The sequence below is a fragment of the Opisthocomus hoazin genome, chromosome 8, assembly GCF_030867145.1.
Source record: "Opisthocomus hoazin isolate bOpiHoa1 chromosome 8, bOpiHoa1.hap1, whole genome shotgun sequence".
Classification (NCBI taxonomy): domain Eukaryota; kingdom Metazoa; phylum Chordata; class Aves; order Opisthocomiformes; family Opisthocomidae; genus Opisthocomus; species Opisthocomus hoazin.
This window is the reverse complement of record NC_134421.1, coordinates 40172573-40316751: the sequence shown is the minus strand read 5'-3', so window position 1 is coordinate 40316751 and position 144179 is coordinate 40172573. Positions and strand designations below refer to the sequence as shown.

Sequence of the window (144179 nt, the reverse complement as noted above, 5' to 3'; positions counted from 1 at the left end):
GTCCTGTTTTGGTTTCTTAACCTCAACCCTTAGACACATTTCAGCAAATGGCATTTCTCTCCTCCAGAAAGAGCCTCCTGGTGGCTTAGTATGGTGAGGCCTTGTTCTTGACCTCTTTTACAGATGAGACAAACGCCTCAGCTTCCCCATAAAGGCTGTTGAAGCATTCTGCCCTGACCTTAAGAAGATGGTTTGAAAACTAGTTGGCTCCTGGATTGGGTGACTGTTCTCTGAATCCAGGAGCAAGTTCACTGTTATAACGCCTGAAGATTTCATTCACCAATAAATTTCAAATGATGTTTCTGTGCAATCAGGTAAACAATATTTCTGTTATCCTTTACTTTGCTGTTGGGGCAATGGGAGTTTACAATGAATATGAAGGTAGCACAAAACTGTTGGAGAAAAAGGCTTGAGAAATAGCCTAATTATTGATTATGTGGTATGATTAAACCTATAGTTCTCAACTCAGTTGTATTCTACTGTATTAAAGCTGTATATTGCATAATACTTCTATCAGCTTATTGGGGAAAAAGGGGTGAATTAAGGAGGAGTAACAGTTTTCTTCTTAGATTGCTCAAAAGACTGTGCAGAACTAGCATGAAATTCTTGTTTTATATAATGTTCATGATTTACTTAAGTGATCCATGTAGTTGGTAATACATTTGTTTTATACAAGGTATCTAATCAGTCTTACACAGTGAATATATTATACAGAGAACACACATTGTCTCTAAACTAGGGGTTAGGATCATGGAGCCTGAGGTTCTGTAACCTTTTAGGTGATATTTGGGATTCGTAACTTTCAGTAATCTGATTTCAGTCTGTCTTTTCTCCCCAAACGGGAGTTTACTCTTCTTTAAAGTGAATGCCCTAAATATCTCAGTGTTACTGCAATGCTCCTCCCACTTTCACATTCCTGTGGAGTTTTGGCTAAGGGTAGTGGAAACTGAGTAGTAACTTAAAGCTAAATTTCCAGACTTATCTTCTTAACATAGGTCAGAAATTTGTTAAAGCAAGCCTGATATTTTCTCCTTTCCAAAGGGAAAATGTGACCCTTGAGGACATTAACACATTTGCAGCTAGGATGTTCTAGGGAAAAGTCTGTGGTAGGACTTGACTTTCAGCAATAGAGCAGTTCAACAAAAAATCCATTTACAAATGGCCATTAGTTAAAAAAAAACAAACAAACAGATCTATAATGCTATCACATCTGTGCTGTACAATATTTCCTTGTCTAATCTAACTTCTACCTCAGGTAGTTATTTGGTGCAAGGTCTATGAAGTGCCTAGTGAAACTCACTTGTTTAGAAAACCGCTGTCTTGGTTTTAATGAGCAGTGCTATGAAGTTGTAGTGAGGAACTGATTCACACCTTGAATACTGCGTTCAGTTTTGATCCTTTCAGTACAAGAAGGCCGTCAAGGTGCTGGAACATGTCCAGAGAAGGGCAACAAGGCTCTTGCAGGGTCCAGAGCACAAGTCTTACGAGGAGTGGCTGAGGGAACTCGGATTGTTTAGTCTGCAGAAGAGGAGGCTGAGGGGAGACCTTATTGCTCTCTACAACTACCTGAGAGGAGGTTGCAGTGAGGCAGGTGTTGGTCTCTTCTCCCAGGCAACCAGCAATAGGACAAGAGGCAATGGCCTCAAGCTGCATCAAGCGAGGTTTAGATTGGATATTAAGAAAAATTTCTTTACTGAAATAGTGGTCAGGCATTGGAACAGGCTGCCCAGGGAAGTGGTGGAGTCCTCATCCCTGGAGGTGTTCAAAAAACGTGTAGATGTGGCACTTCGGGAGATGGTTTAGTAGGCATGGTGGTGTTGGGTTGACGATTGGACTTGATGATCTTAGAAGTCTTTTCCAACCTCAGTGATTCTATGATTCTATGATTTTTAAAAGTGACTTACAATTCAGGTTTTTACGTGATGAAGGTGTGCTTCACAAGCTGGTGTCCACAAGCACGTACTGACCTCAGCCAATAACCTTATATTTAGTTCACGTACGTAGTTGTAGCATGAGCAGTTCATAATTTGTACAGCAGGGTAAATCTCCTGAAGAGCCTGGGATGATGATGAGACCAATGGAGGAAGCCTGCAAAAGGTAAAAACATAAGCATGGCTCATTTTACTGGTGCAAGAAGAAGCAGTTGAGCAGAGCCCGATGGCGAGCTAAGGGAAGAGAGGGAAACTTCCTGAGCAAGGCAAAGTTTTTGGTTGACTGATGTTTTGCTTAACTGAACAAATGAATGTAGTTTTTAATAAAAGAAATAGTTACGTTTCTGATAATATCACTATCCAGTAATTCAGTTAAATTGTGTTTGTTAAAAGTTAATTCACAGTTAATTGACTCTGCTGTCTGCAGCAGGAATATGGTTTAGTTTCCCCACAGAGAAATGCGGGCAGCAAACGGGACTCGCAGTGGCACAGCAAACACTGTGAGGTTTGTGCTTGTTTGCCGTAACACACTTTCTGCTCCTTCTTGCCTTTTGCAGTGAAGCTTGTTATGTGGTATTCATAATGCATGATAAACTTTATTTTTCTATCTGAGTAGCTTTGGATATTCTGCTGCTAAAAACAAAGACTGACCATAGATGCAGGACTAATTTACTAACTGGATGTTTATTCTCCCTCCATCTTGTTTTACTTTGCTATCAAAACATATTCTGTTTCTGCTAATCTAGATAATTAAACTGTAGTAATCTAAGGCTATTTACCCTGAATGAAACTATTCACACAGCGCCTTAATATGCTATAACTTCTATAAATTGATTTCACACCTTTAGCTGATTGATTTATTTAACTTTCCTGAGTGACCCTGCACAGGCAGACAAACTGTTTCATTAGTAAAATGAGGACTGCCCTTCAAGCTGTATCTCTTTCAGCTATTCTCAGCCCCTAGCCTGCCCTTTTTCATTACTCTGAAAATTTAAAAGCTTGCGAGGGGCTCAAGGCCAGATTCAGCTCGCTGCTGTGGGCTGCTCTTTAGACCCAGCCTTTCTTTCAGCCCCACAGGAGCTTTGCTTCCACCTCTGCTTCTGCAGCACCTCGTCTTCCCGCCTAAGCAGATTTGCCGGGGCAGGCCTCCCAGTGCAGGGCACCGGGACGTCTGCTAGCATTACCCACGCACCGCCATTTTTCTGCTTTCCCTTTCTGACAAATTTTCTGCTTCTTTATGCCGTTACTTTAATTTGGTATTTTTCATGAAACCTTTTCCAACAAGGACTCTCTCAGATACATTTCCCATCAACACAGTGTCAAGCAAAAGCCCTCGTGTAAGAAATGCATGAGTGCCCCCTCTTGCCTGCTCTCAAGTAAAACAGCTCCACCACCTTCTCCATGGAGGGAGAGCAGAAAAAAAGTAATTTTTGCTTAATCAGTCCATTTGCACTTATTTACAGGCTGAAGTGGAATAAAATAGAGATGTTCACATTCTGATAAATGTTGATGTGTGCACACGATTGCAGATTGAAAGGCTGTGCTGTTCTTTTTTTGGTGGGGAGGGGGTTCAGAAGTACAGGCACAAGTATTGTTGAATGAGCGTTAGCTTTTCTGCCTACTCCACATTCTTCATTGTTTTCTCTGCAGACAGAGAAATGCTTTTGGTATTGCCTTGATCAGAGAGATCGTAGCTAATAAAATATTCTCTTTTTTCTCAGCCCTGTTTGAACCTTGGGATTCACTTTTCCTTGAAACAGGATCTTCAAAATGGTTATGCTGTGATATGAAGAAGTCTGATTTCCCAGCTAGTCAGACCCATAAATATTAACATTCTCACAGCCTCTCTAGAATTATTTAGGGAAAGAAAACATGTCTATCCTTTTGAAACGTCCTAGGTGATGAGAATGGAAGTGGCAAACAGAGGCCACACAAAAGGACTACCGGGTTTCTCTTTCAGAGCATGAATCCACCTGTGGTTACTGTCCTCTTCAGGACGTCTGGAGAGCTAGCAGGGCTGCTCTCAGGGTGCTGCGCTATGGGGTGCGTCTGGACGGAGAAGGCTGCAGGGTAGGCTCCATGGGGAAGTGGGTCCTTGCGATGATCTGCATGTTCAGCAACATGTCTGGGAAACCATCAGCTCCGCACTGTTAGACCAATATGGAGGGCTCGAACTTGAAAGTCCTAATCAGTGCATTTACACATTTCCTCAGAATGAGCCCTGAAAGGTTTTCATATCTTAAATTGAAGGTCTGCAGAACAGCCTGATATTTTTCTCTCTTTGCCTTGTTTTTGTTCTCCTGCACAGCTTTAGGTTTGCTGGCTGCAAAGTGACCCCTGGAGACAAAGTTGATCTTATTTCAGGATCTGTGCCCGCAAAACAGGGAGATGATTGTTGAGTTCTGGGTAATATTAAAGAAAAACAAAACACAATTCAGCATTAAAGCCTGTGTGAAGGCAGTGCTTGCGAGCAGCGCCACGCTGACAGTTACAGAGAATAAAGGCTCTGATTTATCCGAGTAACATGCAAGCCAAGTGCTATGTTATCCCACTAGAAGGTCTAGTTGTCAGGGCTGTGCCTCCGCCATCTAATCAATATGGCACTGTGCCTGGCCTGATTAGCTCTGTTTCTTTAATTAGGCCAGGCAGGGTGCTATGCTGGACCTGCCGGCTTGCTGGGGTTTGAGATGGCAGTCCGTGCTGTGCGGGACATGGCAGAAACGCTCATGGTGTTTGGCGTTCAGCCCTTGCTGAACCCCCACAGCTGCTCAATGACTGGGGAGGTTGTGTGCTTTGCTCGTGCTGAAGTCCTCTCCTGGGGAAATAAATGATGCTGTAGCAATCGGTGGGCCCTGCTCTGTGGAAAGCACGTCTCAGGGCTTTGCCTTATTAATCTCTAAATAATTGATTCCTTGGTTGCAGTTTCTCTCTCATGGGTGGACTCCACTGAGGAGAGAGTTCGTGCCTTGCTCCTATTATAATTGAGTTAAGAAATCAGTCAGCCGTGAAACACAAGTTCACGAGAAATGGGGCTTGATGAGACCCAGCGGCTGGAGAAGGGACTTCTCTGCAGGCCTGTCGGCGTGTGGGGTGGACGACACCACTCTCCTCATCCACATTGCCCAAGTCACCAGGTGAGAAGATTCACTTATCTCTAGTCTAGTCCAGTTTTTCATTCAAGTCCTTCAGTGATAACTTATTATATTTATTTTCTTTACAGCTTCGTGATATTTTTCTTTCCTAGGATACTGTTCCCAGATGAGACTACACCGTATTGCCTCGGATCTCTGCCAGAATTACAGAGGTTTCAAAGGAAATGTGCAGAAACCATGTGGCTGAAACAGAATAAATTATGCTTAAAATGAAGCAAATGTCCTAATAAGTGAGAAATGCACTAATTTCTCTGAGAGCTTTTTTCCCTGCCTCTACCACCTGTGTTTATTTTTGTTTTTCACTTTACTATGTGGTACACTAGCTGGTTCCTCCACATGAAAATGTTTGCCGTCAGGCCAAACTTTTAAAGGATTTTTAGAATTTCTGAAATTTTCTAACTTTGGAGCACCTTAGTAAAACATGTAGGTGTATTTCTTTGTCTGTAAGACAAGAAAACGTGGTTCTGGAGCAGCTGTTAGAATTGCAGACCCTGCCTGACAAACCACAGATTGAACATTTCACCCAGTCACCTAGCAGAGCTCCAAGCATTGGCAGAAGTGGTCCCACCTTGACCCGGTGAAATGGGTCCCCGCACTCAGCTGGGTGACACGTCTCATCTTCCATCTGCAATATGCTGTACTCAGAGAGGAGCATTTCTAAATTTTTGTCTCCCCATAGCTGTCTGCTAGGTGAATCTGCAAACCTGAGTGGTGTGCCTTGGCTTCTTGCTTTCCAGTGAGCTTTTCCCTTACTTATCAGTGCCCATCACCTTTACATACATGTACTCCAGCAATGTAAAATACTTCTGGTCTGCTAATTTCTGGCTATTCTTTTATACCACTTTCCCCTTGGAAACACTGAAAGAACCCTACCTGAAAAGCCTGGCCCAAAATCTCAGAAATTCTGGTCCAACAGAAGGTACCAGATTTTTACACCTTCCTTGCCAAACCACAGCTATTAATTACATATCTGATGGGATCTTCACATAGTCACCTGTTTCAACATTTGCTCATTCCCTTCAAGTCCCTCTGGAGAAAAGGCATTTCCACCAATTTCAGTCGGGAAAATGCATTTTAGATTAAAGTTTATCTGAAGAGGCAGAAAGTATTTTTTCTACATAGTTGTTCTGTTTGCTGGATTTTCCTGTTCGGAGTCTGGTTTCTTTAATTTGCCATGTACTCACACTATCTAACCATACCTGAAGATCACTGTGTCTTCTGAACTTCCCTGGAGAACTGTGGTAGTCACGGGAATAACATTCATGAGATGAGATCACCTGGCCTGTTATGGAAGAAATATGTAATTTCACAGGAATTTTATTGTAATTTAGCATGCATTTATGTCTGCTTATTTGAAAGTTTATCTGGATAATGAATTGTATCCCTTAGGCATTCCATAATAGTTCTTATTTTAGTAATAGTATCTCTTCGGTGCATTTCTAATACCAAAAAGTCCTTGTCAAGCAAAATAATCAAAACTGAAAGTAGTTTCCTCAGTGTAATTGAGCCCAAATTTGAATTCCTTTCTAGCTATGTATTTTAATTATGCAAACTAGGGACTCAAAACAATTTTCTAGTGTTAATGGAAAGCACAACAGATTTTCCCAGTGTTGAAAAACGCAAATCTCCCCAGCCCTTGCTTGGCTCCCAGACTTCCTGTATTTTGATGAGTCTTTGCCCTGAAAGCTCTGTCATACAATGTGCATAGCATTGCCTCTCACAAAACCAGGACACCTCTGTCCTGACTTTGGTGTGTAAATATGTAGTTTGTATTTTGTAATTCATGAGTAAGTTATAGCTACCATGTTGTCTTTTTCTGTAAGGTGTGATTCCTCGTTGTCTGGTCTGTGTTTAGACAGAGGTTGAGCTTTTTCTCACGAAAGACCAATGCACTTGAAACCACTGAGTCAAAACAAATCACGAGCCTGTTCTCAGTGTTCCCCATCCCTAGCGTAACGCTAACCAGTGTGCCCGGTTAGGGCTCTTATGCCACCGAGAGCCGCACATGACTGATGTTATCCTATGTCACTTCACAAACTGCAACCTGTTGCCTCCCTGTGTGTCCTCCCCAGCTGTCGCCATCATGCCTTCCCTGGCTGTGCTGCCATGGCCACACGGATTGTTTTCCTTCGGACTCCAATAATAAGTCAATTAGAGCAGGATTAGCCTCTGGGAAATGAAACCAGTTACTCCCTCTCTCCCAGGATAAGGACCTTGAACGATCTGTCTGAACATTTTGATTTCCGTCCTTTGTTTTTCCTGCAATCCAGTGAATCCCTCTCTTCTAATTAGCTTGCCAGTAGGCATTTATCAAATGTTTCTCTCATTAGCTTACAGTCAGAAGATTGCTTTGTAGCATCTCGTCAGGGTACAGCCACGTTTGGTGTCTGGTAGAGCTGGAAAACCAACAACCAATCCCTCCCACCCCCCAAAAAACTCTGCCTGACTCTGTGCTGTGTTTCCATGCAGGAACAGGCTCATTTTTCTCCCTGGCTGAAGTTCTCATTTCACTCCACAGGCAGTTGGGAAGAATCATGGCGGAGTCCTTTTTTCTAAACTACACTGTTTTCTAAATTACTCTTCTCACCACGGTTTTCATCTCCTGGATTAAGACAGGCAAAAAATGTGATTTGCCAATATAAATGAGTTTTGTCCTTGTTCTGTGTTTAGAGGGTAAGCAAACTCAGAACATCAGCCAGCCTGCTGTCCCTAGATTTTAAACAATCAACACCAGCTCCTTGCCATCCCATCCAACCCTTGTCCCAGCCTCAGAAAAACCAAATCCTCCTCCTGTTGGCCAGGCTGACTTGAGGGCCATTGTCCCAGCGGAGCATCATTTGGGCTGGAAAGCCCTTGGGGTTAGGAAATGACCAACTGCAGTTTCCCATGAGCTTCTGTAATGCCAGGAGCTACAGCTGAGGCCGGGAGCAGCAGCTACAGGAAAGGCATGGAGAGCCAGGGAGACACTCCAGCTGCGAGCACAGCTGTGCGAGGTCTCCCTGTGTCCCCTGCTGCTGCCCCAAGCTGCGCAGTGGCTTCTCCGTGGTGTTTAGGACTTCTGAACTCACGTTACATGCAAAATGCAGGATGCGGGTTTTGCTGCAGGGCCACAACCATCAATAAGCAATGCAGGCAGAGCAGACCACAAAATCTGCTGTCAAATGAGTTTGTGAGGAGCTGTAAGAAAAAATCCGGGAAAGACCGTGGGGCCTGGCTGTGGAGCCCTTTTAGGTGATTCTTCTGAGCCCTAGAAAATGTGCATCTTCTTTCCAAACAAATCACAGCAACTGTAGTGCTATAGAAAGCTGGCTGTAATGTGGGCCACGGTTTATGCAAAGAGCATAGCAGAAGAGTATTCAATTAAGAGAATCACAGGATAGATTTCTGCAAGAAAGGCTTTTGAGAAAAGCTGTCTGCTCTCAAATCTGGAAAAGGTTCTGCTTTTAGCTTTTCTACCTGCCGCCTGCAAGGAGCCTGCAGATTTAGCTGAATGGTCTGGGTACTTCATGTCGTTCCATGCTCTGAACTGCACACTCATGAATCTTCATCTTCTGAACTGCAAAACGTGTCCTATATTTTAAGGTTAATAAAGTAAATATTCGTTTACAGGGAATGAGAGGTTCATGTCAGGTGGAGCCAGTAAGAGAGACAAATGTAGAGATGTGCACGCAGAAAATGTTCAGTCAGTCACCAAGCACCGCTGAATCGACTCCGATGACGGCTTTAGGCACGGCCTTCAGCAGCCCCAGTGCCACTCTCCCTGCCAAAGAGCTCCCAGGCGTCCCGGCTGGACTCTCTGTGCATCAGGCTCTTCTCGGCATCCTCCTCCTGGCACCGGGGCCGTGATTAACAGCCTGACCAGGCTGGGCTGGGGGCCTCTTGATAAATTCAGTGCTTTAGAACAAAGCCATCATTCTCCTGAGCAGTTGAATGTGCCATAATGAACTGAAATAAGGCAGAATGTAAAGGCAGAGAGATACAAGCACTCTGCTGGAAAGCAAAGTCATTAAAAATAATGAGCAGTCTTTCACTTCCTTCTTTTTATTAACTTTCTGCAAAGGAGAACCTGGCACTTTATTTTTAACACAGTCTCCACTTTACTAATATCCGTTAGACAGATGGCTAAAATTTTTCCACAACACGCCCCACAATATTCAGAAAAACAGTAAGGGGAAGAAAAAAATCAAAACTGAGCTTGCCCCCTCCCAATTTCTTTTCTATGTTCCTCAGCTGATTATTTTTTCAGTAACCTCTCTGAATTCAGCGACTCCTGCCACGCTCTGCGGTGATCACATGAAAAGAGGTGCACAAAGGTGCCACGTCCAGCAGAGTTTGAAGCATGTGTATACTAACCATCAGTAACAATTAGTGACAATTTGAATGAATTAAGTTTTGCAAGCTCTTCCTTGGGATGGAGGCATGTCCAAAGCCACTGACAGAGCCCCATCATCCCAATTTGGACTGGGTAAATCAGTTCTGCCCTGCAGAGCAGAGGGTGATGCGGGTGACAGGATCCACCGAGCATTGCACAGCTCGGGCTGCTTTTGAAATAGCTGCTGCACATCTCCCCGGTCCTTAGAAAGGTCTGGTCACCAGAAACCAAGCTGTTAATTTCTCTACCAGCTCTCTCTTCCCCAATAACTGCAGAAATCGTCAGCCCCTGCTCAGAACCAGAAGGTCTGATCCTGCCCCCATTCCCTGGATCAACACCGCCCTTAAGAGCTGTTGAGTAGGATTTAAGCTTCTGATTTACACCCGTAACTTGTCTTCATTGCAGCTTTAAATTGATTTTTTTAAATTTTGCTGTGATCCTACCACCTGGGTCAGGGCCTGCTGGGCTCCTAAAACCCAAGGCATCTCCCCAGGGTCCCTTGGGTAAGACGGGTCCCTGATGCCCTCCGAGCCGGGCTCTCAGTTTCTGCTGTTTCTCTCCCTGCACCCACACACAGCACCTCTGCGCTTGGATAGAAAAAAATCTGTAACGAGACCAGAAATTGAAATTTAAGGAGGGTGTGAGTTAAACTGAATGTAACACCAAAATAAATCAGCAACGCATTTGCATCAGGCTTGAGAAGGGGGTGGGAGGGAAGTGGCTGGAGATGGAGAATAGTGTCGCACTGCCCTGCACTACCTGCTGGCTACAGCCCGAAGCGCCGGGAAAGACTTGAGGGTTGCGTATGGCAGGCAAACGGAGCCGTGAGTGACACATTAGTGCTCTCCAGGTCTGCTCAGGCATGTCCAGCCCCAGCTGAATTTAGCATCAGCAGACTGCATCGGCCCTGTGGTCATAGGGGCCCCAAAGATGCCCGAAGAGCATCCTTTACAAGTACCTTCACAAGCCGTTGCATGGCAATTTGGGGATAACGGTATAATGGTCTAACGAGTTTGTGTAGCTTGCACAGTCTTTGTGATTTCTCTGGTGGAAGCATTCAGAGAAGCGACTGAAATACTGCGCCTGCCCTCAGACTTTGGCCCAAAAACTGAAGTGGAGTAGTTGGTGGTAACATTTATCCAGAGGATTTCGACTACTTTTCATGTCGCTTTGACAAGTCAGTTCCTCTGTACCTTACAAAGCCTGGGTTGTGTCTCACATCAGTTAACTCATGACAAATCACTGGCTACACCTAGTCTCCCTCTTCTGGCACATTTGTGAGCAGACTGTGATTTCTGCTCACTCAAAACTCATGCCGGCACTTAGCAGGAGCAATCAGCCATAATGCAGGAGGAAACAATTTCAAAACCACGGGCTGAGGATGCTGATGTCGAGACCCGCATCCCCCTAAAAAAGGCCCACGACATTTCTTCAGTCTGCCTCTGTGGACCGGAGGCATCTATTCAGTATTTGCAGTCATTTCGATCTGTTGTTGCCAGAGGAGGCTTTGGAGCCTGGCAGGAGACTGGTGGGAGCCTGAGGGATGGGGCTTTCACAGTCACGGCTCAGCTCCTGACAAACCCAACGCGTGTGCTGGATGAGGATGACTCTCAAGTCATTGCTTTTCAGCCAACTTCTTTTCAGTCCTTCTCCAACATTAAACACGCATATTCCTGCAGAAAAAATCCCACTACTTGTCCCAATATTTTGTATACCCAAATCAAGGCAACACAACATTTTCTTAAATGACTGCAGTGCGGCTCCCCATCATTCACGTTAGCTGCGTTAGTCTGGATTTACATGGCTGTCAGCACAACCTAGCACTGATCAGCTGATAACAGAATAAATATTTAAGTCTGGGCTGGGTGCAAATATTTGCACTCGAGCTGTGTTTCCCAGTTGTAACTGATAAAATGCACGTTGTCATTTCTGTCAAGGAAGGTCTAGTGACTTTTTCAGCTTAACTTCCAGTGGGATTCCTCTCTGAGTTTGCTATCCATACTCTTTCTGGTTTTACAAACACTTCCAGCAGCAGCAGAATGGACAAGATCGTACACCTTCACCAGGTCTGCATTTCATATTGGATGCTCAATTTTCCATGTTAAATATTTTCAGAATTTCCTATTATTATCTGCATTTATACATACAGCTATGTGTACAGATTATGCCTGTCCTGGTTGGGACCGAGGAAAATTTCCAAAAATCTCAAAATTTCCATGAATATCATGAAACAGCAGAGATTTTGTTTCAGCCAGTTCACTACGGAAGGCCAGAGTAAATTCAATTAAGAGAAAAATATTAATTGTGCTTGCGTACCATCATATATTCATCTTCTTCCTCCTGTTCTACAAAACGCTGTGGGCTATACTGGTATACAAGGTATACACAAGCCAAGGATTTGTTTTTGTAAATCCCTTTTGGGTTTGCACTCCAGCAGGATCCGTGCCAGTGACTATCTCTGACAGCCCAAAAGAGATATGAGCTACAACGGATTGTGCCCCTGAGAGCTTTTCTTCCTGTTTGTCTCTGTGTGCGTGTGCCCAAGAGAGAGACTCGCTTTTATCTTTTGCCGTAAGCAGCTTTAATCCAGCACTGAGCTTTTCTTCTCCATGCATGTTCCCAAATGCTGCAACATTTTCTGTTTTCAGGGCGGGATCAGCAAAAGGCAGCTTTCAGAGAACATCTTGCTCCAGAAATTTCAGAAAGCAGCCTTTTTTTCTTTAGAAGAGAGGCGAGGGAGTCGGCAGAAGTGATGACAAAGCTCAGTTTTGCAGACATGGAGGGAACGGCATTGCTGCATCGTGCCAGGCCCTCTGCTGTACTGAAGCGCTCCAGCAGCAGAGCTGTGCCAGATCCTGTTGAGGCAGTTAGACAGGTCACAGCTCTGTCCCCAGCCTTCCCTCCCCCTGCCAGAAGTCCCTGTCGCGGTGTACGGGATGCCACAGAGTGAAGTGGGCTGTGTTTCACACCCTTCCTGCCAGCGGGTGAGGAGGAGGCCGGTCTTTTCACCAGGCTGAGAAGCGCAGTGGAGGCATGTGAACCACTTTCCCCGCTGCCACGTCTCCTCCAGAGGCCATGGTGTCTGGAGAGACGTGATGTTCCTCAGCCCGTGCCTGCTTCCCTCACCACTGTTCCCTGGGGTTGGGGGCTGCAGTTGTGCTTTGGCTTGCAAAGCAGCTCATACTTCCCCCCTAGACTGCAGTTGTCCTCCACTTCTGCTCTAATTAGCAATTTCCAGCTCAAACAGACCTGTGCTGATAAAAACTGGTATCAAGAATAACATCTGCTGGAAGTGAACAGAATATGTATCATGCTGTTCACAAGGGGGAAAGGAATAATGGCCATAAAATATTTGGCCACATTTTTGGATAAAGCAGTGACACAGAACTCAGGAAATTCATGTCTTTTCCTGATTATGGTCCAATTTTACTTTATAGTTGTCTTAAAAACTCATAAATTGAGTAATTAGAAATAACACACTTTCTTAGTGCCTGTAAATTAGAATCATAGAATCATAAGACAGCCCAGGTTGGAAGGGACTTGGAAAGATCACCTGGTCCAACATTTTGTGGGAAAGCAAGACCAGGTGAGATTACCTAGCACTCTGTCCAATCGCATCTTGGAAACCCCCAGTGATGGGGACTCTACCGTGTCCTGGGTAGGTTCTTCCGGTGAGTGATTGTTCTCACAGTAAAAAACGTCTTGCTTATATCAAGACAAAATCTCTTCTGGTGCAATTTGTACCTGTTGTCCCTTGTCTTCTCTGTGTGGTTTCTATGAAGAGAGAGCCTCTATCCTCTTTGTCGCTGCCCTTTAAGTACTGGAATACTGTGATGAGGTGTTCCTCCGAGATGTCTCTGCTCAAGAAGAGGAGACAGCTCAGGGGGGACATCATGACAGTATCCTCTTCTTAAAGGAGAAGAGACCTAACTCCTTCAGTCTTTCCTCAAAGGGCAGGTTCTACAGTCCTTTGACAATCTTTGTGGCCTTCATTTGGACCCTGTCTGCTTCTTTTTTGGATTGTGGGGACCAGAACCAGACACAGTACTCTAGGTGTGGCCTGATAAGCGCTGCATAGAGTGGGATGATCATGCTAGTAATGCCCCTGTGGATGCAGCGCAGGATCCAACACTGCTTGCTGTTCACCAGAATCCCCAGGTGCTTTCAGTAAGGCTGTTCCCCAGCCACACAGATGTTAGCCTATACTGCACTCTGGTTATTTGGTCCCAGGTGCAGGACTTTGTACTTGTGTTTGTTAAACTTCATACTACCATTCTTGCGAGCCCATTCTTCCGGACTGCCCAAGTCCATCTGTTTCTAAGCTGGTTCTCCCTTCTGACACGTCCATCTCATCACCCAGATTAGTGTAATCAGCAAACTGGATAAGCATGCTTTCAATTCCATAATTTATGAAAAGGTTGAACAGGAGTATTAGGAGTTGTTTCCAATGTAGATAAATATTTGGACTTTCATTTGATTCTGAGGCTAAAGACACCATTTTGCCTCAGTCCCAGGAAGTTTATGAAGCAGATTCTCCTGGAAGCCATTTCCAAGGACATAAAAGACGGGAAAGTGCTTGAGAACAGCCAGACTGGGTTTGCCAGAGGCGATGACCAACCTGATAGCCCTCTGTGATGAGGTAGCTGGCAGTCAGACAAGGGGAGAGCGGGACATATTTTTTTATATTGACTTTCACAAGGCTTTCTACAGTATCCTTATAGACAAACTAGTGAGACAAGGGCAAGAGACCTGGACTACAGGATAGGTGGAAATTGGCTAGGTAGATGGTGACCACCAAGACTAAAGATGGTGAGCAGCAGGGCAAAGTCCATCTAGTCTCTGGTTAATAGTAATATCCTCAGGGGTCAACACCAAAGCCGATACAGTTCAACATCAGTATTAAAAAGGTGGACAACAGGATGAGGTGCACTCTCAGTTGTTTTGCAGTTACCAAATCCTCCTATATTCAGTACTTGTGAAACCAGGTTTGGTGTACTTTGTCCAGTTTTGGTCCTCTCCAGTACAAGAAAGATGTTGACAAAGTGGAGCAAGTGCAGTGGAGGGCCACCAAGCTGCTCAGGGGCTGGAGCACAAGGCATAGAAGGAGATGGTGGGAGAGCTGGGCTTATAGAGTCCAGAGAAGAGATGGCTTTGAGGGGGACCTTATTGCTGTCTACACAAATTTAATGGGGTTATAGAGAAGAAGAAACAATACTCTTTTTGGAAGGGCGTGAAGCAGCAGACACAAATTGCAAAACAGAAAATTCCAATGAGATAGTAAGATATAACAGTTTTCCCAACTATGAGAGCAGTCAAAAACTGGAAGAGGGTGCCCAGAGACTGTGGAATCTCCCTTGTTGGAGATGTTAAAAATTTAACTATATGACAGGATCCTGAGCAACCTGATCTAGTTGTCCTTCTAGTTGGAAAGCCAGCTAAGAATGGAGGGACAGGGCTCTGCATTTTCTGTGGCATTTTTCATTCATAGTTTAACGATTTTTTCCCCTCATTGCTGTATAGCGCCAAGAACGAATCTCTGTGGGGCCTGACTAGATTAACAGTCATCTAAGGATGTTTTCTCTCTTACAGTTACATTTTTATTGCTTCTGCTAATTAAAAAAAACAAAACAATGATTGCGTTAAAAACCCTGCAAAAGCCTAAATAAATTTTATCAGTCTTCAAATCTTTATGAACCTACCTTATTTTGTTAAAACATCCATGTTAAAATAGCTTGAAAAATGATACTAGGTGAGTCTGACAAGCTGTTTTCCATAAAACCATATCAACTGGCATGACTGATAGCATTCTGCTGCAAAGAGAACTCTTTACCAGTAACTCTGGTGTTTTGCCCAGATGATGGTAAGCCCAGAAGCCTCCTTTCAGACCACTGTATTTATGCCTTTAAAATAATGGCACACAAATGAGCTTTCTTAGAGGCCTCTGGAAATGTATGCCAAAACTTTCCCAGCTGGGTGCCAAAGACTGCACATTTGAATAACGTCTGTAAAGGTCATGGGAATGCTTAAAATTAGGTCATGTTTATTTATATGTTGAACATAAGTTTAGGCATCTAGCTTCTTATATGAAAATTACACAAGTGTGAATAGCCCACTTCCAGACAAGCATGGTTACGCTTGTGATCGCCCACTTAGCTTATATGTAAAAACCTGCTAAAAGTGGGTCTAGGCAGCAGGAACCCGTTCAGCGTGGCCGTGCCGACGAGGGAGGGCAGGGTTTCCTCCCCTGCCAGGTGTCAAACGCAGCATCAGACAACAGCGGAGGTGTGGAACAATGTACAGCATGGAGAAGCACCTGCGTGGGAATTCGCCAGAGACCAGGTCTGGGATGGAGATTACATGGAATTTGAAGAAAGAGACACAGAGAGGGAGGAAGAGAAGGTGAGAGGGAGAATAACCCTTAAAATTAGAGTTAAAGAAGGAAAAATATAAGTCACGCCAAGTCCTACTAAGCTACTGCTGCTGAGTACAGGGCTGTTCCTGAGTCCGAACTGCCTCTCTGCTGCCACTTCTGTTGCCATCAAAGCATGCTTTTCCAACTGGCTACATCCCACCTCCCAGGGTAGGAGCTACACATTGCCACAGTAAACCCAACCGATCTCATATGCAGTATTTAAAATTGCAAGAGTATCACAATCAGCCTGTGCTGGTCCTTCCCATAGGGACGAAATTCACAGCAAATGTCTTTGCAGTGCTGAGGGTGGGAGGTGTGATTTTGAGGCTGATCTGAGTACAGGCCCCAGCAGGGCTGAATCCCCTGGGTGGACGGCCATGCTCACGTGGGTGCGCCACATTTGACAGCCAGACAAGCTGGTTCAGAGCAAGCTGCGCGTCTCCGCACAGCTCTGCTTCATCACACAAGTGTTGCATTTAACCGGCTCCTGAATGCATAAGTCATTTTTAAGTGGTATTTCTGGCCAGAAATGGGACATATTTAGACACCAAATTCATATTTAAATCACTGGGAATTAGATGTCTAAGCACCTTTGAGAACCTGGTCCTGTGGCTTGCAAGTCACTGAAATGCATCTGTAAGTCTCAGCCAAAGGACTAGTCTGATCTTGCCATCTATTGATAGAAACCCACAGCTATAGCTGGGAATGCATTTTCTTTACAATCTTTTGCAGGCACCTGAACGGCTGGAGTCATTCAGTCTGTGAAAATGTGCTCCTGCTTCACTGAAATGAAAAGCTGGTGTTTACAGAGTGTTTCTATTGTCCCCTGACAGGCTAAAAAAAGGCTTTGTTTCCTTTATGGTGTCTAAAACGATAGGACCCCGAGAAGCAACTGTTTCTAATATTGGACAATACATTCACCCCCAAAAGACAAGCAGTTTGTAACGTGGGATGCCTATTCCTTCGCCAGTGCCCAGTTTGAGGGCACAGTTTCCAAGAGGCAAATTCTGCTGTTCAGGCCCCCTTCAGATTTATCAACTTGGTTGCCCAAATAGCCCAACTGATCATGGTTAAAAAAAAAAAAAAAAAAAGAAAAAGAAAGTCTAATAAACTATGTGGGGGTGAAGGATAGGGGACATGATTTCCAGGCCTCCTGTGCGTATGAAGCCTCAGTACTTCCTCACCATGTTTGTTCCCAGCCTTTCCTTTGAAGAGTGTGTACCTGCTCTAGAGTCGTCACTTTTCTTATGTCTAATTTACCAAGCCATTTTTTTGATGTTTAATTCAGAAAGGAAAGAGTTTATGGACCATAAGACCTCACACAAAAAAATCACAGAGGGAGGGAGGGGAAGCAGTTTGGCAAAGGGATGGATCAGAAGCAATAAAAGTGCTTTTCTTTCTCCAGCATCCAGGGAACTTGTGACTCCTAATGTGGGAGGAATGAAACTCGCTGTGTAGTCCTGAAGTTAATTTAAAATACAATCAACAAAATACTTAAAAGAGTGAACCTCTGCCAAATGCGTAAGCCATTAAAATATGCCCAAAGTATGTTATATAAGCAGAGTTTAATGCAACTGCATGGTAAGAAAATATTTGGAGTCGCTAAGTCTGTATGAACCACAAATCAAAGTGTTGCGTAACTAGAATTATTTTGTCACCATCTTGTGGGACATTAGGGTAACATCTGGCATGCTCCTGATTTCAGCTTGTGGGTTCAATATGTGCTGAAGAAAATGGCGAGGAAGTGATTGTTCTGAATATTACACTGGTGTCAGCGCACACAATACTGTAAAACGAACATTCTAGGCTCCTGCAGTTTTACTGTGCTGCTGAGCAAACTTTCCTGTTTGCAGGCCAACTATTTCTCCCAAAGGCTGTAGGCAGATTCTTATAAAAGCTGGCACAATAAGAGGGTGAAGAGGAATCAGACTGCTAACATAAAGTTAAGTCTTCTCAGAGAACGTCTCTGTTCCAGCCGTCTGATTTCAAATGGTTTCCTTAAGCCCTAATTTATTACCTCAAGTTCAGAAACTGTGCTAGTCTGAAGATGCTTGAGAAATGCACTCCCTCTCTCTATCGGCCCAAACAGTTGGTGTCTGATGCAAACTTTTCTGCGTAAATGTGAACCAGATGTTCCCCAGCCCTGCCTTGTGAACTTCAGTCCCGGGTTTCTGCCCTGAGCCAGCGCGAGTCGTTCGGAGATCTGCAAAGCGGCGAGGGGCTCTCTGGAGAAGCGCACTGCTCCAGACCCCATCCACCGAAACGCAGAGCACACTCTTTCCAGGGCTGCTGTACAGCACCCAGCACAGCAAACCAGGTCTGTAGCCAAAAAATGCGCCGTGCTGGGGGTTTCCGAGAGAGGTGCCAAGCCTGCACGGGGTCGTTGAGGCAATCCCCCTGTGCCACTGTGCCCGTGGATGCCCCACGGCCAGCCCGCCTGCTCCCGCTGCGCTAGCTGAGGATGTTGTATCTGAGCGCTCCGTGACAGAGAAATCTGGAGTCAGATTGTATTTCCCAACTGTTAATAAAATTTCCTCTGGAACAAAAGTAGAGGAGCTGGCGCCACTTTATGTTATCCAAAACCACAAATTTCCTCTCCCTTGCAATCTGCCAGAATTAAAGGCTTTTTTACAACTTTTTAAAAATTCAAGATGTTTTCCTCAAGTGAGCACCGCACCCCACCCCCACCCCCCACCCCCCCTTCAAAACGCAAAATTAGTGATGCAAATTAACATTGCTGTCCATGAGGAGAGAGAGGGGTGACAGTGAACCTGCACAACAGCCCCATGCACGGGAATATATTAGCAAGGGTTTCATCCCTGCATCTTCCCTGCCAGGGGTGTTCAAGGTTTTTGCAGCAAATGTCAACAGGAGCGATGCTCTGCAGCCGAGGTGAAGAGCGTAAGCTGTGTGCAAGAGGGATGAAGAGAGTCTCTCCACTCAGCTTCAGGGCTACTCCGAGGCTGGTAAATTCAACAGGGCTGGGGCACAGGATGGCCTCTGACTCGCTGGCTGTGGCATTAAATTGTCGCCATGTTCCTTGGTGCTGGTTTGGCCTGTACCGCTCTCCAGAGAGAGTGTGGGCACGTTTCGGAGCAGCACACACCAGAGGCTCCCTGCAGCAAGCAGGGACCCCTGCCTTGGGGCCGGGATTTATATCTGTAGACATATGGAGGTGAACTACATTGTACCACTACTTGGTAGGGTAGATGCAGCCACGAAGGCAAGATTTTATTTGATGCCTGGCAAGACATCTTTGATATTTCTTGCCTGGATCAATAGTCACGTTTTCTTGTTAAGAAGTACCTTTGACTCTAATGCAGGTATGTAGGGAGCTGGATGGGAAATCATCAAACAGATTATTTCCCAGTTTTTAACGGCGTATGACACTTTGCCTCTTCCATTATTCTGTGTGTTACAGTCCTCCTGCCCTGAGGCCTCTGGTTCTATAGGACATTATAAAATAGACCACTGTTGTCAGCTGGGGCCTCTTGTTATTATGGTAATGAACTCGTGAAATTTGTTACAGGCGAGACATTCTAAGAACAGTGAAGAACCCTAAATCAGACAACTGGAGATTTGAAGAAGGCATCTTTCACATTTGATTTGTCTTAGTATTTCCATTAGGCTGAGAGACAGGCGATTCCTGAACTTCAGCAGGACAGAAGGAAATCTGTCCTGAGTGGGACACAGCAGACGCCCCAGTGCCGAGCCTCAGACGTGCCCTGCCGTGCTGAGTGAGCCACAGCTGCACACAGGACACCCAGGGTCCTCAACAGTGCCAGCAGAAAGAAATAGGCCTCGGTTATGAGATTGACAGGAGGTCAGAGCTTCAGGGGAACCAGCTACCACATTGCCTCTAGGAGATGCTAAGGCATGAGCTCTACGCTGACCGCTGAAGTCCACACTGGAGGGAAGCAGCTCCCTCCTTCGCCGCTCACGGACAAACCCTTTCCTGATGACAAATGATCAACACAGCACCACTGGAGCAAGGACTGGGTCAGCCAGGTGAGTGAGGAAATCTACACCACTTCCCAGTCGAACCAGGAGGGGATTTTATATATGCAGGGGAGGTTCTTTGACATGCTGTGTAATTCAACAATTAGGAGCATGCAGTTTTTAGGAGGAAGACCCAGGTTTGAGACCACCAGCTGCCAGCTGCATCTATGTAGGGATGACAGTCTGTCTCCTGCATGCCCATAGATCATTTTTATGTCCTTATATCTATCAGTCTGATATTTTTAGCTCATACTTGGAATGGCACTGATCACATCACTTAGCTTTGGCTCATATGGTAAAGGCAGTGTGAATTAGCAGCACAGCATACAACTAGATAGACCTTTAAAGAAAGATATGCCCTCAGATTTATATGAAATTTCTGCTTTCAAACTAAGTGATTCTTGTGTAGCTACGGGGAATTCAACTGGCAACATTTCTAATAAGACAGAAATTTTGAATAACAACTCCTGATTAAAAAAAACCCCACAATAGATACCATGTTACACCATTTCTCCTGTATTCCTCTTAGTAATCATGTATTTTGAAAAATAGCCACATGCTTTGTCCTGGACAAAATGCTAGAGGAAGACACATGGCCAAGAACAAATGTCCAAAAAACCCCACAGCCTGAGGTCTCAAGCGTGGGGAACCAGATCCCCACACTAGATCCGTGCACCAGCGCAGAATTACACGCATATTTTTGGGATTCAGCGAAGGGCTAGAAATACACCTTGGTATGGTGACTTGTGGGATCAGAGCCAGAAGGCTTTTATTCTACTGAACAGCGGACACATCAATTGATCTAAATTCTTTTGTAATGTACCAGCTTTGCCAAGCTGCTTCTCAGGCTTGTGCCAGCTTCTGTCTTCTGACAAGGAAAATACCACTGGCTTGATAAGGAGTGTGTATGTGGGAGAAGGGTAGAAATATTTAAATACACAGTTGTTTGAATGTGTGTTTCTAGAGCAATAACATTAAAATACAATACCTCACTTTTTTCAGTGAGTAAAGCAGAAAGAAAAAATGTTGAAGAACTAATTTCTCCAGAAGAAGGTTGTTTTGGTTAGAAAAGTCAGGCTCATCCAAAAGATATGAAATAATGTTTGTGAGGCATGGAGCAAAACACACAGAGAGAAAAAGACATTGCTTGTAGATATATTTTTATTAAAATTTTATGATTCTTACAGCTTATAAATAATTTATTATGGCAGTAAAAACACAACGCTAATCACAATGGTGGGGGTTTGTTTGATTACAGGCTAGGTAAGCTTTTCGGATAGCCAGAAGCTTGTTTCCATTTCAGAGACAGATAAAGCCCTGACTCTTTGCTTAAACAGGGGTGTAAGTTACTGCTGGAAACAGTGCTCCAGAGTTCATTTCCTTTGCTGATTTGAAAATATTCTGAACATTGACTTTCATATGAAGCAATGCTGTCGACAGCTGGCCAGGCAAACACATTGCAGGAGGGTGTACTGCCAATCCAGAGAAAACCTCCCTCTTTCATGCCTGCCTATCTGCACTCTCCATAGAGCCGTCTCAAAAAAATCCCTCCAAGTAAATATTTGGCAGCATAATACCAAAAACATACCCGGCTGCATACGAAAAAGCAGCAATGAATCTCTAATCCTGGCATGGAAGAGAGAACTCTAGAAGTAAAATAATCTTTTTTTTATTGTGCACTTTCTGGTGCTGCTTCTCGGTGAGCGCACAGGTTGTGCATTTTCCCTTTGAGGTAACAGCTACAGATTTACTCCTGTTTTTCCCTCCCCTCTCAGAAGCTGCAAGCAGGAATTTAGTTGAGAAACAGGGGACAGTGTTACTTTTCTGGCAAAAGTAGTAATAAACCTGAGACAGAAAACAATAATTGAAGTGAAAAATAATTCTTAGCTAAATACCTTGTAAACCCTGATGAAAGGGGCTACTGCTGGCAGCTTGCTTTGCCGAGCTGCAGACCTTCCAGGAACACAAATACTGGTAAGGCTGCTGTTTTCTTTACTGAAGTGTTAAATAAATGTTTTTACAACAAGCCTTTTCTGCAAGACATTTTAAACACAAAGCACTAAAAAGAAACTTGCTGCCCCCTGATTTTACAGACAAAAGTTTCAATTTGTTTTCTGTGCAACCACACTTTTAATTATTCCAGCTTCCAGAGGAACACCAAAAAAACTCACAGAGAATGATGAACTGACCATGAATCTCATTACTGCAATCAATGAACGACAGCCAGAGACAACTGAAGCGCAAAAAAGGATTTCATCCCACCAGGCGTAAATATATGCCGCCGCTGCTATGAATCACTCTAGCCTTTTGCAGAGAGGAAATTCATGAGCTCTCCTTGAATGTTGCTTGCTTCTGTAAATCAGACTGTAAAATAAGACTGTACAGTGATTTCAAAAAGAGTCTTTCAGTATTCATAAATGCAGGGTTTTGCTTTCCAAAACAAAATAGTAATGGTGTGCAAGACAGAAATAGCTTGTTTCATTTCAGCTAGTCAGAGAGAGAGGAGTTGTCTACCATCTACAGCGTGGGTTCTCCTTGTTGCATGCTTTATTTAATTATACAAATAAGATTTGAAAAACATATATGGACAACAGAATTTCATTGCAGGAACAGAGATAAAACACACACACAGATTAAAGAAGGAAACATTTGTTTATTAAAAAGGAAAATGTTCTGGATGGCAGCACAGAGTCAGACATGAGACAGATGAATGTATGCACAGCTGTTCATGTTTAAAGGCAGAATATAGACATAAATACAGTTAGATCTTTGCTCTGCTCTGCTGCTACAGTATTTTCATACAGTCAATTCAAAGGAATATCTGTCATAACTGAACACAAGGAGAAATTTATCAGAAACAGAGCACAGATTGCTTCTCTAAAGCCAGGATAAACAAAGCCCAGAAAAGCCTCTCAACTGTATTGCGAAATAAACTTAATTATGTAAAAGAAAACCACTTTCTGTGGATGAGAAGAGTAAATATCAGATTCAACTCCAAGTCAGATAGCTTGTTCTTCTGTTTGAATAAAATGCAGGTAAGTTGCCCCTGCGATTGTCACAGTTCCTGCCCTATCTGAAGGAAAGCCAATATTGTGAAGCAGGAATGCAATTCGAAAGCGATACTTTACTTTTTCTGTGATCTATTCAGCCTATTTCCAAACCATCTCATGTGTTAGTACAATAAAGCTGCAAAAACATAAACCCCTTGCTAGTTATATGTAATTTTTATTTCAAACTGTGAACAAAACCAAGAATTTATGCTGAAGATATTCCAGGTTACAGGAGTGGCTGAAAAACCCCAATGCTTCACCTCCTCTTTTTGAGTATGTCTTGGACATTATAGCCTTTTGGTTAGGTAAGAAGAATACATGGCCATCCATCAAAGGCCTGCAGAGACATATACACACGCCAAAATTACCATTGCAACCCTTCCCATTTATATGGGATCTTCTGATTGTACAACGCCCTCACACGTCGCCTGGATCAAACGCCTGGGCATACTCTGCTCCTCTCTGCCAGCACAGTGGCACAACAGACCATGCCGGGGTGGATTCAGCTAGAATGGAGACCGTTAGCGGACCCAAAGCCAGGGTTTCCAGCTCCTCTACTACCCCCACAGTATCACCTCAGGGGAAACACAGGTAAAAAACAGAATCATAGAAATTCTTTGGGTTGGAAGGGACCGTTAGAGGTCATCTAGCCCAACCCCCCGCAGTGAGCAGGGACATCTTCAACTAGAAAAATCTCAATTATGTCTTCATCAAGAGATGTCACAGGTACCTACACATGGCAGTACAACACTTCTTAGCATGCCGAGTGACATTTTGTTAGATAAATGTGAGCAACAATGTTTTTTACATCTAGTCCATCTTCAGCATTCAATATTCAGATCAGCCGTGTATGTGTGTGTGTGCATGCATACAAGCAAGTAAGTGTAGTTGTGTCACCTAATATTCAATGCTATTACTGAAGGGATTAAAAATGTCCTAGAAGACATCTAAAAAAAAAAAGTATTGTTACAGTCATCTTTAACTATTACCGTTCCTTCATTATTATTTTTTCTGTATAGAATAGTGACAGGACAGTTGAGGGCTTCATTTCCTAAGCATCATCCAAAGCTGGCGAGCTGTGTGACGGTGCCCAGCTGTGGGCAGCTCATCAGGAGCAGACCCCCCAGGCGGAGCTTGCAGTGTTCCCACGGAGCACCTTGCTGCTCTGGCACCCATCTCTGGTGCCCAGCGCTATGGAAACCCAAGCAACGCCAATTAAAGTAGATGGAAACATCACATGCAAGTACAACCCATGATTATTTATTTGCATGGACCTTCTAACATGTCAGCATCAAGTCTCCAAATTCTTCAGAGCTGATCATCAGGCTCAGGTTTTCCTTAAATTGCCCTCAGGATGGAAAGTTAGTAAGTTGAAATTAGATGATTGATTAAGCCCTTTTTCTTAACAAAATAAAAATCCTAACACAAGGAATTCACAAAATGCCAGAACACACAAGTACTTTCTCTCTAAACTAGGCCTGGAACTCCAAAACAAGGAAGAAAGAAAGAAAAGACTCAAAAAATTACAATACAATACAGAGCTGTTTTATGCAGAAGTTGACACTGTGCCACACAGTTAGCTTTAATTCTAGAAATACATTTTTACTCAAAAATCACTAACATTACTCAATAGAACCATGCTGTGCTGAATATTGCGTTAAATGTCACTTTGTCTGGTACTGGATTTTCAGAGTGATTCTGTGGCAGCAGAGCTGAGTGCTTCCTAGCCCTTAACTGGAGTTTCAGGGCTGAAAATAACATGGTCCTCCTGGGGACGGAAGACAACTGCAGTTCCCCTTCTGCCACAGCCGTTGTTTAGAGACCAAGCTATAAATGAATTGACCTGAGTTTAGCACAAGGAGGAGAAAGGTTATTTCAGTTAATGATTTATAGGGCAACCCCCCAAGAAAGGTGTAGGTGAATATGGGGGGACAGCTGGAAAGAACAGACAGACATGGAGTCTGTACCCCTGAAGCAGGGTTTACTTCCATGGAAAATATTCCTATGACTACAACCTACTTGCATGGCAGTTATTCCAGTATAAGTCAATGTTTGTTACAGTAAAGAGGTATTAAGAATGTAGTTATCTGGCACATAAACAAGTTGAAAGGGTTTTGCAACATTTTGTATTAAGCATTCAATAACAAAAAAAAAAAAAAAGCAAAAGTACTCTGGTACCATTCACACAAGCACATTTATTATATAAATATTTTATAAATTACAAGATTTTAATTATAATCGTAAACATTTCTAGGAAAATAATGTTTTATATTCTTATTAATGTTTACAACTAATATAAGGCACATAGTGCAAAACTACATTTCTGATGCAGAGATCACAAAATAATTACCTACATGTGTTATCTAAAAAGTAGCTGCTTACATATCTGTGATACAGTATTGATTTTAATTTATACATATTGCTAATTCATGGCTAATTCTTTGTGGGTAAAAATATTATATAGCTGCCATTTGATCTCCCAATTGTACTGGCATGCAAAACAAATATTTGGTTTACAGAATGTATATTGTCAGAAAAAGCATGTATAGTTATCAGGTGCAGAATGTATATTATTATGCATGTAGAAAATATTATTCTGTATACCTGAGAGTCAGCCCTGAAACACAGTATCTTTATATGTGTATATTACTACAGTTCTGGACTGTAAAGTAATACAAAACAACAAATCAAAGAGCGAGATTGTTTTTTAAACCTTGTAATTCTTTCACACACTTACTCTTCTGGAACAAATGATTTTAACTAGCAGGGTTTTCACTAAGGTTATTGAAAATTATGTTGAATTGGACTATGAGGGACACACACTACAGCTTTTACTAATATGCATTGGCCAGTATAAAGAAGTAAGGCATATATGGAAAGTGTTTAAGTAAATACATATTCATACAATCACATACTGGATGCTACGGTAAACAGAATACACTGCTTTTACAGTATACTTGGATGAGAGGCAGGGATTTAAAATCAGATATCCAAGCAATTTTTTTCCTTATTTTCTTTTCCTGTAACCACAACAAAACTAAGCCTAGATGTTTAACATGTGCTATAGAGACTACAGAGGTTAAACCACACTTCTCCGGATTATTGCTAGTATCTGAGCACCACAAAGAATATAAAGAAAGGGATGGGGGGAAAATACTTTTACTGACAGAGAAACCCACAGATCTATAGAAACTATCTCAAGTATGTTCATTACATACTTTTCTGCTGTAAGTTATTGACAGATAATTCCTAAAAGGTTTCACAAAATTGGAATTATTTGAAACTATTACCTGTCTCCTCTATACAGCAATGATTCATTCCTTTCTATATTTTAATGATCAAGAAAACCAGTAGAGCATAAACTTTACCGAATACTGCATAAAGAATTGCACTGATTAGTTGCAGGTAAAGTGTTACAATTGTGGTACAATTTAGAGTGTTACCCATGGTAGTAACCTCAGTGCAATTTACTTGCTGGTATACACTGTACATTGAATTAATGCCTCTCCATCAATACCTGAAGGTTTATGATTGTGATTTATGCACTTGCTAGCCCACAAACAGCCCATACATCCCTGAATAAACACTGAAGAAAACAGGAATTCTTAGTAGTGAGCATTACAGTAATGAGCATTACAGAGATGAAAGACTTTATATATATACACAGCACCTACAATTTGCACCTAAATGGCAGATGTCCCTGCTTTGATGCTCTTACCACATCACAGTTCTCACTGTATTTGAAGTTGGAGACCAATAATGGTGTTAGGAATACATTTTCCACAAAATCCTCCACATCTTCCATATATTTTAGTACCATCCTGGGAGTGAGACAAAGAGAACAGTCAATCAAGAAAAGCAATTGAAAACACAGTTGTACAAAAAGGCTCTTTGAGGTTTGCACACAATTGACCTTTTGACAAATCGTACCTACAAATACTAAATCAAGAGATAGCATCAGATTAGCAAAACGGGCACAGGGATTCTTTACCAGTACCGCCGTACAGCTGCTTTCCCGGCTGACCACCCAATGTCCTCTTAAACCATTCATGCCTACTGTTCTCGTTTAACTGGCCGTTCGGTTTCCCGCATGAAACAAGTTGGAGGCAAGAAACCTGTAAGGATCCTCTGCAGCAGGGTAGCTTTAATAAAATGGTTTTTTGGAATGTTGTGGGGTGGGTTTTTTTTAAGTATTATTAGGTCTCCAAAACTTTTAGTAAACCAGATTAAAGTAACAATAGGCTCTTAAAATCAGTAAAAGAAGGGCAGGCAGTGTTGATTTGGATTAGATTCTGGGCGGTGTGATTAAATATAGTTGTCGCATTACATCTGAAAGACAACTTCGATGGGTCAGAGACCTTGAGCACTATTTTTGATTCACAACTAGCTTTCACTAGAGAGTCATCACTTCCCTCTCTTGGGGCATAATATTCCAAGCCATTGGAGCAGGTAAAGGAAAACAACATCGACTTACATGGGATTTGTGTATGTCAGCAGTTGCATAGTTGCCCTGAGCAATCCACCTGGCTGTACTGGATAATCTCAGACCTGTACCAGCCAAATTAATGCTGAACTGTCCCTGACCAAAAAAAAAAAAAAAAAAAAAAAGGAGCAAAAAAGCACACAAGGTAAAATACAAAGCTGATTGATAAACAGAGTTCAAAACACTAAAACACTTTATGTTGGCATATCTGCATGTATCACTTAGGATATATCTAGACATCAAGTGCTCAAAGGTGTGTACTTCACCTACGTTAGTTACACTGCATTATATTCTGGGCTTTTGACACTCAGGACATAGACACGCGTACAAGCTATTCTGCAGTAAGTAGCCCCCGTGAATCTACTGATCTGTAGCATCTGTCTGCAGAGCCTGAATACAGAACTAACAGCAGACAATTCAAATTATTTTAGTCTCCTTGGTGTATATTAAATTTTAATTTGCAAGAAGTACAGACTTGCAACATGAAAGAACGAGGCTGACTTTCTTGAAAGACTTTTTGGGGTTTTTTTAAAGTGCCTGAACTATCTGGAAATAACATGGTCAGGATGTACTGATATCTGGCAATTACAAACCAATCACTTCTTAGCCATCTAATTCTCAAATTATTGTGAGCACACTGTTCAAGCATCATCATCTCATCTTCCACTTTTTTTTCAGTATATCAAATAACATAATTGAACACGAACATAAGTGGAGGTTAAAATAAACAAATTTATGGCTAAATTGAATGTTTTTGCAATATAAACCATTCAAAAGAGTTTATTGATTCTAAAATATTTGCCTACACAAATACATACTCTGAAAACTAGCTTTAGAACAGTCAGCTCATATAAGAATAGGAAATATCTTAAAAGCAACAAACTGTACTGCCTTGGTAAACAAACTGGGGTACATAAAATGGTTAAACTGCATTCACACAGAAGTGCAATAAAAAAAGAGAAGTACTACCTCCACAAAAAGCCTAATGGTCAGTTTAGGTACCCCTACAACCAGGAAACTCCTGCACACCTCCATACAATTCGCTTAAGGCCTGAGTTTCTGTATTCAGACCTAGTTAAAATTGTCTAAATCCCAGGATCCAAGCTTCAGCAAAGATAACATTTCTATTACCTATGGTAGCATCTGTATTTTATTGCTTAATATTGTCAGTCAGATATATTATTTGTGTATATAAGTATTTGTGTGGTTATATGAATATGTGCATACGTAAAAGTACAGCATTCAGCCTTTATTCCTGTGGTTCACTGAAATTCTTTCATAAAAATCCAGTCTTCTGTTGTTCAGTACGGCAGATGCTGTTTTGAGAGCACTTCTATGTAAAGTTGCTGAGTTTATAGCACTCATATACTCAGGATGAGCTGATGTAAGCTCATATGGATAGGGTAGGTTCTTCAAGTACCCCCAAAGCCCAAGATTTCCATTTAATGAATAAAGCATCTGGAGGAAATTCATACAAAGAGCATGGAACATTTTTCTAAAATTAACAGGTCCCAAATAACTTCATTCACAGTGATACCATTTTGCACAACTAAATGGGAAGGGCTATGTACAATTATAGCGATAGCTTAACAGCTGTCTGTCATGTCATGCAGCACGCTGCAGGCCAGGAACAGATTTCAGGGACTGCAACTGCAGGAACCAAGGCCTTTCTACTTTATGAAAAGTGCTAGTTTCAGTGCAGGTCTTACAGATGGAAATGCATCAGTATAAAATCACACTAGCAGAATGACTTACCAACTTACAGATGGCAAATAGATGTGTATTGTACTAAGCCCAAAGAATTTACAGATTGAAGATGTCCAATACTGCAATGAACTCCGACTGTTTTCTCGTCAGGGGTTAAGTCTGCTTAACTAAGGTACTTCATTTGTACCTAAACTGTACAAAAAGTGTCTCTAGTTGCCCTCAAACACATCCACTGACGTAGCCTGCCTGAAGTTTAAGCAGCTAGGATAGATGGACAGCAGGATTCACCTCCATACGAGTCTGAGCTAGTTGATCTTCACTCCCTTTATGATCAGTGAAAAAGAATATGCACTTCCAGAGCACAGCTGACCTCATCCTAAGGTGTCCAACAGGGTAAGATTAGCTGAACTATTTTCTAGGGAATCTCACTTCTGCCAGTGGACTCCAAAGGCAGCCTAGGTTGACTAGTTCAGACTAGGGCTATGTCTGCGCTAGCAAGCAGGACACTGCAGCATGAGCAGATCTGTAGAGTGAAAGCGTCAGGCCAGAGAGCCCGATGTCTGTAAACAGGACACAGATCGGGGTCTTACTTTTGACTAACTCCCATCTAGTCCCATAGACTGAATCCTTGTTATCAGTTGGAGTTCATCAAGGCCTTTCTGGACCTCATTAATTGATTTAGTTTTATCCAGAAGGCATCCTGTTCACGTCTTCCAAGACTTCTCTGTGACGTGAACCAACAAACAGTAAACTGGGACAATACAGAGATTCACTTGAACAGCACCATCCAGTCCACATTAGAACACTAATATAGCCACACCAGTGGACATATAAATTTTAAATTATACTGCTGAAGAGGATTGATTTCCTCTGGCAGTCTTCAAGGATATGAAGAGTCAGGAGAGAAACAGAGATAAGATAAAAATTCTGCAGGATTATCAAAAAGAAGAGTCACTGGAGAAGAACAAAGATTGAGGCGGGATTAGGGTTAACAAAGGATACATTATGTCCAGAGAGAGGGAGAGCAATACATGAAATATGTTAAAAGCAGATTATATATACATGGAGCCTAGACGGAAAGTGTGGAGTAAACAATTTGAGGGAGAAACAGGTAAAAAAAAAAATATGGTGGAACAGGAGAGAAAGGAGTAAGAATAAAACTATTTATTAATTTAGAAGATCGGACAGAATAGAACATCATCTTAGAACCTTACAATTCTAAACCAGTCACACAGATTTTTGGTTTTTTTCTCCCCTCTTACACACACATTTCAAAGGCATAAGAAATCCTAAATACCTGCGGACATCTGGCAGCACTGTAGCAATCTCCAGCTGTAGCAAACGGAACTGCTCTCCCAAGTACAGTCTGAGCAAAAAGAAAATCTGTGGCTAGAAAACAGAAAATTACTCAACACTGAAACTGCTGCATTAGAAGGTCAGTCGAAAACAGCGTGAAAAGCATTAACGTGAGAGGGTTTGGGGCTGTTTTAGGTAGGGGTTTTTTGTTTGTTGGTTTTGGGGTTTTTTTATGCATGTGTTTTTGTTTGGATTTTACAAGCTATGTTTTAAATAGTCCATTTCAGTTAACACAGAATCAAACCAACCTACAAGTTCAGTTTCCTTTCTGAGCTTGGAGGGGGTTAGGAGGAGGATGGATGGGCACTTCGATGTAGCTCCAAGTGAGCTGGTTGTGGGCCACCGTGCCACCTTCAGGCAGACGCTTGAGAGTGCTGCAAGATTCCCCATCCATTTGGTACTCCTGCCTAGGTCTGAGATGGGACTAACTACAGCATAGTAAGACTTTCTCTAGAAAACTATGCCAGGGACTAGCAGGCAGGGGAATAATGGGAAAAAAAAGCCTTAGAAACTGAAGATAGTTCATGTGTAAAATACAAATCTGCACTATTCATGCCACTTCACCACTTGGGACAAACTAACTAGGGAAGGAGGGGTGGTTTCTCCATTTTTTTTTCTTTGAAATTCCCATTGAATTCCTAAAGGAAATAAGAATTTTGTTTGTCCAAAAATGGCATAATTGGATTTATAATTAGGTTAAATGGTAATTTTGTGATCACGACCAGTGCCAATTTCAATGGAATGCTCACATTGGTGACAACTGCCAAAACGCTTACTTTCAATTTGCATGGAGGCTACATCAAATCTTATTTTGCTAAAAACCGTGAAGCCAGCTGCAAGGTAATCATTTCGACAGGCACAGTCCTGCCTTCTGCTTCCGTTGAAAGGACATTCATATGGATTCTGCAATCTAGAGAATAGCAAAGATTTAAGTTTTCCTTTTAGCATTTTTCCACAGCATGGTAGTGAAAAAAAATTGCATTGCACTATGCTGCTTAAAAAATATTAAACAGCTACTGAACAAGAAGCTTAGCCATTAATTTTGGTTCAACTGAACCACTAATTTCCACACCATTTCTACTAAAGTCAAGAAAATTTTTATAATCAGTTAGTGCAATTAACATAATTTCAGCCTATAAGTAACCACATTTCCGCATTTCTGTATTCATATACCTGTATATTCAAAATAGAAAATCAAGGAAAAAAATTCTACTCCTCTGCTCTCACGAAAGTAAGTATTGTTTTATTCTTTTGTTTTGGGAGAAAAAAATGCACTACATAAAGTTACAAAACTATTTTTGTACCTGAATCCATATACTTCAGAAAAGTTGTCTGCTTCACCTTTTACTAATGTCAAATATTCTTTGGGATTCTCTAAGTGCATGCCTGAGCAATAAATCTGCGAAAGAAAACACAACCCTTTAGCAAGATCTTTATTAGAAAAGTATTATTTAATAAAAATATGTGCTCATAAAAACTCATAAATATTAAGAGTACCTTTATCATCCTTCCCTTAATGTTAAGTTGGTATTCATCATCCTTTGTAATCCCTTTTTTAATCTGGATGTCTTTGCAGGTGGTAAAAATGTCACCTTCAAAATGAACGATTAAATCATATTAATATTTCACAAACAGGGCTTAGTTTTAGGACTTAGCTTTGTGCTCCAAATAAATTTATAGCTTTTATATAAATAACTTGGGAAAACATTAGGTTCAGCTGAAAACTGCAGCTGTCACTTACATTCTTCCTCACGGCAGATCTTTCTGGCATCTGGTTTTAAATGTGGCAGGCACAATTCACTGGATAAGCCATTTTCAGTCATACATGCGACGGTTCTCTCCTTTACCCCCACTCCGCAAGAGACTGAGCACTGGAAGTGGACAGCCACCAAGAGTTAGTTTAGAAGGTAGTAAATAATTAACATAATTATGTCAGCAAATTAGTCTTGGCATTCATTTGTCTTTGAGGCAGCTATCAAAAATGAGCTTGCACGTCTGTACTCACCTTGGTCCATTTTCCCACTCTCCAGGTAGCTGCTTGTGAACACCCTTTGATATTACATTTATAAACGTACGGGGATGGCTCTACAGGGCATTCTCGGTACACGACAGGTCGAAGACCATGGGAGTGCTGATTTTGAACAGGATGGATTCCAACACAGTATGCGATCCTCTGCCGGTAACCAAACCCACAGCTGGCTGAGCACTGAAATAAAGTCCCCAAGCAGAGGCGTTATTTCTGTGCAGCTGAACCTTTTGGCAGCATTGCGGTTACAGATAAGCCAGCTCCCATGCCTCTTTGGCAAAAGCCCGTAATCCGATGCGTGCCACCTAGGGGCTGGTGTGTCAGCGTGCAAAAGTGAAGGTCTGCAATTGTTACGCACTCAAGGGATGGAAAATCCTGTGCTGCCCTTTGCCTGGAGCTCACAGCGGTTCCAGAGGAGTTCCCTCTCCGCTGCCGCACACACACAGACGCGTACAGGTAGGTAGTGCAGGTGTGCGAGGAAAACAAGGCGCTGATCCATCACTTCATTGGAATCAAGGCAAAGATTTTTGTTCATTTCAGTGAGATCAGCTTGCAAGAGCGTTTCCTGGAAACCAGCAAAGGAATCCTGCGGTAGGGGCAGCTGCCCTCTAGCTGGTGTCGATCGCTCCCAGGGAGGCTACCAGAAGACTGACAACGGTCTCCAGAATAAATCACGGCTGATTGGAAAGTTCAGCGTGGAGAAAGTTTAGGCACCCATGTTCAGATGAAAATACACTTTTTTTTTTTTTTTCTCTGCACACACAGAGGGTGTCATCAGTGGCGCTGAGTCTAGTTGGAGGCCTGTAACCAGTGGTGTCCCCTAGGGGTCAGTACTGGGCCCAGTCTTGTTTAACTTCTTCATCAACGACCTGGATGAAGAGTTAGAATGTACCCTCAGCAAGTTTGCTGATGACAGAAAACTGGGAGGAGTGGTGAATACACCAGAAGGCTGTGCTGCCATTCAGCGTGACCTGGACAGGCTGGAGAGTTGGGCAGAGAGGAACCTCATGAAGTTCAACAAGGGCAAGTGCAAGGTCCTGCACCTGGGGAGGAACAACCCCATGCACCAGTACAGGCTTGGGGTGGACCTGCTGGAGAGCAGCTCTATGGAGAGGGACCTGGGTGTCCTGGTGGACCATGAGCCAGCAGTGTGCCCTGGCTGCCAAGAAAGCCAATGGGATCCTGGGGTGCATCAAGAGGAGTATGGCCAGCAGGTCGAGGGAGGTTCTCCTTCCCCTCTACACTGCCCTGGTGAGGCCTCATCTGGAGTACTGTGTCCAGTTCTGGGCTCCCCAGTTCAAGAAGGATGAAGAGCTACTGGAGAGAGTCCAGCGGAGGGCTACGAGGATGGTGAGGGGACTGGAACATCTCTCCTATGAGGAGAGGCTGAGGGAGCTGGGCTTGTTCAGCCTGGAGAAGAGAAGGCTGCGAGGGGACCTAATATATGCTCATAAATATCTGAAGGGTGGGTGTCAGGAGGATGGGGCCAAGCTCTTTTCAGTGGTGCCCAGTGACAGGACAAGGGGCAATGGGCACAAACTGAAGCACAGGAAGTTCCGTCTGAACATGAGGAAGAACTTCTTCCCTCTGAGGGTGACGGAGCACTGGAACAGGCTGCCCAGGGAGGCTGTGGAGTCTCCTTCTCTGGAGATATTCAAGACCCGCCTGGACAAGGTCCTGTGCAGCCTGCTGTAGGTGACCCTGCTTTGGCAGGGGGGTTGGACTAGATGACCCACAGAGGTCCCTTCCAACCCCTACCATTCCGTGATTCTGTGATTCTCAAATGTAAAGTTTTATAACAGATGTGCAAGCAGTATAACTTACCTGTGACAGTTCTCCTGCAAGCACAACATATTTAGAGGGAGCTATTCTGCAGGTTTTGGCTGATGGAGGCTTTGTGGCAGGATCACAGAAGCTTTCATCCACTTGGAGCTGGTTTTCATCCACACACTTCACCTTACGATATATTTCCTTTCTTCTATATGACTCTGAGCACTGAGAGCAAGAAAAACAGTCACAGTTTTTGTACTTGAACTAGGCATTTACAGAGCGCAGTTATTTGCCAATTGTCACACACCAGTAAAACCCAAACAGGAACAACTTTTATGACATCTGTTGTCAGTGTCAGACTGGATTACTCGGGGAATTAAAATTCTTTACTATGTTTTCAAAGTTCAGGCACCTCCAATCAGCTAAAAAGCCAACAGTGCACAATGACATGACACCTTAACTGCTGGGTGAGACTGAGGAGAAAATGAAAACGCCAGGCCAAGATGATAGGCTGAGTGAAAAAGCTCTTCTGTATGAAAAGGAACAAGCCAAAAAAAGGATTTAAGTGAAATATGAAAGCAATAAGTTTGCCTTGAAAACCAAATGAAAAGAATCCCTGTAAGTTGTAAGTATGTATGCGATATTACACTGATAAAAGAAAACAAAACTACATATTAATGAAGCCAGTGGCAGCTTTGGGCAGCAGTATTTGTTGAGCCTGCGCCTTTTCCCTCAGACCTCCCTCTGCGGCAGGTTGGTGGGATGAAAAGTGATCACCATTCTGCCAGGACAGGATAAGACACTTGCTGGTACCAGAATCTAGAAAAGTGGAGGTACAGGCTAAGTAATACATGTCAACAGCAGATCATAGAATCACAGAATGCTTTGAGTTGGAAGGGACCTTTAGAGGCCATCTAGCCCAACCCCTCTGCTAGAGGAAATCTCTAACTTTACCAAGTCAGGTCTTGAAAATCTCAAAAGGATGGAGACTGCACAAATTCCCTGGGCAGCCCATTCGACTTCCTGAAATGTCCTCATGGAGAAAAAGTTTCTCATAACACCCAGTTTGAACTTCTCTAGCTTCACCTTACTCCCGTTGCCTCTCGCCTTCCCACCATGCGACACTGCGGAGAGCCTGGCTCCATCCTCTCAGTAACTTCCCTGCTGTGGTGTTGTATCAGGGGATGGAGTGTGGATACAGTCAGCTGGCGTAACTTACAGAAACACCTGATCTTTCAATAGCATGGAGCAGCTCGGAATGTTAGGCACATAGGGAATAACCCAGTCATCAGGTAATGGGGACAGGCAGAAGAATCCTTTTCATTATGTTTGATACATTACTTTCGTAGACATTCTTCTCTATAGTATGAAAACACGTATTTGCTTGGTAGGAGAATGCCAGCTGCTGCTATCAGCCAGCCTGCCAGCTGCAAGCTGGAGAAATGCTAGATCTGGAAATGTTTCTGCTGTGCTGTAACTGGTGAGGCGAGGAAATGACACACGAGCATTCGGAGCTGAAACAGAAGGGCAAAACGTTGCAAGTTCAATGGACACCCTACTGCATCGGGACTCGAATACAGATGGATAAACACTTGAACCACTACGAATACTAAATGTAGAGGGTTATATATAAATCTGGTGAGAGAAGGGAACTGAACCTTGGAATTTCAAGCAAACAGTAATATCCATATGGAAGACGTTGCGAACTTGCTGGAAGATGTAGTGAAACATAATGCATTTGTTGTGAAGAGTGCTGAATACCTAGCTGGAATACACAAATCTTTGAAGGGAAAGGAAAATTCACCCTTGTTCTCTGAAAGTGTATATTTGTGCTAAAAAGACATTCTGTGCCACTTTCACTAATTCCTGATTTTAACAGCTTCATATAAGATGACAACACTTGGAAGAAACAGATATTGTCAGCTTTCCCTCAATATAGCTTAACAGAGAAATACGTCTTTCTGAACCGCACGCATATTATGCAGATTTTGCAGAGAAGCAACAAATGATTTATGTATTAACGGTAGTCACTTCTACAGCATTGAGTCCCTGACAGTTCTGAGTCTTATATTCAAAGTTTCAGGGTGATTGCCTTCAGAAATTTAACAGTACAGATTATTAAGATGCCACAAACGCACAGACTGGGCTTTTGTTTAATGTTACAGTAAGAGACAGGCTCTTCTGTACACCATTTCAGGTACTACACATGATTTTTGGTTTTCTCCCTCCCTCTCTCTTTATACATGTTTGTATATTCACATACACAGTTACAAAACTTATTAAAATTTTAGCATGTAGAAAATGGTCATCATATCTTTAAAATGACATGTCTTTCCTGAAGGTATCTTTAGATGTTCTTAAATATGAAAATGTATATTTGGTAGGAGAATGCTGAGTTTTATTTTGCTTCTTCTCTCTTCTGGTAAGTCTTCCATACAGCTCTTCTTAAATACACTGTTCTCCAAAGGTTTTACCTGCAAGGTTTTTACTTCCAGCTGATACTTACTTTGCATTTCTATTCCTAAAATGTGATTTTTCAAATGATATTTCATCATGAAGTTTAGGAAACATTTTATGTGCTATGTAAAGAGCTTTGCATTCCAATTACGCAGTTCTATTAATAGGGACCTGCTCAGAGCTCCACCGGAGGCTTTGTCTACAAGAGCAGACAAGCATATCCCATCTAAGAGAGTAAACAAAGCCTTTGACGTTTTTTGTCACTCTCTTTAAAATTTTGCACGCTTGACCTTTTAAATATCCAGCATGGTCACTTGTTCTGTAACAAAACAGCTATTAGAAATGTGTCCACATGTGAGAGAAAAGAAAAAAAAAAAGAAAACTTACAAGGTCACTCAGTTACTTCAGACAAGTTGAAAGCCTTACTTACATCTTCCCATGCATCTGCCAACCACTGGTGCGGCAGGCAGGCGGGCAGCCAGCAGTGCCTCTTGCTAGCGGGCTGGGTATCCCGACTGCACATTGCTTCACTCACTTTACCCAGGCCCTTCAGCTGACAGGAGATGTCCCTTTGCTGAATCCCCACTCCACAGGACACAGAACACTAAAATTGGCCACAATTAGTTATGTTAGTGTGAAATCATAGAATCATAGGTTGGAAAAGACCTCTAAGATCACCAAGTCCAACCATCCACCCAACACCACCATGCCTACTAAACCATGTCCTGAAGTGCCACAGCTACACGTTTTTTGAACACCTCCAGGGATGGGGACTCAACCACCTCCCTGGGCAGCCTATTCCCATGCCTGACCACTCTTTCAGTAAAGACATTTTTCCTAATATCCAATCTAAACCTCCCCTGACACAACTTGAGGCCATTGCCTCTTGTCCTATTGCTAATTACCTGGGAGAACATACCAACGCCTGCCTCACTACAACCTCCTTTCAGGTAGCTGTAGAGAGCAATAAGGTCCCCCCTCAGCCTCCTCTTCTCCAGACTAAACAGCCCCAGCTCCCTTAGCCGTTCCTCGTAAGACTTGTTCTCTAGACCCCCCCACCAGCCTTGTTGCCCTTCTCTGGACACGCTCCAGCAACTCAGTGTCTTTCTTGTAGTGAGGGGCCCAAAACTGAACACAGTACTCCAGGTGTGGCCAAATGAGGCAGTCTCCAGAAGGTGGTACAGTTGCCATTATTACAAATTCTTGGGATATTATTTAAAACATACTTCACAGTCCCTACCATACTAGTGTTTCATTGTATCTGAAGAAATTTATGTTGAAAATGTAAAATTACAATTAAAATAAAAAATTGTAAGAAATACGGAAAGTAAATGCATCCAAGTTACCTAGACTGATCTTTCTGCTTATCTTAATTTGCAGCAGGAAGAATCACTATAGGCATACACAAGGAAAACGTTTACATTTTTGAAAGACCGAACAGCTTAAGTTCTGAGTTTACTTTATTCCTTTAACTAGAGACTGACAGTCTTGTCTGTTGTTTTAAAATGTAAATATTAAAATGGAAGAAAAACCACTCAGTATTTCAGGTTAGGAAAATCGTGCAAATGGTGCAGTCTTTTGAGGATACTTCTCTTTCGCAGGTAGTACTAAGGATTTTGAATCCTGAGGAGCTTAAAGAGATTCAGATCCTTCCTGCCACATGCCTCTTGTCCTCCTTCCTGGCCAAAGGTATTTCACTGCAACACTAAGGTCTGCTGAGATGGACAGCCCCCTTTCACCCCAGTCAGAAGCAGGATTAGGTCGCAAAGCCTAGCTAAAGTTTCAAGCCTAATCACAAAATAGATACTGCTCTGTCAAGTGCAGCCAAATTGTGGAGAGTGGTAACGTAACTTTAGCGATGTGGGGAATTATATTTCGAGCAAGGGAAATGCAAAATATTGCCAGGTGCTCAGCTATGCACAATTTCACAATAAGGTGAGAGATCTTCCACAAGACCAAACATCTGGCCTGGAAAATGCCAGTATTTATGTCCACAAGCCCTTTTCCTTGTCCTTCTCCCACAAACCTGGCTTCACTTCAATATTCAGACTATGACAGCAATTGCTGTGATATTCCTGAATTCCTCACTGAAGGTAAGAAGTTTTTTTGAATTTAGAAGGGAAATTGAGGCAAGTCCTAAGTACCTATTCAGTCCGAGGTTCAGATTACCAAACATTTTCAGTTTGCACAGATATTTACTTTTAAATACTCTTAAAAGACAGAAAAAGAAAATATAATGCACGACTTGCGAATTTGTAGATCTCTGCGATGTGCATATAAACAAAGTTCCTGACAATTATTTCCATTGAAACAGTGTATCATGAATATGATCTCATCTTGTAGTTTTATAGAGAACATAATTCTAGCAGATCTTACATACCTCTTTCCATCTGCTGGCCTTCCAAGCAGGACATCTTCCAGCTCTACATATTTTGTACGTCCGTGGTTTTTTCAAATGTCTGCAGTTTCCTTCTTCTATTTTAGCTTGGAAGCTATTAAAACAATGCACATCACGAAACTTCAAACCCTTTCCACAGGAAACAGAACACTGGAAAGAGAAGTGTATTTCATTACTTTACTAAAAATCTCAAAGAGTAATAAGAAAACCAGCAGAAGCTGTGGCCTTGCCCAAAATGGACTCTGTGATTACAGGAATAAGTTTCTGTAGTGTGACACAACCTCTACTGCACACATCTGAAATTTCTGAGTGGGCCCTCTCTTACAGAGTGTTACTGCTCAGACACCAAACATCTCTCACCTCTTGTCCATTCGTTGGTGTCGTCACCGACAAATACCTGAGCTCAGCCATCCTTACCCACGCAGGAGGCATCTTGACAATATGATCTCACAAGAACATGCTCTAGCACCCTTCTGTTTCCAGTACGTATATTGCTATTTTCATGCAAACATGATGCTTGTCATAAGCATTAAAGAAAGGAAAATGCAAAAATCTTAGGTATGCAGGTTTCCAGCTATTAGGCTACGAAGTCGCACCTGCTCTGGCACCTCCCTTTCACAAGCTTTGGGTACCTTGCTCTACACGACAAAGAGGCAAGAGAAGAGGAACGGAGTAGACGCTACAGGTTATGGTGCACTCCATGGAGGCATGGCCTTTCCCCACCACGCCAGTGTTCCGTTTCCTACAGAAAGTTGCTACGATACACACGGCTGGCTCTCAGACCCTGCTCCCTCCCTCCCTCCAAGGTAAAACCGACACAGCTGCTGACAGCTTTTGTGAAACCCACCCTGGCTGCACGCACCAGCCATGATTAAAGCATGTCTGACAAATCGGCCTCTTGTGGAGAAAGGGCCAGTCCTCTGCTAAATTGCTGGACTGCTGTGAGACTTCAGCGAGCTTTGAATTCAGTTCTTCAAATCAAGGCTGTCCTATTAGCCTGCAGCGCAGAGCTGCAGGGCCTTGGGAACTTTCAGTCAAACAACAAACATCTGTAGCACTTCCAAATTAGGTGGCTACTCAGCTGACATCATCAACCATGGGCACTGTGAATGTAGGCACTTACTTTTTTCTTTTTTTTTTTAAGAACATAAAATCCTGTAATTAATCTTCCTATTTTCTACCATCCTGTCAAAAAGCTTTGATGAATGGAGACAGTTTCTTTTCTGTCTGGGAAGAGAACATGCATAGTTTGTGCTAGGATTCCCTCCATACTTTATTTTACACTTGGGCATACACTTCCTATGCAATCAGGTAGAGAATTAATATTCAAACCAAAATTTAATTTCTAACTGGATGTGGAAAAAAAGATTTAAATATAGAGTTTCTTCAAAAGCACTGAAGATATTTCTCTTCCTCTTATGTTGCATCTGTCACTAGCATCACACGCTAACTTAACCACACACTTCTAAATACACATATCTTCTGTTTACAGGAAATAAAGTCCAGATCATACAGCTTTCAGTACCAAATGTGGCAAGTATTTGCTTGAGAACAACAGCTGGAGAAAAGTCTTTAAAATATAGAACAGGAAACTATGATAAATTAACCTGCCAGGTAAGAAATATTTTTCACAATAACTACACTTTGTTAAACAGAATCTCATTTGACTCACTTGTCCTCAATAGAACAGGGATTCCTATGTGCCCTTAAGCATTTATATGTGTAATCTTAAAGGTTTAATTGAAATCGCCAATAGGTTTAAAATTACATCTTTGCACAATAAAGCAATAAATTTAATTTATCACTCAAGACAATGGGTAACAAATTTCTTTTATGCAACTATAATAATATTTGTAAAAGGGTAAGAGTACTGCTTTGGTCACAGCCTGCCTTTTAGACATCTACTATAAAATTACAGTAAATAAGAATTTTTTTTTCTAAACTAAATAATTTTGCTCTCAGCAAAACCTTTCAATTTATCATTTAAAATATTATTCATGTAAGTTTACAATTTATTTTTCATTAATTTAGGAACTACTTTAAGACAGGAAGACAACAAAAATTACCTGAAACTTTTATTTATTAATAACATAGGTCAGAAAACTTAAAACTCTGCAAACCATATTGTTATAAAAGCCTTTCAGAAAACTTAGCTCTGAATTCAGAAGATTTAATTATCAAAGCAGGCAAGACAACATGTATGCGTGAAAATTAAAATGATGATATCTTCATAATGGGTTCTACCCTCCCTTAAAGCTGTTGTCCAGGAATGTCAATCATAAAACGTAGACATAAAGGACCCCTAAACTCTGAAGATTCTTCCTTTTCATTCTCCAGTAGCATGCAAGTGAAGTGCAGCCCAGAACTTCTTAATGTTCTCCTAACATGTGCAAGGAAACCACCACCTGCCTCTCCTTCCTACAAGGCTTTCCCGTCTGAAAGAACAAAGGAGGCTGCGGAGGGCTGGCGGCCAGAGCCCTTCTGCTCTGGGAGCAGAGGGCATTGCAGACCGGGAGCTGCAGCCAGAGAAGGTGTCCTGAGCAGTCTCTGCTTCGGGAGGTGAGGTTACCACAGCACAGAGTAATCTCACTCTTTAATTTCGTCTTGCCCTCAACTTCAAGTATTAAGACAACACTTTTCAGTAGATATATACACATTTGTTTATACAGCTCATGCACATATCTTTTATTCAACAAAAATAAGGTTTATTGTATGGGGCTAATGGCTGCTAACAGCAATAGAAATGTCTTATCCTGCACTTCAGTCTTCCAAAGATCTTCCAACATTACCTCAACCCACTAGATACAACATTGCATGCTTACTTCTACACAGGTTGGAATTTGGTCCGGGGTTTTTTTTTTTCCTCTCTTCATTGGTCCAAACTCACCTGAGTTACATCTCTTTTACATTTCAATGACCTATTTTAATCTCTATAGTTTGTACTATTCTTTCTTCTAAAGAAAGAAATGGAAGATTTGTGTGTTAATTTAGTTTATTATATGATATTTTTAGTAGTTACAGAGCAAAGCCTGTATAAAGAGATTATGTGCAGTTCTCTTTCATAAAGATGTTCCACTGAATTTTGTAATTAGAGTATACTTATACAGGAATTAAGAGAATCCACATTTGCTTTCAATCATATTAGATGGGAAGCTGAGTTCAGAAAGGAAAATATCAGTTTGGATATTAAGAATAACAGAGGCTTTATGAACAGTTATTTCAACTACTACTTAAGACATTCTTTCACTCAACTACTGTTTAGCTTTGATGACTCAAGCTAGCTGAAACCTATTGTTATCTTAATGCTAAATGCAGAAACACAAATGAAAGGTACTTAAAATCTGTAGGTAGAAATTATTTTTAATTATTTTAAAACTGGTTTTGTATTTTTAAAAATACACTTAATTATAAGGAATATAATTTAACTTTCCAGCAATGCAACTTTGGATAATGTTATCTGATTCCTAACACCCCCCCCTCCCCCGTAACAGACAATATGTTACAGAATGTTACCACCTCATACAAGGAAATATTCACATTTAAATAACTTTTTCCAGAGAGTTTTTTCTTTCCACGTTAATCTAATGTTCTCTTTAACAGTTTGAAAAGACATGTTCAACAGGTTGGGACTATGTTGAAAAATCTTAAATGCATTAAATCCTTACAAAGTGTTAAGTTTCCCAGAAATACGAAGACAGCATTTCTGTATATAGATTTGCTATCTTACTCTTTCACATATTCATCAGGTTACAGATCTGATCCTTTGTTTCGATGAACCCAAACCTTTTGCTGAATAGATCTCACATTGAAAAAGAAACCTAAATGCGCAAGAGGTAATTCACTAGAGTCCTAACATTGCGGCTTTTGACTTACGAGCTTCTAAAGTTGTTGTGGGAGTTGTTTGTTGTTATTTTTTTGGGGGTTTGGTGTTTTTTTTTTTTTAATTTTAAGTCATGAAAGAAGACTGAAGTGTAATTCATTAGGTTAATGGGTGTTTGTTGTTTCACTGAAGGAATGAAAGATCGTGATACTTTCAAAAGCTAAGACCACCCCAGACATTAAGCAGCTGTAAACCTCTGCTTAATTATGATTGCCCAAACTTAAAAATAAGTAAATCACCAGACTAAGAAGTGCCTCCAAGAAGCTTTTCTTGAATCAGGTGCTTGTGGTACTGCTTCTTCTGGAATTGTGTGGAGCAGCTCCTGCCCACTTCAGCGTGGTTCCACAGCGCCAGATTCTTCTATCTGCTGCAGAGAGCATCTCCCACCAAAATCAGTGTAAGGAAGAGAAACCTAAATATCTCTAAGGATCAGACCCTTTACAATTTCAATGGGATCTTGACAAAATTTAGGCAACTAATTCCAGGGTTATTACTGTTAAAACCTTGCATAGATATCAGTTACAGAAGCACCTAGGTTGCCTTGAACCACAGTCAAAGACCTTAAAAAGTTCTTTTGGTGCTGAACAGTTTCTTTCTACAAGCATGCACAATCCTTTTAACAGACTGACCAGCTCAACGCTTTGCGTGCCCACAAGGACGACCAGCATCCTGAGAGCAGGCTTTCCTGTTCCCACTCAAAAGTTAAGAGACAGCAATTGCTCTGAGAGTACGCTGAGCCCACAGCGGGTGGATGAGGCACATTACCAAATGCAGTAATAGATGACATTTAGCATAACCAAAGAAAGAGAACTGCTCCTAATCTTTTTGCTTCAACACATGAAAAAGCTAAAGCACTCACCCTGGTTGTAGATGATTCAGGATCATCAATGAGAAGCTCAAGAGAGTATACTACTCTGTAAGTACAGTATTCTCCTGAAATTGGACACATTCTGGCTTCATTCCTTAGATAATATAGAAAAATAGTTCTCAAAGGGACAGTTTTCTTCCAGGATGCCTTGGTATCAGATGCAGGCACAGTCAGCTATGTTATTTACCAGGTAGTGACCCATCATCAGCAAGAGAAATTAAGACTATTCCAGTCCAATACAGCTTCTCACTGGAGACTCCAGACCAGTAGATAAGGGTTGCCTGTCCTCCAGCACAAAGCACGAACACTAAAGAAAGGAAACCAGGTCTCTCAACTGCTGAATCAAAAGCTTTAATCAACATAAAGTGGGGGGCGCCTCTTAACTTTTCTGTGAGGGCACAGCATAGCTCCTGTGCAGTTCTTTGAATGAAAAATAGAGGTTCCATAGAAGATCCCCAAGTGGGACTCCCAGGTGGCTAAAGGCATCTCAATACGGCTTAGAGGGAGGTGTCTTGCACTGACCTCTATCCCCACCGTCAGTGTTTTCCTTAGAGATCTGCATATTGCACATGCTGACCTAAGACACCTGCCTGACTAGCTCCCTTTCAGCTTCTTATCAGTAAGAAGCATCAAATTCTCACTTGTGCAGGAGCGAGGCCTTGTTCTACGCTCTTGAAGCTACTCAGGTCCTTTTAGGGCATCTGGCCCACAGCGTATTTCTTACGGCGCTGGATTTTGCCCTTCATAAGCCTGTGTTCCTTCTTGGAGCTCCTAATGTGTTATTACAGGCTCTCTGTGGAGTATGGTCCTCTCACTGGTTGGTGCCCACTGTGTTCTGGGAGATGCTCTGGGAGTGATCTTCCCAAGGCTTAACTCTCCTGATTGGGGAAAGTACAGCTGCTTTTAAGTCTCTTGCTGCTTGACCTCTTTCCATTCAAACTTGAACATGGTCAAGAACAATGTGATCCTTATGGCTTAATACATCTATAAAGTGCCTTGACTTGTATTCCACACAATTGGAGGCTTATGGAGAGTACATTTTCCATATATTTTCCGCAGATTGCATGTGCAGAAAAAAAAATTCTGTAAAAACTTAAAATCTCAAAAGAAATAGGAACATTTCTTTAAAAAAAATGCAAGTTGAAAAAACCATGCTGCAGCCATTTTACACAGAAATTCTAGCACTTGTCTCAACATTGGCTAAAGTAATATTTCCCATATGTCAGCTTCTTTTAACAACATAAAACTACAGTAAAGAGCTGGACTTGATTACTGTTGTTCAAAGTCATTCCATAATGCTGGTAACTAGGATTCATCTGTTAGGCTTTTTTTCATAGTAATAAAGTTCTGCAAGGATCAGCCTGAGAGAACTCCTGGTGCTTTCTGTGGCACAGTCGGACTCTCAGACAGGCATGCCATCATCAGTTCCTACCAAATTAAGGCTCTTTCTGCAGCTGACATGCAGAGTTCCACTAAAAGCTTTTTGATTCTTTTGCCATTGTTATCATTTCATTGAAAAGTTGAAGACCTTGGATTATTCGGTGGATTTTATTCTAAATTTTCTTAACCTTTCCTTTCAAGGGAGTGTTTTGGATAGCTTAGCTGGTAGCTCAGTGAACTTCTGGATACTGAAAAACAGACCAGTAAATGGAAAGCATATAATAGCTTCTCTTCGTATTTGTATTAGATATACAGCAACTTAAAATATAAATGACTGACTAAAAGCAGTTCTGTAACTGTACTGGTTTTGGTTGGGATGGAGTTAATTTTCTTCACAGTATCTAGTATAGCATAAGGCTTTGGATTTGTGACTAAAACAGTGTTGATAACATGTGGGTATTTTAGTTCTTTTTCAAACAGTGCTTGTACAGCATCAAGGCCTTTTCTGCTTCTGCTCACTGCCCGTCAGTGAGCAGGCTGTGGGTGGGCAAGAGGTTAGGAGGGGACACAGCTGGGACAGCTGACCCCAACTGACCAAAGGGATGTCCCCAACCATATGGCATTGTGTTCAGCAATAAAAGCTGTGGGGAAGAAGGAAGGAGGATGTTTGGAGTTCTGGCTTCTGTCTTTCCAAGTAACTGTTACATGTGATGGAGCCCTGCTTTCCTGGAGACGGCTGAACACCTGCTTGCCCATGGGAGATAATAAATTAATTCCTTATTTTGCTTTGCTTGTGTGTGTGGCTTTTGCTTTCTCTATTAACATGTCTTTATCTCAACCCATGGGTTTTTTCACTTCTACCCTTCTGATTGTCTCCCCCATCCCATCATGGGGGGAGTGAGTGAGCGAGGGGCTGTGTCGGGCTTAACTGCTGACAGGGGTTAAACGGCAACAGTAGCCCTGACATGGGATAACACATATTAAAAATGTTAAAAAGTATTTTCTTGCCTTTTTTTTTTTTTTTTGGGGGGGGGGGTTTGTGTGTCAGGCACTTCTGTGATGCAACAGGAAGACCAGTTTAAAAAAATGACAAATTTATATAGTGGATCGCAATAACTACAAACCTACAGGGTTAAACACAGTAGTTGCTTGAGTTGTTTCCCAAGCTGCATTTTGATGATCTGTGGTTGGCCCAAAAGTCTGTTCAGGCTCTTTTAAACCTATGCTAGAAGTAGACTGGGACCACTACTGCAAAAGACATCAGTAAAGCATTACTTTGAGCGTTAGTTAGTTGAGAGTTACTTCAACTTTTCATTTGCCATATTAGAATTACCTTCTTGTGCCTGCCTCCTCTGTTAGCTGCATCTCTCCCCAGGGGTTTTTGCAATGCTTGAGCATGAAACAGGCATTTTTCAGCTAAAATTATGCAAAAATTTGTTCTTCACTTTATGTAGACTACTGTCAAGAAGCGACACAGACTGTAATTAGGTCCTACTGAATTCTTTGATTCAGAGTCAGTAATTCTTCACTAAAACAAACACTTGAGTGCTCAAGCACTCAGAAAGGACCATGGTTACAAAACACCAAACATCCCATCACTCCTGAGAAAGACTGGATCAAACTCCAAGAGGTATGTGTAGGATGTCCTGTTACATCTAAGCTACACCTATGTTAACTACAGAAGTTACACTGATGATATTTTTAAGTCACTTCATTGAGTAAAGCTTCATTTCAAAAGTTCAGTGTTCTATCACATTCCTCTGGCGTTCAGAAAATGTCTTGATTTGATTAAGTCCTCCTTGTGGCAGCAGTCTGTAAGTCTTCTTTGTCACATTTCTAAATGCACTTTTGCAGCGATAGCAATGGAAGGGAGAAATGCAAGGCTAAGGAGGACTCAAAGACTTCATCCAGTCCATCATTCTGCTCAGAGTTTGGATCAGCTGTACCTGAGCGATTCGCAACAGCAGTTTGCCAGTCTTATCTTCAATGACAGGGATGCTATAGCCTCTCCAGCATGGATTTTCCCATTGTATAACCATCCCCATAGTTAGAAAAAGCATCTTAGGATTTAATGACAGTCTCTCTTACTGTTAAACGAGATGGTTACTTCTCATTCTATACTCAGCAGACTCAGAAACACTCACCTCTTTATAACTACTGATTATGTGTTGGAAGAATACCTCATTCAGCTGGTTCTTCTATAGACTTGGTCTTGAGAAACAGCTACCTCAGCCTTTTTTTCAAGTCTCTTACCATTCGTGTTGCTGTCCTCTGAATCCTTCAACTGCCTGCGTGTTTTTTATGAGGAGGTATCCAAGACTGTATGCTGTATATCAACTGAAGCACTAGAGTTAAATATGCCATGAGAAAAAGCATATACACAAAAAGCGTATACACGGTATTACTATTCTTTGTTCACATTCTTTGTGGCCTTCCCACTTTGCAGAGTTCTAGATGACATTTGGAAGATAAGGTATAGAGTGAAAACTACTTTCCACAGTGATATTTACTTCAAACATCATGGGACCTTTGAGGTAAATTAATAACAAACGCACCTCCCTCTTATAAGTGTGAACTGTATTCCCACTAGGGCTGCAATGCTACACTCTGATCCAAACACTACCTAGATGACATTCCCACCACACAGTCTGGCTGGATCTCTAAGCTCAGTAACATTTTGTTCTTTATTAAAATCAAGCAAGACTGTACTTCTAATAGCTAAATGCACAGCTAGCTAAACCCAGTGAATTCCAGCAGGTCCCTTTCTCTCCAGCTGATGCTTAGTGATGTCTGTTTGTAGAAAGCTCCTAAACAGCCTCCATAGTTACTGCAAATTCCTCCCTGCCTACCGCCTTTGCATGAAGAAATATAGCACCCCGTGCATCTGCTTGACCCCTCCTGTATCAAAATGTGAAAGGTGAGGAACTAGAACTCCCCATGTTTCAGTAACACACAACACAAACATTATCCCCAAAACACTTTGCAAAATTCAGCCCACAGCACAGCGTGGGCTCCCATATCACTGACAGATGGTCCCCTGAGGTCAGTGACACAGGGTAAATCTCCATATTCCTACTGCCGGACTTGTCAAAACCATTTGCAAAGCGTGCCATGAGGTACTGCAGCACATCTGAAAACCAAACCTCGTTCAGACGACCCAGCCATGCACGGTCTAATCACACCTCTCTAAGCCAAACAAGTAATCTTGATGTTTAACTGCTGTTCTTTCGCAGACTTTAGGCAGAGAAAGGTCAAAAATAAGGTGGTTATTCTGTTTTCAAGGTCTACAGTGAGACTTCACAGTACAGGTTGCCAGTTCTATGCCATAAAAAGGCACCTTTTTTTAGCTGTTCCAACTACTAGCATCTACAGAAATACAAATTTGGATTAGCTGTCCAAGACTGAACCCTCCATGAACTTGCTAGAGCTGCCTGAAGTCCTTTCTCATTCCTTGTTAAGCCTAGATGGCCCACCATTCCACAACCACCTTCTCTCACCTACTGAGAAAATTTGTTACAATCTCCAAAATGAAGTTTTATCCCCAAGTTCTTCTCCATCCAATATAAACAACAATATTGCTATGACTTGTAGGGATATTGTTATGAGTAGATATGTAGGTAGGCTTGAGACTCTCAGAGCCTCTTTATTCTAACACATCAAGCAAGCCATCCTCCTCCCTCTGACTGGATCCTCCAAAAATACTCTAGAATTTCAACTGCAACACTTAACACGTGTTATTTATACTTAGATCTGCAGATAACAATCATGTTTTTCTAGTTAACATTGAGCTGAACTTCATCCAGAAAGTATCACTTGATATTATTTTTATACATAAACCAGTTTGCATCAAAATTACAGTACTTATGAGAACAGCTCTTCTGTATTTAGATAGCTTTCAAGTAAAGGTACTGTTCTGAGTTAAACTTATTTACAGCATTACTTCAAAATCTTTGATTTGAAGACCATTTTTCCTCCCCAACAATTTCACCTCAATTACTTGTAATTAATAAAAAATTGGTAAATTTGGAGTAGAATACATGATAGATTATTGTAAAGAAAAGTAGTGTTAAAGGTCAGTTTCCTCACTATTTTTCATGAGGGAAATTTGTAAATTTGCCTTTCAGAAGCTGTTCTCTCCAACAGTGAAGTTCAGGGAGGATGGCTCTCACACAAAGCAACTGTCTTTACCTACTGCTCTCGTGGCATGAAAACCACAGAACACATTCTGCAAGTATCATCATCTTGCAGCAGAATTTATTAACTTCACTCCTCTCAGCAACAACAGCAGACAGCAATCCTTTTCTCCAAGGTCAGCCCAAGGAGCACTTCTACATTTTTGGTCTGGCTATGTACTCTGGCTGCATAACTGGGTGAGCAGGAGGCCCACACCAAGTTTCCACCACCCATATGTTGGTTTCCAGGACTCCCAGATATGTACCATGGATGTGAACACCAGGACTCTCCAAAACAGTCCCAGTGTGGGCGTAGGCGACTCTGGAGTGCACTGCAGTACGACCTAACAGCTAGCCTGCATGGGGCAGCTGAGAACAGTGAGAGATAGCAGCGACTCTTTGGAGGCCATCTAACCTGTCCACTGTCCGTAGCCATGCCTTTTCTGACAGGACTGAGTGCTGTATACTCCATGAAAAGGCAGCCTTTGTCAGAGTCTTTTTAAGATAATAGTTTTGTTTCAACTTTCATCTGAAGGATAACAGAAAACTGAATAACTGTTTTCCAAGCATACTGAAGAATATCTATTTAATAGTTGGATATAAATGAAAAACTATGTACATATACATACATACATAGAAAAAGTAGGAATGAGAGGAGAATAACAAGGATTAAAGGCAGATTTTAGGATTGGTGTGGATAACAGGAAGGTAAAACTGCTATGAGAGGATATACATGGCATCTACTGGGAAAGCGTTAACGTATTCCTCTTAAAGACATCTTGATTAAAACAAACACATTCTAAACAAACCCTCCTATTATATTAAAGTCAGAAGCACCAGGACAGATCCTGAAGGTAAGATGACTTCATGTCTGCAGAAGTCAAACTCTACTGATGATGCTACAGAGGAATTTAAACATTTAAAGTTGCCACCACATGGTCTGAATTTTTTTGTCCTGTGCAGCTGGCAATAGCCTTAATGAGGGAGACATCTCAGCAAAACAGCAGTCTGTCTGGATGGCAGATGAACAACCATACTCTTTGCAGCTGTTGGAAAAATCAAAACCAGAACTCTTCAAATGCCACTTAATGATCATCCACAGAGAGTTTCATTTATTAATTCTAGTTAGATTTGTAAATAAGTCTTTTGACTTGGCCTAGCTCTCCAACATCTCAAAGCACTATCCATTACCTCAAGCTTAGCACAACTACAACAGATGACTGAGTCTTCCTTTGAAAGCCCTGTCGTGTCTTGCCCCCTCACGATGAACACTACCGCTCTGCTCATCACTGCCTGAAGCCTGGTATCCTGTTTGATGCCAACTACAGAGCGTCTGAAAAACAGCCTGTTACCATGCTCAGCTCCCCACCTACCATGAGACTCAGCCAGGCTCCACTGTGCCGTGTATTCCCAACCTGTCTACACACATCTCGTAACGAGACTGTAAGCTTTTCCCATCAGCAATCCTCTCCTCGTTTTACCTACACAGCACATTGCACAATGAGATCTGCAAACAAGCTTTTAGCTATTACAGTAACACAAGAAAAACAGAACTGCCGAAACAGCTGCAACATTATTTTAACAATTGTAGTCTTTGGCTTTTACACCACCTATATCTTTAGATCCTGGTGGATATTGAGTTATATCCAAGTCCTTTTTAAGGGCGTGCTCAGATAATTATCCAGTGCCCAAAGAACGGTATTTCACAGGGGCCACTTGAGGTAGTAGAAACGTTCCAAAAATTTTTTCTGTAACTGACTGATCATACTTTCCATATTACAGAACTACTCTTCCTGCATTTTCTTTTTTTTTTTTCCTAAAAATTTAGAAGTCTTATTACTCTTCATTTTAAGAAATAAATTAATTTACCACTTATAAGAGACAAGATTTTGTTTCCAAAGTTCTACCCTTTTTCTTTCAAAAGAGAAGTATTGTCTGACTTGTTTGGAGGTGACTCCAGCACTCTGCTGCTATAAAAAGTGAAAATTCCTGATGCCAGGTAAAGTCTCAAGCTTTAGGGGGACTGAGGACCATTAAATAGAACAAAAGCTCTTCATAAAAGTTCACTGTAAAGCCTAAAATATACTAATCTATTCAAAAAGGAAAATCTGGGCTCATGCAATATTCAAGTCTAAGTTTCATAACAAGGAACCAAATGTGACTCAAATTTTGGACAAGAACAAGTAAACATGGCATACAGGGAGGACACTATCATCTTCCTATTTTCCATAAGAGCATAATCTGAGGCATCAGAGAACATTTATGTTGTATTCCACATTGTGGCAAAGCCATTTCACACGGATTATGAAGACATTATTGTGGGTGTTGACAGAAGGCTGTGTGGCACAGTAGAAGAGAAAAATAAAACAAGATGAACACAACAGTGGCAAACATACAAGAAAGTTTAGAAAAAGAGGGAAATTCTTCACAGAAAATGAATGTCATGCTTTATCAGACTCAAACATGAATAGTTCAGTCAGAGTCCAAAATCGGACTCAGTTGTCATGACCTGTCCCCCAGATATTACCTTCTTTCAGGTTTCAGCTTCCCTGGAAGAAGAGCTCACTATTAGACACAACAGTAACAGAGAACCATCTACCAGTGGCATGCACGCAAACAATGCTACGTGACAGCAGCTGTCAGATGAAAAACAAGCCTTGTGCTAATTGAAGATATTTTGTGTTTCTGTTAATGTCTGCTTGATAGTCTTGAGAATTTAAAGAATCACACTTTCATGAGGTGATGATTAATACGTTCTCCTTCAACAGTAATGACATATCACATTTGGTATTTCATTTAACACTTCCTATACTGGTTCCATTTCATCTCTCCATTACAGCAAAAATCGAATTGTATAGTTATTCTTCCTGCCTTACTTGCTCTTGATTTGAATCCGTGGCACCTGGTTACCACCCGAGAACCAGAAGAACAATAGGCATTTCTGTCTCCTTTCAGCAGCCATTTGGCAGGTCCTGCTACCTCATGTGCAGGTCTTAAGTGTCACTGAAGGGTCTGCATGTACTTCTGTTACGAACTTCACCATCAGCCCTCATTCAAGCAACATTATCACTGTAATTAGTGACAGTATGTATTGAAAGAGTGAGAAGTATGATCAGCTTATTAATTGCTGGGAAGGAGGGAACAGATAAACTACTTTGCTCAGCCAGCATTCCTGCAACAACATATTTGGTATGTGTACCTAATTTTTGTCATGTTTCAGCTGAATAATATATACAACAGACAGATGTCTGAGGCAAATCACAATTAAAAATACAGAAACAGTGGTAAATTAAAAAAAGAAAAAAAAACAAAAAACCCCAACAGAGAATTCTGCCTTACCTCTCCTGAAATCAGTGGCAAACAGGAATAGACCTAGATCCTCACTAGGTCTTTCTGAAAATCTTATCTACAAGCATAAATTTGTGCCAAATTTATAACGCTGAGCAGCAATCCTGTTCTTTGCCTTCGATACCTCCTAGAAAGTATTTGGTACAGGCACTTTAACCATTACAGCACTGCAGATGTCACATTGCTGACTTCACCAGGCTTCAGCAAGTCTCATCTTTATTCCACAGTCATGTAACAACTAGTAACACCTTTCAGCAAGTATATGAAGGCCTCTTGTGAAGCTGGGGAAAACTGAACAAACGCATGGGAATGACATAATCTGCAATCTCACTGAAAAGTAATGTTTACCCTTTGAGAGTGACATTTTATTCACAGGTTCTCACACTCAAACTTGGACCATATTTTTAACATGATGGAGGATCTCTGGTGTGGAAGCAACATTTGCCCTATCAAAGGGGTTGCACAAAAAAAAGCAATTGCTTATATACTTCTCACAATTTAAAACTTCACAGATTCTTCTCTTTTTATGTTCAGAGATAGGGTCTTTTCAATTAACCAATTACAAAAGTAACTAGAGGTAATACAGTTTTACAATGGTAGACCAATTAGTTTTAGCTGAGTGTGCAAAAACCTAAACATGAGCAGAAGAAACACTGGATCCCAGCAACTGCAATCTCTGATTTATCATCTTTAATCATGTTAGCAGCAGCAAAACAGTAGCTCAGAAATTAAAGGCATAACAAATACATGAGCTCTGTGTGTCTGTCCGCTCTATAAAAAGCACCACTTCATTTTTTTTCATTTGATTAAAAACTAAGTTTTTGTATTTGAACTTTAAAGGAAACTAGAAATACAAAGCAACATATACTGAAACGACAGAATATTGCCAGAAAATTTTCAAACTTCTTAGAAGCATACAAAAATATAACTCTCTGTGCATTTAACTACATATCAGCTAAAGAATTTGTGCATTTAACTACATATCAGCTAAAGAATTAAGAGAAATAACAATTTATTTTAAATATTAATAGGGCATGAAGATATGTTTATATTTTAGATAATCAGAAATACAACATTTTACCTACCTTCACATGTTGAATTCCACTTTGTTTTCGACCTAAGCCACTCTTCTGTGTATTTTCAATTTCCTTACAGATCAATGTTTTCAACACTACAGTCATGTGCATAAATGTGAGCAGGCATGCAAGCTTCTGCAGGACTGACACAGCAGGAAATCTAAGTGCCCGATCCTGCTCTCACTGAAGCGAAACGGCCACAGATAGATGCATGCTACCACGTATACTGATCAATATAGTGGTCTGTCCTAATGGAGCTGCCAGTCTCCCACAATTACCAGTTTTGAAAGAAAAGACTAGAAACTGCTGTAATAGAGAACTATAGAACATTTTGTTCCTTTCCTAACCCACGCCAGGTAACCAAAATATTTGTGTATTAACCTTCATAAGTGCTAGGAAATGCTAATAATTTAATATTTATTTAGAATCATAGATTGGAAAAGACCTCTAAGGCCATCAAGTCCAACCATCCGCCCAACACCACCATGCCTACTAAACCATATCCCGAAGTGCCACATCTACATGTTTTTTTGAACACCTCCAGGGATGGGGACTCAACCACCTCCCTGGGCAGCCTATTCCCATGCCTGACCACTCTTTCAATAAAGACATTTTTCCTAATATCCAATCTAAACCTCTCCTGATGAAACCTGAGGCCATTGCCTCTTGTCCTATTGCTAATTACCTGGGAGAAGATACCAACACCTGCCTCACTACAACCTCCTTTCAGGTAGCTGTAGAGAGCAATAAGGTCCCCCCCTCAGCCTCCTCTTCTCCAGACTAAACAGCCCCAGCTCCTTCATCCACTCTCGTAAGAGTTGTGCTCTAGACCCCTCACCAGCCTTGTTGCCCTTCTCTGGACACGCTCCAGCACCTCAATTTCTTTCTTGTAGTGAGGGGCCCAAAACTGAGCACAGTACTCCAGGTGTGGCCTCACCAGTGCCGAGTACAGGGGCACGATCACCTCCCTGCTCCTGCTGGCCACACTATTCCTGATAGAAGCCAGGATGTCGTTGGCCTTCTTGGCCACCTGGGCAATAATTTAATAGCTTTTTAAATTGTGTCTCAAAATCACTTTGAACCAATATTTATGAGTTGTGACTGGGGTTTTCAGAACTGCCATATCTATACAGGCAGCTCAGAATGATATTCACACGGATCTGACCACCCAGAACCCTTCAGCTTTTCTCTAAGTTCTAACTGTGCAAAAAAAGAAGTAAATACATTAGCAGTTTCACACTCCTTTCATTCTCATTAAATGGCTGTACGTATTTAGGAATGGTATTAAGGACCACCCACTTTTTTTCCACCTTCCATTATATTCTGGCATGGTTTTTTTTACTTTGATTGTGTTCCTCTTACTTGTTCGCTTTCTAAATGAAGTGTGTGAAAGTTCTGCAAACCTCCTCATGCAAAAGTGTTTTAGGAAAAACATAAAAAATTATGTTATGTCTTTGAGATTAAGAGCTGAGTATTATGTTATGATCCTCAGTTTTTTATGTCCTTTGTCAGTGCCTAAGTGGGAACAGGACTGGGCCATAAAATTATAGGTCCAGAAAAAGATTCAACAGCTAGTATGTTTAAGCTTTGTCATTAAAACCCATGTGCCAACTACCTATTCCAGTCCAGTTGTCCAATGGCATCAATTGCTGCTTTTGTCAGTGACAATGTTTATATATTTTCTTTCTGTTGATGTATAAGAGCTTCTCCCACGAAAACAATGTCACTAAAATATCATATGAAGCTCATTGCAACACAAAGGTTACTCACTGGTAAAAAAAGCACACTTTCAGCAAAAGTGGTTAGTTCCCATTACCCCCCTTTTTTCTTTTTTATTTTTTTAAGGACTTTAAGCATTATCATTCCTTAACAAAGCACACATTAAATATAAACACAAAGCCACACAACATGCATAAAAAAGAAGGGTTAAAAAGCAACTGTATTTCACAGACACAAGTCACAGTCATTAAATTAAATTATCACACGTACATTATAACTTATTTATTATTTCAAGCTATACAGGCAACATAGCACCACAATGAAGAAATTTCCTCTAAACTTGATAAACAGTACACAAATATTTGTTTTTTTATTCTGGAAACAAGTATTTTCTTTCACTTCTATAAGAATTATCCTAAACGAAATTCACTATCCCAAGTCTGGTTTATGACATTAATTGGGTAGTGGCATATGTTATCAGTTATCTCTGAAAAGGCACTCCCCATTTCCAAAGTTTTAAAAACGAATAGCATATGCTAACATTAAGATTTCAGCCAGTGGGATGTTAAATAAACATGCTGTATTGGTAATGAGGTATTCTGAAGTTCAACATTAGGCAGCAGCAGAAGTAGAGGTAAAAGACTGAAGCTGGTTTTGAAAACCAAGTTCATTCTGAATTCCCTTTTAATATAAAAGATTATCTTTAAAGATATAAATACTTTTTACATATTAGAAAAAGTGAATGAAGGCACTTATCACACAAAGCAAGATTTTTTTGCATTAAAATGAAAACAAATATTTTACTTCTGCAAGTCCGGGCTGCTTCTGCTCCTGCAGAAGTCAATGGGATGCCTGACAGTAACAATATCGGAAGGAGACTGGGAGGTCAATTCTTAAAAAATAAATTTATATTCATTAAAAGTAATAATAGATTTCTTCCACTAGTGCAAAGACAGAATTACACTGAAATTATTCTGGAGCAACTAAAAAGAAAACTGAAGAACTAGAAAAACAGCCACTTCAAAGACCACTACATTACATGTCTGAAGGGCGGTAAGTAATAGCAGTAAGATATTTGTGACACTTCAAGGCAACTTAGAAGACAAGCTGGTTCACTCTTTTTATGCCTATTTTCTCTGAAATCACAAGTAATGCTTATGAAATTACATAAAAACCCTAAGAGTGAGGAAAAAAAAAATAATCTGTTTCATCATTTGAGACAAAATATAATTATCCTCTGTAAGGGTCAAATCTTGCCTATATCACTGACCATAAAGACACCTCGGCACAATCAGATTTAGGCTGTTCCCAAATAACTCAGAAAAACTACCATTCTTAAACTGTAGTTTTGTGGGACTTCTTTGTTAATATAATTTGAACAGTTAGTGAAACACTTCTCTGTGGCACTCAAATTCTTGACTAACAACAAAGTACAATTGACATGACTAGTCTGTTGTCAGTGTTTTGTTCTTTTAACAGTGTTAGAACGGCATAAAAGCACTCTGAACAAGTACTATTCTTGGGAAGTTGTGTCTGTCCACTTTTAATCTTAGGTCTCTAATTACAGGAAGTATCTTTAAAAACTGTAAAGTAATTAAGAAAAGAATTCTACAGTTATCTGACTTCACAACTAGTATATGGTAAAGTTTTAGGACACACTCTTCAGAAGTCTTAACTTTGAAAAGAACTGGATGCGTCCTATCTCAACTCATCATATTAATGTGCAGTAAAAGAGCATGCTAAGAAAACAAATATAAGAAAACAAAGTGCTAATGACTGCACTACAACTAACTCACACTAGAGAGTATAAATCCTCTTCCATTAATATTTCAATAAAATTCCAAATGTTGATGTTTTCAAGAAAATCTAACAGAAAATAAAAACCTCAAGACAGACCTCAACTTTGCTATGCTCTGAACTGTAACCGGTACTGGTTAGCAACAAAGCTGTACAATGACTATATGTGAAACTGGTCAGATGAGGAAACCAGAACACCTCAGAAAGACTGATTGTTTGAGGTGAAACTGAGTATGGTACAGATCAAAGGCATAACTGTTTGCTTTTGTGGCAATACTTGTTACCTTCAAGTTACAGCAGCTTCCTCCGCTGCATCTGCTCAGATAAGACATGCACGCCGTAAGCTATCTCATTTCAAATGTGCCATGAAGATTTACTGATAATAGACTACCACAGCGACCTTTAGGTAACACTCACTTACAATCTGGATTCACTAATCCAGCTATGCATTCTTTCTAAAGGATCAAGAAAGGATGAGAAACAAACATCCATTTCACATTGTGACAGGCACGGTTAAAATGTCTCTGATAAAATTTCAGTTGCTATCCACTCTCTCACAAGAATGAAAGACTTAATCAAATATAAAGCTTCCAAGGTAACATCAATTGCTACCACCAACTGCCTAAGGAGGAACCTTGCTGTTTGGCTACCTGGCTCCCCAAGGGGTTTGCTAAGCACTGAAAACCTACAAGGCAGCAAACATAAAATGAAACTCCTAAATATATCAAAATTCTTGTAATCAAAAAATGCAAACAAACTTTCCTCACTAGGTGAAGCTGGAAGGTATTGTCTTCCCATATGCGAATGGCCTGTATTAGTCCTCCAGTGTAATTCCTTCTCACACTCCATAAAATCTTTAAGAAAATATATAAAATGAAAGGTATAAACCATAATAAAAATATATATGCATTGGGAATTTTGAGAAACTTATACTTGATTTCTGTTGTGCAGCAACAGCCTAGGAGGCATAGAAAAAAGAGCCTAGAAAGGAAAATATGACTTCAACAAAGAGACAAACACCAAAATCTTGCAAAAAATGAGATAAAAAGGGGAAGCTTCGGTGAGTAGTCAAATACAATCCTTGAAGTGGAGGCACCATAAAAAACCTCCACTAAGAAAAGCATACTAGATGAGCAAAAGAGTTGCCACCTGTTGAACAGCAGAAGGAAGAGTAAAACAAAGCTTATGTTCACTTTATACATTTTGCCCAAGTACCAGACCAGGGCTTTGGTACTGCAAATCCCCTAACTTGCTACTGTGTGTCCAATTATTTCCCAGGCAAGTACCGCTAAAAAACAGTATTTTATTCTCTAGTACAGCTATTTTACATTGGTGCTATGCATAAAAGCTTTGCAAGATTGCATATGTATCTGCACTATGCATCTGAAGATTTGTTGTATAAACCATTTATACCATAACCATTTATCCAGCTAACAGTTGATTTGATTATATTCCCACATAACTTTCTGCCAGGTAACAGATGGTTGCTTGGGTAAGAATACTAACGCGTGGATACAGGGAATGCTGTTCAAACGGAAAATATCTTAGTATTGAAAGTAACAAAGCAGCATTCTTGAACTCAATTAAGACTTTATTCTACAACTCTTCTAGCACAAAATTGTTAAATCTAGTCATTACGGTTCAGTTTTAAAACCTTACGGTATCTTTGCGAACTGGTAATACTCTCTCTTTTCATGCTTTAAGTAAAAAACAATTTCTTGTCATTAGGGTTGGAAAACCTGCGCAGCTCTGATGAAAATTAATACAATAAAGCAGAAGTCTTACTGCATGGACTAAACACAAAAACCCAATAATGCACTGTGGAAAGAAGGGATACAATAAAAATCTATACTAGAAGAACAAAGTACTCTTACTCAGCTGTCAGAATGCTATGGAATTTTGCTTGACATTATACAATGTGACATATGGTTTCCACACTTTTTAGCTTGTAATTTATTTATTCTTTCATGAAGTTTTGGATCATTGCCTCAATCCCTTCACCAATGAAACTAGAGTAGTCAAGAAGAAAAATGTCCAAGATATATGGGCCAAACCTACTGGTGGTGCAACTCCATTAAAATAAGCAGCTATATTTACTTCAAGCATTATTTAACTCATAAATACATAAGTATGTATATATCAAAATATATACATCTGTATTTTAATTTCTGTATACCAAAAAAAGAGGTAGTGTACTTAGACACACGCCAATTAGGCAATGAAATCTTGAAATCAAGTGTTTCAAATTTTGAAATACTTAAATATTATACAAACTCTCCTAAATTCACCAACCTCATTTACATTCAGAGTCGACACCAATACTCTTTGAAAACAAGGCAGAGTCCCTCAAGGTGCACAGACTGGGTATAAACCCACTCCATTTCCTTTGGGTTTCAATACAAATTTTGCACAATACTAAGAGGGCAGAAGACGTAAGCTACATTCTAGAAAGCTCATTGTCAGAGTCTCTCAATGACCTCCAGATCAAATGAATTCAAGTTACTGGCAAAAGGATGCGCTCCTAGCCATCCTCCCTGTAAATCTTCAGAGCGCCTTTCTGACTTGGATATCATGATATGAAAATTCTGGACTGATTTAAAGGTTCAAAGAATCAAAGCTTCTGAACATGCGTAATATTTCTGAGAAAGTGTCCTGGAGTGGTACAAGCCTTTAGAATTTGAGGTTTACTTGCTTCACATTGCTTTGGACAACTGCAGGAACCAGCAACATAGCCTTTAAGCTTTGTACCGGACAGCGGCAGCAGCCATCGACAGACACTATGAAGTGTAACAGCCCATAGCTGCTAAACTGCAGAAAGCATCAACCAGAATTCTGTCTTCAAATCATAAACAGAGCCTTCCTTGCAACCACCCTACAGTGCATTTACAAGATATGTTTTATTTTAATTATGTTGTGTAAAATGAATCAAAACCTGAAAGAAATGTACTTAAAGGCATGTTGCTAGAAGTCTTCTATCCTCAAATATATAGTGATAGCTAGTGGAAGAAGTCAGAATGCCCCAATACGGAAGAGAGCATAAAAGACAATGACAACTGATAAACTAGAACAATCCTTCCACATTGGATCAGGTTCTTGACTCAGGATTCTGAATTAGTGTTAGCTAATTTGACTTTTTCTGAATCTATTTCTGCTGGAATCTAAGATCCAAGAAGAAACCACGTGGCTATGTAAAAGCCGGATGAATCCATGAGCAACGCTTTTAGTTCAGCCATGGTTTAGACAAAGCCACATCAGAATGAGGAACATGTTCAAGCAATACTGATACTCATTTCTGAACTGGCTGGGCCAGAGACAGGGCGAATATTCAAGGAGGTCAAGGAGTTACTCCAGCTAAAGCAATTGCTCAGAAACTCCCTTCCTTCTACCCACCCTCTCCATGTCTTGCATTTGTGCCATGCATGTCAGAGGTACACAGCAGAATCTATTACAGCAAATTACATTACACATGGGAAGTCCCGCATTTCAGTTTCTACCTAAGTTTTGACACTGGACTCTCATTACTAGATATAAAAGTGTAATGCATTGCTGTCCAGACATATAAATATTACTGAATATTTTTATAAAAATATAAATGGTGTTTTATCTAGTTCTTGCTGTCTTTACAGAGAAAGAAATCACAGAATCACAGAATGGTAGGGGTTGGAAGGGACCTCTGTGGGTCATCTAGTCCAACCCCCCTGCCAAAGCAGGGTCACCTACAGCAGGCTGCACAGGACCTCGTCCAGGCGGGTCTTGAATATCTCCAGAGAAGGAGACTCCACAACCTCCCTGGGCAGCCTGTTCCAGTGTTCCGTCACCCTCAGAGGGAAGAAGTTCTTCCTCGTGTTCAGACGGAACTTCCTGTGCCTCAGTTTGTGCCCATTGCCCCTTGTCCTGTCACTGGGCACCACTGAAAAGAGTCTGGCCCCATCCTCCTGACACCCACCCTTCAGATATTTATAAGCATATATTAGGTCCCCTCGCAGCCTTCTCTTCTTCAGGCTAAACAAGCCCAGCTCCCTCAGCCCCTCCTCGTAGGGGAGATGCTCCAGTCCCCTCACCATCCTCGTAGCCCTCCACTGGACTCTCTCCAGTAGCTCTTCATCTTTCTTGAACTGGGGAGCCCAGAACTGTACAGAGTACTCCAGATGAGGCCTCACTAGGGCAGTGTAGAGGGGAAGGAGAACCTCCCTCGATCTGCTAGCCACACTCCTCTTAATGCACCCCAGGATCCCATTGGCCTTCTTAGCAGCCAGGGCACACTGCTGGCTCATGGTCAACCTGTCATTCACCAGCACTCCCAGGTCCCTCTCCATAGAGCTGCTCTCCAACAGGTCCACCCCAAGCCTGTACTGATGCATGGAGCTGTTCCCATAATAAGTGTAGATACAACATACTTGATGACTCCACCCTCCAGAGAGCGTCCAGTCATGAACAGCCCCCTATATCAGAGCATATTGCGTGGCAGCAAGGCATAAGACAGGCAGAGCCATGATCTGTTGCCAGACTATCACATCGCTAGTCAACCACCCATAGGTGAAGGCTAAACAAAGCCGTTTGTGCTAGGCTACAACAGTATTTCTGTGACTAAAAGCTTTTACTGCTCTTTCATAATAGTCACCTTCAATGAATAAATTTTCCTGTTCAAACAGCAACAAAAATTAACTGGTTTGTGTTGGCAGCATTCAAACTAGCTAAATTACTAAAAAGTGACAGCATATTTAATATGTGAGCCTGCTTTTATTTCCTGAATCTGCCACATTTGTTTCTGCACACCATGTGACAGTGTGACGAAATTAAAACTGTTACTGAATAACCACAGAGCTTGAAGTCACACATAGAATCACAGAATCACAGAATAGTAGGGGTTGGAAGGGACCTCTGTGGGTCATCTAGTCCAACCCCCCTGCCAAAGCAGGGTCACCTACAGCAGGCTGCACAGGACCTTGTCCAGGCGGGTCTTGAATATCTCCAAAGAAGGAGACTCCACAACCTCCCTGGGCAGCCTGTTCCAGTGCTCCATCACCCTCAGAGGGAAGAAGTTCCTCCTCATGTTCAGACGGAACTTCCTGTGCCTCAGTTTGTGCCCATTGCCCCTTGTCCTGTCACTGGGCACCAGTGAAAAGAGCTTGGCCCCATCCTCCTGACACCCACCCTTCAGATATTTGTAGGCATTTATAAGGTCCCCTCGCAGCCTTCTCTTCTTCAGGCTGAACAAGCCCAGTTCCCTCAACCTCTCCTCGTAGTGGAGATGCTCCAGTCCCCTCACCATCCTTGTAGCCCTCCGCTGGACTCTCTCCAGTAGCTCTTCATCCTTCTTGAACTGGGGAGCCCAGAACTGGACACAGTACTCCAGATGAGGCCTCACCAGGGCAGTGCAGAGGGGAAGGAGAACCTCCCTTGTCCTGCTGGCCACACTCTTCTTGATGCACCCCAGGATCCCATTGGCTTTCTTGGCAGCCAGGGCACACTGCTGGCTCATGGTTAACCTGTCGTCCACCAGGACACCCAGGTCCCTCTCCGCAGAGCTGCTCTCCAGCAGGTCCACCCCAAGCCTGTACTGGTGCATGAGGTTGTTCCTCCCCAGGTGCAGGACCCTGCACTTGCCCTTGTTGAACCTCATCAGGTTCCTCTCTGCCCAGCTTTCCAGCCTATCCAGGTCACGCTGAATGGCAGCACAGCCTTCTGGTGTATCTACCACACCTCCCAGTTTGGTGTCATCAGCAAACTTGCTGAGGGTACATTCTAACTCTTCATCCAGGTCGTTGATGAAGAAGTTAAACAAGACTGGGCCCAGTACTGACCCCTGAGGGACACCACTTGTCACCAGCCTCCAACTAGACTCAGCGCCGCTGATGACAACCCTCTGAGTTCTGCCATTCAGCCAGTTCTCTATCCACTTCACCGACCACTCATCCAGCCCACACTTCCTCAGCTTCCCCAGGAGGATATCATGGGAGACTGTGTCGAAAGCCTTGCTGAAGTCAAGGTAGATAACATCCACGGCTCTCCCTTCGTCTACCCAGCCAGTCATGTCATCGTAGAAAGCTATCAGATTGGTCAGGCATGATTTCCCCTTGGTGAATCCATGCTGACTACTCCTGATAACCTTCTTTTCTTCCACTTGCTTCATGATGGCCTCCAGGATAAGCTGCTCCATCACCTTTCCCGGGATGGAGATGAGGCTGACCGGCCTGTAGTTCCCTGGGTCCTCCTTCTTGCCCTTTTTGAAGACTGGAGTGACATTGGCCTTTCTCCAGTCCTCGGGCACCTCTCCTGTCCTCCAGGACCTCTCAAAGATGATGGAGAGTGGCTCAGCAATGACATCCGCCAGCTCCCTCAGCACTCGTGGGTGCATTCCATCGGGGCCCATGGATTTGTGGACATCCAGATCGCTTAAGCGATCCCTCACACAGTCCTCCTCGACCAAGGGAAAGTCGTCCTCTTTGTAGGCTTCATCTCTTCCCTCCGGGGCCTGGGATTCCTGAGGGCCAGTCTTAGCACTGAAGACTGAAGCAAAGAAGGCATTCAGTAGCTCTGCCTTCTCCGCATCCTCCGTCACCAGGACACCCGCCTCATTCAGCAGCGGCCCCACGTTGTCCCTAGCCTTCCTTTTGCTGCTGATGTAGTTGAAGAAGCCCTTCTTGTTGTTTTTGACATCCCTTGCCAGCTTCAATTCCAGGTGAGCCTTGGCCTTCCTCGTCGCATCCCTGCATGCTCTCACTACGTTTCTGTACTCTTCCTAAGTGGCCTGTCCCTCTTTCCACATTCCATGCACCTTTCTCTTCTGCCTGATCTCCGCTAGAAGCTCCTTGTTTAACCATGCAGGTCTCCTGCCTCCTTTGCTAAATTTCTTTCTCAGGGGGATGCATTGCTCCTGTGCATGGAAGAAGTGTTGTTTAAAAAGCGACCAGCACTCATGGACCCCCCTGCCTTCGAGAGCCCTGGCCCACGGGATTCCTCCCAGTAGCTCCTTGAAGAGGGCAAAGTCAGCCCTCCTGAGGTCCAGGGTTTTGATCCTGCTTATCGCCCTGCTTCCTCCACGCAGGATCCTGAACTCAACCATTTCATGGTCACTGCAGCCGAGTCTACCTCCAACCTTCATGTCCTCCACCAGTCCCTCCTTGTTTGTTAACACGAGGTCCAGCAGCGCGCCTTTCCTTGTTGGTTCCTCCACCACTTGCATCAGAAAGTTATCATCGATGCTCTGTAGGAACCTCCTGGATTGCGCCTGCCTAGCTGTATGGTCTTCCCAGCTGATGTCAGGGTGGTTGAAGTCCCCCATGAGAACCAGAGCCTGTGACTGTGAGGCTGCTTGCAGCTGCCTGTAGAAGGCCTCATCAACCTCCTCCTCCTGGTCAGGTGGCCTGTAGTATACACCCACCGTAATGTCACCCGTGTGAGCCTGTCCCTTAATTCTAACCCACAAGCTTTCAACTCCTTCTTCACTTGCCCTCAGCCCAAGCTCAATGCATTCCAGTTGCTCCCTCACATATAGAGCAACTCCCCCACCTCTCCTTGTTGGTCTGTCTTTCCTAAAGAGTCTGTAGCCATCTATGACAGCATGCCAGTCATGCGAGTTGTCCCACCACGTTTCTGTGATGGCGACCAAGTCGTAGCCGTCCTGCTGTATAATGGCTTCCAGCTCCTCTTGTTTATTGCCCATACTACGTGCATTGGTGTAAACACACTTGAGCTGGGCTGTCAATCTCACCCCTGGCCTTGGCACTCCAAGCCTAGGCTCATCCCTAGTGAGCTGGGCAATATCCCCTTCCCCCTTCGAACCTAGTTTAAAGCCCTCTCAATGAGCCCCGCCAGCTCGTGGCCAAGAATTCTTTTCCCCCTTTGTGATAGCTGAGCTCCACTTGTTGCCAGCAGGCACGGTGCTGTGTATACCTCCCCATGATCAAAAAAGCCAAAATTTGACCGATGGCACCAGTCCCTGAGCCATCTGTTAACCAGGTGAGTTTTCCTGCCCCTTTCAGTGCTGTTCCCTGCCACTGAGGGGATGGAGGAAAACACCACCTGCGCCCCTGATCCCTCAACCAGTCGCCCCAGTGCCCTGAAGTCCCTTTTGATGGCCTTGGGACTTCTTTCTGCTACCTCATCCCCGCCAACCTGCATTACCAAGAGGGGGTAGTAATCAGAAGGCCGCACCAGACCAGGGAGTTTCTTCGCAACATCCCTAACCCGGGCCCCAGGGAGGCAGCAGACTTCCCTGTGGGATGGGTCCGGTCGGCAGATCGGGCCCTCTGTTCCCCTCAGAAGGGAATCACCTATGACAATGACCCTCCTTTTTTTCTTAGTTGAGGCAGTTGTAATACGTGGGGCTGTCTGACTCGTTCCAGGCAACCCCCTGGATGGAGCCTCACCTTCACCCACATCCTCTGTGGCCGGTCCCTCACATTCCAGAGCCCCATACCTGTTGCTTAAGGGCAACTGGGCAGGTGAGGGAGGCCGGGGGGAAATTCGCTTGCCCCCCCGAGCAGGGACCTGTTTCCATTCCCCCCCATCTCTTAGGCCCCCTCTTTCTGCTCGGTGGCAAGAGGGTTGGGGGTTCTCTGCTTTCTGTGGAGCCGCCTCCTGCTGCCGCTGCCTCAGGGAGGGCAGGGTGCGGCTCCACCAGTCGATCTCCCTCTCACACTCCCGGATGCTCCTCAGCCTCTCCACTTCCTCCTTCAGTTCTGCCACCATACACATAAAACAGAGGCCACAAACGCTCTCTCTGGTAACTAGATTTCATTCTGAACTTCATTTCTCAAGGATTAAAATGGCTTTTGATGTCAATTGAGGTATAAACCAACGCGAAAATCTCTGCAAGACTAAGCTCCATGTACCATTTACTATATGTTACAATAGCTTACAGGTAACCTATTAATGCAGGACAAACCGCATCACTCAGGGAAGGAGCAGGCTGTGAAATACTTTCGACCTAAAAAGAACACATTGAGTTCACAGGCATGCTGAAAACCCTGCTTTTCTTCCCAGCATCTGAAGCAGATACATTATTTAACCATTAACAAGTCTCCACTAATTATTTGGCTAATGGCTAAATAAGATACTCTAATATCTGTTGAACACAAACACAAAACTCTGTTTTGCACAGTGGAAGAAAGAGACAGCTGTGGTAAATTATTAATTCAAATTTTCATTTTAAAGTCTATTTGCAATAGATTAGAATAGATTATATAAACAGTAATAAATTGTTTGAAGATAAAATCGGACAATATTTTTAAAAGTGTCTCCATGTCAATTCAAAGAACCAAATTACATGATTTTATTAATAAAAAAAAGAATAAAAATAGAACTGTTATCCCAGCCCATCTCCCAGGGATGTTAATGACAGGTTTTTAACTGATTTCTATGGAACCAGAACTGGATCCAACCCCCTTTGATTGCCATTATTCTCCTTACAACTAAGCACGATAATAAATATTGCTGTCAAATTTACAGCTTGGGAAATAAAATATATTCTATATCACAGAGCTTGCTATGATTACTTCAGAATGTTAATAATCTGCTAGTGGCAATTTTAAAGATTAATGGTGATTACTGTAGGCATTTTTACACATTAATAGACAGTGACATGTAGACAACATATTATAGTTACATACATAATTATACATAGACAACTTTAGTCACTGTTTTAAAACCACAAATATAAACTTTTATACACAAATGTACACATATACGAAGTAAAATGTTTGATGAGAATGTAATATACATGTGAGTTACTTTATACTTGAATATGCTATTAGAAAAAAGTTATGGACTAAAAAGCTTTTTTTTTTTTTTTTTTTACAAGTATAAATAAGCAGATAATACTACCGTATAAATTACAGCAGACTTTTAAACACAGATCAAATCATAACCCTCCAAAATAGAACAATCTACTAGGTATTGCTATTGGCATTGATGATTTCTGGTAATTTTCAAAATATTCCCTATGATGTTTTATGGAGCATGATACAGTTCCCACTGAAGTAAATGGCTGTTTCCCATTGAATTCAATGACTGCAGAACAACTGCTTAATAGACTATATCAATTGCTACATAGACTATATTCCACAAGCATTATTCTTTCACTGTTATCAAATAAAATAATAATATAATTTTTAAAAGGCAAGGGGAAATAGAGTGACAGACAGAACAAGAAAGCGAAAAATAATTAGTGAATGCTATCGTACCGATTTCCATGGTCCCCGATGCCATGAAACATCACCAGGGCAAGAATGCACATTACATTGTGCCATATTAGGTGGCTTGTCTAGCATTTCACAGTTTTGATCACCCAACATTTGGCCAGTAGGAAGCTGACAAATCACCAGTCTTGTCTTTACTCCATCTCCACAAGTCTGAGTACACTGAAACAGAATTTTATATGCAATATTTTTAAGACAGTCCTCACATGTCATTAAACCAAAAAGATATAGCCATCATCAGTACATGCTATTCTTTACTATATCTATTTTCATATTCTCTGGACACTTAAATTCAAGTATAAGGACTTACAATCTAATCTAATATAATGAAAAAACAATTCCTTCACCAAAACATTTGCAAAACTACATTTTTATAGTTCATCAAGTGATTTTCTACAAAAAGTCTCAGAGAAACTACTCTACTAAGAAGTAACCATTTGTGAGAATAAACATGCATATATATCTCTCTTTGAAAGGAGGAAAAGATGGAAATTGGTCCTAAAACTAGTATTCCCTGCCAGAGAAAACTCAGATACTAGGCACACTTTCTCATAGTCTAACTTATACAGATTAATTGTAAAATACTCCTAGGATGTGTTTTCTGGATTTTAGTTTTACTGTAAGCATAAAAATACTAATTCTCATTTCCAGTGAGCTGTTAAAAACAATCTGATCAAAAGTTAGCATGTTCCAAGAGTTGATAGCTTTTTACTGTATTTCAGAGGATTCTAAATTAGTCAAAAACTGCAACACCTGCATCATCTGGATCCCAAGTCTGCAGCTATGGACAGAAAAAACAGGACACTCAGACTGGCCTTGAGAACTAAATGGCTAGATCTGGCCAAACGGAGAGGAAAAAAAGAAAAAATAAAAAAGTCACTTAAACAATTTTCTTCTTTTCCCAACTCTAGATACGGATGTATCAATAGTAAGAAAAGAGGGCAGGAATCACAAGAGGTTAGATTAGAATGATTTCCAAACTAACCCGCTTTAACTCTTTCTGTAGCGTTTGAGCAAGAATGCGTGGTCAAGATATAACATTACTTATGATATTCCATGGCATGGAAAAAACGTTCTTTGTCCAATAATGTGTAAAATTTCATCAAAACATTCTAACCCAGGCACACCTTTTAGATGCATGATCCCATCTTCAAATTTCTAATTTGTAACTACAATCCAGCAGATATTACTACTTGCAGATAATCTAGTCAGCATCTATAAAATTCAATGTAATAAAGTTTCTTTATAGCTTCTTGTGCTCATTTTTTTTTCCTTAGACTAGCTATTACACTGAGCTTTTTCTGTATACAACTCATCTTATTGTAACAGAAAATAATTTTGTATGTCTCCAGATTTAAACAGCTACTGCAACACTCCTATGTTCTACATCTTTACGTTCGCACCATACTTCTTTTGGATGTATAATGTATATTTACATTATTCTTATTGACAGTACAGTTCTGGATTTGATCAAAGAACAAAGTTTATCTAAACAAGTTCAAACTCATTCTTTTTAAATAAGTAAAAAACTGGTGTTCAGTTCCATTCACAGTCAAAAACTTATATTACTGCTTATAAACATGTGGTAAATAATGTTTCCCTTTGAAAGTGAAATGACCTTACTTCTCCCCAGTTCCCATAGTTCCATCGTGGGCAGGGTCCAGAATCACAATGTCTTGACTCTGGAGGTTTTGTTGCCTTATCACAATAACTAGCACTTCTTCCTTCCTCATCTTGACATACTACAACTCGACGGTGAAATCCACCTGCACAAGTACTAGAGCACTACCAAAACATGTAAACATATATATAACCATCACGTGATTGGAAAAATGTAAAATACGTTGGTTAAAACAACTTAAAATTATTATTTTTTAAAGTTAACTTTCAAACCTGAAATGTGCAAATAAAAATTACTATGTAGAAATATTTTAAAGTTGAATTACCAGAAAAAGATACATTTTCAATTTGCTATATTCTTCATAATAAATTTTTAAAAATAAATGTGCTTCTCTTTTGACCAAATCTGTACTGTAATAACTGTTCTAGAAATGTCAACACACGTGTGAGAGAATAAATTAAAAAAAAATTTCTTACTGCTCCCCAGGGTCCAGTTCTCCACTGATATCCTCCCACAGAGGGACGGTTCCACTGGTTTATATTGTCTTGTGGATGGTGTATTGGAAGGTAACCTATTTCTGGAAAATAGCTTGGATGGTCATGCATTTTTGGAATATGATGATAAACTGGTGGACATGGTGGCATCTTACATTCTTGTTCTTTGGAAGGTTGGCCTTCAGGATCACAGTAATTCTCGTTGACTTGTTGATGATAGTTGACACAGGTAACTTGTCTTGTTACTATTCCACTATCACACGTAACTGTGCACTGACCAAAAATTAATGCAACATTTGTGACAGAACACTGGCAATTAATAACCAAAGATATTTATATTTACTTTTGACAATAAGAAACATATATAGTGTTTTTTGAATGGATGCAATTTCAATCACATTTGCACAGCATATGAAGTCCCAATTTCTAACCAGAGACTTTGCTCTTTAATCTAAATAGACACATCAAAAGAAAAAAAAATTAGAATTAATACTTACAGGGGACCAGTTTCCAACTTGCCACTCTCCACATGCGCTAAAGCAGCTTGAAATTTCAGCTGGTCGTGGTAAATGAGCACAGAAAGATTCATCTACTATTCCTCCATGAGCATCTCTACAACTCACATAGCGAGCACGATCACCTTTCCCACAGGATGCAGAGCACTGTCAGAGAACAATCCAAGCTCACCGCACTTTAGGAGACCAAAATGAGGTCATGCAAGCATCTACAACACTAACATAGCTTAATATTAGCTTGACTTTCGAATTAAACACTGAGAACCAGATTTTCATCTCACATTGATAGACCCATGCATTCAGGAAGGAAACTGAAATATTGCTAGATGGTTTAGGCCTTAAGAATTCCTGTTGGCTTGGAACTGAATTGCATGGCCTTAATTACTGTGAAGCAATTCAGTGTATCTGAACAGGTAGCATTTCTACTATAACATGGAATCATTATACAATTGCAAAGGTAATTTTTTAATTTATTAACAACATTAGCGAGTAAATTCCAGAACATTTATTACACAGTGATACAATATTTAGATCAACTGATACAATAAAAACTGATATTCACAATCCATTTGTCCTTCTAGTTTATATTAGCATATTCCACTGAGCCCCTTCTGATACCTTTACAGCTGAGAAGCTCAACGTTGATTTGGTGCAGGGTTTCTGAGTAGCCTCAGTCTACGTACTGCTATTTAGTTAAAATAACTTGTGCACAGATATGATGGTGTTATATGCTTTGTTAAGAACCTCAGGGGATTAACAGAAACTGTCATTTTTACAGATAATTTTAAATTTTCACATTGCTGTCAAATAAAACTAATTTTCAACACTATCAAAATCAAAAACCCTTCCTTTAAACAAAGTTTGTGTAGAAACCATTTTTATAATGCTTATTTTACAAATCATGTAAAATTAGATCTTTAAAGACACAAACTGTTTAATATTGCTATTCACATAAAAGATTTAAATAATATTTGAGAATGAAAGATGTTCTCCATACTCAAAAACTGATCAAGTCTCTCTAAAAAAAAAAATAAAAAAAAATAGTTCCTTGAACAGTCTCGATCATATGAAAGCCATTTTGGTCAGTACCCCAGCCCCTAAAATCCTTGTTTTGTTCCCCTGGCTACATTTGAAGCACACAGAATTTGTGGGAGTGTTTATATCCTCCTTACGAAACAGGTTCTTAAAATAACCCCCAAACAAATTCCTTGAAAATTTATCACAAGCAGATTTCAGTCTGAAAAATGTATTAATGAGAGCTTTATGTAAAAATGGGTGAAGGAATGGAGGACTGCTCTGAAAGATGTGACCACTATTACATTACATACTGGGGTCCATGATCCGTATCTCCATTGGGTCACCTTCCCCATATGAACTAGAGGAAGCGAGGTAGTCCATGATTTTGTATTTTCGGGACAAGGTGGCAATTCACATTCCTGTGGGGTAAGAAAAAAAAGGTTTCAAAATATACATTTTAGAAGAGCCATATGTAAAGCAAATGGCTCCCACAGGGAAAGATCCTACCATTACAATAAACCAGAGTTAATTAACAAGTAAATAACATCTTCTAACTTTTCCCTGGTATTATTAAAAGGCTTTTCATTCAATTGTTTTGTTTCAAATTGAGGCAAAAAAAATTTTGTTTGATGTTAAGACTGTATTTGTAATATCTAATAACATCTGCAGTCTGAAAAAGAACTGTATTGGGCAACTTGCTGGAGATAAGGGGCATAGATATTACTGTGTCCAGTTTAATAGTCACATGCAGTGAAGAACTAATTGAAGACCATGGCTGTGCTGTTCTGTCCTTTATACTTTCAGCTACTGAGAACACGCAAATGCCAGGTTTCAGCCAACAGCTGAATAGGTACCACAATTCAAAATACAAACCACACTCAAACCCAGTGTTTTCACATGTAAGTGGAAACAAATTTGTATTAATTACTTGGCTTTTATATTTTGAAATCTTATTCAAGAAGCCATCAGAGGGCTGGTAACTCGTGACTGGTTTACTCTGGACCATAGAATCGGGTTTTTTTTCCTCTTCCCTTTGAGACAAGAAGCAGAATATGCCCTCAAGGAGGTACATGGTTACTAGCTTAGCTGGACATACATGAGATGTATCAATCTGTTGGCTAGATCAACACATTAATACATAGCACCTAATATACCAATTGCTTTTAGCTAAAGGTACACCCACTGACTGTATTAAAAACATTTCTTCCAAAAAATTACAGATTTAAGGGAAGCGAGGAATGAAGTAAACTGAGACAAGAAGAAAAGTTAGAGAACCATATTAATACCATATCAAATCACAATTCATGTCTACACGGTTCTGAATTAGTATTACTTCAACAACTGAAGCTTTCTTGAAGTGACCACATCTTTCTTTTAAGAACTATATACAAGCAGAATTTTAGAGAATAGCAAGCCAGTTAGTTACTATTATTAAGCATCCTGGCAAGCAGTCTCCTTACAATATTCTACATGTTGGACAATCAAAGGCCTTTGGACCACTTCAGTCATATACCAAATTATCAAATCTCCAGTCTCCAAATTACTCTTACTTAATTCCCTAGGCCAAATTTGAAGTTCAGGAAAACGGAGATAGTTTCAGGTTTTTTTTCTCATTTTAGAACTTATTTCCTACAAGTTCCCTGAAAGAGTTGGTAGACAACACTTGTATTTAGATGCTTTTAACTAAAAAGTACAACCAACTGCAAGGCATTTTTTAACTTACTTGGTTATCTCTAGGACGAGTAGCAGCATTACATTCCCTGTCATCATCCAAAATAACTCTGTAAGTCCCAGTAACACATTTGACTGCACGCATCTGGTATCCGCGTCCACACGTTACAGCACACTGTTAAAGTCAGCAATTTCACACACTTGAAATACCGCTATTTTTAATATTTTTTTTTAAATTACATTTTCTATTTTAAAACTCTTTCTAGAATTGATAGCAAAGACTACTGGGATGGTGTTAACTTTCTTCACGGCAGACCATATTGTGCTTAAACAGTGTCTGCCAAACACCAGTAGTTTGGCTAATGCTGAACAATGCTTGTGCAGGATAAAGGCTTTCTTCTTCCTCCTTCTATCCCCTACAGTCAGTAGGCTGGAAGTGGGCAGGAGACTGGGAGGGAACACAGTCAAGACAGCTGACCTGAACTGATCAAAGGGACAATCCATGCCATATAATGTCATGCTCAGCAATAAAAAATGGGGTAAAGGAAGCTGGGGGGGGGCGGGGAATGGAGTATGGGGTGGCTTCCAAAGGAATCACTGGTTGCAGCTGTTAAGTGTCTTTCCCTTCACTATAGAGTTTGACAGGAGCAAACTCAAAGTCACCTAACATGTTAGATGGTTGAAAACAGCATGACATAAATCCCATTCTATAAATGTTGTGAGTCTAGCACAAATATTGGAAAAAAAAAAAACAGGTTGTGAATAGTTATTACCAGATGGTGCAGTGGAAAAACCACAATGGAAAGCTCTGCTCCAGTGACATGGGTTGGTAAATTGTTTGTACAAGCTGTTACAGCAAGGGCACATACAGTGATTTTCTATTCAAAAGAATTATATCATGGGACTGAATTATTTTTTTTTTTCTTTCATTTTTGCATTTAGCTTGTAGGAATAGAAAGCCAGCACCTTGTGATCAAATGATTACTCCATAGGAATTCAATATTATATTATGTTAGACAGCAGTGTGGTTATCTCTAATATGGAAAAATATTACATAAGAAAAGTTCTACACAAAAGAAATGTTTAAGTTAAAAATATACTTAATTTCCAAAGTGTTTTTGTTCTGTATTTTACTAACAGGTTATATATGAAGAAAAAAAATAAATCAGCTGCTATTCAGTTATGAATTCTCACCAACATCCAAGAAACACTGAATAATCCAACACTTCCATTGGTTTGAGTAACCTGATCTTATGAAAGCTCCGTGAAATTGAGTACCTTATTATTTTTTAATTAATTCTCATCTATTTCTCAGCAAAAGTTTCCTCCGCAAATTCATTTTTTTCCCAGAATATTGAAGCCACTCTGGTATACATTAGATGAGCATCATTACACACACGAATATGTTTTTCAACAGCACTTTCAGATAGAGATAGCAGATCTTTTATCACTGAAGGTCAAAACAAAACATAACAACAAAATACTACGTCTTTTCGCCTGCTGTTATAAGCATACACACTTCCGTGATCTTAATTAAAGCTACCACCTTAAATATACCACACCTATAAATATTTGGTCATTTACCCGTCTCATTCATCCGAATGGTATGATATCCACATTTTCATTATTTTGGAGATGTAATACATTCAGGTGAAATAGCATCTTTGAAATTAAGGCTCAGGGTCAATTACTATTTTAGGCATTTAACTTCGATGTGAGTGTTCCTAAATTACAGTTTATATAGCCAATAGGAGCAAACAAAGTGAATCAATTCAACTAAAGTAACTGTGTAAGATCCAATTGAAATGTTTAAAAGGTATTGCTTTATGATCACTTGTAGTCTGAACAAGTAAAGAAGCAGCCAAGAATCCTTATGTACTTACTGATCCCCAAGGCCCTACTTGCCACGATGCACATTCATGAAGGTCACACGGCGTTACCGACTCTGGTCGATCATTTGGATTACAGAAATCGTGTCTCAGTTGTTCATCCTTAAGTTGGCACCATACTTGACGATGCTTCATTCCTTTGCCACATGTTACAGGACACTATAAAATTATTAGTTATCAGTTTGTAAAGATGTGAATTTGCATTAGTGGCTTCACTTTCTTTTAGTAATCTCTTGTATTGTAAAGATGACATAAATAACAAAAATATTCCATGAACGTAAGTAGTCCACCAAAACTAGTTCTTTTATGAACTCTCTATTTCCTGTAAAGACCAACCCAAATGCTAATACAAAGGAATCTCTAAGTTGCTAAAGCTACAAAAATGTAAGAACAATGTACAGACCATTTATTTCCCTTAGAATAAAGAATACTCGTTTAAAATATGAGAGCACGTATCACAGCCTTCACAGGAAAAATGTTTAAACTATCCATGATTCTCTTATACCCATATAACCTAGAATAAAATTCATATAATTCTGTTCTTCAGTTGATTAGATAGCTCTCATCGCTTCATAAAAAAGGAAGGTATGCATATTACTGTACATAGATTTACTTTAAGTAGCTTCACTACTTTACTTTACCGTAACAAAATTTCAGGGAAAAACAAATACTAGGGATGTTTTTCAGAAGCTGTCATGCCATTTGTGTATCTGGCATATATATCAGCCAAATCCTAGGACTTCAGAATTTTTACTTCCATGTGCCCCAAAATAGCCAGAACAAAAAACCGAAATGCTTAAAAGCAGCTCATATTAATATTGATGACCAGGCTCAAAGGTGTCTAAAATTTTACAAGGTTCATTACCTCACTCCACTCACTAACAGACCAGCTTGGACATAAGAATTCATTGCAACTCTGTGTTACAACTCTTGGAAGTTCCTGGCACTCTCTGTCAGGAAGATGACGACCCAAATTGTTCATACAAAAAGCTTCTCTGGTTCTGACACCTCTTTCACAGCTCCTGGAACACTGCGGTGTATAGAAAATATTACAAAACACAACATGATAAAACAAAGTCAAAATCTATTATCAGTCTTAAAGGTGAAAGACATTAATGATTGTGTTACAAAAATGTATCCTGCATTTAATCCACAGATTGCCAATATGTTCATGTGAGATAAATTTGGCACCTTGTTTAGTAGTTACATGATAAAACTCTTTAAAGAAGATTAAAGCTGAAATTGTACTTCTTCATTCTCTCAAAAATACTCTCAGAACTAAATTATTAAGACTGTAACTAAAATATACACATTTAACCACCAGTCTCTGCTGACTTCCAGAACCAAGCTGCAAACAATTTAGCTGTAGTGTCACATAAAAATATGAGGAAGTTGCTGAAATATGAAGATTGACATTAGCTCCTTCTACAACTCTGCATTGGTCAAACATTATTTTCTTTGAGTTACTTAAACTAAGAAAACTGATACAGAAATAAAAATTTGGTATGAACACTAACCAGAACTATAATGCTACAATTATATGGTTTTGAATTTGTACCTGTGACCATTCTGTGTAGTGCCAACTTGTTAACATACAGTCACCATGGCAGGGCTCTCTGGTCGGTGGTTTCTGCTGATCAGCACAGTATTTATCATCCACTGGAGTAAGGAGTCCTTTTGAAATTGAGTACTTCATGCAGTGGATCTCTATAGACCGATACCCTGGGCCGCACTTCGATGTGCAGTCACTTTTGCCAACATTGTGCCACCTACAAGGATAAACTGTTATAGAAAGCTAACTATGTTTTAAAAATAAGACCACGGTGAATAAAGCACTCAAAGAATGTCACGTACATATAGATATGTATTTTAGAGAACAGACAAAACTGTAAAATCTCTCTCATGACTGGGATTTTCAAAGCAATATAAAAGAATATCACTCACAGGCTTAAAAACATATTTATGAATTTAAAGGATCTTCTGTATCAATCTTCTAGCTGACTGAAAAAATGTAAGCTATAATTCTAACTCTTCAACCTCTGAACACTTCAGCATGGGCTTTCTCAGAGTGCAGAAACACAAGTCTGTTTCAAATTAGTTCCAGCTGTGGGTACAATTTTGGTGAAAAATGTATTCTACCCAGCAATACAAGTTTTCGCACCAGGATACATAGAACAGATTCACAATACTAACGAAAGATTTTGTACTTTACAAAAAAAAGTTAGAAAAGTACACTAGTTCTACTTAGATTCAGAGGTGTAACCATAATATGGAAACACATTATACCAATAGATTTGAGGAAAGGAGGGAGAGAAAAGAGGGACGAAGGAGGCAGAGAGGGGTGGAGGGACAGCAGATGAAGCAATCTGAATTATTTTGTTTTACTCTCTATCAACAAAAACATGTAAGAACACACTAGCTCCAATCAGTCAGGAATCTCTTTTTACCTTAATTCACACTCCCTATTACACTCCTCAAAGACATCTGGTACGGTAGGTATAAGTTCACATCTCTGATCAGACACAACCACATGATCACTTTTACGTATGCATGTCATTGCTCTTCGTCGTATACCTTGAAAAGGAACCCAAAAAAAGTGAATAGAGGGCTAAAATAAGAGCACCGTTTTATACTAATGGATTCCATTTATCATTCAGGAATTTAACTGAGATACCCCATTAACACTAATCCTTGTATACAGCAGATTCTGCACAAACATGCTGCTTTGTGCAGCTGACTATGTTCCCGGTGGAGAACAATCTCATCCCAGACACCTCTGCCATCTCCCAGCTGTACTACAGTGGTCTCACGAGGATATCAACTTCCAGAAAACTGCAAAAGTGCAACAGTCCATTTCCTCATCAGGCTAAGTGTTCCAAATGCATGACGTCTGTCCTCTGCTAATTACCAAATTTCCAAACCATCATGGTAACTTAGAGGTTGCGATCCTTTTCTTTAAGGCAGCAGAAAATCGATCACAGGGTACGTAAAAGATCTGGAGTGCTGGGAGAAGTACCACAGTTGACAGATGCTTGCTTCTCTAGCACATGAGCATGTCTACAGCCTGACTCTGAACCAGAAGAAACTCACCATCACATACCAACAGGCATTTCTAGCACCTGCTAATAGGAGTATCTACCAAAGAGCTGTGTACATACAGTTTACATACTTCACACATATTGCATTTATATTTTTACACTGGAATGGCCTGTAAAAGAACAGTTAAAAATTGTAAAATACAGCTTTAAATAGCTTCAGCCCATGCAGCAGATAACTAAAAAAGACAAATAAATATTTATGAATGATACTAGACAAGTCAGTGACAACCTGGAAACAGGATAACGGAAGACTAATACAATTATTAGATATAAAATAACACTTTCTAAGGAGGTATTAGACTTGATTCAACTTTTTTTTTTTTATAAACCACTCCTATGGCTACAAAAGAAAGGAACACAAATGTAATTTTGAATACAGAATTGCATTGCATAAATACTGAAAATAGCAAAACAAAATCAGACGCCGTTCTGCTCTTAACAGCTCTATGCACCTAAAGTTTACTCAGAGTGCCGAGTTTCTTTCTTACAAGCAGGGGTGAAAAATCTGAGTACTTAAGACTAGTCCCTTCCTAAATGCCACCAGGTCTTCAGTTCTGGTGACAAAAGAATTCACAGTACCTTGGCACATCCTGCTGCAGTCTTGCCAGGGTCCGTAAGGATCCCATGTAAACAGATCACTTCTGTCTTCTACTGGGATATTGAATGAATAACGCACATCAGGGTTGTACAAATTCCCTACACACAAAACCTTAATTGAGATAAAATGATAGCTGTTTTTCAGTGAATTTGAAATAATAAAAATATGAACATAATGATCACGTAGCAAATTTTCAAACTTATGAAAAAAGTAAACATGCACCTGTAAGGTTAGCTCTTCTTCGATTCTATCAGTGCTGTTAATTCGTTCTATCGTATTGTTTGAACCACTGTACTCAAAAATGGCTCCTTGTATATTGATTTCTCTTTTTGACATGCTTACAACAAAATTTCCGTTCAAGATAAAATTTCCATGAATATCAGATAAAGCTATAAGTAAAATAAAATATTGGAAATAAAGCATCTATTTAATTAAAAGGTTCTATCAATAAAAAACTCTTAATAATATATCTTCTCATCAACACTTAGCTTTAATTTAAAGTTGTATGAAACAGTTTCTAATGCATGAAATAAATCCTAACCGTCAGTAACTTTCACCTGAGCAATTACCATGGATTTTCTCTGCATTAACAACACAACTTTAATAATATTTGTTCTGCAGTTATCACTTTTAAATTTGGTTAGGTTCTGCTACTGTAAAAGGAAACTATAAACCTCTGTATTTCTGGCCTATTCTACATCCCACATACTTGTATTTGCTAGAGCTACTTTTAGTGAAGTGTCTTTTAAAAGTAAATTTTAAAGTAAAAATAAAGTCAATTAAGTGCTTATAATAATACTTTAATATAATGACCAATTCATAATGCTAATGATGAACAACTTAAGAACTAAATTTAAAAATAAAGTACAATTTTTGGTAAAGGCATGCTATTCAGGCATTACTGCATTTGAAATGGTAGCTAGTATCAGGGGTGAGGGCTGTTTCTGTGTCCTTGTGACATGTATATGTAACAGGTGGCACGGAAAACATTTTGAAATCTCTGAAGTTTGTTGAGTAGGATGATAATGGAAGAAGAGAAAGGAGCAAAATGTGCACTAGCATTCTCTCAGGCACTTCAATCATTACCAAGTACTGTGAAATAGAGCAACCAAGATTTTGGTACAACGAGCTTATGAATTCTTTGTTCCTCTCACACAGACATGACAGAAGAAGAGAAAACTCAGACAACTGATAAGCTTGCTGAAGGTCAGACTTCTTTGTTTACAAACAAAGTGTATGCTTCCAAGATTTAAAACTTACATGCATTACTACTGAGTTTACTTGTGGGATTTTAATTAACATTGCCACAACAAAGTGAAAAAATGACAAAATGATACAGTGTGCTATAATACCTATTCTCTGACAAATGAACACACACATTTATGAATTAGAACCGTAACAATATCTCACTAATTCTTCGAAAAATTACTATCTACACAGAGACTCAGCAAAATGATGATAAAATGGAATTAGATATTTGGTCTAAAGACTTTATCAGACCTCTGATAATACACGTCTAGAGCAGACCTCTGGCAAGAGCAGAAAAATTATCCATCAATGTTATACACGGGAGGCTTTTACCAAGGTAGTTGTCATCTTCTGGTTTCCCCGAGTAGCTGTGCTGCCGAATATCAATGTTTGTTGCTCCTTTGGGAATTTTTACTACAACATTGTAACCTGCAATGTAATTATTCACAAATTAATTATATACAAAATAATCAAATACTAGTAAATATGAACACACATTTAAGGAGTTTTATTCAGAAAACCCTACAGTGTACAAGTGACAACCACTGTTGAATGCCCTCATGGTTTAGGAAGGAAATGTGAATATCTTCATGCATATTAAATGTCTTTGTTGGTGGTTTTTGTTTTATTTTTTTAATCAGTTGAACTGAATCTTTACTTTCGTAACTTGTTAAAATTCGTTCCTGTATTCAGAAATGTGAATTCAATTCTTTACCAATAACATGAGTTCAACCCGCTCAAAAATCTCAGGAGAGCAACACTACTGTAGAAAACAGTGAAGTACATCAAGTGGGACTCAGGAGACATTTGGGCTTCTCAGAATTTAACCACAAAACTTTTATACAAGTGCAATTAAGTCACTTAACATGAACTCTCTCCACTCCCAGTTTATACAATTGGGTTAGCTTTTCACAAGAGTACTGCATGACAGCACTCTAAAGAACGAGTCCTAAATAGAATCATAGAATCATAGAAAGATTTGGGTTGGAAGGGACCCCTAGAGGTCATCTAGTCCGACCCCCCCGCAGCGAGCAGGGACACCACTAACTAGGTCAGGTTGCTCAGAGCCCTGTCCAACTTGGTCTTGAATGTTTCCAGGGATGGGGCCTCCACTACCTCTCTGGGCAACCCGTTCCAGTGTTTCACCACCCTCATTGTAAAGAATTTCTTCCTTATATCCAGCCTAAACCCACCCTGTTTTAGTTTAAAAACATTACCCCTCGTCCTGTCACTGCTGTCTCTACTAAAAAGATTGTCCCCATCTTTCCTATAGGCTCCCTTTAAGTACTGAAAGGCTGCAATCAGGTCTCCCTGCAGCCTTCTCTTCTCCAGGCTGAACAAGCCCAACTCTCTCGGCCTGTCCTCATAGGAGAGGTGCTCCAGCCCTCGGATCATTTTTGTAGCCCTCCTTTGGACCCACTCCAACAGTTCCATGTCCTTCTTGTGCTGAGGGCTCCAGAGCTGAACGCAGTACTCCAGGTGAGGTCTCACCAGAGCAGAGTAGAGGGGCAGAATCACCTCTCTCGACCTGCTGGCCACGCTTCTCCTGATGCAGCCCAGGACATGGTTGGCCCTCTGGGCTGCAAGCGCACATTGCTGGCTCATGTCCAGCCTTTCGTCTATCAGTACCCCCAAGTCCCTCTCAGCAGAGCTACTCTCGATCCTTTCATCCCCCAGCCTGTATTGATAGCGGGGATTACCCTGACCCAGGTGTAGGACCTTGCACTTGGCCTTGTTGAACCTCATGAGGTTCACACAGGCCCACCTCTCCAGCTTGTCCAGGTCCCTCTGGATGGCATCCCGTCCTTCTGGTGTCTCGACCGTACCACTCAGCTTGGTGTCATCTGCAAACTTGCTGAGGGTACACTCGATGTCACTGTCCATGTCATTGATAAGTATATTGAACAGCACCGGTCCCAGTATGGACCCCTGAGGGACTCCACCCGTCACTGGTCTCCATCTGGACGCTGAGCCGTTGACCACTACCCTTTGGCTGCGACCATCCAACGAATTCCTTATCCACCAAACGATCCACCCATCAAATCCATGGCTCCCCAATTTAGAGAGAAGGATGTTGTGGGGGACCGTGTCAAAGGCTTTACAAAAATCCAGATAGATGACATCCATAGGTTTTCCCTTGTCCACCCTTGTTGTTACACCATCATAGAAAGCCACTAGGTTGGTGAGGCAGGACTTGCCCTTGGTGAAGCCATGCTGGCTGTCTCGAATCACCTCCCTGGCCTCCATGTGCCTTAGCATATCTTCTAGGAGGATCTGTTCCACGATCTTCCCAGGCACAGAGGTGAGGCTGACAGGTCGGTAGTTCCCAGGGTCTTCCTTTCTACCCTTTTTGAAAAGGGGCACAATGTTTCCCTTTTTCCAGTCACTGGGAACTTCCCCTGACTGCCATGACTTTTCAAATATCATGGAGAGTGGCTTGGCAACTACGTCAGCCAGTTCCCTCAGGACTCTGGGATGCATCTCATCAGGTCCCATGGACTTCTGTACGTTTAGGTTCTGCAGGATGTCCCGAACCTGGTCTTCACTTACAGCTGGAGGGATTTTACCCTCCTGGTCTCCTTCATGCCAATACTCCAACACTGCAGTGTTGCAAGCCGAACACATAGGTAGTTATATCATAAACTAGCCACGCTTGATCCACATTCTGCTACTTAAAATGTTACCCTACCTGTAATACCTCCAACTACTATTATGGTAGCCTTGCTGTAAGGTAACAAAATAAGGTGCATCAAGATTTACTTTCTAGAACTGTCACTCTGCACATAAGCATAGGGTAAAAAAAAAAAAGCTGTGTCTCACAGATGCTAATCACAAATTCGAAACAATTCTTATGTCTAAGAAAAATGGGGTATGGCAAACATTGGAAACAAATAATAAACACAAACATGCGATCTGAAGCATTAATATGATCTTTGCTGGCTTTTCCACTTATTTTGCTGTGTTTAACAGTCTTGCTGCAATTTAAGTTTAGTTAGTTGACTCACCTCTGTGGATAAAAGTTTAAATGGCAATATCATTTTCAATTTCATAATTCATTAACTTCCCAGGGCTTTTAATCTATTAAAACTATGCCATGCATTTAAATGAACATTTAACCTCCTCACAGGCCCATCAACATCTACCAGCTGGGGGCAGCACTGCAATTGCAAACTGGCACACCGCAGGCTCTGGATCAACAGGCAGCGTTTGGTCAATCTTCCAGCAAATTGGGAAGAAAATCAAAACACACTCAAAAAGCCCCCTCATCTCCCACGCTGACGATCTTGTGGTAATAGAATGACAGAAGACAAAATACGGAGGAAACAATGAACAAAACTGCATGGCATGTTGTCAAGGACACAGAGGAGAACGGATCACACAGTAAGGCACTGAGAGTGACAATTTTCCAGGAAATCCTCAGATACTCTAATTTGATGCAATAATAATAGCCAACATAATAATTAAGCGTACATAATTAAATTACCATTTCCTAAATTGGGAGCTAAGTAAATTAGTATTTCATTGTAATGAATTTCAATGATTGTTTCACTACTGCTTAAACACTAAATGACAATATTATAACTGTACGAATACAAGCACATTCCACAGGCTGCTACTGTCTAATTCCAAATTCTGCCTTTGTAAAATGACTCGTGTCAGTATGGACAGGGACCAAGTGAAGTTAAAAGAAAAAGATCAAGTGCAAAGACTTTGGCATACTTATCTTGTGATCCTAACTCGGAATGCTTTGGAAAAGAACATTTCCTCAATGTTTTCAGTTATTAGCCTAGGGATGTCATGGGCTTCTCATGGACACTGAAGTTTTTGTGATCAGCTAGCTACCACCTCGTGTTTGCACTGCTGCATTCCGACCTGACTACATCTGAGTGATAATCCCAAACGTTTAGCATACTGTCTAGTAGTATAATTCAGTATCATCTTTTATATGCTGTAATTCCAGGAATTCAAACATAATCTAAAACATTCATCTAAGTACAAAATCAAAATAATAAATCAAGGTTTTCCTCATCCCAAAACATGGGGTTTTTGTCTTCCTCCAACTTCACTTCGAAGCAAATAAGTCTCTGACAATACAAAGTCAATAAACAGCAGAAAGTGACCATCTCAACCATATTTGTATAAATAACGGTTTCAGAGTAATGGTCACTTCTATCAAATGTATTTGTGACAGAATTAATGTGCTACCTGTAAGCAAAAAGATCTTTCATAGCAATATAAAGCAAAACCACTGACAATCCTTTACTCAATTATCATAACAACATTCTTTCCTTCAATGCTTTGACCACAAGTTCAGAAACCCAGTCTCTAATAGCATTGTGTCTTCCTCCAACTTCTCAGAACAGACACAAGAAAAGTTACTCGTATTTGTACAGGAAGGGTAGCTGTATCCCACCTTTAAGTTTTTTGATACTTTTTGCTTGGCACAAGCCCTCAGCCAGGAAAAAAAAAAATCCAGCAGGATACTGGGCATACTTTCCTCTTCAACTAGCAATATCTTTGTTCTATGAAGATTCTATTTGGCAGCTCTCCAGGTATCACTCTTACTTTGCCTGTGGTCTCTCTCAACCAGTGAAGCAGCACAAAGGAGCCTTTAGGAATTTGATACTGACCTGGAGACCTCTGTCCTTGTGTTCCATGCTCTAACTACTTAACTGTAGTGCTACACACATACAACAGTCTCTCCATACTTCCCAGAAAGGAGTACTTTTGGAAGAACTATCAGTAGCTCTATTAGAGAGACTAAATCACAGAAATAGGAATTCAGAAGAGTTTCTCATTCACTACATGCCAACAAAGAGGAACGAACATGAACGTTGCCACCCATGCTCTCTGGAAAGGGAAGGCTCACATTTCACAGGCATCTTTTTCGCTATAGGACAAAAAGAACCACATCAGCTGCTCACCCCACAGACTTCTTGCTATCTCTTCACACAACCAAAAGGAGACATTGGAATAAGTCCTTCAGCTGCATAGTTTCAGACAAGAGAATGCAAAGTGCAAAGCAGGAAGCATTCTTGCTTTTAAAGCACTTTAACTATCATCATGTCTTTTATTCGTGTCTTTTGTTTAGACCTTACAACAGATTGATTTTTGTTTTTTTCCTCTTGAATAAGTCAGCATGCCACAGTGTTTGCCTCTGTATCTTTGAGAGGGTACATGTGACTGAAAATCAGAGATATACTTTATTGGCAGAGGCACTAGAGAACATACACTGAACTCCCACTTCCTTAAATTTAAAATAATTTCTAAGCCACAGTGAAATATACATTGATTAAAAAAAAAAAAACAAAACCAACCAAATAAAACGTACCATAATGAGCACTGTTGAAAGTACCTGCAAGTGTCTTACATGAAGAATTATCACCACCACAGATTCCACATTTGTCTCTCCTTGCTTTGGAATTCAAAACATGATCACAGCCTGCTTGCTACAAAAGAAATGCAATAGCCCTGTGTCATGCAGCCCAAATGAAAACAATGCAAACAAACAACGTAAGCCTCCCACTCCCCAGAAATATTCTTATTCACTGTATATAACTGGTCTTCCTTAGCAATTCATGAAAAGCCTTTTATGTTTTTGGGTGCTGTGATGTAAGGGCAAAATACAATTGTGCTGTTGTACTAAGAATGTACGGTCCAAATACATTTAATACGTCAAAAATGGTGTAAGAATACACAACAGTATGTAAAGATTTTTTTAATGAAAAAGACCAACACAGTGTTTAAAGTCATATTTACATTAAAATCTTGGAATCCTAAAAGCATTATGTGTGTGTACATGGTCATCAACTCTTTTAAAGTCTCATATTACTGCAAAATAAGCAAAGGAATACACGTAGACTATGCTGGTTAAACTAGCATAAGCACAATTTTTGTTTATGTATCTTTACTTAAACTTCATTTTTTTGAAAAAATTATGATAAACAGAACGACTCTCTGGCATTTCCTCTTTTCTCTTGATTCAACACCATAAAAAAAGGCTACATTTTCTCCTACTCCTGAATTTACTCAGTTTCACTGCAACCAGCAAAACAACCTGGGCTTGACAAAAAAGTTTTGAGTTGCTATAACATATCAGCTTGCTTCTCCCGACAAAATCTTGTGTCACGTCCATAATTGCTATTAGGCAACAAAAGCTGAAATGATCCCTTTCAAGGATCAGTTCCTTTTGATTTTGCAATGAAATAAGAAATACATAATCTGTCTACCCTTGGATTTTCTACTTTTTACTTCTTGATAGCAGAAATATGAAGGCAATAAACACAAAGCATGCTTCTTTCCTCCCTTTATGCCAATTTTGGATCAGTTTCTCCCTGCTCACTTGGACAATATTAACTCTCTCACATATGAGGCTTAATGAGGAAGGAATGTGGTTCTTCAGATTCACCTGTACGTTCTTCATTTAATTGCCTCCATTTCCAGATCTTTAATTTGGTAGGGATTAAAATTAATCAGTAAATTCAAAACATCTTGCTTAACATGTTTTCAGTAATGGTTATTTGGATGAATATTTAATATCTACTTTACCATCTGTTAAAATTGATTTTAATAATTAATAAGTTTAGATTTAAATACCCTGCATAAGCCTTGAACACAAAGGTCATTGGTTTCTGCTCCACAGGGAGTACCATCAGCAACTCTGTCCTTCAGCTGATAGTAGGAAGTTGTTCCAGAAACTCGGCAAAAAAGTTTACAGCGATCTTTCATAGAAACTGGAAAGAAAATCCAACAGGTTTCTTGTCCGTTTTAAAACTTTAATAAAAGTAACATTTTTTAATTCATTACTTGAAAAAAATTATAATTACTTACTACCACTGTATTTTGGAAGCCAGCGAACAGCAGACGTAAGACCGTTGATATTAAAGTGTTTGCCATCAAATTCAGAGCACTGTTGCTCCCGGAAATCTTTTTTGCCTTTTGGACACGTATCAGTATTACATGACCGAAATTTCATCCTGCGGCCAACACAGTACTTTCCGCCATTTCTTGGCCTAACAAAAACAGGTACATGTAAAATACAGTCAGTTTCTAAAATTGCTGTTTTCTATGAAAAGCGGCTTGAACCACTGATCTCAAGGAGAAAATCTCACACAGCATTTTGCCATGTTTTACTGACTTTCCCCACACACACTCCTATCTTCTATTGCACTGTGCATACATTTATAACCATGTGACGAAAATAAAAAGTCCATGTAAAATACACTGCTAAGGAAGGTGGGAATCAAGCTACTGATGTTTATTAACATCTACTATGTTTTTATTTCCCTTACACTCACACATATTTTGCCTGGGAAAAAAAGCATTATTAACTTTAACACTTTTATCAAGTTAGTGAAGATTACAGCCCTATTTTTAGAGAAGCAGCACTTCCCTCAGTAATTCAAAATTATTATTTTACAGAGTAACAAAGAAAGGAGACAGAGTCAGGAGCTGACACACTCTTTTCTGTAGTCCTAATATCAGTTTCAGTTTGGGGATCAAAAGAACTAAAATGGGAAAACTGTGGAAAACACCTAATTTACTGTAAAGTCTAAAATACATTTCCTAACTGTTATAAACCCTGCTACACAATAATTCAGTACTAGTAGGTTCTTGGGGAGGACAAAAAAGAATAAATCAATGCCATATTGACACCATCAGTTACTACTGACTGATAGAGGCATACCTAATGGGAATCTAGTCTAACATCTTCCTCAGAGAAAATAAAATAACCTGAGATTGGTCGATTGAGGTTCATTTATCCCACTGATAATATCAAAATGACATGACTTCCTAGAAAAACCCTGAAACTACCCAGGCTGCAAATACGGTTCTGCCTCTGGAGAAGTTAAGGGTAAAGTTCTCACTGAAATTTGTTATAGAGAATGAAACCCATATTGAATTCTGCAGTCAATAGAGGTCCCCCATTATAGAAATAAGTTGTAAATGACTCTGCTGTAATCAGTGTTCCTTGTGGGCATTACCGGCGGTGGTGGCGTGCAAACAAATCAAGTGTTTCATGAAAAAGATTACCAGGGAATATATTTTTGCAGCTTTTACTCCAAAGAAAGCATCTGAATGTTTAAAGAAACCGTGAACATTTAGGGTAAAGTTAGAAAAAAAAGACTCTGCCAAACTAAGTCTTTACAAATATGTATAAATATTAATTATATAGTTGAGATGAAAGTAATGTAAGAGTTCTCCGCATATTAAAGTCTGTAGACTTATCTCATTTTTCAAACACGGCTGAAGCAAGCATTTTTTTAATTGGTGCTTCGAACCCATTTGCATCAATCCACGATAACTTAATTTTGTTTTGAGCTAATCCATTATGTCACAATATCTTCATTATGTGCTAATGTAAAACACAATAAAAAACATACTCTGGTCTATTGCACAGCCTGGTGGTGCTCTTGATTCCACCTCCACAAGTTCTTGAACATGAACTATAAGGTCCCCATGGTCCCCATTCTCCATCTACAGGACGCATCTCCATTTCTCTGCTCACACAAATTCCATGGCGGCAGTGCTGCACAGTCGACAAACAAAATAAAATTCTTAAGTCAAGCAAAAGGTTACTGTATATTATAGGCACAGAAAGAAAAAAAATTTAAGAGATCACTGCTCAAAAACTTCAAAAATAAATTTACAATCGTCTTGTGTGTATGAGATTCTCCCAGTTTAATTTGGAAATGCATACTGATATAAAAAAATGAAAAGGTATGATAAAAAACCACCAAGAAATTCAGGGTGTTTTGCGTGTCCTGAAAGCTAAAAAAACCTAGTGGGATTGTTTGGGAAAAGCACACATTTTCAAGCATTTAAGACTTTGTTTATGCTAAAGCAAGATGATGCTATAGGTTTATGCTTAAACTCAGACTTTCACACCTATAACAACAGAAATAAAATTATAAAATACTTTACGCCTATTTCACAATAATTTTGTATTTACTACTAATTTAACAAATCTACTTTTACCATTAAAACTGAATTAATATTTAAAGAAATAATAATTCTTAGAGCAAGATACTACATTGCAATATCCACTGTTTTACTTCAGATATTATTGGTGCTCAAGAACTACCTATTTTCAACTAAAAACTTACATAAAGGTGCAATTTTCATTTCATCTGCTGAGATTTGCATTATTAAGATGACAAAGATTGCAAGACTATTCTGTTGTGGGCACATCAGTTATGAGACTTCACCACCTCATATCTGTAAACTGTTATTATTCATAGAAAGTTGTAATTACTTGCTTTTTTTTCCCCAGAAGAATCAAGTGATCAGTCTCTTGCTTCTATGTATTTAGTATCTAAGACTTCAACTCAGCAAATATTTGTCCACTTCAGTGGTTACTCAAAAAGTACACGACTAAAAAGTCTAAATAAGAATCTTATGATTGGTGCAGGTGTGATTTTTTCCAAAGAACCTGCAAGAATTACCAGCACTAATCCTACTGATGACTTGTGGCAGCTGGCATTCTAATTCACTTGTACGCTTTAGAAAATCCCAGATGATATATTTGATCACATTGTAGTGGAATAGTTCACATAATAAAATAGAATATTTACAGGATACTGTAACATCAGCCCTATGTCTCCTGCAGACTTCTATGTGGGTAACATGTCCTCAACTTTGTCCTTGACTCCTAACACCCTCTGAAGCACTAAAGACTGCCCACATCTGGAGATAAGACACTGGGCATGATGGATTACATGGGGTCAGTGCTCATACACAACAGAGAGAATTCTTTATTTCAAATGAGTGTTCGCAGACTCAGGATTAGACTGATCATTAGGTTTGTTGTCAGGAGAGATTCTACTAGACATGTTGACTAAGAGTAGCTTATTCCATCTTCTCCTGCACTACATACATGGACCAGTCACTAGAATCATCAGAACAGATGACATGAACTCAACTGCTTGGTATTTCTGAAGCTTAGGCTTTGCCTCTCTGCTCTCCGTGACAAAAAAACTGCTTCAAATTATCTTAAAGTCTAGAAGCGTTTTGGTAACTAAAGTCTCCAGCACATGAAACAATTTAAGAAACTCTGACACACAGAAGATAAAATAATTCCAGAATTCCACTGGGATTATTATGATGTTAAAAATGTATTGTAGGAACTATCTAGTAACATAAACCTTGCTGAACACCCAGAAGTGATATGAGCAATCTTTCTGAATATACCTGAATGACACAAAACTCAAATGTTGTTCAGTGGCTTTATCACTGCATAAAATAATAATTAGAAGCAATTTTTTCCTAATTGGTATATGTTTTTATTATATTGATACTTATATGCCAACAATCATTTTGCTTTCAAAATAGGAATTTGTCACAGAATCAGATTCTCCTTTCCGAGTTCTGCCTAAGTGCCTAATCCAACTTGGCAATAAAATTGCCTGCCTGTATAATTCTTCGTCACAGCAACTCTTGCACATGGGACATCTTTTAAGCCCTGAATGCCTTCCTCTAAGAATATGACCATTCGAGGTGATTTTCAAGCCCAAAGCAAACACAGAATAAAATCTAGATCTATCTTGTCACACAATCATTTAAATGATCTAGCAAACTGGCCAGATCATCACTCGCTTGATGCTAAGACTAATGCTTTAACTTAACACCAAAAAGACACCATTATTGCACTGCGTATCTGCACACGATTTTCTCACTGCAGTGCTTACTGTTAGTTTTGATTACTTCTTCCAAGATGCCCTTAGGGTACCTTTGTACCCAAGCCTTCTAACAGTTAGCATCTAGTACCTAGTAACAAAGGATAAGGCTGCAGTATGTAAAAGTCTAAGGTAAATACGAGGAAACATTAAGACCTTGCCTTTCCAAGAACTGTCAATTAGCATCTTAGGAAATAATTTTTCACTACTATAGGCTGAAGATTCTAAATCCCACTTCAGAAAATGAATACTGCATCCAAATATGGGACAGTGACCTAGAGTTTAGGTTCTTCCTCTCTCCACAAAAAAAGTTTACAATAACTTGAAGGGGGAATTCAGGAAAAGACAGAGTTGTAAAATGAAATTTTATACCCACAACAGCATTATTTTGATCCATAAAAATGCAAAGCACATGTTCACATCTGGGATTTTAATAGCTTATTCAACAAACTTGTGTCAGCTATTATTCTGCTGCATTCCTACTGAAGCAACATGACGAAGTCACAGTAGAAAACTACAGCACCAGACGCATTCCAGATGTTTCTTTGTGCTTGCTTGAATCATTGCTTCACTGAGCATACTATGATACACAGAACTTTCTTAAACTTAATCACTAACAATTTTTTTTCCTACATTTGTTATGGCAAATATAATGTATGCATCATGTAAAGTGGGTATTACTTGTAATTCCAAACATACTGATTACAGCAAGTGGCAGCTCTGCTCTAGCCAAGGTCAACAGTTGGTTTTCTGTCAAAAAGGCAGCGATTCTGACCCAAGTCTAGATGCAATTATTCTATCTTCAGGCATGAAAGAGAGGTTTAATGGTTCAAATTTGTGACCATTGAACCTGCAGGTACCCAGATTTGTATTTCTTAAGCACCTGCTTATAATCAGCAGTTTGACTCCTGCCTATGGATTAATCTATGATTTGATAAACTGATTTCAGGTACTTCCAACTTATCTCATAGCTTATTGAACTTGCTAAATTTCCAGGAAAGCAATTTTGAAATAAATTCTTAAAGCATTAATTGCCAGGCTATACTTGATTTCAGCTGAATGAAGGGGAGTGACAGATGCACGCAGAACAGGACTAGAAATCTGCTGAAATCAAGTACTTCATACACAGCCTGGTATGACGCACAGCAGAAAAAGGACTCCAAGTTCACTATTACTGTGAATATTTTACAGACTACTCCCAGAGATGAACATAGTTTTTTAAGATCTTGGGGCAAAGATTGAAACACTCATGTTCAGTGTATGAGGACATAATTTCATGTGTTAAAGCCCCGTGTAGCCTTGCAGAAAAGGAGGCTCATAAGAAACTACTCATGTTTCCAGACATCAACATGTTTCCACGGATGTTGCTCGTAGCTGCTGGTGCTTCTAAAAAGGAAAGATGACTGAACACTGAAGACAAGTATGAGGAGAAAATTAAAAGGACAAAGCATCGCAGAAGTGGACATGATGGTCTGTATTTTGCCTTCCAAATATCCAGTTTTATTGTTCTGATTTCCTTCTGCTTTCTAAAATACAATTTCTTCACTCCTGAAAGCCAGACAGGGCCCTGAGAATGACTATGAGCCAGTGAATAGCACAGGAAGAGAAAGTTGTAGTGGACTGAATGTGGAAAAGGAAAATGGACATAGCTGTTGCCAGAGAACTGATAAATACTAAACACAGGGCTGCAGCACAAGACCAGCTCACTGTAAAGCATCGGGCCTGTAGCTAAGGTCTGAGCATAAACTGTCTCAAAGTAGATTCAAATCACACAGAGATGGGAAAGAAGTATGAATCTTAGAAGTTACATAGATTCAGCACATAAGCCCATGAGCAGGGAGCAAAGATAAGAACACCCACTCAGATGAATGTCGAAGTCCACAATCCTCAGAGCTGTTGCTTCTGGCTGTATTTATCTCTATGGGATGTTCCCATTCATACCCTTGAATGAATGTACTGCTACAGACCTCTCTCTGCCTTTGCTGCAAGGGGATATTAGGAAACAGTTTGCTGCACATTAGACCTATGTCTGCTCTCCAGCCTCTTGCTGTAACACCCATGCTTCAGAAAGCACATTGCTCAAAGAAACAAGACAAGATGAGAAGTGGGACGTAGAGCGTATAAGAACAGTGAAAACAGAGCAGTTAGCAATCACTGGAGCTTGGAGAAATGTCTAACTGAAGTTGTAACTATAGCATCTCGGGTCTCTATCTATGTAGCATGGATTCTCGGATGAGCCTACATTTATTACACAGATGACATTAATTATCAACAAAACTCACAATATTTTAATCCTTTTTTACAAAATTTTCAATTTTTCTTGCAGAAAATCTACATACTTTATTTCTCCCTTGATATATTCCCACAGAAAACTTAATTTTTCTGAAATCACATCTCATCAGAAAAGTATTTTACAGAAATCCCAATTTATAGCAAAAATTCTTGGTTTGAGCCCTTAAATACACTTTATACTGTATTTACAGTTCAAAAGATCTTTTGCCACTTCCCAGATTGTTAACATATCCCCTATACCCAACTCTTAAAATCCATCTCAATTTTTTGTACTTATTTTACATATACGTACACACACACATAATGAATTATTCTTTCAGAGTAACTATCTTCTTGTGTTACATTCATGAGGTATTCAAGCAATGCAATGATTTTAAAAGAAATCAATACATTGGTAGTAACCTACAACTTAAGAACAGCAAATATACCAGAGAAACAGAGACTGCCACTTCTTTTACTGATCAAAGCAATCCTTTTCTTGGTCTGCATCCACATTCTCAATTGTCCCTGTATCCCTCGCCTTATGTGGCTATAAAGGGACTGGGATGAAGTCTTAATTCACTTGACAGCTATTTTAGATATTTTCAGAGACACTAGCTCAATATATGTCTACAGTGAATAGAAGTAATAAACATTTCACACACACGCAAGGCACATGCTTTCCAATCAAACTGTTATTTCTAATGTGCATTCCTTCTTGCTGCTGAACAGCTTTTTCCAGACTTTTCTGACATTTGTTTTTTCAGTGTTTAAGTAACAAACCTCCATTATGCAAAACACTGGGACAGCTCCGGGACATCGAAAAGTTTGGGTCAGATCCCATAGCTACCTCCTACACCTCCCTTCCAATGTACAAGGAATCAATGGAACATGAGCATATTTGTACACTGCTCAGGAATCCAGGAAGGATCAGAGTGCAACCCTTTTGAGTGTCTTAAATAACTACAGAAGAGAAAAAAAAAAAGACACTTTATTGGGCGTTTTTGCTGTTATTTTCATACCAAGAAAAAGACTTGTTCTGAGAACACTACTCCTAGGAGATAGGTGGTTTCACCAACTATTCTTCTTTGGAGGTGGGTTTTTTGGCTGAGATGTGCATCGCCAACTCCTACAGAGGAGTTACCATTACTGGAATATCTGCTAAAAACAGCATAATTTCATTATACAGAAGCCATGATTCTGAGCCAGATGTAAGGTGGAGATGGATATGTGTAAGGAGAGTTTGTATATCAGTTGGCTTGTAACCAACTTTGTTACGTGTAATAGTGTAGATATTTCTTTTCCATAATACTACTAGCTTACCACTCCTTTTAATTAGGTCCTCCATAAAATGGGATTAGATTTCGAATTATGAAGAAATCCAGGGGATCTAGGGATTCTACCTAGTAACATTATTTTGTGGTTTGTTTTTAGTTTTTTAATTCTGAACAAAGATATGCAACATGCCAAAGCCTGAATCACTCTCCAAACTCACTTCTTTTTTGGAATTTCAGAAAGAAAGGAAAAAAACCCCAAAACTTCGTATTCTCAAGGTGAAGAGAAATCTTTTGTACTATCCCAGGGTATAAATGCAAGGAAATTCCTCACTACAGAACCCTTTGAATAGTAGTCTCCCAAAAAATAAAAGAAACAGATAGCAAAAGAAAAGAAAGCAATTGAAAACAATCCAAACCAATAATAATGAGAGCCTTCTGGTCTGCAGAAATTTCAAAGCACAAAGAGATTTCTGACTAGAATGCAACAAGAAAACCAAAGAGGAAGCAGGGCAAAAAGATCCGCTTTCAGTTGTTCACATTTCCTAAGCATCCATCAAATTAGCTCCTACCTGGAACGTGACGGCAACAAGAATTATGACAGTTAAGAGAAGGAAACCAGGCCAATTAAAGCATTCCAGTTTCTGTCCTAATGGAAAATAATTCTCTCATACATCTTGTCATAGATAGGGGCCTCCTTTGGATTCTTGGTCCTCAGTGCAGCACATAAATACTTTCCTTACTGTGATTTGTTATGTTTTTAATTTGTACATGTAGTTTATATCATCACAACAAAAATCAAAACTCATTGTGGCACCCAGTGAGCACACTACCTCTGACTAATCTAAAGCATAATTCTGAAGATACTCCCATCGTAACTTTTATTACAGAGACAAGACATGAAAAAGCACTAACCATTTAATATTTTTCATGCCATTGTGCCTCATTACACTAAAAATAACATTTTAATAAAAACTCTATATTCTGTTTATAACATATACTTTAAGAAAACAATCCAGGAATGTATACTTTTGTATTTAGTAACATCTCTCACAAAAAAAACACCAGAAACACTTTTAAGCAGTGACGAATATAGTTCTATGGTATGTAGAAACTCACCACTACAAAACTAGCAAATGTTTACATATGGCATGTCTAGATATATTTACTATCATTTTGTCTCTGAAGTACCAATTAGGACAAAGAATTTAAAAGATCCATCCTCTGCTTCAGTGAAGGTCTGTGTGATGTTAGAAGAGGTGGTAGCAACTCAGACTCCCCTATGGATCTCTGTGAAGCCAAACAGGCAAACAAAAAGCACCTGAAGTGATGGGATACAACATGAGTATCAACGGAGCAAGAAACTGTTCTCAGACTGTCTTGGTTTCAGCTGAGGTAGAGTTAATTATCCTCCCAGTAGCTGCTGTGGTTTGGATTTAGTATGAGAAGAATGTTGATAACACTCATGTTTTTAGTTGTTTCTAAGAAATCAAGGACTTTCTCTAGTTCCACATTCAGCTAATGAGCAGGTGTGCAGGAGCTGGGAGAGAGTGCAGCCAGCCCAAGCTGGCCAGTGGCAATATTCCATACCATAGATGTCATGCTCAGGTTATGAATGGAGGTTGGCTGGGGGGCAGGAGGCCTTTCTTTTTCTCTTTGAACCTTTCTGGGAGTTTGGTCTTTTCTAGGTCTTGCAAAATTTGCAAAATCCGCAAGTTCTGGGTTCCAAGCTTGCTGCTCAGGGAGTGGCAGCAAATCAGTCATCGGGTGGTAAGATAATATATAGTTTGTTTTGCATATTGATTATTATCATTAGTAGCAGCAGTATCAGTATTTCTTTTGTTGTCTTATTAAACTGTCTCTACCTCTACCCACGAGTTTTACCTTTTGTCCATTTCTCCTCCTCATCCCACTTGGGGGAAGGAGCGGGGTGAGCGAGCGGCTCTCAGGTCCTAGTTGCCAGCTGCCGAGTTAAACCATGACGCACACACAGTAGAATTGCTAACCTATAGGCTACTGTCAGACCTAAGCACTCAAAACATTTAAAAAGAGAAGAAAAATTTTCAGATACTTCAGCAGAAGCCCAACAAGTAAATATAATTCATTTTTGCAGCTAACTAGGATGAACAAAGTGCAGTTTGATCAGATCAAAGAAATCTGACTACACAAAAAATTGTAGTGAAAGTGAGCTTTCTGTTTTAGTAATATTAATTCTAGATAATTAATAATATTAACTCTATAGAAATAATACAGGAAGTGTTCAAATTCCCATGCAAATATTTTCTTTATTCTCTATGACATTGAAATGTTAGGCTGTGTTTTCCCTTTAATGTTATAAGAAAATGCTACTCATACTTACTGCTAATATTATACATATCAGAAAGTCACTGAGCTCTACAAGTGTGTGCACCACGAGACTTACAAAACAAAATTCTCCTTCAAAATGCATGCATGCTGGTAGATTGCATATGGCAAGAAGATATTCCATTAGGAAGTGCAGGCATTCAGGAAAAGCTGTTTGCTCATTCAGTTGAGAGTCTCCAATATTATTAGATTTATATCTTCTTGTATTTTGGGGAAGGACAGATACAATGACTGCTAGAACAGTCCATAGAGTAAGATCCACTAATCAGACACATAACCTGAAGAAAAACTAAAGATTACTATGAAAATAAACTCACATATCAAATCTAAGCTTAAAATGTTGATACTAAAACTACAAATGCCTTAAATGGGTCTTTTCTGAATTTATCACAGCAATAATGCTGCAAATGCCAAATACAAATTTATTTAGCATGCTGGCAAATATTAATTACAGTAACTTGTCACCATGTCTTAATTCTATTAACATCACCTGACAGTCGCTGACTGAGCTTCAAAGGAGCTGTCCCTTAGGCAGGAACAGGTGACAATTTGTCCGATTAATTGCTATTCTTTCTTACATCTTTCAGATGTAATGACTGTAATTAGCTCTTCGCTTCCTAGAAAAAACTGGTTTCACTGCAGTAATTGCATAAAATAGGTTTTCATGTTCTTATATAAAAGAAACGCTCTGATGTTGGCAAATTAGAAACAAGTCAACTGAACTAAAGGTTACACATGAAGTTTTATATAAAAGATGAACTACCTTTCTGATCAGTGGCTCACTGAAAAATGGGTTAAATGTTACAACACCAGCTGCATGCACAGGATTTAATCAAGCAAAGCTTCCCCTGCAAACTTCAAATAACTTTTCCTAGTCTTGCAAGACAGAAAGAAGCCGTTTGGGATGGTTTACTCACTAAATTGTTTTCCATTAAGAGAGTATTTTCAAATTCTTCACTACTACTTTCTTAGCAAATACCAAAAGAAAAAGAGCAATCTATAAAGATTAAAAGCTATTGGAAGGAAATTCAGTAATAACTGAGTGAAATATAGCAGCCTACTGTACAAAGAAATTAGAAAAGATTTTTTTAAATCATCTTTCAACCTATAAAATTATCTAAAGATAAAAAATTAATATTGCTCCCACAGCCCCTGAAGCTCCCAAAGCACACTACTATTAAAAGCAGCAAACATAATAAACCAGCAGTAATTGACATAATCACTGTCATACCTGAGCATATCAAAAATCCCTGAAATAGTTAATCTCACAATCCCCTGACAGGTAAGAAAATAATTCTATTTGCTGGTGGTGAACTGAGACATGGAGAAGCCACAGACTAGATCAGCAAAAAACTCAAGCACCTAATTTCTGTTAATTTCCCAAACTACATACAAATCGTAAACTGAAATCCTCAAATCCTCACTGATAACTCTGGATTCAGCTAGCCTCCTCTACTACCTCTGTTTCTACCAATGTTCCATAAGCACCTCAACTACATCTACTAATCAGATATTCATGACTCTGACAGACAGCCCAAAACAGGCTATCCTCAGAGGATACAGATCAAGATCTGCATTCAAAAACAACCTGCCGGATGAGGAAGCAGTGAGCTGACCTCTCGTCACCCAAACACAATTTACCAAATAAACCAATGAGCCGAGTGTAGGAAGTCCAGCTTCCATTTCTTCTTTTTTTATGTGTCAAAGCATTCAATCCGTACCTCATATACCCACGTAGAGTCCTACATGTTAGGGTATAAGTGAGAAGAGATCTCCTGGTTTTTAGCACCGAACACATACAAGTATCCTGAATTATGTTAAAACAGGCAAGACAAAATACCAGTGTGAGTTATGTGTGGCTAAGGCACTTACTGGAGTAGATTAAGAGGTACTGACAGATGCTTTCACACTTTGTCTGAAACAGATACAATGCACAAACATCTACTGGAACCAGGATTCTAACCCATACACTCCCTCTTGCCAAAAAAATATGTTCCCATATCTAAGTCACTCCTACTTAATTCTCTTTGATGCAATGAAACAGCCTCAACAAGACAAACTGGGGGAAACACACTTTTGGGATGCCTTGTTTCCAGGAAATTCATCTTTGGAGCCCTACTGATGAGGAAAGAACCCAACTTGTTATGAATGATCTAAAGTTTTCAAACAGAAGGGAAGATGGAAACTTTCCCCTGAGGTCTTCACCCTATTTTTAATCAATGTGTCATCTGTAAACTTTTATCAGTACTCTGAACAGACAACCTATGTTCTTTATATCACAACGTTACAGGAGAGAAACTGCAGCTAAAGCAGGTAGCTACTGTTCACACAATCACCATGCTACAGGTGCAGTATTGCCACACTGCAAGCACAGATCTTTCTTATCTACATCAATGATTTTGCCATATGCAAGAACCCAGAAACATGTGAAGGCTTACCATTCCCACACCACAAACTGTTCCATCGGCCAAAGGCATGTGCTGAGTACGACAACCCTTGTGAACACCTTCTGTGCTTGTGCACCATAAGCGTTTGCATTGTTTCTGAAAAGAAAACAAGATAACCTTTGTTGTACCTGTAACACCATTTTATACATTAGTTGGTAGGTTTGCATTGTTTTCTCACACTATGTGAGTTTAGTGTTTATTACTAGTGCTATGATTTTTCACAGATAAAAGTTAGCTGCAAAACCAGCCAAAGAAAAAAAAAATAATTAATTTTGCATAAGGCCAGGCAGCAATGTGGAATATTTGCAACTCACCTCATCAGAAGTAATAGATAACTTCTTTTTCTAATTCAGTAGATAATTTAATAAAAAAAAATCATGTAAGAGATTACAGCTGATACTATGAAGCACAGTTTGAGTACAATCCCCAGATTAAGATACTAGCTGGAATTACTTTTAAAAATACAGTGACTACAAAATTAAGACGAAAGCCTGCTTTTCAAATTGTTGCACAAAACTATTGTGGATTACAAAATTTACAAAGTAGTATTCAGTAACACCATCCTTAGGTCTTCGAATCCCCCTTTGCATTTCTATAGTATTCCCATAAAGCCTGGCTCTAACAGGACTTTACCTCACCAACAGCTCCACTTAATTCAGTCTGAATATGATCTTAAATTCTCTCCTTTAAACAGCTCCAACAAGCCATGCAATGCTAGTAGAGGTATTTGACAATTTGGTCCAAAATCTAACTTTGTGCGACATCAACAGTAATGAAAGAAGGCATAATGTTATATTTCTACTTATTTTATATTGCACTGGCCAGATTAAGTTTTCAAAATGTAATTTAAGTTTCTTAACCTACTCAAGTTTTCTTTGCAGATCCCAATTTTGCTTTAAAGAAAGTTTTGGTTAAGTACACAAAATGTATTCTCTAATAGGCATGAAAATATTTTCTGATTCCTTGACAAAGTAGAGGGAATCTACACTTTGGAACAAATACTTTGAACAAATATTTGAATTAATATATTAAAGTTATAAATTTTTTAAAAAGCACTGAAAGAAGCAGATAAGAAAGACCTGTTAATGTAAGATAAGGGTTATAATGTGAAAAAATTTGTAAAAAGTGTTGAATAATTGCCCTTTCAGTAGTTGCGGGAAGCCTTAATTTATGCAGCTTTAGATCTTTTAAAGGAATTATAATCACATTCACAGGTGTGCAAATCAAAATGAATTAATCTTACTGTTCAATTCCATATATTTCTAGCATACAGAGGTGCAATGCTCTCCACTGAACTCTTCCCCCTTCAACAGCACAGAACCTGAATTTTGACATATTTCAGGATAAAATTCTTCCAAAACCATAAGTCCTGAGATTTCATTTCTAAACCTACCTTTCAGTAATTTTTTAGTATGGATTGAGCATGACTGTGTTGTTCACTCACCAGATATGGGCACACTTGTGACCCAAGACCAAACATAAGTTCACACTGCTTGTTGACATCATACATTGACCCAGGCAGCTGAGAGGAAAGATCATATATTCTTCCACTGGGTTTGTCTAGGAGACATTCACCATAACCAGTACTGTTGTAAGAACAGGAACAAAATGTGAATAAATTGCTCCTAATTAATTCATTGGGAGCCTACTCACACAACACTTACATATGTATATCTCAGTGGAGTTACGAGTTTGCACGCCTGCCTGCCTATATAATGACTTCAATTAAAATTAATAAAATTAACCTGGTCACTTCATTTTCCTTTACTGAATTTTGCATTATATCCAACAAAGCTTAAGGCTTCTTTTGCTTCCATTTCTCATTTTCACATTTTTACATGGAAAAAAAAGATGGTACTGCCTAAATTACACCTACCACTTATTTTTAAAATAAAAACTTCCTAAAATAAAGTGTGCATACTCTGACCTACTAAAATAATACTAAAGAGTTTTTCAACAACCAATGCCATTACATTAAAAATCAAAAATCTGCTTAGCTTTGTGTGTTGAGTGCAACTTTAACAAAGCCATGAATCATCAAGAGTTAAATATGTATTTTTCTGGAGGACTGAGGCACTACAAGTCAGTGGTTAAACCTAACACCACCCCAAAACTGGTATTTAAGCAATACTTTTAAAATACTTCTCAGAAAGACATGAAAAAAAAAAAATACATAGCACTACATTGATACTTACTCAAGAAATTCAGTGATATATTTTTGACTGCATTTTGACCAGGTCCATGGACTTGTATGGTAATTTAAAGTTGGAGCCATCACATGGTATTGATGCTTAATTCCAGCTTCTTTACATTTAAAACTGTCATCATGTGGCACATTAAATCTAAAAAGCAAAACAGACAAACTCCAAAACAAATTCAGCTATAATTAATTGAAGCTCTGTTGTAGCAGCAAATGCTTGGAGTTCAAAAACGCCTTAAAATTTAACAGGGCTCACTTAATATGAGTGACATTATGGCAGCAGATATCTTAAAAATGCCTTACAAAATTGTCTCCTTATCCAAAATGCTCCTAAATATATAATTCTGGGCACAGTAAGAATTTTACAGTTACATAGTTCTTGAGCCCACCAGAAAAATTCCAGTGATTTGGGAGTACGCCACTTTAAATGAACAACCCGTCTCTTCAACTGAATATACAGGCCATCACTACACTGTCCATAACATATTAACCTAATATTCACATCATAACTCTTACTATTCAGTAGTAAAAACAAACTACAGAGCACATCAACATCATATTTATGCAACTAACGTATCGTCTTGTCTTACATCTCAGTTGAAACACCATGACGAATGGTCTGTATCTAAATGAACTTCCAGACACGCGAAAATCAACAAGGTAGCTACTGAGCTCTGCAACACCATTGTTACCTACGCTGTGGCATGCCTCATGGAGCTAGAGTTTGGCACCTTTCTGCCATCACTGATGAGGTATGCTTCATAAAATAAAATGCTGTCATCTCCTCTTATTTTTCTGTGTAAAGTATTTCTCTTTGTGTTACTCTATTGTATTCTGAAAGGATCAAACACAAAAGGAAGAATATTTCTGCATTACATTAACAATTGTCTTTTCTTAAAGGTAAATTCCTATCAGGGCTAGAATGCAGTTGGAGTTAACAGGACCACGTTGCACATATATCTGTCCCAGTGGCCCAACCAGTTCATATGACAAAAGGACAGAATACAGCTGTATGGCCAGTATTTCCCATAATTCAGGATACCAACCAGGTTATAAAATTCACTACTTCTCTACCTCTAGGTGATGGGCAGAGCTGGCTCACACTGCGAGGGGCAAAAATGACTCTTCTAAAAGGATGTAGCAGACTTCTTAGAAACATAGAGCCCATCACTGGAAACTGGTCATATTGGAAAGGAAATTTTAAAAATTTACCTGCAGGGAAATAGGTACTTACACATGTCCAAGCTCATGCGCTATAGTAAAAGCAGCACTCAATCCATTTTCTTCACTTATAGAACAGCTGCGTAGTGGGTCACACATTGTACCTAGCTCTGCTAAACCTGCAAAATTGAGTCCTTATATAAAAGCTTAACAGAATGAATTTTCATGTAGACGGAGTGACTCTATAAATGAATACTATGGCTTAGTTAAAAGCCATGCCTCAACTATGCAGCAAATTTACACAAAACAAACAACCACCTGGCACCAAAGTATATGCCAGGGCAGAACAGCATTGAGAAGCTGATTTCTTTTTTTGTCCGTGTGACAAATTTTGCATTGGTATTCTGAATTATTCCTAATTGATTTTTCTCCCTATAGTGAAGTTTGCTTATAGATTTTTCTATTATAAAATCATACTGATTAAAAAACAATAACTCACCAAGAGTATCACACTTCTCTCTAGCTCTGCAGATATCTTCCCTTGAAGGAAAAAATTTATATTAAATCATTACAGCAAATAAAAAGAACATTTTAAAAGTATTTCACTGTTGCTATATTAATTACAACAATTGCAAATCTGATTCTCAATTTCTAATCTTACAGTCCCTTCAAACAATTTGCATTCTAGTGAAAGAAGTAATTTAAATTCACCAGATGAAGCTCACAGTATTGCTTTCTATCTAGCTCGCAAAGAATAAAAATTCATATACTATAGGATTTCTCTACAATGCAGAAGGTAGATCAAGCGTGAAATGTTGCTGAAAAATGTGCAGATCGCAGTATACTTGAGACTACCTTATGTAGTGGGCCATCTGCCAAAACAACAACGTAAAATTCAGGACAAATATCAAACAGTTTGAAGTGCCGGAGTGTGTCCAACTTGAGTACTGGGGGAAAAAAAATAATGAGAAGGAACACCAAAAGAGAAACTGCATTTCAGTGAATGAACATCAGAACCTTCACTGAGGTGACAGGTGTACAGGAATAATATACACTAATATCTAAATGTTTTCCTTTTGTATGCTTTTTTGTCTAATTACCCCTGGGCTATCAGGAGCTGACCATCACTGCATCCATCAGCTGATTCATTTATGCACAACACCCCATCGCTATCACGTATATGTACAATGGTTAAAGATTTTGTTTACTTATAACAGTTTCAGGTCTGAGGGACTTCCATCATCTTTAACTAAAAGTTCCTCAGATGGTTAGCCACCAACACAGCACTATCAGGGTAACTGCTCATGTATTGATAATCACTGGTTTGGGAAATGCAAGATAGTCTTTATTCACTCCAATTATCAATTAATAATGTCAGTGGAACCGTTAAAAAACTATGATGTAAAAATAAACTGAAGCATTTGTCTCCCCTCGCTGAGTAAGTATGGCTATTTTAGATACTGTACCTAGTGATAAGAACAGCAGTATCATGATGAGAAGGGTGAGCATCATCCAAAGTGTTTTGTGCTTGCTGCCATAAGCAAAAACTACGAAGAGTGGTAGCTGCATTAAAAGTGATAGCTGGTCCTTCCTAAGCAAGAAATGGCCAAAAAAAAAAAAACAACCACATACACAAGTGCTTTAATATTCATGTACTTGCACTCATTACTTTGTCATTTGTGCCCCTAATCTGCAAAACAATGACTGTGCATGGAAAGGAAGTCAGCAGGACTCCACATAAGAGTTCACTCAAACAGATTTGTTTGTAGGATCAGATCTTTATTTAGCTACAAGTCATCTGTCATGAGAATATACTATTTTAAATCAACATATGTGTGCATGAACCACGTGTTAAATACTAAAAAAAGAGTGACAAGACATTTATGATAAAGACATGTATTTGAAAAGTGTATACTTCTTAAAATACTACAGCTGCTAGAGTTGAAAACCCTCCATCAAAACTTTGTAAAAGCTGTCATTTCCCTGTCATGTTTACACATGTATAGCCACACTTAAGGTAGTTATGCCATAAGCTTTCATATAGTATATGATTTATGTCCATTTAGGTCAACAAGAAGGGCTAATAGAAAGGCGGGGAAATACAGGCATTAAACAAAGGCTCTGCAGTTAATCTCACATTTGACATTCAGTGTCCTATGTTAAAACAAAATCTTATAGTTAAAGAAAATATTTTCTATTTAAAACTGAATTATCTTAAAGTTTGGAATTACAATGCAAATCCATGTATTTTATTTCTTCCATTAGAAAGCAATATTTTTAATATTTATTTTTCCTACCTGTTCATTGTGAATTACAATTAACTTTACAATAACTATATTTATAAGATTTCCAATACTTGAATCTTTATAGATTGCTGCGACCTAAAGAGAAGAAAGTCAGAAGATTAGAATATTAAACTCATCTGATAAACCCTATCTCTTTTTGTCATGCAAACAAGTTATCAAAGGAAAACAAGCTGCTACACAACAGATGTCTCGTGCATCACTCTGTACCTTTCTACCCAAGGATATGGTGACAAACCCAGAATAGTTGCCCAGTTTTTCAACCAAGATGCTACTCCAAAATAGCTCATGTTTACTATACACAAAAAGATTAGAATATGCACACATGCTGCTTTCCAACACCAATCTCCACGTAAAGAGTAACTAGTTTAGGATAGTCGTCTTAAATACAAAAAAATGCAGGTTTTAGTTTCCAAATAGCTATAATTCTACATTCATTTCCAAACACTTTGACACAGTGTTGAAATGCTAGACTAAAAAGTATGCTTATTATACATTGTAAAACCTGTAGTTTATTGACAAAGAACAAAAGTAACGTCACTGTGACTGTCAGACACAAGCTGGTTTATGCAGATGATTTGTAGAATCAACACCTAAAACACTAGAGGGTTTTAGAAAGCAACTTTGAGCCAGTAAGTTTTTGCCCTTGCTTTTAATGGAAGCTGGACTGAGTTGTAAACCTGTACTGAAAAAATGTAACACATACAAAGGTTTCTTTCCTCATTCATAAAATTCATATTTACATACCAAATAAGCATTTTTATATATAATCTTGCAGCCAGATAGTAAAAACCATGAGTCAATTCCATACACCAAACTGAACCACTTTGAAAGTTATTCTTCATAAAAGCAGTAAAGAAATTTATTCATTTTCAATAACAACTTCAGACGTTCCATCCATATGGATTCTACAGTTTGGCTTAAAGCATTTCTTCAATGACAGCCTTATCTAAACAAGAGTTGCCACCAGACACAGCAGTATTGCCTTTCCTCCCTTTTGGCTCGTGCTAAGGCTGTAACACTACAAAAGCAACGGGAACAAGGAACAGATCCAGCTGCAAAACAACATAATTTTTTTTCTTTTTTGTATCATGTTATATTGATCAGCACGATCTCTTTCCTGGTGCAACCCCTCTGACACAGGTGCTGACAGAGGGAAAGGTGCAGGACAGATTTCTTTCAAAAGCAGCCTACACTTGAACCAGCTCAGATTGCTTGTGAAATCACAGACTTGCTGCATATGAATCATACGTACCCGAGACTGACTAATTCTGCTAAAAGCTGGAACTGACAGAGCTCTGGTTCCCACTGACTCACACCCTCCCTTTCTCTAAACTGGAGAGAGCACAATGTGCAGTGTTGTCCTTCATTCTTTCATTGACACACAAGCTGGAAACAGAGGATTTGATAAGGGCAGGGAAGGAGCCTGAATTTTGGAATCCATGTGGAGAACACACTTAAAAGCAGGACAGCTATTGTCTGCTTCCTTCCATACGGACTCCATTCTTGGCTACCAACCAGCAGATGTCCAGTTATTCCAAGGTGGGTATAAGGAAGATCTCTCAAACACTCACTGAAGAGCTGAATTAGGCATACACATATTCAGAATACTTTTATCAAAGAACAGGTGCCTGTAAAGGCTCAAGCACTATATAGACAGAAGGTATTATCTAAATTTGAATGGAATAGACCACCATTTTCCTACTATCAAAACTACTTTTAAATTACCACAAACTATCAAGCTCATAATGTGTTCTTATAGTTTGAGATCCACTTTGATAAACCTAGAGAGGATATTTCTGGATATTTATCCTCCTCATGAAATCTCACAAACAGTCAAGGTATGATCCTGAATAAATTGTCATTTTCAAATAACACAATTATCACATTCATGTCAGCTCATGTAACTGACAGCAAGATAGCTGTCTAAATTCCTTCCAGGGTCAATGAAGAAGCAGAAAGGATGAACTGCTGTGTAGACATGCCTATCTCAAGACACATATTTAGATATATGTATTTTCATACAAGACAGTAAGATAATTCCTTTCTTCATCCCCTTACTATGGGGGAAGACAAGATGTCTAATTGTCAGATGTATGACACTAGGGGAGATTCATTCCAGCTCAACTATTTCAAGTTTCATTTCTCTTTAGCGAAGAGGAAACAGAAGATAGGTTCATATGGCATTCTAAAACCATGTCAGAGAGGAATCTGAAAGGAGAGATGCGAGGATCTTTGGCTTTTAATGTGAAGATACTTGTCCAGTAGTCCAACTCTCCCACCAACTAAGCTGATATAACAGCCACTTAAAACAGAGACTTTGTTAGAGCATAAACTCCTATAAGAAGATTGCATGCATACAGCGTCAACAGAAAGATCTTCTACGGAACAGGTAACAAAGCCAGACTGTTTCACATTTAGATGATAATGCTGAAGCAGGCACTGCTATAGAAATACGGTAAACAGAACCCTAGAATGGTTTGGGTTGGAAGAGACTGTTTAAGACCATCTAGTCCAACCCTCCCCTTGGGTAGGGATATCTTTCACTAGATCAGGTTGCTCAAAGCCCTGTCTAACCTGACCTTCAGCTCTTCCAAGGATGGGGCACACTCATAACTTCTCTGGGCAACTTGTTCCAGTGTCTAACCACCCACATCATAAAAAATTTCTTCCTTATATCCAATCTAAACCTACCCTCTTCCAGTTTAAAACTGTTACCCCATGTCCTGTCAACTATAAGCCTTAGTAAAAAGTCTCTCTCCATCTTGAGTCCTCTTTATATAGCAAAAGGCCACAATAAATCATCCCTGGAGCCTTCTTTTCTCCAAACTCTCTCAGTCTTTCCTCATAGGAGAGATGTTCCATCCCTCTGATCATTTTTGTGGCCTTTCTTTGGACCCATTTTAACAGGTCCATGTTTGTCTTGTACTGTGGACCCCAGAGCTGTATGCAGTACTCCAGTACCCCCAAGTCCTTCTCAATAGGGCTGCTCTCATTCCATTCATCTCCCAGTTTGTGTTGATACTGGGGATTGGCCCAACTCAGCTGCAAGACCTTGCACTTTGTCCTGTTGAACTTCATAATGTTCACATGGGCCCACTCCTCAAGCCTGTCAAGGTCCCTCTGGGCAGCATCCCTTCCTTCAAGAGAATCAACTGAATCCCTCAGCTTCATGTCATCTGTAAATTTGCTGAGGGTGCACTCAATCCCACGGTCTATGTCACTGATGAAGATATCAAATAGTACTGATCTCAGTTCAGACCCATGTGGGACACAATTCATTACCGGTTCCCACTTGGACATTGAGCCATTGGCTATAGCTCTTTAGATGTGGCAATCCAGCCAATTTCTTATTCATCTAACAGCCCACCCATCAAACCCATATTTCTCCAATTTAGTGGCCAGAATGTTGTGGGGGACCACACGAAAGGCCTTACAGAAGTCCAGATAGACAACACTCATAGCTCTTCCTTTGTCCACTGATGCAGTCGCTCCATCATAGAAGGCCACACGACTAGTCAGAAACATCTTTATATTAACTTGTAAATCAGTCCAGTTAATTACTCTTGTTTTGGAACAGAAAGCTCTGAAGTTCGGGGAACAGCTGCATTTCACTGGCTGTCAAGTAAAGAGCACGCAGGTCATCTGAGGTAGTGACACTCAACACAGTGGATAAAAACCAATACAGGATTTGTTCCATTCTACAAGGGTAGAACACAGGCTGTACACAGGTAGGAGAAAGGCTGGCTGAACACATGTGTGAAGAGAAAAATCCTGAGACTTGAAAACCACAAACCAAACTTGAAGATTTACCTAGGGAACTGTAGAGGCTAAAATCATCAACTGAGACTTGAAATGATAGTTCAATGTAGGGAACTACCAAAGATCTGGAATACGAGATTCTTATTTTTAGTGAAAAAAAGTAAAGCAGTAAGTACTTCCTGCTCCTGTATTCTAAGGATACCTCTTTCAGTGCTCTCTTATTAGAAGCATTCATGAAAAACGATGATGAAATGGGATAAGAATTTGACAGAATACATCATTTCTTTACATTTTCCAGATCTACTTGCTTTACAGTGATCTAAATCCAGGCTTCACAGAAGTAGGAGATAACAGCCAAGACAAAGGGAAATTTGTTTCAGAAAATTTTTCAGACTCTTAAAACCAGCATCCAGACCACAGAACACTTCAGATCACACAGCAACAAAGGGAAAAAAAAAATATATATATATACATAAATCAATCTAGTTACCCTTCAGTGGAAGGATCATAGCTTTCATTTTCACGAAATCCTCAAAGATAAGTCAGAACTTGTCATCACCACAGCTGTAGCTCCCAGGTTACTAGAAGCAACTCGGTCACAACAAAGTTTAGTTTCTATTGATAACCCTGTTGTAACTGTCCATTAAAACTGGGAATGTGAATTCTAGCCAAATGCCCTATTTAGAAAAGGGGCTAGTAAACAAGCAAGTGTATCCAGAGGCTGGAAAATAAGTAAATGATATATCCAAATTGAATTGGACTTCTTCAGCTCTGTTTTCCTAAATGTTGTATCATAAGACCTCTTATTATTTCCTCTAGTCTGTTACACACAACCATGGTACCAGGACAATACAAACATTCGTATCCTTTGAAAAACACGGTATCGCTTCTTAGCTCACTTGTCTTTTGCAGGCTCCAACAATCTCTTTTCAGCACTGTAGTGCTGAAAGGATGCAAGATATCTAGGATCTGGGAGACATCTTCTTCACCTTTTCTACTGTCATATCCCGATTCTGTCATATATTCACAAGACCTCAGACTTGTCTGAAGTCATGAGACGAAGAAGTTATCACAGCATTTATTGCTTCACTGAGAGAACGACAAAGAGCTATGTTATTCCTGCTGGTGTTTCTCCTACTCGGTTCCATCCATATTTCTGTACAAACCTGTGCTTTCACCAATGGAACCTAATGCCAGCTGACTTCTCATGCAAACTTGCACGAGTATACCTACACACCTCAGAGTTACCTTTTTAACCCCTATGAGTTTTAGGTCATCTCCTATCCCCTCATTTAAGTCCTTTTCAATCTACCACCCACTGAGTTAACAAAGTACAGTTTCCAGATGACTCCCTATTGTGCTCAAGTGGAGGCAAAAAGAAGGAATACATTCCTTTTAAAGGCTGAGTCACCCTGCCAGAAATGCCTGTGCTCTGTCTTATCCCTAACTTAGGACTGAGGTGGTTGCAGAGATATCCTTTTAACATTACAATAACTCAGTAAACCATGGTTTAGTCACCATCACCTACAGGCTTTTGTGGAAAATACACACCAAGGCTATAACTGGATCACACCAAATGCCAGCATGTACAGCTCAGATGTCAAAGCATCCTTCCTTTCAGTACCTGAAAGAGACTATCTGAAAAAGCCAAACTTTTCAGTGGTGCCCAGCGACAGAACAAGGGGCAACGGGCACAAACTGAGGCACAGGAAGTTCTGTCTGAACATGAGGAAGAGCTTCTTCCCTCTGAGGGTGACAGAGCCCTGGAACAGGCTGCCCAGGGAGGTTGTGGAGTCTTCTTGTCTGGAGCTACTCAAAAACTGCCTGGACATGGTCCTGTGCAGCTTGCTGTAGCTGACCCTGCTTCAGCAGGGCAGTTGGACTAGATGACCCACAGAGGTCCCTTCCAACCCCGAACATTCTGTGATTCTGTGAAAAGATCGGTTCACAAGGCACAATCATAGCCAGGCTTCTCTAGCCATCAGAAGCTACTCAGAGATATGAGTGTTGCTTGCTAAAATGTCTCCTTCTACATGAGGCGAGTCCCAGGTAGCTTATAACAAGGCCTTTGTCATAATTAAACAGTACCAAGGCTTCACCGTAAGGACAGACCTTGAATCCTGTACTACTAAGGAGAAAGTTATAGAGGCAAGTACTAGTCTAATCATTAAATACCTAATTAACAACAATGACCACCACGACCTAGGTAGCAACAGTAGTAAATAGCACTAACAGCAGTGAAGTGTAAAGATGGGCAAGTATGTGCCTGCCTACATACTGCAAAATTTCATAGAATCATAGACTCCTTTAGGTTGGAAGAGACCTTTAAGATCATCGAGTCCAACCATAAACCTAACACTGCCAAGTCCACCACTAAATCATGTCCCTAAGTGCCACACTTACACTTCTTTTAAATATCTCCAGGAATGGTGACTCAACCACCTCCCCGGGCAGCCTGTTCCAATGCTTAATAACCCTTTCAGTGAAGAAGTTTTCCTTAATACCCAATCTAAACTTCCCCTGGTGCAACTGGAGGCCATTTCCTCTTGTCTTATCACTTGTTACTTGGGTAGAGACCTACACTAATCTCATTGCAACTTCCTTTCAGGTAGTTGTACAGAGCAATAAGGTCTCCCCTCAGCCTCCTTTTCTACAGGCTAAACAACCCCAGTTCCCTCAGCTGCTCCTCAGCTGCTCCTCATAAGACTTGTGTTCTAGGCCCTCCACCAGTTTCATTGCTCTTTGGACACGCTTCAGCATCTCAATGTCTTTCTTGTAGTGAGGGGCCCAAAACTGAACACAGTACTCGAGGTGCGGCCTCACCAGTGCCAAGTACAGGTGCACGATCACCTCCTGCTGGCCACACTATTCCTGATACAAGCCAAAATGCCGTTGGCCTTCTTGGCCACCTGGGCACACTGCTGGCTCTAATACCTCTGCATTAACTGGTGGACCTCAAGATGTAGTGAGGTATGAGGTATTACAGCATTTAATATACAGGAATCCTGGAGATGGAATACAAAGGCAGTCACAATTTAAAAAACACTAGGATTTTTTTTAACACCCATATAGATATCCATATGTCAAGACAAGCAACAAGTCTGGCTCAGAGAATTTTGCATGAATGATACTTTGAAAATAATTGTTTCCAGCTATGTATATTCATTGGTGTATAATCAAATACTCATTTTCATTTTAACCATGTTGAAGTGCACAAGATTATGTGGTTTTATATATACAGAAGAAAAAACACAGTAAGGTATAGAGCTTTAGCAAGAAACAAATGTCTTTGTGCTGGCTCTCCAGCTTTCACTGAGTGAGAGATAAAAAGCACTGAACATTCCTGCAGCACTAGTAGCAATACACTGATCTGAGTGAAAAAGGGGTAAAATACAAGCTTAGTAGCCTAAGTAGTAGATGCAAGGAGTATATTACTCATCACTCAATTTTGAATTTAAAATTACTTCTTACCTTTCAGATGCTATTCATACAGATGAAATTATTAAACTATAAATTATTCAAGTCTACTGCCTATTTTTAAACGATGGCTATGTGGCAGAATCAGTAGTGTCAAAATATTCTTGAATGCTAGTATTAATCTATATTTTCCCACAGTGCTATGGAAAGACAGACTGATAACAGTTGTATGGCACGAACTGCAAAGAAAATACAAAAATATTCTTTAAATTCATCCCATATACTAGGACAAAATCATTTGGCTGCTTTTTAATGATGGGGGCATCGCACTGATGCATGGGATCCCTCCATATAGAAAATATTGCACGATCAATACTGATGATTAGTTGTCAGAATGACAAAATAAACAAGGTATAAACAAGACTACAACTAGAAAAATTTTTACTGTTAAGACTTGTTAGTCACTGCCTTACATTTTACATCTTGGTAAATTAAAGTAGCCACAAAACATTACTAAAACAACAGTAACTATTTCAAGTTACGTCGATGGCAGCTTGTTTTGCACAGATCTCAAAGACTGCACAAAGAACAAAACAATGGAGAGTCAAAGCCATTTATGTGCAGTCCAAGTTAGGAACCTGTCTTGATGAAAATTAAAAATATCAGCTTTTAATACCATTTTATAATGGCACTATTTTATTATTATATAATGCCATTTTATGATTCCACAGTCTTGCTGCAAGTTAAGTGATCTAAATTGATGCTGTCTCAATCCTCTCCTTGAATGCATGGCTGCCCCCCTCCCATGCTCCAACTCTAGCACTCACATGACTACGCCGTCAGCCAAGTTCACCATCCGAGCTGGCCAACACAGCCCTACCACAGGTAGTTTTACATGTCAAGTTTTCTTTCCAGAAAGGCAAGATCATAAAGTTCTTGCTGCAAGCAGACTACGAACAGAGCAAGTAATTTTTTGCTGCCAAAGTAACAACATAAGCTTTTACAGTAAACTTCAGTGTCTCAATTAATTATTTCAGTTGCTAAGATCAAGCCTTCATGCTATGGACTTCAAATTGTCACAACATAACTTTCCTAAGATAGACTCCTCCAGCTACTGAATCTATTAAGGCAGTACCTACTGCTGGCTCTGCTGATGCAACGCTTGGAGGAACAAAAAAAAAAACCACTGTGATTTAAGCAATCACAGATTTCTTTATTTGATTTCTCATTTCACATTAAGTAATGCCCCTGTTGCATTTCAATATAAAAGTTTTGATAAAGTCCTTTGGCAAAAGTATTCCTTGCACTTTTAAATACATATTACAATCAGAACTAGTAAGTATTTCCAAGACATAGTGTAAATACTGTGAATACACATCTTGCCAAGGTTTATGCAATTATAAAGAAATGAGAAAACGCATTCCAGTTTCAGTTCAATGGGATTACTTGCATGCTGAGAGTTAAGCCTTTTCAGGGTGAATTGGATGAGTGACAAGACAGTTCAAACCCTAAAAATATTTAGCAGTGTATTTCAGTTCTTATTTTCCACTCATAAAGCAGTATCCTATGGCAGCAAGTTTACTTTGGTGGCTTTGTTGATGCTAAAAAAAAGAAAAAGTAAAAGAAAAATGGGCCAGGTTTTCAAAGGTTCTTCTGAGAGCTAGATGTCTAAGTCTCAATAAAATTTAACGACATTTATATGCTTAAACATTTTAGGTTTCTTTAAAACCCAAGACAAAACTGAATATCCTCAGAAGTCTCAAAATGATTATAAGAGTATAATGCTTGATTCATTTACAATGCCCGCATCCTGACAATTTCCTGTCACAGGAGAAGTTACTTGACCAGACACAAGTACCAGTTAAATTTAATAATCAAAGTTATCTGTATAATGGCAGAAAGAATAAAATTTAATAGTTTCATTTCTTCCCTTTATGGGTAATGAAATAAGACTAATAATGGTTCTATTTCAAAACACCAGTATGCTGCGGATCAAGAAATGACCCACCTGCATACTGATGAATTCTAATACTGATTACATAGCAAAGAGTGGTAGTCATTTGTTTTCCTATTCTTCACATCTATTACTAGCTTACTGAAAAACAACTATTATGGGGAAGGAAAAGGAAGAGTAAACAAGGGAATGAAGACTATATCTTCATATGCATTATTTGATTTGTTTGACAAAGCAATATATATGCGAGTAGAGGTTGTCCAGATAACTTCCAAAGGTCCCTTACAACTTTAATTATTCCATGATTCCATGACATTGCTGAAATGATTCAAGAAGGGATATGAGCTGGGATATGTATTCCTGCAGGAGGAGGGAGGAAGTTAACTGTATTGTCCAGAAAATCTCTCAGAATTAAGACCTGATTTTATATTTTTTTTTTTTAAAATTGTATTTATAAAAGAGCTATACATTTCTAGAAATAGTCTTAAACTTTTGTTTCAAGATTATCTTCAGAAGTAGCAGATGTACATATGGAATAACAGCTTCCAGAAGATGCCAGCTATACACCGTACTGAATACCACAGTACATAAAGATACTAACATCACATTAAAGATGTAGTGCTTTATTGTACGCCATTACCCCAAAGCCAGCAATAACAGCCCTAAGCCCTAGTTTTACAGTATAGATATGTAAGTGCAAGAAATAAATCGCAAGCTTTTTAGCAAAGAACTGGTCTTCTTTCACTCATACGTGTATATGTTAAATGCTAGATCTTCAAACAGTTCATATAGACTCTCTTTAGCAGCAATTGTACAACACATATCCTGTTTATCTAGTAGAAGTCCAATCATGTAAGTAAAAACACATAAGAAAACATTGCACTGTAAGGAAGAGTGGTTGAGGGTACAACACCTACAGGTGCAGGAACAACTTTGTTTTTAAAGAACATCTGGAATTACATTAGCTATAGTCACAAACCACCTCCTGAAAATTATACAGTAAGATTAAATGCAACTTTTATTGTAAAGTTTTGTAAAAAACAGCTTACATCATTTTAAAATGTTTTCACCACTTCATTTTGGTTCTTACTACAGCTCTGTATTAAAAAAACCAATTTTACGAAAAATGCCATCTTTGGGATCAGTTGTTCCTAAAATTTCCAAATTAAGTCTGTACTATAAGTTAAAGAAAAAATCCACCTTTCAATATGAATTTTTTTTGGTAATACATGATCTTTCAAACCTTCACACTACTGCCAGTAGAAAAATTCAGAAGACTTTATCAAATTAAAGTATGCTAATCTCCCTTGAAATTTCATTATTTTTCTTATAAGCCAATTAAAGAAAATTCCAACCTCTAAATTTATGTGCCTATATCTGTGTAATAGGTGACAGCACCTCTACTGCCATCAGCTGGAGATCTAGATATTGGAGTGAGCAGAACTCAGTTCAGTTGCCTAGCTACACATTATCCAGTGTCACTTCAGATGTATAGGTTATCAGACACCTACACAGAACTGGCAGATACAACACATGGTCTACAGGAGGCTTTCACACCTTTGTGAAGCAGCAGCTGATGCCAAGTCAGATGTCCTATAGCATCTTCAGCGACACCAGACACTTCTATGAAGCAAACTAATCAATCCCAGTGGAAACTAGAGAGCTATTCTGTTCATTGAAAAATAGATCTCTATAACTGAGCAATTGAATAAGTCTCTACAATTTAAAGCAGGTATCTTCATATATACCTATATGTAGGTGTCTTAATTTGCAAGACCAAAGTCAGATGCAGTTTCACATGAAGAGACCCCATCTGGACTCCTGTGTCCAGCTCTGGAGCCCTCAGCACACAAAGACATGGAGCTGTTGGAGCGGGTCCAGAGGAGGGCCACAAAAATGATCGGAGGGATGGGAACACCCCTCCTGTGAGGAAAGGCAGAGACAGTTGAGGCTGTTCAGCCTGAAGAAGAGAAGGCTCTGGGAGACCTCTTCAGTACCTGAAGGGGCCTGCAAGAAAGCTGGGGAGGGACTTTTTACAAGGGCATGTAGTGATAGGACAAGGGGTAATGGATTTAAGGTAAAAGAGGGTAGATTTAGATTAGTTATCAGAAAGAAATTCTTTACTCCGACGGTGGTGAGGCACTGAAACAGGTTGCGCAGAGAAGCTGGGGATGTCCCCTCCCTGTAAACATTCAAGGCCAGGCTGGATGGGGCTTTGAGCAACCTGGTCTAGTGAAAGGTGTCCCTGCCCATGGTAGGGGGATTGGAACTAGATGATCTATCAAGTCCCTTCCAACCCATATCATTCTATGATATATATTAAGCTTCTTGAATAGACTGAAGGACAGAAATCCAGAAATAATTACTAAACAGAATATTTTAGCATGCTTTTTCCTAAAAAAATGGTTCAACAGATGTCATAGTGAATCTGTCGATTTTACAGCGCTTATTGTACTAGATCTTGCTTCGATATAAGAAGTGGCTTTGGGTTCAAGAATGAATTCACCATAGAAAGAGCTCAACTAAATGATGCCAACTCAAAGTCTGACCCATATTAATTTGAAATTACTTGAAAAACTAGGATTACTATAACCAAGCATTTTTTCACAATGCCTTTTAACCTCTGTCTGCTGTAAATAATCCATGTTTAACTCAGTGAAGCTTAAGAATTCTTCTAATGCAACAGCAGGTCAGGAAACAGGTCACCGCATTTCACCTACACACCTTACTGCATTAAACTGAAAAGATCCATAATCTGAAGTTTTGGCCCCACTTTTTTTTTATATTTATCGAATCTCTTTCTTTTAATACAGAATTCAAACCAGAAGACAGGGAAGTTACAGAAGAGAACATCAACAGAACAGAAATAACTGAAATTGCTAATATTTATGAACTGAAGTTTACTTACTATTGACATCAGCGTTAGTATGTAGTGCTGTAAATTCTGCCCATGATGACGAACCATTTTGGTGTCAGCTGTAACCATCACTTCTACATATCTTGGATAGGAAAGAAAACGTTTTTTCCTGGAATGTGAATTGCCACCATCCTCTACAGATAGGTTATTTAAAGCATATTCTGAACTGAGAGACTTCTGTAAAACATTGCTCTCTTCATTTAAACTGCTGAAGGTTGGATGCAGTAAAGTGCTCTTCTTCAACTCTTTTTCTGTAAAGTAAAAGAGATTCACTGTTTCTAAATTTAAAGAGACACAGGCAAAAGGCTGCCCAAAATAGACAAAGCAAACTTCTATTTATGATCTTATTTCCAAGAGTATCAGTGCAAGAATTAAAAAAAATACATTAACATGGAAGGCTGTAATAGGAACATCAAATTAAATGTCTTGCTCATTATCATATAGTTCTATCATATATGGATTCATTGCTAAAAATTTATTAGGAGATAGCAGTATTATACAGTTACTAGAATGCAGTATAATCCAAACAGGCATGCTGGAAGTGCTCAAAGGAAGCAAGCTAATTAAACAAAATACATATTTTCACACACAAACCTTTGACACCAACAAAGGCTAGCCTCGAGTCCCAGATTCAAGTCCCTATTGACTTTTTCATTTATATAACATTTATATAAATATGGAGTTTACTTCATAAGCAAGTACGCACCAAAAGCCTTCAGTGACTTCTTCGACAGCTTTGCTAATATTCATTATGTAGGATCAGGTTCTAAAGGAAATATAGAACCAATTCAGATACCTCCAAACTAAGTACTGTAATACTTCCAGTTATGCTGTATAGTCCAGCCACCGGAGGCTTCTGATGCCCCATACATAAAATCCATGCATTGATCAGGGATTCATCTTAGCAATAGCCCACATAAAAACACTTAACTGAGAAGCATATCTGAATTCTCACTACTTTCCAGAACTTAAGCACCTAACTAGACACTTCAGCCCCTTCAGAACAAAACGCCACTGTCTTTCTGAAAGCTAGATTTCCTCTCAAAAAGTAGTTGCCAAAGGCTATGTCTCCTAATCCTTTTATTCTAATGACTTAGTGACTATAGCACTGACTCAAGAACTCAAGAGATCCCAACCCGGCCACTCTGAACTTGAGAAGATTTAAATCTACACCTTCCATGTTTCCAGGGAAGAGCCTTCATCCATAAGCCTTAAGCCACTTTTGACAGATCAATAGTCTGTCCTGTTTAAAATTAGGGCACAATACAGACAGAAAACAACCGCAGAGGGACAGCAGCAAGCACCTTAAAGTTTGCTGAGTAATTGTCTAAAAGTCACAAAATATAGCTAAAATAATTGCAAAAACTACTAACAATAATAACAAGGGGAGAATTTGGGGGCTGGCTTTGAAAAGGAACTTGTTTGTGAGTAGCTATGTATATTAGATGTGTTCAGATTGACTGAGTTCGATGCTTCAGCCAGTTTTCTTCAGTGCAATCTCATATGCACATTATCTTTACTAAGTCATAGAAGGTGTCTGAGATTTCAGAGTACTGGCAAAATGGGAAGCAGCATTCATATCTAAAATGGGAGTTTCAAGATGGTCTGAATTTCTGGACCAGCCAAGATGAATTCAATACCACAACAAATCACATTAATTTTGTTTATTAACACCAAAAATCAACAAGTGGATGAATAATAGCTACCGTATTCTTCAAAAACATATTATGGCAAACTCAGATGAGCTTTCCTGTGTTAAGCAAACAGGACTTACGGATAGAGAAAATACAGCAGATGTCCTATCCTGACTTGAGTAAGGCTTGTAACAGGGTTTCAAATTTTGTTGGTTTTTTTTTATGAGCAAGTTAGTTTAGAAGAAACTAGTCAAGTGAGGAAAAGATTAGTTAGACAATTTTAGAAGTAATTATCATGGTCCAATTTCAAACTAAAAAGATGCACTGAATGCTATGCCTCTTCATATCGTCTGTCAAGGTTCAATTACTAGAGAAACTCTCATGATCACAAGTATTGCTAGATATACTCTGTTCCTCCTCAAAGGGAGGATGGGCACAATGAGGCAAGGCTAGCATTAAAGGAGACAAATCACTTCTTTATAAGGACAGAAATATAACAACACAGGGTTTTTCTCCACGAACATTTCTGTAACTTCAGTCCCCCAAAATAACAGTGATCCCTGGCTCACAATCTTTTGCAGTTGCTCCAATAAATGAAAGAGACCATATTCTTAATGCCTAGAGCCCTTTTCTCACACTAGGTTGCTTATATTAACAGAATTCTCATACGCAACATAGAAAAATAAACAAACCACACAAACTGAAAGATCTCTATTTTGGTTCAGTACATATTATTCATCATCAAAAAAAGAATCAGGAATAACAACACTTGCTTGACTTTAAAAAAAAAAAAAATGTGGCAGGCTTTAAACTGAAGGACTTGGGGGGCGGGGTCCAAAGTGTCAACGCTCATGCCATCGCACCCAACTGGGGAATAAGCCAGGCCAACCACAGCAGCAACAACTGTTCTTTAGCTGCCTCCCAAGCTGACAGCCAGAAGGCCAACCATCTTAAGGGCGTAAGTGGCTATGGTGGATCTTTTTGCACCACTCCAGGGAAACCTGCATGCTCGATTACCTCTCTGAAATGCCTCTACACCAATGCATGCAGCATGGGGAATAAAGAGGAAGAATTAGAGATCTGTGTGTGGTTGCAGGACCATGATCTCATTGCAATTACAGAGACGAGCTAGGACAGCTTGTATGACTGGAATGCTGTCATGGGTGGCTATGTACTTTTTACGAAAGACAGGCCTGCAAGTTGCTCTTTATGTGAAGGAGCAACGGAAATGTATCAAGCTCTGCCTGGGGGTGGACAAAGAATGAGTCAAGAGCTTATGGGTAAGAATTAAGGGAGAGGCTAATATGGGTGACACTGCCATAGGTGTTTACTGCCGGCGACCTGACCAGGAAGAGGAAGTCAATGAAGCCTTCTACAGACAACTTAAAAGTAGCCTCACAATCACAGACCCTAGTTCTCATGGGAGACTTCAGCCACCCTCATATCTGCTGGAAAGACAACACAGCTAGGCCCACATCGTCCAGGAGGTTCCTGCACAGCACCAATGTTAACTTTTCAATACAGGTCAGGGAGAAGCCAACAAGGAGAGGTGTGCTGCTGGACCTTGTGCTGACAAACAAAGGACGGACTGGTTGAGGATGTGAAGGTTGGGGGCAATTTGGTTACAGTGATCATGAGATGCATGTAGGAGGCAAAGCAGTAAGTAGGATCACAACTTTGGACTTCAGGAGAGACAACTTTGGCCTCTTCAAGGAGCTACTTGGAGGAATCCCATGGGCTAGGGCTCTAGAAGGTAGGGGGGTCCAAAGGAGCTGGTTAATATTCAAGCATCACTTCCTCCATGCTCAGGATTTGTGCATCCCCATTAGTAAGAAGTCAAGCGAAGGAGGCAGGAGACCTGCGTGGATGAGCAAGGAGCTTCTAGCAAAAGTCAAAGGGAAGAGAAAGGTCTATGCAACATGGAAAGAGGCACAGGACACTTGAGAGGAATATAGAGACATTGGCAGAATATGCAGGGATGCAATGAGGAAGACTAAGGTCCATCTGGAATTAAATTTGGCAAGGGATGTAGAAGTCAACAAGAAGGACTTCAAGTACATCAGCAGCAAACGAAAGACTAGAGAAAACGTGGGCCTGGTGCTGAATGAGGTGGGTACCCTCGTGAAGGAGGATACAGAGAACATGGAGTTAATGAATACCTTCTTTGCCTCAGTCTTTACTGCTAAGGCTGGCCCTCAGGAATCCCAGTCCCTGGGGGTAAGAGAGGAAGCCTGGCGAAAGCAAGACCTTGGATGAGGAGGATTGTGTGAGAGGTCATTTAAGCAAACTGGACGCCCACAAATCCATGGGCCCCAATGGAATGCACCCACAAGTGCTGGGTGAGCTGGCAGATGTCATTGCTGAGCCACTCTCCATCATCTTTGAAAGGTCCTGGAGAACAGGAGAAGTGCCTGAGGACTGGAAGAAAGCCAATGTCACTCCAGTCTTCAGTAAGGGCAAGAAGGAGGACCCAGAGAACTACAGGCCAGTCAGTCAGCCTCACCTCCATCCCTGGAAAGGGACAGGTCATTCTGGATGGCATCATTAAGCAAGTGGAGGAAAAGAAGGTTATCAAGAGTAGTTAACATGGATTCACCAAAGGGAAATCATACTTGACCAATCTCATAGCCTTCTGTGATGGCATGACTGGCTGGGTAGATGAGAGGAGAGCAGTGAATGTTGTCTACCTTGACTTCAGCAAGGCTTTTGACACTGTCTCCCATAACATCCTCATAGGGAAGCTCAGGAAGCGTGGGCTGGATGAGTGGACAGTAAGGTGGATTGGCAGAGCTCAGAGGGTTGTCATCAGTAGGGCAGAGTCTAGTTGGAGGCCTGTAACTAGTGGTGTCCCCCAGGGGTCAGTACTCAGCCCAGTCTTGTTCAACTTCTTCATCAGCGACCTGGATGAAGGGACAGAGGGTACCCTCAGCAAGTTTGCTGATGGCACCAAACATTGAGAAGTGGCTGATAAACCAGAAGGCTGTGCTGCCATTCAGCAAGACCTGGACAGGTTGGAGAGCTGGGCACAGAGGAACCTCATGAAGTTCAACAAGGGCAAGTGCAGGGTCCTGCACCTGGGGAGGAATAACCCCATGCACCAGTACAGGCGTGGGGCTGACCTGCTGGGAAGCAGCTGGTCGATGGCATGTTGACCACAAGCCAGCAGTGTGCCCTTGTTGCCAAGAAGGCCAATGGGATCCTGGAGTGCAATAAGCAGAGTGTGGCCAGCAGGTCGAGGGAGGTTCTCCTCCCGCTCTATTCTGCCCTAGTAAGGCCCTATCTGGAGTACTGTGTCCACTTCTGGGCTCCCCAAGCCACACCATTTTTGCAATTTATGTTTTCAAACATCAGGACAGATACTCCTTAGGAAAATAAAGTTGAAACTTTATTATTTTCCTTTTCTTCAGATAGTCGTATTTATACACTCAGCCTTGCTTAAACATTCCTGAAGTTCAAGTACCTTCAAAATGCATGAATGCAGATTTCAATCTCATGAAAGGTATAGAATTTTAACTAGAGGACATGTTTCTAAATGCCAAGCAGAACCAACTATAAGCTTCTTTCTTCTGTATGAATCACCACCCATTTGTATTTTGTTTGCAGCTCATATGAAGCTCATATGCTTCTACCAATAGCAACAGAAAAGCATTTATTACATCACTAGGCTTAAAAAAAACATGCTTCCAACACAATGAAAAATATTTTTTAAATGCCACTAGTATAATAGTAAAGACTAAGTAGTACATTGCGGAGGCAGGGTCTTCAAAGACTTCTACACCATCTTACCCCAAAGCAGATGGTATCTCAGTGCTCAGAATGAGTCTATTGACACTTTAAATTGCAAATAAATACTTTCTAATCCTGCTCTTTTGTCTAGTTTTTGTACTTTGATGGTAGCTGAAGGCGCCTTTCTTGCATCACATTATTTTCTGACTATGACAATGCATGCGATGCCCAAGTCTTACGTCCCACCAAAAATCATATTATAGCACAGTGCTTCCTACTCACCGCTTCAGGGTATTAATAAAGCTTCTTTTGTCTTTCATAGTCACTTTCACTGCATACGTTCTCACTCTTAAGTTACTTTGCTTAATGATTAACCTATATACTGTGAAGCTATGAAAGTACAATCATTCACTTGCCACATATCCTAATAGTATGCTTGTAAATTACCACACTTTATTTTAAATAAAACTAAATATTATGAATATATTGTATGAATAAATTATTTAAAATACTTATGAGAAAAATCTACATTAATGCCTAATATTAGATACTTCCATAATTGAGGAAGACAGATGTCCTATATTAACTGTTATAAATTCATTATCTTTTGTGAATACAAGCAACAACTCCTGTAGTTCTACTCTTTAAATGTTTACATATGAGACAACATAGGTGTAAAAGCAGACCCACAGAGAAGTTCTTGCAATATCGTGATGTTTTTAATTGCCCATTTTGTCCTACATTTGAATTAGCCACTGGCAGAAAAAAAGAAATGGCTGTCAAGCCTACATAACAGAAGTGTGTGTGTTCTATTAGAACAATCTGGAGATAAATATTGTTTATGAAAATTAAATTTATTTTTTTTAAAACATTTGACATTTGAAAAAGTCACATTGAAATTTAAAGTATCACTGTACCTGAAACTTCACAAGGTTTGTGTGATTTCTGATACTTAAGTTCTTCATGCCTGTATATAAGATGTGGTTTGTTATGCTCATCTTCATGTTCACCTCCATCCGCCTTCATGAGAGGTTCTAAAAAATATTCACCATCATGTGCCTTAAAGGTACCCATCTGAAAGTAAGAGAAGTAATTGATTTATTTTCCACTAAAAACACTGACATAAAAATAACTTTCACTGAAATAATAAACTAATGATTCTTTTTGAAATTAATGGAATTTACACGTGAGACAGAAGTAACTTGAGTGGAAGCTGGAGATGGAAGCTTAAAGGTAAGGCAAAGAGAAGTTTGCTTTCAGAGACCTGTCCCACCAGAATAACTCATAACAGACTACCTTGCATATTAACAATGTATCATAGATAATCACTATACTGAGTTAATGAAACAAAGGAGATCACAAAAGTAAAGAGAATCTAGGTATAACCAAGCATGACCAGCTGGGAACTGTGCAAAGGGGAGCAGAGGCCACCAAGAAATTGAGGATTTGAGTCTTGTTTAAATTCTAGACTGATTTGTTGCCTTCTCTCCTTTACATATTTACATGACATTTTTCTTATAAAATTGTACTTTGCCCATAGATTAGAAACAGTGTTAACCTGACATTCTTTTTAAAGAATTCGAAACAAAATTTCAGGAATTCAAAGTTGACATTAATGCATTTTTTTCCCCCTTTGATTCCACCCCCCCTTCCCCCCTCCCCAGCAGACACATACGGGAAACTATGTAATGGGAACCAAAGCAGCTTGATTACTAAAAGTACTAGCATGTACACAAAGAAAAAGAACAAAAATTAAGCTCCTTTGCACCTCACCTGCCCTGCCCCATAATCCATTCAACTACGAAATACTAAAACAGAGTCTCTTCTTTCTCTCTGCACTTCTGACAAAATCCATAGTTCCCTCTGGCTTTAGTATCTTATTTCAGGAGACTATGAGGAGGAAAAACCATATAACAATTTCATCAAATTATTTTCAGACTTTTTGGCAACTTCCTCACTTCAGCCGGTTAGGCACCTCAAGGGAGCAGGTGCACTGCATCCTGTTAGCTGTTGTGCCATATTAGTGAGGTATGTCGATCAGTACGAGAATAGTGATCATCTACATAATATGGTCTAAGAGATCAAGCGTTCACATCAACCTTGAAACTCAGGGTTATAGAGAGTGACAGAGCAAGATCCAAGAGAAAAGTGCGAAGAGTTTTTTTTCCCCCCAAGCAATCTACAAATAATCTTTTAAAATCTGGTGCAGATTACCTTGGTGTCCAGGGTATTGTGCTGGAATTCTAACATCTCCTTGAATTTGGGATCCTTCTAGCAGTTATCAGTTTTCTATGTTTGTAAGTCTGTTAGGCTTCAGGCATACATCAGATTCTTTGTAATCTTGCCTGATACATAGCACACGTATCATCCAAAATTACAGTTATTGTAAACCCACTGTGGTTGGATCCTCTGCATCACCTTTGTTGCAGAATGAAAAGAGACCCAGCTAAATAGTATTTTCCTTTACAGACTGTTTAAATCTAACTTGCAGAAACACTTTTGCCCCTCAGGTTCATTTACATTCTTTGCAAGCAGTCTTCATGCTGGATCCTTTATGTCCAGTTCAGCCTTCTCCCATCCAGTGTTTCCAGGGCGTGTGATTTGCAGAGGACGGCTGATCGAGCATACTGAGAACGCTATGTGCCTCCCTCAGAAGGACCTCACGAAAACAGATATGCCACAGCTTGTCAGTTAGTCCTAAGTAGGTGCAACCTTCTGGGCAAAATGACAGGGACGGACAACAAGAGCCTGTCACTCAGGGACAAAGCAGCAAGAACTGATGCTAAGATTCATGTTGATTTTTTTTATTTATATAAAGTCCCATTTACCAAAACATCATAAAATTGACCCTATATTATTTGTGAACTCTATCATATTAATTCTTTTCTCCTGACATACCATAAACCCTACTTCTAAACAAGAGACATTTAAAATATCTTATTTCAGATGTAAGCAAAAACTTCACAGCTAATACTTTATTCCACACACACAATTTACTTCCCTCCTACTCCTTCTAATATATCTTATTATATCTGCTACAGCAGATATTCTGTATTCGTCACTTCAATGGCTTTTCTGATTAACAGGCTTTCAGATCTTAGAAAGAAATAGTTTCAACTACAACAAACATACTGATTATGAGAATAACAGCAAAGAGATAATAAGGAAACAGTTTGTTCTACATTGTAAACAAAACTCATCTGGAATTTTGGACTTCCACTGGAAAAAGAACTGCAAGAACAAGCCTACATTTTTCTACCATTTCACACACACAAAAAAAATAAAAATCACCAAGACATATGTTTTCGAGTGAGTTTGATCACTGAAAAATTCCACTCAGACTCCTGACCCCATACTTAGACAACCAAGTGCTACCAGAAGAAAAATCCTATCTAGGAGTTCAAAACCATATTTATGCACCATTATCCTATCCAGTGGATTGGGAAGAGTCAATATGAGGCATCATGACTGAACCAAGTCAATCTAGGATTGCTCATACTCCAAAAGAGCTGTTTCTAGACATGCACTCCCACACATCTCTTGTTCACACACTAGTGATGGAAATCACATACGCTGTGTACCAACTCCTCTGCACAGTTAAAAATCTGTGCCTCCTACCAACAAAGACATTTTAAAGATATTTTTCAACTGAAATAGCAAGGGTCACCTGGAATGGAGAACGATTTTTCCTGGCAAAAAAGCAACTTCATATCAGCAAGAGTTTACTGTAAAACCAGACCATCAAGCAACTCAGAATGGTGCTCCAAAGTCTGCAAATCAGGCTGAGTCTAACAATGAATATACAATATAAAATGCCTGGCAACATCTGTGGCTCAGCTTTCATTACTCTACAGTCTAATTATCTCAGTCAGAATTGATACACGTATGCTAACTGAAATCCAGAATCCTGTGCTGAAAAAAGACACACTGAAGTCATCGGGTGGGGGGAGCAGGCAGTTCTCTCTCTTTTAATCGCTACTGTGAAGATGAGCATAGTTACTGCCACTTCTCAGAAAGTGATTAGAGAAATTGTCTAGGAAGCAAAAGAACTAAATCTTCATTATACTCAAGAAAATACACAAGACACCATAAATTTATAGCCCAAAAAGTTAGGACAGACAACTGGAAGGGAAGCATCCTATATTATGTTTCATGACCTCAGAATTATTCATAGTTTATTGTTTTAAATCAAAAGATTAACACAAGAAGGCACAATAGTGTCTTTAAGACTGGAGATTCCACCTTTCCAGACACTTGGGCTAGCTATTTTTAAAAAATGGAGCTAGGCTTCTTCTCACTTTCTCACTGTCTAGCCCACCGATTCTTGCACAGTATCCCAGAATCAACTGTTTGTTTAGATATGGAAGACATAACTGATCAAAAAACTGTAATGTAACAAACTTTCACTCTTTCATCAATGAACTTCCTCCTCTCCAACAATGTATAGATAAACAAGTAATTACTATCACTGACTAGTTAGGAACACGTCCCACCAGTAGTCTATGATAAATTTTATGCACGTCCCGTATCCAAGCTGAGAAGAACTGATATGATATGCGAGGAAAACCAAAGGATGAGAGATTAAAACAGTACTCTATCTTAAGAAGGGTATATGGTATTTGTCATTTAAAATCCACGAAGACATTGAGCTTGAAGCCACCAATTCCAATCCTTTAAATTCTCTATGAAGACTGAAGTTGAATTTTCGTTAGCTACACGTGGGTGTCTCCTCATTCACATAGGTCTACAAAAATTCAGTCACCAGCTACACTATCTAATTTATAGTCCATCATGCTTGAAAGTGATACTTAACCTGATGACAGACTCCGCGGATACAAATAGAGCTATTACTGTGAGTTAGGCACACAGTGAAGAGGGCTGAGAGATCCAAATGAAAAATACTTTCGCCTGGACAAGGTCCTGTGCAGCCTGCTGTACGTGACCCTGCTTCGGCAGGAGTGTTGGACCAGATGACCCACAGAGGTCCCTTCCAACCCCTACCATTCTGTGATTCTGTAAACCCAAATAAACCAAAGTCACTTAAAGGTACAGAGGTAGGTTGCTGAAACAGGAGCCCAAGCACTTGCAGGAAATGAAATCAGAAATGAACTGAATTTACTTACCTACGGATGCCTCTCAAATCATGTAACAAGAAAACTGCCTGAAACATTCTATTTCTGTTCTCAGATAAAGAGGTAAATTGAAAAGATCTCCTCACTAGAAGTGGAGTAAAAAATTGAAAACAGTCTCTTGCACATCATAAATAAGTGGTCCAAAGAGGGAGTGCTACCCAGGACTATGGATATGCATAGATGTGAGGAAAATTATGAGAAAACCCACACGAGAAAGATAATTTATCTCCTGGATTTAAAATACTCTGGATGAGTTAAGACATTTTATATTAAATCAAGGTTCAATGGATCAACACAGCTACTCACTATATATGGTATGCCTTAGTGGTTTGAAGTGGCTTAAAGCTGTCTCGTCTTAATGCATTTGCTCTACTCTAATAGTAGAAATAAATACTGCAGAGTTTATGGTTCAAATACATACCATGCCCACATACAAATTACATCTTTGTGTATAATGGCAACTTTGTAAAACACATGGAAAACATAAGAGATATATAGCAGGTTTCAGAAATGTGGAATTAATATGTCCAACAGCAAAATTGGAAAGGTTTCAGAAAAATGCTAAAAGAACAACTGACGTTCTGGAAAACATGACTCTAAACTGGCAGACTCCCTCCCAGGTAAGCTCCACTCCCGTACTCAAGTATTTTTCATGCCCTCATGGTATGGCTTCTTAACTCAAACTCAAAAATCTGCAAGTAGTTTACGGCAAGAGTAGTTTCATAGTCAAAGTAAATTACAAAATCCATTTCTTTTATATTATTCTCTTCCCCCCCTTCCCCTTGTGTTAATTCAAAGCTCTTTGAATCATGTGAGAAGCCTTTCACCCTTTTCTTCCTGCTCCACTGTTACAATGTTTTCTAATAAAAGACTTAAGCATAGCTTAATTAGTTCACTGAAAAAAAAGTATTAGAGGTTATCTGATCATGGTACACTGCCAACATCTGGAAAAAATATTTCTACTGGAAGATAATTTAGCTAGAAACACAACAAGAGGTACTGGTTGCAAGCTAATGTATTAATTAAAACTACAGCAAATACAATAGAAGTAAGGAAACAGTAATAAAATCATAAATAATGCACCAGCTAAGCAACAAAGAAGAAATATCTAGCAATGAATAAGTATTTTCTGGTGGAATACCTTTTCAGAAGTGACTGAAAGCAACACTATATTTGAACTTCTTAGAGAGAAATAGAATAAAAAGCTAAAAGCTTATAACAGGGGGAAAAAAAATATTCATCGTAAGTTTAACTGTGATCTAATTACATCTCATTACAGATTCTGCGATGTTAAGATTTCATGAGCAGACAGTAATCACACCTTTAGCACACCTAATCACACCTTGAACAGAACTAATGAGGCACCCACCTATGCTTAGCAGCGTCCTGGTCTGGAAAGGCACTTAATCACTGGTTAAATACAATTACATAATTCCAGATCGGAATTTTAATTTCGTGTAAAGTCCTAAAGGGATCTTACCTATTTGTATGTCTAGATCACAACTGATCTAACCATGCTGATAACCATAGCACTGGATCCAGCGCTCTTACTGCCAAGTTACTTCCGCTCAGAAACACATAAAAAAGGTATTTCCATATTGCATAACATATAGGGAAAAGAATATTCTTGCAGAAGTGTAAATCCTGTCTCTATGTATCCTGAACATCACTTTGTAAGGCTACTCTAGGCAAGAAAGTCTCTCTGAAGCCTGGTAAAAATGGTATTCCAGGAGTTTCTAAATACAATTTCTAACAACAGACCAGCTAAATAGCAGAGAACTTAAAGACTGACAGAATAACAATCTCAAAGACAGCTGACATAATTCTCTGAGAATAACAGGGATCATGGAAAGAGAAGAGATCACGGCAATTAACAAGATTCTTTGGAGTGGAAGGACAAGAGAGATGGGCGATTTATTTATTTTTATCTTTATATACAATTCACTGCAAACAAGATAGACAAGTCAATTAAAAATTATGCATAACAGCTCTTGTCATAGATATATAGATGGAGATTTCCTCATGGAAATGCAGCTATTCTTCAATACCGGTTGAAACTGGTGAAACAAAATGCATATATACATGAAGGGTTTGGGTTTGTTTGTTTTTCCTTCAGTAGAGGTATTGAGAGGGGGTGTTGGCTCTGATTTTTGGTTTTTAGAGGTTTTGCTTAAGACATCAATAATCATCAAGCTAAGTATTCCCACAGAATACAGACCTAAGGAACCCATACGCTTAACATCGGAGGAAACTCCATCACATGATCTTGTCTGTCTCAGTAATGTAAAGCAAATGTATGTTTGCAACCTGTCTCTGTTTAAAGAGAACTTCCTAGCTTTGATGTTAAGCACATGCAGAAGCACCTTTTTCTCTCAGCAGGAGGTGAATAGCTCTAGAAAGTCCTTTCAACTTGACATGCACCATCAGGCAGTTATCACTCAAGTACCCACAAGGTGTGGCTAGATTTTCACCTGTTTTAGTTAACCACAGAATCAGTTACCTTGAGGACTTTTGTCAATACGTATGTACCCAGAAGGTATGGCCTGTTCTCGGTGTCTGACTTTGCTACCACAATCTTGCCATTTTCTACACGAGGGTATGTCTGAAATAGAATGACAACTGAAACTACTGCAGATACATTATCTATTCCCCAAGAGTACAAAGAGTACAAAGTTTCCTGAGATCCATGACAGCTAACTGTTGGGGCTGGAAGCACTAGTTTAACATTAAAAAAAAAAAAAAAGAAAAAAAAAGCCGTTTTACACACTATTTTAGTAATTTATCTCACCTAGTGACAGCAAGGGGCCATATGTTGTGTCCTTTCTCCTCCCCTGACACCTCTATCACTTACATTCATGCACAGTACCTTCTGTGTACTTCCCAATGAGCATGTGTATGTTTATTTTTATATATATGTATCTATACACACATGTATGCAGGTAAATTCAGCCTCTTGTGGCTGCCCACAGCTTTCCAGCAAATTCACCTGTGTCACAAACCCAAAATGATGAAAAAGAGATTGTGGATCTCCTATAAAGGCATCAGTTAAGACCAGGCTACAGCCCTCAGAACAATTTATCTGGCAAACTGAATGCACTCAAGCAGCCACCAGGTAAGAAGGCTACCAGATACAGGGCATGGGCAAAAGGCAGGCCAGCGATGCCTGAGCCCCCTTGAAATAAGACATTGAACAGACCAGGACACGCCTACAGAAAGGACAATCCATGCAGAATTGCTGGTGAAAAGGTAGATATATACTCAGACCCTGCTGCTTCCAATAGACATTTTCTGTGACAGACCTTCAGCTGCACAATTCAGAACCCCATGTATTTTCTCAGTCTACAATTGCAATTACCACCTGTATTTGCTGATCTGTGCTGGTCCGTGTGTAAAAGAGTAACATCTGTGGAAATATTCAGGAAAATCAGAGATGTAAAGAGCTTGGAGAATATATGCTGATGATGTTTCAAGTTTTTTTGTACCAGCTGCAGGGGGACCTAAGCTGTCTTACTATTTTATAACAAATTGTGTGACGAATATAGATTTTGCAAAAGCAGGCAGAAATTGAGTCTGCGATACAGGACCATACTCCAGTAAATTCAAGTGTTAAGTTCCACTCTCAGATATATGTGAAAAAGACATCTAGCATCTACAAAGCTACAAAGAGACACGATAGCAATAGTAAAAGATATGTGCCATTCATCCTGTGACCAGCAGAGCAAAACTGGGAAGACCTCAGGCAGCTGCAGTCATTAAAACAGACTGTTGTTGAAAAATGCTAGATAAAGTGTCACAGAAGCAGAAATATTTAAGAGTTGGTCCTGCTTGTGAGAACACATACTAGGGAAAAGCTAACAGGAAAAAGACCCAAGGTAAATGAGATAAAAATTGTAAATTAAATGAAGTCAAGAGCAAAAGAACAAATAATCAGAGAAGAAAGCAGAAAAAAAATCAAATTAAAAATTCAAATGAAGCAATCAAGTACAGAAATCTTTATCAAGATCTTTTCAATGTAAAGAAGGCAGAGTTTGGTCTACTTCCTCATCCTTTTTTGTCTTGTTTAGGTATAAAAACAACCACCAAAAAAAGAACATCTTACCTTTCACTTGCAAAGTCAGTCCTTGTACTTGAAACCACTTTGTGCTGGTGAGAGATCGAAAAAATGCACAGGGCAATAGTGGAAGCACCAAAGTTTTTGACTGTTCTATTGCAGAGATTCAGGGCTAGAGACTCACCTTGAATATCTAAACGACAAGTGAAACCAGAACTGTGAAGTGGAAGTCTTCATGTCAGCCAGTCAGCATCAATAAGACTTAGTTTGTCCAAACAAGAATTGCTTGAGTTGACATTTTAATATGATTTTTTCTTAGCTTATGATGGAATCTCTACATTAAGATAAAATCTATAAAAACTAGTATGCGGCTTATGCATGCTCATAGGTTTAGAAGTATCACCTGAATGCATAAAACTAATCTGCCTTTCAGTTTTAGAAGGTAACTTTTTTGAAGTGACAGCTTGTAAGTTAAAGCATTAAGTTATGTCAAGGTAAGCATATCTTCCAGTTAGAAGCTTTAAACTACATTGGCTTTTCAAAGAAAGCTTTAACTCACTGAAGTTATTAGTACTAAGCAGCACAAAACTGGGGAGCAAATATTTGGAGTCTGTTGCCTGCATGAGATCTCCACAAGAAACTAGTGCTACCTATGCTAGCACTAGCTTCTAGCAAGTTTTGGTGGGGTTTTTATTTGTTTGGATTTTGGTTTTTTTTTTTTTTTTTAACCTAAACAATTAAAAACTACATTTCATTAAAATAAATTCCAGGACTTTTCCTGAAAAAAAAAAAACACTGCACTCATCCATAGAGTAGCAGACAGAATTGTTTTTAAAATCTCTCAGAAAGGTGATCCACTGACCCGCATTAGTAAAAAACAAACAAACAAACAAAAAAAAAACACCACAACACACAACCTCTCATACCAAGGAAATTCCGAAGATCCACACTTCGGTTCATATTCCTGCCATTCTCCAGACAAAAGTAAGCTTGATGTGCAGGAGTGTTACCAAGCAGCTTCCTTGAGCTTCCAAAGAAGCAATTTGTCATGCAGACCTTGTTACACTTCAGAAGCTACATTAGAAGTAAGCAGTCCTTCCTTCCTAGACTGAAGAAAGCTGATGCTAGCAAATCCATGCAGAAAGACATTCACGCGTACTTTCCTACTCTTAACTTCTGCCAGTCAGTGAGCATGTGAAACTGCTCTCTACATGTGAGACTGTACACCCAAAAAGATGTACGCTTCCCCCTTTCTTACCTTTCGTTCTTTCACAGTAGTCACATACAACACCTTTGGCAATCAGGTATTCTCCTAGATCACAAAAACTGATTTTAACTATCCTCAGCATAAATCAACTCATTCCCAACCTCCACAAAACAATACGAGGCTTCTTAAAGGACTAAAACTGGGTTTACAACATTCACTCAAGATTAAAACCAATAAAAATAAAGATCCCTTCTTCAGGCAGGGGCCTGCTAGCAATCGAAGGCTCATTCTGGTTACACATGGTGATAGCTCCCTCATTTTAAGATACAAGCAAATACCAGTGAATAAAGTATTTGTCAATAAACTTGTAAGCCATATGTTCTTGAAAGTTAAGTGATGTTAAATTAATGTTTGAGAGTTCTCTTTAGTCTACACGCATCCAGGAACATCCTCAGCAATTCTTGTTTCCCCATGTTTGTAGGAAGTTATAACTGACCAATGCAGTAAAAAAAAGATATAGAACGTAGGACAATAAAGTGAAATAAAGTGTAAAATGTCAAAAATTACTCTAAAGATGCAAGAAATATGCCTGCATGTGATCAGATGTTCAACCAGGCAACGAGGCCATCACTCCAAACGACCTTCTGCCTTTGACAGCATCCCAAACTTCCCTAATTACACACTCCCTGCTTGCAATTACTACAGACTCCCCGCTGACCTTCTGACTTCCATTTGCATCCCTGAACCCAGGGCACGCTCCAAAATGTAACACAACAAAACTGTATGCAGGGTGTCAGGAGCCATTAAGCAATGCTCCATGGGTACTCTGGGTTGCATATGCTCTTGGCACACTCAGAAAAAGGCTTAACTGGGGGTGAAATGGGAAAGCAGAGCTTGAGGGGGAGAACACACTTAACTTGAGAATGGAAAAAAGGAAAGAAGGAACTCGGGGAGCAGGAGTGAAGCTGTTGAACGAAGGCAGTGCAGAGCTTGGGGCTAGATGCCTATAGGATAAAGTGAACTCAAGTACCTGGTTTAACTTCAAATCACTCAGGCACATCTTCAGATCAATTTTTAAAATTCCATTGTTGAATTCCCTGTACCTTTTCATTTAAGTCCACATCCTTTTTTCCTCCCTAGCTTTTACAGCATTGGTCTACAGTAATTGCCTTATATATGCAAAGCTGGAAAATAAAAATTACACCCAATAGATCAAATCAATCCCTTGTTATTTTAATTTCCATACACCAAGCTCGAGTTCAGCACTGAAAAAATTGGATCCTACAAAGAGCAGAGATTTTACTTAAAAAAAAAAAAAATAACACAGGACTACCAAGTCAGTAGTCTAGTTTTTACTGTCTCACAGTAAGTAGTATCTCACCTCGGCAGCAGTCCCACTTAGATCTCTGCATGTATTCACAGAATCACAGAATGGTAGGGGTTGGAAAGGACCTCTGTGGGTCATCTAGTCCAATCCTCCTGCCGAAGCAGGGTCACCTACAGCAGGCTGCACAGGACCTTGTCCAGGCGGGTCTTGAATATCTCCAGGGGAGACTCCACAACCTCCCTGGGCAGCCTGTTCCAGGGCTCCATCACCCTCAGAGGGAAGAAGTTCTTCTGCTTCAGTTTGTGCCCATTGCCCCTTGTCCTGTCGCTGGGCACCACTGAAAAGAGTTTCACCCCATCCTCCTGACACCCACCCTTCAGATATTTGTAAGCATATATTAGGTCCCCCCGCAGCCTTCTCTTCAGGCTGAACAAGCCCAGCTCCCTCAGCCCCTCCTCGTAGGAGAGATGCTCCAGTCCCCTCACCATCCTCGTAGCCCTCTGCTGGACTCTATTCATGGAGCATGGTGCTGTTCAATGCAAGAGCCATAACTGACTAGCTTATTTTTGCAGGTACTTTAGCTGAATGCACAAAGCTATGATATTTTAAAAACCTTGAGAAAAAAAAAAAAAATCTTTTAACTAACTTTTGAGGGTAGCCCCACCTGTGAGTGGGGAATGCATTCAGGGAGGACAATATCTCACTGGAAAATTCCACCTGGTGTCTGTCTCCCTCCTTTCACATCCATTCTTCTCTCAACTCCAGGCAGTCACATGAAGAGTGTAACATTTACTTCGAATCCATGAGGATGAAGAACACTAGGCTGAAGGCTCCGAGTCAGGCTGGAGGATACTCTGCAGATACAGGCTACGAGCTGGTTATGACTGCCTCTTTGTCCCCACACAATCCCTCCCCAGGGAGCTACAGGCGTGCCGCACAAAAAGCGCACCAGGACCCACGCAAGGTTCTGCATCCCCTTCTGAAAACCTCACCAGCTTCATTAGTGAGGGGAAAGCTGCCACAACGCTGGGTATGCTGCATACCTTCCCCAAGGCTGTGTCTGCCTGGGCAGGAGGTGAAATGAATTGCAAAAGAAAAGTCCTGAGCACACGAGGACAGCCAGGCCTTTGTGGGTGGCTAAGACTGGGAACTCCATCAGCCAGGCAATGATTGAGGACATGAAGTCCAGCTGGAAGCTGCAGTGAAAGTTCACAAGGTTCATCTAGAAGAGGCAAACGCTCAGTTTAAAGGCGCTCAAGGATTTCCGAGTGGAAGCATACATGACACAGACTGTAATGTACCAGGCAAGTAGGGAGAGACAAGAGAAGTGAGACATTCAAATTATTACAAAGAAGAGGGTCTTGTGCTGAAGAGTTTGAGAACTGCTAAATAATAGGTAGTTGAAACAAATTCTACATGCAGTAGGTACGCGTTTTTCAGAAAAGTTATTTTCAGCACACATGGTCCCTGCAAGTAATGAAAAGTGATGCTTTGCAGGGACAGCATCAAAACAGATAATAAGAGTCATGAAAAGAGAAGGTGTTAAAACTTCTTGTATTTATTTCATATAGAGTATGACACTATTTTCAATGCTATGGTATATGAGCATCTCCTAGAATATGGAACAACACAAAAAAAGATATTTGTGATTCTTCCTCTTTCCTACTGCCTCTGAGTTAAGCGTGCAACCTATCGGGGCAATTGGTATACATTTGAATTTCATTCTTGTCTGAGTTATACGAAACCGATGACAACTGTTTGTAAAGCAAAACTTTGATGAATACAAAATTACTGTTTTCAAATGCTTGCTTCTACAATAATTTCCGAGGACTAGCCCAAGCCTACAGGCCTCAACCCAAAGACAAGCTGGCATATATCCATGTATCCAAGAATAAGCACTAGACAGAGGTGTCTCTCTCAAGAACCAATTATTTCTGAGCCTCTTTTCCATCACGTGTATCACCTTCTTTTAATACACGTTACACCCTCCTGCACGCATCCAGCCAACTCCGTTCTGTTTTCTATAGGCTACTAGAAAGAGACTAGAATATGAAGTCGGATTTTTTCAGCTCCCAAAAATAAAAGTCTTGCACCTTTACTTTCCTGAGTGACTGCAAAAAACATGGAACAACTTCAACTTAAGTTTGCAGTAATATTTACAGCATCACATTTTTACAGTGTGCATGTCACATACTTGTCTGCAGCAATTCAATAAACAGTGACGTGGTATAGCACAAGGTATCAGCCTTCTTGTTTCTAGACACAAAACTAGAAAATTTAGCAACAACTGTTGCTAAACAACTGTTATGGTACAGTTGTGCAATACTATTTCTTCTTTATCACTTTGGAAGACATAAGGAATGCTATCAAGGGATAAGTAAAGAACATATATCAATGGAGTTTTGTTTGCTCATTTCAGTTTTTAAGAAGTGTTTTCTACACGCACCCCCATTGAAGTGCAGCTTCCCATTCACTTTTAACAGCAATGTGACTGGAGCGCATTGTTGCACACCCAGTGAACGTGACACACCTCTACAGCATTGCTGAAAGCAGAGGAACAAAAATGTCAACATCAGTTCTTCTCTCATTATCTCAAGGACCGTTATTCCTCGCTCATAACCACACAGCGTCTATAAAGCTATGAACACACAACTGATGCCAACTAACAGCATCATTTTATCAAAACAATAGCTTACTGTGCTTCTGAGGCATGTTTTTTCCTTCCTTATAACGCTCTTGGGTGTCAGGAGTTACATCAACCAATTCTATGACAGACCAGCAACAGATCCTTTGAAAGAAGCATTTGTATATCCTGCCAAAAAAAGTATCATCATGACTGCAAACTGCCGATGCCAGGACATTTCATGACCAACTACTTGGAACGATGCCTGAGAATTTCCAGCTCGGCTCTGCAGCAAAGGCATCCCACCACATTTCTTTCAGGCAGGAGAAAAATATGAATGGAGACAGGAGGCAGTAATCACCATGCTTACCAAGCCACCACAGATGCTGAAGACGGCCACATGCGTCTCCTGGGCATTGACGTGCCCACGGTAGAAACAGTGGCGCAGATCGGGGGAGGGCTGCGTCCGGGGGGCCCCGACGTGCACCACAGCGTACTGAGCAGCAACGAAGCCGGCGTCCGCGCTCAGGTTGAGCTGGAAGACCTGCCCGTAGGCACGGAGCTGGTAATGCGTCCGGAAAGCAACGGGCTCCGGCGGTGTCTCCAAGCTCCTTTTCCTCCTGCTGAAGTGACGCGTCCGAGGGAACACTTCTCCGAACTCATTCACTCGGACAGGTGTGACGACTTCGTAGGAGGAAAGCCGCCTCACCAAGGTCTCTGCAACGGAAAGCAGAGGGACTCAGCCGGGCTCGGCAACCTCCACCGGCACCCCGGCAGCTCCGGGCGCGGCGCTAGCCGGCGGTCCAGCGGCGGAGGGCCCTCTGCCGAGACCCCGCTCCAGCCCCCGCCGCCCCCCGCCGCGAGGCCGCGCTCCCCCCGCAGGGCCAGGACCCGCGGCGCTGCCGCGGCTCGTTTACCTTGCGCCGGGTGGAAGCGGAGCGCCCACGACTGGGCGGCGAGCAGGGAGAGGGGGCACAACAGAGCCGCCAGCCACCTCGCCACCCGCATGGCTGGCTCCGCGGCGGGAGCGCCCGCAGCGCCCCCGGGCCGCCCGCCTCAGCAGCAGCCGCCGGCCGCCCGGGCCAACCCCGCGCCGCTCGGCTCCTCCATGCTCCCCGCGCCCCGCCTCGCCGCCTCCGCGCTCCCCTCACACGCCCGCTCCCGCTCCTTCTCCTCCCAGCCCCGCGCCTCCGCTCTCCCGGCTCGCTCTCCGCCGCGGTGGGCGAGGGCGGCCCTTCTGCCGCCAGCGGGGAGATGTCAGCTGCCCTCAGGCCGTGGCCATGCCCGGGCCCGCACTTCAAAGCGGGCCCCGGGGCCCGGGCCCGCCCCCGGGGCAGGAGCTGCCCAATGGCGGAGGGCAGCCCCCGCGCGCGGCCGCCGCGCGGCGCCTCCCCCTCACGCACCACCCGCCCGGGCCGGGCCCTCGGCGGCCGCGGGAAGGGCAGGGGCGGCCCGGGGGGTCCCGGCGCCCGCCCCCCGCCCCCTTGCCCCGCGTCGCTGGGCGCAGCCGGCGTCAGAGCCCGGTGCCACCTGAGAGGAAAGACCGGGACCTTGCAGAAGCCTGGCCGCGCCGGATTCACCCTGGGAAGGGCGGCGGCGGCGGGAAGCTGGCGGGCGTCCCCCTTCGGGTGGGGTGGCGGGCACACGCGCCCCGCCGGCCACCCGCCCCTCACGCCAGCACCGGGGGGGGAGGAGGACGCTGCTCCGGGGGTGAGAGGGCCGTTTCCACAGGCAGCTTCGAAGGAAGGCGAGCTCAAGGCAGGGGCTGAGGCGCGGTACCCACGAACTGGACTGGTTTTCTTCCCACACGCGGTTCCCCCGCTGACGTTACTGCTCCCCGGGAGAGGTCTGGGTGAAGCTGCTGGCAGCAGCGTTCAGGGCCCCGTGCGCGGAGCCCGTGGGTTGCCAGCCTGGCCAAAAGCAGGTGGTTAGGAGGCCGTATGCCCGCCATCGCTGCACAGCGGTTCCCTTTCTCAGGAAAAGGAGGCAGTTCTGGTATTCATTTTAACGAAACGTGGTTTTCGGTTGTTTGGTCCTCAAATCTAGTTTTCGTAGCTGTGATTAAACCTGCTGCGGAGGGCGGGAGGAATCTAACGTTGAACTGAAAATTCCCCAAGCTGGAGAATCCATTTAGTTCATGACTAATGTCTGTTAAGGATGGGGGCTTCGTTTTCGGCGTCGACCATCTACATGAAAATCCCTAGAATGCGGATGCCTGTGGTGAGCCGTGTTTCTAAGCTGGATGGGGGTCAGTCAGTGCGCGCAGTGACATCTGTCCGTTCAGCCACCAATGCTCTCCAGAAAACGTGCAATGTACGTACGACTTTTTCCCACATATTCCTTATGTCTTCTCTTTATTAAGTGGTTTGTCTCAACCTTTTCTCGTCTGCTTCAACAAAAAGTAAGTCAGACACAGGGTCGAGACAGAGCTGTGTATAATCTTGGCAAGTGCTGTGTTCAGCACTTTTGTTCGCCAGTGGGCTGGTGGCCTAGATACCATGAACAATTTCAGAAGTGATAACCTGCTTATCATATGGCCAAAGGTGTCAGGGCACAGGTGGGACCCAGCTCATCCAGCCTCTTCCTCTGTTCTTGCTGGGGCACGAGAGGAACCAGTGACCGCTCTGTCAGAGGCAGAATGGCCTCAAGGAGGGCCTTTGGGCTTGAAGTGCCTTTTCTGTCTTAAGGCTGTTTTGTGATCTGACTCACCTGTTACTTTAGGAATCTTGTAAGGCAGAAATGGAGTTAGAGGACATGTTTTCTTCCCCTGAAATGAGGGAATGAGCTCATGAAGCTTTGAATGAAGGTGGATAGCACTGGAAGAACCTTCACTGCTAGAATAGAGTCAGATGTCCCCTGCCAGAGTCCAGGATTGTAAAAGGGAGGTATGGATTGTTCCAGAGTGTATTGGTATATTTATACAGCATAATCTTGAGAATAGTGAGTCTTGCTGGGAATACTGAGTTGTCTTCTTGAATACTCTGAAAATGGCAGCTCTCAGACGCATATTAAACTGTTTGCTCTGTGTGGGTCACTGATAAGCACAGTCATACGACAAGAAACAAATACTTGAAATCTGACAACTTCTGCAAAGTGGGAACAAACAGAAAGTCTATGTGTCCAAATACCGTGAATATCGAAGTAATCCAACAACAAAGCGAGACTTCCGAACTATTGCTTTTAAACTGCTTACACTGGAGAAGACTGATTGTGAGCTGTAAACAGAACTCCAGTTCTGAGCATTGGTTGGTGAGAAAGAATAGGAGGTGGGTGGAGAGAGCTCCATCCTCACCATCACAGAAGCATGAAGACACAACGCTTACTTTGGCATGTTGAGATGTTCTGTTGCAGAAAGCTAACACATGGGCTGCTCACATAGTAGTAGAGCAAAGTTTAAGGATGGCCATTGTTTCCTTAAGCATAAGCAAATACCCACTGATTAAGATGTGATGTTTCACTTGTTTATGATTTGCAAAATTATTTTTTCTAAAAATGAACAGAAGCATTAAACATCACAGAGGACAAAGTTCGATGTTCTCATTTCAAGCACAAAGCTTCACTATAGCCCACTTCAAAGCAAATAGAAGCAGATGATTCAATTTTTAAAAACTTATGTATGCATCTATGTATGCATTTCCAGTATTTTAGAGAAGGCAGGCACTGTTTACTTCAAAAAATGAATATTTTAATAACATGAAGATTACTTTTCTTAAATCCTGTTTTAATGTGCTTAACTTTCCCTGAATTCTCCATTAGAAAGGAACACCAGCTCTTCTAGAGTAAACACCGAAGGTCCTTCTCTGTCCAAGGATGACTGTTTAGAGCAATTTAAAATTGACAGCATTTATTTAGATTGCCAGTGTTGTTCCAGTAGCTCCTGGTAGTGCCATGGGTCTATTGCTCAAAATCCAGTGCCAACTGAGCCAATTTTTTCAATTGTTTTTTCAAATTTCCATCCTAAACAGAAAGTAAACTTCCAAACTTGAATATCAAAATGATTCAGGCAATGATGTCAGGCATTCAAATCAAACACCTTTTTGAACTTAGCAGCCGCTACGCTTTCAGAAACCACTGAAGCTCTACAACTATTAGGCACAAGTCTGATTTTCAAATGCAAGATGGGTTAGCTGCGCAGGAGCAAAGGAGAAGAAGAGGGGGGTTTTAGGCATTTCTAGTGGTAGTCATGTTACCTGAATGGCTTTGGGCAATAAGCCGCGGTCATTCAACCTGACCTCTACCCATATGGCATCAGTTTGAATCCTGTGAGGAGTAAATATAACCCTGTATATCAAAGGAAGGGGTGTATGTCTGTTATGAAGAAATACATTAGAAAATTCAGAAAGCATGGAAATAGAATATTTGCTACAACTTTAAGAGGTAGAAGCAGGCACGAGGCTGAAGTGGAGAATTATGGAAGCAGTTTAAAGGAGAAGAACTGCAACATATGAAATATTAAAAATAAAAATTCGAGTGAAGAGTTGAGCACTGTGACAAAGACACAGAGAGGATGTGCGGTCTCCATCCTTGCAGATACTCAGAAGTCAACTGGGCGAGAAAACCCTGAGCAACCTGAATTAATTTTGAAGTTAGCCCTGCTTTGAGCAGGAAGTTGGCCTAGATGACCTCCAGAAGTTCCTTCCAGCCCAGATTATGCAATGTTTCTATGAAACAAGGGGAAAAAAGTTCCTGCAGAAAGTTGAAGAGACTGAAGTGGAGAAGAAGAGGCTCATTAGACCTGCTAAAAGAACAGAGAGGTAGGGGAAAAAAGATTTGACTATTTTTAGTCTTAGGCTACAAAGAAACAGAAGAGGAAGAAAGGAGAAGCAACTGGGAATATCTGGTGAGATTTTTCAAGGCTAGAATTTACAGACTGGTGAAGTTCCAGCTAAAGCAGTGGAACTATGCTGGTTTACATCTGCAAATGCAGTCCTCAGTGATGTGATGTATTCTGACTTCATTAAATCTGCATTGACATTAAAGCTTGCTGTTGAACAGTTGCCTGTAGAATGCCTCCTACATTGGTGAAATAAATCCATCTATTTACACTGTTTATTCTTTTCACTTATCTCTTTCAGCGGATATGTTTGGAATGAAGTGTGTTGTGCCAATTATTTTGCTGAAATACAAGGGTATTCTGTGCTCACTGAAACCAGTTGCCTTCCTCTGGGTTTCACTAGGATTGCATGGACAAACTGAATGGCAATTATGTCATGATTACTCAAATATTTGTATTGTACACTGAACATGCTGCAGTAGATAAGGCTCACCAGATAAAAGAGGAGTATTTGTAAAAAAGCACATTGAGTAGTTAATGAATTTCTTCCTTAGGTCCAGTACAACCTAGCACAGATTAGCTATTAAATCCTTTAACTTGTTCTTGCCTCCTTTTTTTTAAAGTGGTCTTTTGTAAGTGGGTTTTACTGAAAATCACCAAGTGGAAAATGATAGCACTATAAAAGCCTGTTGTTCAGAAAAGGCAAAGGCAACATCTAAGTGAAATTCTTATAAAAAGTAAGATTTACAAACAAATTTTATCTGGAAAAGGAGACTATATGAAGTATGTATTTTACTTCATTTTTATTATATCTTGGCATTTTTCTGTCTTGTGGAATACAATTTAAATCAAACCTTCAGGGTCTTTAATTACTGTTCTTGTCAGGACACCAAAGCCATTGCAGAAATCTGCCCAGTTTGCAGTCACTTCTCATTCATCACCTTTTCTGATGCTATCCTGAGAAGTCCCAGAGGTTGTATTTGTATTGTATATATAGATATATACACACCATGCAGCCACCTGACCCCTGGCACCAGGTCAAGAGTGGCTTGAGTCCCTGCTGATCAAGGCTAGTGCTGTCTGGAGCGGGCTGGCCTTGCCCAGATGCCGAGCTCTGAAGGGAGCCTGGCTCGGTGCCTGTGCCATGGCCCTTCCATCAGCACCCCCACTGTGCCTCCTGCAGCTGAAGTGGGCAGCTGAAGCTGGGGCATTTGGACGGAGACCTCCGGCTGGATCGCTGCGTGGGGGTGAATCAGCACTCCGTGGGTGCCAGCAGCTGAGCTGTCCCTGTGTGCCCAGCCAGTGCCACTGCAGGCAGCTTTGGCTTTTCCCGTGAGACCAGCAGCATCATCCATCAAAACACTATCAGAGACTGCCTTTCAGCAAGGACTCTAGGCGTACTCCAAGTAACTTGAAGCCCACATCTGTCTGATGATGTTCTCCCCATCCTCCACCCTGCTTTCTCCTCCTTAGCCATACCCCACACCATCCTGCCTGGTCCTCAGCTTCCCTCCCAGAGTGCCTGTCCACATGCCAGCCCAGCTGCAGCTCCAGGGACTGTGAGGGGAAGATCTGGCCATGAGACCCCCAGAGTACACAAGGACAGCATATACATTGCAATGAAATATAAACGTATTGTCACCGACGCGAGTGAAATAAAGGCTAAGTGACCATAGGGTCCAAATAAAGGGCATTTAAAATAAAATTGTCACTGGTCAAGTGTGAAGTAAAAAAATCCAGACCCTGGATAGCACAGTTCTAAGGTCTTCTCTAGTCTTGAGAGCAGGATGGGAAGGTCTGCGAGCATCCTGGCTGGTATCAGGAACAGTGTGGCCAGCAGGAGTAGGGAGGTGATTGTGACCCTGTACTCAGCACTGGTGAGGCTGCACCTGGAGTACTGTGTTCAGTTTTGGGCTCGTCTGGAGTGTGTCCAGAGAAGGGCAACAAGGCTGGTGAGGGGTCTAGAGCACAAATCTTACGAGAGCAGCTGAGGGAGCTGGGGAGATTTAGTCTGAAGAAGAGGAGGCTGAGGGGGGACCTTATTGCTCTCTACAACTACCTTAAAGGAGGTTGTAGTGAGGCAGGTGTTGGTCTCTTCTCCCGAGTAACTAGCAATAGTACAAGAGGTAATGGCCTCAAGTTGCATCAAGGGAGATTTAGATTGGATATTAGGAAAAATTTATTTATTGAAATAGTGGTCAGGCATGGGAATAGGCTGCCTAGGGAGGTGGTTGAGTCCCCATCCCTGGAGATGTTAAAAAAACGTGTAGATGTGGCACTTCGGGATATGCTGTAGTAGGCATGGTGGTGTTGGGTGGATGGTTGGACTTGATGATCTTAGAGGTCTTTTCCAAACTATGATTCTATGAGTCTATGATTCCTTGGAGTAGTGCATAAAGATGGGTAAAGGTCTGAGGACAGCAGGGATGCTGCTGGAGATGTTCTTGGGTGAGCTGGGAAGCTAACCCTGGCATGGTCTCATCCACCATTGTTGGGTGGAGCTGGAGTGGACTGTCCCTTCAACCAGCCTGGTCGCTCCAGAGGGAGCCCCGGAGCACATGAGTGTGTGGGCAGTATTGGTGCTGAGGAGAGCAGGGCACAGGGGAGCGAGTCAGGGTGATGCTGTAGGGGAGCCCATGAACCCACAGAATTTGAAGGCAGTGAAGTCAATGAAATTTTATAGAAACCAGCAGGTGTTTTGAACCGCATTATAAATGGAGTCAGCAGTTTGATATAATAATCTTTTCCATTCTTAGGCTGATTCAAAAGCTCTTCTGAAAAAAACTGTGCAGGCTTTTTCCTACAGGATGTATAGATTTACACTGTAATAGTTTTTGAACAATGGTGACTTACTCAAAGGTCAATGTCTGCACATTTACTCTTCTCTTGATCAAGGGTAACTGAAAGTCCATTACTTTTGTATTGTTTAACGTGAAGTCTTTTGCCAAGTTTTATCCTGTGAAACACAGGCTTTCACAGAGACTGAAACGTACTGTTCACCACACCATGTGATCAGAACTTTCTTCCCTTCGTTTTTATTGACATCCTGAATTATTTTTCATATGAATGATTTTGCAGTAGTGTCTATGAAATACTAACTTACTGGTGAAAAGTAGTATTTGCAAACAAGTAAATATATGCTAGGCAGTCGTAGCTACTAATTTAAGAAGCTTATGACCGATTGAAATTATTTCTTTGTGTTATAAGTGAAGATAGGCACTGTGGTATCGCTACAAATCCTCCGGGAAGGAAA

General features: G+C 40.4%; 1 protein-coding gene across 6 annotated transcripts; it reads right to left on the bottom strand.

Annotated features, from left to right (window-relative positions):
* Positions 1-25191: 25191 nt before the first annotated feature.
* Positions 25192-137229, bottom strand: ADAMTS20 (ADAM metallopeptidase with thrombospondin type 1 motif 20). Of its 6 annotated transcripts, none has more exons than XM_075428136.1 (39): positions 137070-137229; positions 136523-136869; positions 122730-122886; positions 116444-116703; positions 104397-104480; positions 103566-103690; positions 102599-102639; positions 102173-102278; positions 100934-101080; positions 100183-100324; positions 98730-98834; positions 88091-88236; positions 86538-86719; positions 86304-86464; positions 85039-85156; positions 80040-80135; positions 78681-78847; positions 78440-78569; positions 77210-77336; positions 76321-76531; positions 75628-75792; positions 74757-74921; positions 72926-73048; positions 71514-71621; positions 70168-70332; positions 69653-69943; positions 69179-69340; positions 67541-67717; positions 39096-39263; positions 37146-37319; positions 34313-34483; positions 32468-32668; positions 32204-32333; positions 31960-32054; positions 31767-31861; positions 31239-31372; positions 30404-30495; positions 27391-27495; positions 25192-26737 (listed from the first exon to the last, which is right to left on the bottom strand). In XM_075428136.1, the coding sequence occupies exons 1-39, from the start codon at positions 137158-137160 to the stop codon at positions 26648-26650; spliced, it is 5754 nt and encodes a 1917-aa protein (XP_075284251.1). In that variant the 5' UTR covers positions 137161-137229; the 3' UTR covers positions 25192-26647. The 6 variants fall into 6 exon arrangements, with proteins under 6 accessions (XP_075284251.1, XP_075284253.1, XP_075284252.1 ...); XM_075428138.1 differs by having other exon boundaries at positions 85063-85156; XM_075428137.1 differs by having other exon boundaries at positions 86304-86440.
* Positions 137230-144179: the final 6950 nt, after the last annotated feature.

Excerpts from the sequence above, each read along its gene's own strand:
- ADAMTS20 (XM_075428136.1), bottom strand. The coding sequence starts at position 137,160 with ATGCGGGTGGCGAGGTGGCTGGCGGCTCTGTTGTGCCCCCTCTCCCTG. Across the intron at positions 75,793-76,320 it reads ACTACACAGAATGGTCACAG|TGTTCCAGGAGCTGTGAAAG; the intron begins GTACAAATTCAA and ends TATACACCGCAG. Across the intron at positions 31,373-31,766 it reads TCTGAAGTATATGGATTCAG|ATTGCAGAATCCATATGAAT; the intron begins GTACAAAAATAG and ends GCTATTCTCTAG.